Source organism: Mus caroli, unplaced genomic scaffold (genome assembly GCF_978045245.1).
Source record: "Mus caroli unplaced genomic scaffold, Mus_caroli_1 scaffold_6, whole genome shotgun sequence".
NCBI classification, from domain to species: domain Eukaryota; kingdom Metazoa; phylum Chordata; class Mammalia; order Rodentia; family Muridae; genus Mus; species Mus caroli.
The window spans coordinates 151,436,998-151,581,176 of NW_028227261.1; the positions used below are offsets into that span (position 1 = coordinate 151,436,998).

General features: G+C 42.4%; 2 protein-coding genes and 1 non-coding gene across 3 annotated transcripts; 2 read left to right on the forward strand and 1 right to left on the reverse strand.

Moving 5' to 3' along the window:
* Positions 1 to 14,760: 14,760 nt before the first annotated feature.
* LOC110292087 (tyrosine-protein kinase Lyn-like) lies at positions 14,761 to 29,821 on the forward strand. The gene is made up of 6 exons (XM_085839543.1): positions 14,761 to 14,829; positions 25,447 to 25,492; positions 26,199 to 26,304; positions 28,288 to 28,386; positions 28,493 to 28,596; positions 29,673 to 29,821. The coding sequence occupies exons 1-6, from the start codon at positions 14,761 to 14,763 to the stop codon at positions 29,819 to 29,821; spliced, it is 573 nt and encodes a 190-aa protein (XP_085695669.1).
* A 1,800-nt stretch (positions 29,822 to 31,621) lies between these two features.
* LOC147004437 (tyrosine-protein kinase Lyn-like) lies at positions 31,622 to 79,902 on the forward strand. The gene is made up of 6 exons (XM_085839514.1): positions 31,622 to 31,774; positions 39,599 to 39,781; positions 41,553 to 41,629; positions 69,480 to 69,633; positions 71,498 to 71,629; positions 78,853 to 79,902. Exons 1-6 carry the CDS (start codon positions 31,771 to 31,773, stop codon positions 79,053 to 79,055), a joined length of 753 nt encoding a protein of 250 aa, XP_085695640.1. The 5' UTR covers positions 31,622 to 31,770; the 3' UTR covers positions 79,056 to 79,902.
* A 5,447-nt stretch (positions 79,903 to 85,349) lies between these two features.
* LOC115031014 (small nucleolar RNA SNORA17) lies at positions 85,350 to 85,486 on the reverse strand. The gene has a single exon (XR_003836604.1). It is a non-coding gene; the product is annotated as a small nucleolar RNA SNORA17 (small nucleolar RNA).
* Between the last annotated feature and the right edge of the window lie 58,693 nt (positions 85,487 to 144,179).

The window sequence follows — 144,179 nt, forward strand, 5'->3', positions numbered from 1 at the left end:
CTTGGGTCCTCTTGGCTTCCTTTTGGGGCAATTTCTGGCCCAATGTCCTTTCTCTTTACAGTATGCACACTGGTCTTTTTCAAGTGGAAGTTTCTGTTCTCCTGGAGGTCTTCTTGCCCTGTTGCCCAGGTACCCTGACTGTCCTTTTTCTGCCCTTTTTTCACCTACTACTATGGCCAAAATTCTAGTTAAGTTTCTCTCCTGGCGGCGATCACGCCGATTCTCTCTTGCTTCGATCTCTCTCTTTTCTCTCTCTTGCTTCTCTTCCTCTGTCTCCCTCTTGTGATACACTTTTTCAGCTTCCTTCACTAAATCCTGTAAGTATAGTCTTGGAGCCCCTCTAGTCTCTGTAACCTTTTCTTGATATCAGAGGCGGACTGACCAATGAAAGCCATAGCCACGGCTGCTTTTTGACCCTCTGAAGAGGGATCAAACGGTGTATACCTCCTGTAAGCCTCCATTAGTAGTTCTAAGAAAACAGAGGGTGGCTCCACTGGACCCTGAAGGACCTCTCTTACCTTGGCCAAATTAGTAGGTCGCCGTGCGGCCCCTTTGAGCCCCGCCACTAGAGTCCGGCGGTAGACCGTGAGACGCTCCCTACCTTCCGCAGTGTTGTAATCCCAATTAGGACGAGTCAAGGGGAAGGATTCATTTATAAGATTGGGGAGATTAGTGGGGGTCCCATCTTGTCCCAGGACATTCTTCCTGGCTTCCAGTAGGATCCTTTCTCTCTCCTCTGTGGTGAAGAGGACCTGCAAAAGTTGCTGGCAATCATCCCAAGTGGGTTGATGGGAGAACATAAGTGATTCAAGGAGCCCAATAAGCCCAGAGGGGTTTTCTGAGAAAGGAGAGTGGTTAGTTTTCCAATTATATAAATCAGAAGAGGAAAAAGGCCAGTACTGCAAAGGAATGAGATCATTAGGTCCTGGCGCTGGCCCTCCCACATGTGCTCTAAGTGGCAAGGCGACTGTTGAATCCGGCCCCCCTTCCTCTCCAGGGCTTCGGCCTCGGCGGCTCCTAGTCCCCCCCGCTGGTCCCTGTGCCCCTCTCGCTATTGGTCCTTGTGGCAGGGCGGCCGCAGGCGGCTGCTGGGGCAGGGGGTAAGGGGGAGGTTGGGAGTCCATCCAGAGGAGGTCGTCAACCTCTGGATAAATCTTGGGGGGTGCTGAGGGACCAGATTTTCCGGCTGCATCGGACTGGACAACCGTGACCGTCAGTTTCGAAGGATTTGGAATCCAAGGCTTGACCCACGGAGGTGGGAACTGAACAAGATTCTGCCAAGTCACAATGTAGGGGATCTGATCAGGGTGACCTCCTTCTTCCTGAAAAACAATTTGCCTGACGGCGGCGATTAGTGACAAGTCAAAAGCACCTTCTGGTGGCCAGCCCACTCCAAATGTCGGCCACTCAGAGGTGCAGAAGGTCTGCCAAGAACCTTTTCTAACTTCCACCGACTGGTTGTGAGCTCTGACCCTCACCTCTCCCCAATGCTCCAGAGTTAGAGACAGGGGAGAGGAGGCAGATTGTCCCATTTCTAGAATAATAGCAGACACAACAAGAGCGGACACGAGACTGAGACAAAAAAGAAACCAAAAACAGCGGCGACTTCGCGTCGACCACAGGCAACTTACAGAATCAGATGGCCTCTCCAAGGCCGGCCGATTGAGACCTTCCACCAAAGTGATGGTCTCTTGGCCTTCAGAGGGGTCCACCAGGCGTCCCCAGTCCTCCCCTGTTCCGCCTGGGACGTCTCCCAGGGTGAGCGGACGGTGGACACCGGACACGTCTATCCTTATCCACCCCGCGCTCCCTCCCGGAGCACGGTCTCACTGTGCACACTGAGCACTGAGCGTCCGCAAAACCAAAACTGTGATCGCACCAGATACAGAATCAGATGGCCTTTCAAAGGCCTACAGATTGAGACCTTCCTGGCCTCCAGAAACAGAACACAGACACCAGACCAAGACAGAACAGAAAATCTTACCTTTAAGTGGGTCTAGGACCTCTGGGTGGTCGCGCAAATCCCGGACAAGCCCCCAAATGAAAGACCCCCAGAGGGAGACCCTCACTCAAGTCTCGGGATAGCCGCGAACCCAAGAAGACACTGAGACCGAACTCAGAATATAGGAAGGAAGATTTAATACAGGCCCAACAAGAAAGCACATGAACCAGAGCTCTGGGGTCGAAACTCATACACCAAGCATGGTGTAGAGGAGAATCGACCACGACCCAAATTTTTCACAGGCTTATATAGGAAAAAGCCAAGGGGGGAGCAGGGTAGGAAAAGTACAAGTTTGCGTAACTAAGGGGTTTTGCCAAGGGTTTTTCCAAGGGGCTTTCCAAGGGGCTTTCTGTAACCAAGGGGTCGTGTCCTATATTTGGCAATGTACCCGATCTATTGGAACATTCTGAGGTTGCTCTTTTATCTCAAAAATGTTCTTGGGGTTGTTCCAGGAAGCCTTTATCTAAAAAATGTTCTTGGAACAGTCCTCAGTTGGGAGGGGGTCGGACTCTGAGTTGAAGAGTTCAGGAATGTACTCTGGGGTGAAGAGTTCAGGAGTGTTCCGGGAACAATCTCCAGATGGGAGGGGTAGGACTCTAAGTTGAAGAGTTCAGGTGGCCAGTAATTTTCCTCCTTCAGAGTCTTCCAATCTGAGGGGGTTAAGTGTGACTCCACAACTGTGTCTAGTAATGCTTGAGTGAATAGGGCTGAAGGACCATATTGTACAACAGCCGCCTTTAACTCTTTTATCAACTTGAAATCTAAAGTCTGGTAATATCTGGCCCTAGTATTTTGCTGATCAACTACCTCGACCACAGGAAAGGCTAGCGTATTAGACGAATTCTGTCCTTTCTCACGAGCCTGACTCACAACTCTTTCTAGCGGCACCTGGTGAACTATAGAAGAGTCACTCTTCTCCGCTTCTGAGATCTTTTTTAGTTCCCGAAGCTCATTAGTCAGCCTCTGAAGCTTAATCTCAAACTCTAACTCGCTTAGCCGTGTGTCCCTATGAGTAGCACCTCCCGAAGTGGTGACTATAGGTGAAGCGGGAGATTCACAAGAGGACCAATTCTCATTAAGGTAATGGGAAATTTCTCTATCAGAGTGATTTTTGTTAAAATTTAGTCCATCATCAGAGTTTCCACATTTATCAATTTTTGAGTTAAGAAGATCTTTTTCTGAGGAGGCCTTTTCTGATAGGCACTCCTCCTGAGATACCACAAGCTCTGCCTGAGGGCAATTAAGCCCTGGAGAAGTTGCATCTTTTATAGCATCATTTACGAGCGCCCAGAGGCCTAGGGTAAAATTATCCTCACCAACTTTCTCCCAGGTTCCACAATCTATCATTTCTTCTTCCTTGAACCATGGACAACAGCTATCTATCTTATCTAAAAAATTTCTTACTAGTTGTACTTCAAGCCTTACTCCTCTGGCCTGAAACAACTCCTGAAAACTAAAAGCAACCGCCTGATCCATGACTTTAAACCCTTCCTTCTTCCACCTAAGCAGCTTTTTAAAAGGCTGCGGTACACCACCTGTTTCCGTATCTAGTTCCGATTAACACGCTGCTGACCCAAGCAGAACCAGTGTTGGGTTAGCACTGATTCAAACTTAATTCGTATCCTACCGCATCCTTAGCAACACTTTACAAAACTGAAATTTTAAGCTAGTGCTAGCATGTGTACCTGTCCGTTGCTCCGATGCCCAATACGAAGATCCTTTCCTTTCTTGTGGAGCTCCACAAAGCAGCCGTTTCTCTTAGCATCCCTCTGCCATTCTTCAAGTCCCTGTTCTGGCGCCAAACTGTTGCGGCCTGCCCGCAGTCCGTAACGCGAACGATTCAACTGAGAATGGCAGTTCGAGCTGAAAAGAGAGGAAGCTAGACGGGGCGGGAGAAAGAATGGGGCCAAGACGATTCCATGTTCAAGGCCCACCTTTACTAATTCCAACATTCAGTTATAAAGGAAGAGGGAGGGATCCCAATTTCCCGCCAAGTAACTCGGGGTCCAGTAGCAGGACGAACACGTGTGTGCCTCCAAGCAGCAAAGCCGACAGGGTCCAACAGTGGGCGTGGCAGAACGAATGAGCAGGAAACTCCACCCTTGAGCAAGCAGGTTCAAGCAGGTGAGAAAAGAGAGACCACACTTCAGTTAAAGGTGGTTGTGTGCTGTCTGACATAAGCATTAGGAATTTAACCAGAGTCCTCCCCATGAGCACCAAGTACATTTAACTGCAGAGTCATTTTTCCTTATCTCTGAGGTGGGGGGCATTTTAAAAGTCAAGTTTCCTTCTGGAAGTTCTATACAGAGAAGCTCAATTTAAAGTATCAAATTCTTGAGGCCCAGCAATTAAGAGAGGCTCCCAGCATCCATGTTGGGCTGCTCATGACTCCCTGTAACTCGAGCTTTAGAGTATCTGATCCCCTCTGCTGGCCTCTGAAGGCACTGCACACATATCTACACAACACACACTTACACATACACAAAACAAAAGTCTTCGGTTCAGTAGGTTTTAGTATATTTCCCACAATGCACACCATCACCACTGCCTAATTCTGGAGCCTATTGTGTTTTCTGTGTCGCTCTCTACACAAATTTATACACTGCAGTTTAGCATCAGGAAAAAAAATATGTTTTTTTGTGAGTGTGTTCGCTCCTCAGCCTTCTGAGTAGCAGACAGTGGGATAAGTGTCTCAATTTGTCGGCAGAGTCTTTCAATGGACCTGGGCTGTTTTCAGATGCCTCCGGCTCTGTAGGAGAGCAACCTAGTCCTTAAGGCCCCTTCTCAATCTGACACTTGCTCACTTTGACTCAATTGCTTGCCAATCTGACACTGGTGGCTCTCACACTGTTTGGGGAAGAAGTCTCAGATTCCTCCATGTTTTGCATGTTCTATGCTCTTACTGAGTTGGTCTTGGACACAGAGTGGCTTCTGAGATTTTGCTGAGTACTGCTGATTTGGAGGAAGTTGTATAGATGCTGAGGACGTCTGGATTCCCCTGAAATACTTACACAGGCTCAGTGAAGAGAGATGAAAATAGACCCTGCGTCTTTGGTCTTGACATTCTTTCCACATTATGAGGAAAGAAGAAGGCACTACATGAAACTGGGTTACCTCTCTTTTCTGTGTGGATATTCTTTATGCAAATTCCTCTCTCATGATCCCTTTCCCAACTAACCACTAATAGAAACAGTATGTGGCATAATCCTGTAATTCCAGTGCTCAGAAATTAAGGGAAGCATGATGTGGTGGCACATGCCAGCACCGAGAATTAGAGGCAGGCAGATCTCTGTGAGTTCAAATCCAGCCTGGTCTACAGAGTGAGCTCCAGGGCAGCCAGAGCTACATAGTGAAACCCTGTCTAAAAACAAACAAACAAATAAACAAGGAAACAGAGATATAGAGTGGGAGACATAGAGATGGAGAGAGAGAGAGAGAGAGAGAGAGAGAGAGAGAGAGAGAGAGAGAGAGAGAGAGAGAGAGAGAGAGAGAGAAAGAGGAGAGTTAGTTAAGGGAGAAGAATTGAAAATTTGAGGCCAGCCTGGACTAAACTAAAAACTTGTCTTAGAAGAACCAAATGAAACCATGAAATGTTGGGTGTGGGCTGTTGGAATGCAGGCTCTATCCCAACCAGTCACTCTCTCCTCTATTCCTCCCTTTCTCACTTTTTGTAAGTAGCAACTGCCTCTATTCTCACCCTCAGTCACCTTACCAACACCATGGCTCACCTCCACTCCTCTACCCCCAACGTAGCCCATCTTGGTTCCAGCCTATTCTTCCTTCACCTACAGCATTAAACCTTAGGGAGAGTCTGATGTTGCAACTGGACAAACAGAAGTCCAATCAGCTATCTGGATAGACTCTAGGTTTGAAGGAGGAGCCTCCTCTTTCTCTCTTGGCTTCCTGTCTCATGGGAGCTGGCAGGCAGTTAAGAAAGGGAGTCCAGGAGCTCCTCTTTCTGCTTCTGTGACAGTCCTTAGGAAACATAAATTTTCTCCGTGTCCATATAGCATCCCCATCAGCAGAGTTATACCAACAGTTACTTCACAGCCCCAACTCACCCATCAGACACTACAGCCACTATGGTGGCCCTGGTTTTCTGGGATATGGATGAAAGAAAATCAGAGACATTTGGAATGATTACTGAGTTACATGAAGAGAACCTATGCTTTACGGCTGTCTGTTTCATGTGGGGATTAGGAACATTCTGTCAGAGGGCTTGTTTTGGTGGGGCCTGCTGCTAATAAGCTGGTTGTATGTGCCTTTCTTTCTCTTAAGTTTCATTTCTGAAAGTGAAGTAGAAACAATGGAAGGAGGGTGAGGATAGGACCTTGCTGTGGGGATCGAGTCCTGCCAGCGATGCTTGAATCAAACTTCAACCTGACTTTTGAAGGATGAGATCTCTTCTTGGGCTTCTGTCCTGTTTTCCTGTCTCTGCTAACTCAGGAAACTCTCAGAAATGAGAGCTGTCCTGACAGGCACCGAGGCTGTGGTGTGTGTAATTCAAATGCAGAATTGAAGCCAGATGAAGCAAGTTCTGAGACCTTGGATGACCCGGGATGGGTTCTCTGGGGGTTGGAATGGCCATCCCTTTTTTCCCCACACCTTAGAACCTTGTTTCCTCCTCTGCATTTCCTAAAGGCAAGTGTTTGCTATAGAGCACAGTTAAGTAAGAGGAAGTCAGACATCAGGGCTGCTGAGGAGCCCTTAGGTGAGAACTGGTCTCAGACTCATGACCTTTCTCCCTTACCCAGTAAAATGCTTTCAGGTCTGTGCTACTGCAGCTAGCAACACAGGAGGTTATATACTAGTTTATAATGGCATAATATTTAAGGGTCAAATTCTAGTGGTTTTGTCTTTAAATTATAAGTTGTAAGATTGTAAAAATTCTTCATAGAATCAAATTTGGTTATAATACTCATGACTATAAAATGAAATAGACTAGAATACAATAAAAGAATATGATAATAGAACTAGAAAGAAAATCTAGGATATTCGGATCCTCTCTCTCTCTCTTTCTCTCTCCCCTCCCCTCCCCTCCCCTCCCCTCCCCTCCCCTCCCCTCCCCTCCGCTCCCCTCCTCTCCTCTCCTCTCCTCTCTCTCTCCCCTCTCTTTCTCTCTCGCTCTCCCTCTTGCTCTCTCACTCTCTTGCTTTCTGGCTCTCTCTTTCTGACAGGGTTCATTCTGTAGCCCAGGTTGGCCACCAACTCAGAGCACTCTTTTTGCTCCAGCAATCTCAAGTGCTAGGATTATGAACATGAGATAACATACACACACTGACAGATTTCTTAAGGAGGAACTGACATCCCACTTCCTATTTAGGGTCTAAGTTCCGTTAATGTGAACAATGGAAAAATTGCCAGTTTGCCCTAATGTAGTGAATTTCCCTAGTGGTGTCTATTGGTTTCTGTTTAGAACATAAATAAAGTTGCAGTGAACATCCTGATGTCCTCTAGGATTGCTGGAGATCCCAGAAGCAGAGTCCAAGGTGTCCAGATGACAGCAATTCTTAGTCATTATTACAGATAGAGCCCAAGGATACAGGCTGATAACGGGAGTTACAGTCTAGTTTTCTAGAATATTGTCTTTGGTTTAAAGAAAATCATTCATTTACTATTCTGTTTTTTTAACTGAGGACTACCTATACTTGTTCTCATGAGAGAATCTTCTAGTGAGAGACACCATCAGCCTACCAGTTCTTAGGTATTGGCATGTGCTCCTGTGTGAGCGAAGGGCTGCCTATCCATTGGCATCTCTAGACCACAGAGCTGAGCTTTTACAGGGAATCCATACTTGTCTTTTGGATGTGTCAGATCCTGAATGATAAGGAGTTTTAAAATGCATACTTTTGTTTTATTATTTTAATAATATCTTTTATTTATTGACAGTTTCAAACAATGTAACTTGATTCTATCTACCCCCAAATTCTTTCCTCTACCTTTCCACAGACTTACCCCCCCAATATATCTTCCTCCCACCTTCATGCCCTCTCCTTTCTTTAGGAACCCACTGAGTCTACTTTGTGAAACATTGATGGGTCTTGTTGACTCAACTCGATTTTATGCAGGTAACCACAGCTGCTAGGTGTCTCTAGAAGGCCACGCCATGGTTGACCTCTGACATTCTTTCTACCCCCACCTCCATGGTGTGTTCTGAGCTGTGGAGAGGATGATATAGACACCCCATAAGGTGTCTATATCACCTTATGGTTTAGGGCATAAGTCATTCAACTGTCACTCAGTCTCAACACTTTGACTAGTCACCAGTCTCAGCATTGTCTGAGGCACTCTGCAAAAACAAGCTTATCTGGCCAAGATTGAAAATAGCACTAAGCGTAAAAATTTTGTAGACAGTTTGAAAACTTGTCCCGTTAGCAAAACAATAGGAGTATATTCCCTGACTTGGGCCTATGAACCCCTAAGGTGTGGACTTTTGACCATTTTTATAGCACCTGATGTAAATTCCCTGTTGAGAAGGAGAAGGATCTTCATTACCTCATGACCTACATTCCACTTTGCACAAGTGGTAGCACCTGGTAGATTGGAATTGTAGCATTCAGGGTTCACACTGGATAAGCCAGTGACATTGCTTCTCCCTTTTAACAATGTTTGGCACCGGGAGAGCTAACCAGGATAAAGAAAGTTTTCAGGTCAGTTGAAGCTATATTTCTCTATGTCTTGCACACAACGTGGGTGATGACTCGCAATAGGATTTTACATGTAGCTATGGTAGGCAACCAAGAACAATGACTGTAGCCTGTGTCCTTTGGGGGCCTTCTGGGGCCTTCTTGACAAATAACTCATGGGGAAGTAGCTCATGCTTGGCACTAAGTAGGAATTTTACTTAGTAATTAATATTTCCTGGAGAAGTACTACCTATCCTTAGTGGATATCTGCATTCAAAATTGCTTTTAAAAAACATACTCTTTGTATTACATTTTAAAAATGCTGTGTGCTTGCATGCTGCAGCATACATACAGAACTTCTCTCACCGTGTAGGTCCCAAAAGGGAAACTTTGGCTGTCAGGCTTGGGGCAAGCACCTTTGCCTTCCAACCTTCTTTATGTAATTATTATATTTTTAAATTGCCATACAAAGTATAATTTTTATAAGCGTTCTTATCCATTCTCAATTTTAGTTAATACTCCCACTCCTCATGTAATTAATTTTAAATAAAGTGTGTGCATATTAAATGTGCCTCTATTTATCATTAGAAATGACATGAGACAGACTTGGGTGTCATAGTACTTGCCTGAAATCCCAGCACTGGAGAACCTTAGGCAGGAGGAATGCAAGTTCAAGGCCAGCCTGGACTACATAGTAAGTAGTGTAAAGTAAAAATGTATAATACCAAGAAGTAATGCACAGAGCATCATCTACTAGATTTAATTAAGCCCATTGAGTACAAACTTAGAATTCTTGCTAGGGACCCACAGTTTTCCTGAATAAGGCTTGTCCCTTTCCTCTCTCTGGGTGAGTTGTATTATCTCCTACGTGAGCATGCAGCTGGGCTAAATAAGTCACCTCTGGCAAAGTAGGCACATTGTGTTTCCCTTTGTTCCCTGGCCTGACTCTCTGATTTCATTGTATTAATCTCATCGATTCTTTTTTTTTATTAGATAATTTCTTTATTTACATTTCAAATGTTATCCCAAAAGTCCCCTATACCCTCCCCCCACCCTACTACCCCCCCACTCCCATTTCGTGGCTCTGGCTTTCCCCTGTACTGGGGCATATAAAGTTTGCTATACCAAGGGGCCCATCTTCCTAATGATGGCCAACTAGGCCATCTTTTGCTACATATGCAGTTAGAGACATAAGCTCTAGGTGTACTGGTTAGTTCATATTGTTGTTCCACCTATAGGTTTGCAGATCCCTTCAGCTCTTGGGTACTTTCTCTAGCTCCTACATTGGGAGCCCTGTGTTCCATCTTATAGATGACTGTAAGCATCCACTTCTATATTTTCCAGGCACTGGCAAAGCCTCACAGGAGACAGCTATATTAGGGTTCTTTCAGCAAAATCTTGCTAGCATATGCAATAGTGTCTGCGTTTGGTGGCTGATTATGGGATGGACCCCCCGTGTGGGGCAGTCTCTGGATGGTCCATCCTTTCATCTTAGCTCTAAACTTTGTCTCTGCAACTCGTTCCATGGATATTTTATTCCCTATTCTAGGGAGGAATGAAGTACCCATGAGTTGGTCTTCCTTCTTCATTTTCTTATGTTTTGAAAGTTGTCTCTTGGGTATTCTAGGTTTCTGGGCTAATATCCACTTATCAGTGAGTGCATATCATGTGAGTTCTTTGTGATTGGGTTACCTCACTCAGGATGATATTCTTCAGATACATCCAATTGCCCAAGATTTCATAAATTCATTGTTTTAATTGCTGAGTAGTAAATGTACCACATTTTCCATATCCATTCCTCTGTTGAGGGACTCCTGGGATCTTTCCAGATTCTGGCTATTATATATAAGGCTGCTATGAACACATAGAACATGTGCCCTTCTTACCACTTGGAACATCTTCTGGGTATATGCCCAGGAGAGGCATTGCTGGATCTACCTGTAGTACTATGTCCAATTTTCGGAGGAACCGCCAAACAATGTCATCTCATTCTTATAGTGAATCATTGTATAACATTTTTAGAGGCAACCTATGAAATTGATATATTTAGTAGTTAACATACACTAAAATAGTGTTGTGTGATTTAGTAAAATACCTATTTCAAGCAGTTATCATGTGGGAAAATGGCAAGTACACGGGTGCTCAGCCTGAGGCTAGCCTGAGGTCATGCAGAGGGCAAGCCCCACTGAACCACTCCCCTGCTGCAGCTAGGTCCCAATCTTTAACTTTTCCCGGAGCCAGTTCTGGTCTCTATAAAGGGAGCATCATAATGCTGAGGTCGGTGAGTTTCTTCAGGGATTAAACAAGAAACACTAGCACATTATACATTTAGTAAAATATGTCAGAGGTGCAAATAAGCTTGGACTGCTCAGACCCTGGGGAGCTATGTGACAAAGCCTTGGTGGTTTTGGCAGTAATCGATTGCTTTGGGGGTTTTCTGGTTCTTTCCTACAGCACAAGGAGCTGCAGGACCTGGTTGGGTTTCTATCCACCAAGCAGAATGAACTTTTGGTTTTGGTTAATTGTGGGAATGATGGACTGGGGAAATCACAAAATACAAGCAAATAACAATCTGACACCCTGCACCTATCCACTTTCTACTTTATGACTGTCTTCCACTGGCAGCACACATCACTTCTTTTCCAGGTCAAAGTGCCTGAAGAATAGAGTTTCCCTGCTAGTTGTGAGCCCAACTCAAATCTTTGTCATAAAGTTATGTCAGAAAGAGTTCTCCACATCTCTGTGTCAATCCAGGTAGAGAATTCCTGTGGCTCCCTTCTGGAATGAAAACTGCACTGTAGTGAGACTGCTCAGCATGCCACAGGAATAACAGCTACCAGCAAGCATTCCTATAGCACACACACACACACACACACAAACTGACAAGCCAATTATTTTTTTAACATTTTGAAAATCAGTAAACTTTGTTCTGTATCTTCTTGTTTCCTTTTTTTGAGACAGGGTTTCTGTGTGTAAACCTTGCTGTGCTGGAACTTGCTCTGTAGACCAGCTGGACTGGTTCTATACCGGTTTCTGACTCCTGGGATTACAGGCGTGCACCAGCACCATCTGGCAAACAAACAAACAAACAAACAACCTTAATGAATTCTATATATCTGTTTATAATAGCCACCTACCAAATTTACCTGTTTGAAAGTTTCAAATCTATAGAAAAGATACAAAGGCATGTCCTTTTGTAGATGCCCTCATTTTCACGAATCTGTATACCATCTTGCTCCTCCAGCTCCCTCTCACTGTGGTGGAAGGATCTGGAATTGCAAAGACTTTAGCCTTTACTCCTGCATGCCACGCATCCTACATTTCCAAGGTACCTGTATCAAATGTATAAAACTGAGACAATTCCTAAGATTGTACTGGGACTGACACACTTCCCCCAGACTTTTCTGGCTGTACACACTGTATCCCCTCAGTCCCCTCCCTGGATTTGGTCAAGGTCCACATGGAGTTCTTGTGTCGTTCTAGTCTCTTTGTGCGGTTCTAGGATTTAACCCTGACCCTCATGGGTACGCTAAGCTATGTTCCACACCCTAGTCCCTTTAGTATGGGGTAGTTCTGCCTTCTGTTCTCTAGAGAAGTTCCAGGCCAGTCGTTTGAGAAAAGGACACATTTTAGACTTCTCCCACTTAATCTGTCTTCTTCTCCTCCCATATTTTCTACAAACTGTTGTATTAATTCTACTCTAGAGACACTTCTTTTGTAAAACAAAATTAATAATTAATTTTATGAGACAGATTTGCACACTGTGGATCAGACTCTATCTTTCTATCTTCGCCTTTTGAACTTTGAGATTATAGGTGAACCACCATCCCTGCTTCCAAACTGCAGTTTTAGAAAGGGCTGTCTAGAGTTTTTTTTTTTTTTTTTAACCACACATGCTGTCTCCCATGAAAGCAGAGTCTAAGAAGGGTTTCATCCTGTCGTCCCTTCTGATACTTCTCAGCAAAGATCCACATGGCTGTTAGCACAAAACTTGCCATCTGCAGTGATACACCTATGCCTTCTCTCAGTTGCAGGCTTGAGTTGGGTGTGACTGCTCACCTGTAATCCCAGCTTTCAGGAGCCAGAAATGGCAGGCCACTGTGAGTTTAAGGCTAGCCTGGAGGATAGAGTGAGTTCCGCACCAGCCTGGAAGACAGAGTGAAACCCAGCAAACAACAACAACAACAAAAAAAAAAATTAAAAAGGAGGAGGAGAGAAGGAAGGAAAGGAAAGGAAGAATGGGTCTTGAGCCTCCCTTGGAGCAGCAGTACTGTTTTGGTGTTAGGAGCAGCATGGCAAACTTAGCAGTAGGGGTGGGAGGGCTGGGGGTCCTGTTGGGATCTGAGAAGCCCACTCTCTGGAGCTTCTGTATGCTCAGGGATACAGGGCTTTCCTGTCAGCACGAATAGAACACCATCATAAGGCATGGTCAGTTGGACAGGAATGTTGGGAATGGGTAAGGTGAAGAACATACAAGGGGAACAAAATTATGCTTATTTACAGATTAATTCAAAAAAATCTCCATTTCAGAAACTTAGGCTATGAAAAGAAGAAGAAAGTCTGTTTTGAAGTAAAATGCTCACTTCCTCTTTGTTCTGAGAACTACTGCTTGCCACTTTGCTAGTTTGAGAAAGGAGTGTCCTTCTGAGACTTCTCACCCAGACTGTTGAAGAGATGAAAAAGCTCAAGTCCCCAGAGCTAGCCAAAGCCTGTAGGGGCAGCACAATGTCCCAAGCTACACAGCTCCCAGTCCTGCTGCCTGCCACTTAGAAAACTAGGGAGCAGAGGCCAGGCTTTGAATCGTGAAGCCACACGTTATTCAGTGAGCTGGCGGTCTCAGAAGACGGTGGGTTAATTAACATCCTGAAAACTCTCTTCCATCTGATCTCCAGCCAACAGATTGGAGAAATGGAGTCAAACAAAGGAAACCAGTCACCCAGAGCTCAGTCCTGCTGCACTGGTCCAGTTGGCAGCCAAGTTCCTGAGATATCAGTGAAGTCTCAACCTCTTGTTCCCATCTCCACAAGCTCTACCCATTCTGCAGTTGTTTGCCACCCACAGGCACTTCTCTCTATCTTTTTTTCTCTCTTTAATGTTTTTTGAGATTGTAAGATATATATATATAATTTCGGGCACTTTCTCAAAGACCAAGTCAAATTAGTTTGTATACAGTCTTGTACTCCTTTGGGGGCATCAGGGCTCAGGTTGGGGGTTAACTCAGAGCAAACAAACTTCACCTCTCGGTTCTATCTGTAGTCATGGCTTGTAGGTGATGTCACTGTGTCTTAAGTACTGCCACCTTTTCTGGTTTGCAGGCTCAGATATCTTAATAGGGAGCCTAGTACACTGGATCATCTGAATTATCCTTCAAGCATTTTTACTCTCAGACCTGTGTCTCTTTTATTTCCAGTCTTGACGAAGGCACCGCCATGTTTGTTGTTTCCCAGGCCCCACACAGTAGACTCCAGCTGGTGAAGCCTCAAGTCCTTTATCTCTCCCTTGCACATTCCAGAAGGGATGTGCCAGTTGTCTTTAGGGAACACAAATGAAATTGATATTGTCATACTCACCGTGGTCCTCTCTCTCCATCTCTGACTCCCAGCCTTTCCTGCCTGCTCCTTCACTAAAGGGCTACCTCCTCTTCCACTAGTTCTTGGGACCAGATTATCCAGGGTCACAATGGCTGCATCTGAAAATTCTTCTCAGAGCCCCTTTGCCGATTTGGCACCAGATTTAAATCTGTCTCATCTCACTCCAGGAGCTTCCTGGAGCAGCCCTTTCTCTTCTTGTCTGAATTAGAAGTCCTTTCTTTTATTGGGACTCTTGTCCTGTGTCACAGATTTATCAGACCATACTCTAATGCCGATTCTCATTTTCTATAGTAGGAATTGTGTTGGGTTGCTGTAAAGGTGACACTCGGGAAGGAATTTAAATAAGTGAAGCAAGGAGCAAATGAACAACCGAGATGTCCTGCTTTCAAACAGCATCCACCTTTGAGAGTATTAACCAGTGTGTAACAATGAATAAAAGCACATTCTTTTTGCTCTTCTTTAATACAGAGACTTGAGTGGATTTCATCCAATTCTGATTGATTAAAAACAATGCCATTGCTTTTGTATTCCAACAGGAAATATGGGATGTATTAAATCAAAAAGGAAAGACAATCTCAATGACGATGAAGTAGATTTGAGGACTCAACCAGTACGTAATACTGACCGAACTATTTATGTGAGAGATCCAACGTCCAATAAACAGCAAAGGCCATTAAGTAGACTAGTCTCAGGGGAGAAATCCCACAGCAGGATCGGAGCATGGCTGTGCAGTCTAAACCCCAATCTTTGCATGCCATATATATATGTGTGTGTATATATATATATATATATAGTGTGTATATATATATTGTGTGTATATATACCTGTATATATATATATATATATATATATATATATATATATTACACAGTCCCCAGATAATTTTATATGCTCTATAACTTAATCCTATGAAAAATGTGTAGAGATTTTAGGGATAATCTGGCTACTTACTAGATGATAAGTAGATCTTGAGTAGCATTTTCAAATATAGAGAAAAGTATCTTTAATGCTGCTAATGAAAAAACCCCAGACCTCTGTGACTCAGGATAGATGTTTTGGGGACGAAGGATTTTCTGGATTTAAACCAGAATTTAAAACATATGCTAGCTAGTGTGTCTTTGGGGTATTACATTTTATTCCTTATCGCCTTTTCTTCAACTGATTTAAAATAGTACAAAGACATTATGATGTGTTATATTGCAGTAAAGGTTAAGAGAATGCATATCTGATTCTGCCTCAACACTTTATACAGGTGTGCCCATTAGAAACTTTATGAGTGATGTGCTACCTGCTGTACTTGGAAAAGAAGTGATGCCAAATTTTAGGGACATAGGGGAACTCAGAACTTAGGATAGCTATAACTAAATCTGCTTTACTTTGGAGCTTGTAACCTGGCAAGCAATTTCTCATTGGATGTCTGTATGCATCCTCTTACCCAGTTTCCCTCCCCCCACCCCCCGAGACAGGGTTTCTCTGGCTGTCTTGGAAATCATTCTGTAGACCAGGCTGGCCTCAAACTCAGAAATCCACATGCCTCTGCCTCCCAATTGCTGGGATTTAAGGCATGTGCCACCACCGCCCAGCTCCTTACCCAGTTTTAATGGACTGTCTTGGCATTTAAACTGAAAACAAGTTATTCCAGTTTAGCCCAAATGCCTTTATTATCAGTTTGGCAGGCATGGTGGTTCACACCTGTAATCACAACAAGTTGGCAGCAGAGGCAGGCAGATCTGTGTGAGTTTGAGGCCTAGCCTGGTTTACATTGCAAGTTCCAGTACAGCCAAGGAAGGCTATATAGTGAGGCCCTGTGTCAAAAAACAAAACAGAATTTGCAGTTTCTCCAGTTTGCTCTATGCTTTTAAATCGCTTGGCATTTTAGAATACATTGTCATTGTCTAGTGCGGCCGAAGGCTATTGGATAGCCCATCTCCTTAGCTATAACCTATCAGGATCAACTGTCATCACTTAGACTGCTGGGTCAGAGTTAAAGAGAGGTGAGGACTGATGACTTCATTGTGCTATTACGTTCTTTTATATAGTGTTTGTGTATAGATACATTATCAATATATCATGTAAAATTGAACATAGAGGAGTTGGAGAGATGATGTGATTATGAGCAGTGGCTGCTCTTCCGGAGGACCTGACTTCAATTTCCAGTGCCCACATGTCAGACCACAACCATGTGTAGCTCCAGTTCCAGGGCACCTGACACCTCTTCTGGCCTCTGTCTGTACCACGCACACACATGGTGCACAGATATTTGTGCAGGCACAATGCCTATCTTATAAAAATAAATTTGAAAAAGAAGTATAGAAAATGTATCAACACAAAATGAATAAGATTATTTAGAGTACTAGTAATTTGGCGATGATGAATACATACCAATATAAATTTTTTAAAATATTTTTTATTATGTATTTTCCTCAATTACATTTCCAATGCTATCCCAAAAGTCCCCCTATCCTCCCCCCTCCTTCCCTATCCACCCATTCCCATTTTTCATCTCTGGCGTTCCCCTGTACTGGGGCATATAAAGTTTGCATGTCCAATGGGCCTCTCTTTCTAGTGATGGCCAACTAGGCCATCTTTTGATACATATGCAGCTAGAGTCAAGAGCTCTGGGGTACTGGTTAGTTCATAATTTTGTTGCACCTACAGGGTTGCAGATCTCTTTAGCTCCTTGGGTACTTTCTCTAGCTCCTCCATTGGGGGCCCTGTGATCCATCCAATAGCTGACTGTGAGCATCCACTTCTGTGCTTGCTAGGCCCCGGCCTAGTCTCACAAGAGACAGCTATATCAGGGTCCTTTCAGGAAACGCTTGCTAGTGTATGCAATGGTGTCATCGTTTGGAGGCTGATTATGGGATGGATCCCTGGATATGGCAGTCTCTAGATGGTCCATCCTTTTGTCTCAGCTCCAAACTTTGTCTCTGTAACTCCTTCCATGGGTGATTGTTTCCAATTCTAAGAAGGGGCAAAGTGTCCACACTTCGGTCTTTGTTCTTCTTCAGTATCATGTGTTTTACAAATTGTCTCATATCTCCAGTATACTAAGTGTCTGGGCTTATATCCACTTATCAGTGACTACATATCATTTGAGTTCTTTTGTGATTGTGTTACCTCACTCAAGATGATGCCCTCCAGGTCCAACCATTTGCCTAGGAATTTCATAAATTCATTCTTTTTAATAGCTGAATAGTACTCCATTGTGTAAATGTACCACATTTTTTGTATCCATTCCTCTGTTGAGGGGCATCTGGGTTCTTTCCAGCTTCTGGCTATTATAAATAAGGCTGCTATGAACATAGTGGAGCATGTGTCCTTCTTACCAGTTGGGACATCTTCTGGATATATGCTCAGGAGACATATTGCGGGATCCTCCGGTAGTACTATGTCCAATTTTCTGAGGAACCACCAGACTGATTTCCAGACAGGTTGTACAAGCTTGCAATCCCACCAACAATGGAGGAGTGTTCCTCTTTCTCCACATCCTCGCCAGCATTTGCTGTCACCTGAATTTTTTATCTTAGCCATTCTGAATGGTGTGAGATGGAATCTCAGGGTTGTTTTGATTTGCATTTCCCTGATGATTAAGGATGTTGAACATTTTTTCAGGTGTTTCTCAACCATACAGTATTCCTCAGGTGAGAATTCTTTGTTTAGCTCTGAGCCCCATTTTTTAATGGGGTTATTTGATTTTCTGGAGTCCACCCTCTTGAGTTCTTTATATATATTGGATATTTGTCCCCTATCTGGTTTAAGATAGGTAAAGATAATTTCCCAATCTGTTGGTGGCCTTTTTGTCTTATTGACCGTGTCTTTTGCCTTGCAGAGGCTTTTCATTTTCATGAGGTCCCATTTGTCAATCCTCTTTCTTTCAGCACAAGCCATTGCTGTTCTATTCAGGAATTTTTCCCCTGTGCCCATATCTTCAAGGCTTTTTCCCACTTTCTCCTATATAAGTTTCAGTGTCTCTGGTTTTATGTGAAGTTCCTTGATCCACTTAGATTTGACCTTATTACAAGCAGATAGGAATGGATCAATTTGGATTCTTCTACATGATAACAACCAGTTGTGCCAGCACCATTTGTTGAAAATGCTGTCTTTCTTCCACTGGATGGTTTTAGCTCCCTTGTCAAAGATCAAGTGACCATAGGTGTGTGGGCTCCTTTCTGGGTCTTCAATTCTGTTCCATTGGTCTGCTTGTCTGTCATTATACCAGTACCATGCAGTTTTTATCACAAATGCTCTGTAGTAAAGCTTTAGGTCAGGCATGGTGATTCCACCAGAGGTACTTTTATCCTTGAGAAGAGTTTTTGCTATCCTAGGTTTTTTGTTATTTCAGATGAATCTGCCTATTGCCCTTTCTAATTCGTTGAAGAATTGAGTTGGAATTTTGATGGGGATTGCATTGAACCTGTAGATTGCTTTTGGCAATATAGCCATTTTTACAATGTTGATCCTGCCAATCCATGAGCATGGGAGATCTTTCCATCTTCTGAGATCTTCTTTAATTTCTTTCTTCTGAGACATGAAGTTTTTATCATACAGATCTTTCACTTCCTTAGTTAGAGTCACACCAAGATATTTTATATTATTTGTGACTATTGAGAAGGGTGTTGTTTCCCTAATTTCTTTCTCAGCCTGTTTATTATTTGTGTATAGAAAGGCCATTGACTTGTTTGAGTTAATTTTATATCCAGCTACTTCACTGAAGCTGTTTATCAGGTTTAGGAGTTCCCTGGTGGAATTTTTAGGGTCACTTATATATACTATCATATCATCTGCAAAAAGTGATATTTTGACTTCATCTTTTCCAATTTGTATCCCCTTGATCTCCTTTTGTTGTCGAATTGCTCTGGCTAGGACTTCAAGTACTATGTTGAATAGGTAGGGAGAAAGTGGGCAGCCTTGTCTAGTCCCTGATTTTAGTGGGATTACTTCAAGCTTCTCACCATTTACTTTGATGTTGGCTACTGGTTTGCTGTAGATTGCTTTTATCATGTTTAGTATGGGACTTGAATTCCAGATCTTTCCAAGACTTTTATCATGAATGGGTGTTGGATCTTGTCAAATGCTTTCTCCTCATCTAAGGAGACGATCATGTGGTTTTTGTCTTTGAGTTTGTTTATATAATAAATTACGTTGATGGATTTCCATATATTAAACTATTCCTGTATCCCTGGAATAAAACTTACTTGGTCAGGATGGATGATTGCTTTAATGTGTTCATGGATTCGGTTAGCGAGAATTTTGTTGAGTATTTTTGCATCTATATTCATAAGGGAAATTGGTCTGAAGTTCTCTATCTTTGTTGGATCTTTCTGTGGTTTAGGTATCAGAGTAATTGTGGCAAAATAGAATGAGTTGGGTAGAGTTCCCTCTACTTCTATTTTGTGGAATAGTTTGTGCAGAACTGGAATTAGATCTTCATTGAAGGTCGGATAGAACTCTGCACTAAACCCATCTGGTCCTGGGCTTTTTTTGGCTGGGAGACTATTAATGACTGCTTCTATTGCTTTAGGGGATATGGGACTGTTTAGATCGTTAACTTGATCCTGATTTAACTTTGGTACCTGGTATCTGTCTAGAAATTTGTCCATTTCGTCCAGGTTTTTCAGTTTTGTTGAGTATAGCCTTTTGTAGAAGGATCTGATGGTGTTTTGAATTTCTGCAGGATCTGTTGTTATGTCTCCCTTTTCATTTCTGATTTTGTTAATTAGGATGTTGTCCCTGTGCCCTCTAGTGAGTCTAGCTAAGGGTTTATCTATCTTGTTGATTTTCTCAAAGAACCAACTCCTCGTTTGGTTAATTCTTTGAATAGTTCTTGTTTCCACTTGGTTGATTTCACCCCTGAGTTTGATTATTTCCTGCCGTCTACTCCTCTTGGGTGAATTTTCTTCCTTTTTTTCTAGAGCATTTAGATGTGTTGTCAAGCTGGTAGTGTGTGCTCTCTCCAGTTTCTTTTTGGAGGCCCTCAGAGCTATAAGTTTCCCTCTTAGAAATGCTTTCCCTGTGTCCCATAGGTTTGGGTATGTTGTGGCTTCATTTTCATTAAACTCTAAAAAGTATTTACTTTCTTATTCCTTCCTTGACCAAGGTATCATTGAGAAGAGTGTTGTTCAGTTTCCATGTGAATGTTGGCTTTCCATTATTTATGTTGTTATTGAAGATCAGTCTTAGTCCATGGTGGTCTGATAGGATGCATGGGATAATTTCAATATTTTTGTATCTGTTGAGGCCTCTTTTGGGACCAATTATATGGTCAATATGGAGAAGGACCCGTGAGGTGCTGAGAAGAAGGTATATCCTTTTGTTTTAGGATAAAATGTTCTGTAGATATCTATTAAGTCCATTTGTTTCATAACTTCTGTTAGTTATACTGTGTCCCTGTTTAGTTTCTGATTCCATGATCTGTCCATTGATGAAAGTGGTGTATTGAAGTCTCCCACTATTATTGTGTGAGGTGTAATGTGTGCTTTGAGCTTTACTAAAGTGTCTTTAATGAATGTGGCTGCCCTTGCATTTGAAGCATAGATATTCAGAATTGAGAGTTCCTCTTGGAGGATTTTACCTTTGATGAGTATGAAGTGTCCCTCCTTGACTTTTTTGATAACTTTGGGTTGGAAGTCGATTTTATTCGATATTAGAATGGCGACTCCAGCTTGTTTCTTCAGATCATTTGCTTGGAAAATTGTTTTCCAGCCTTTCAGTCTGAGGTAGTGTCTGTCTTTTTCCCTGAGATTGGTTACCTGTAAGCAGCAGAATGTTGGGTCCTGTTTGTGTAGCCAGTCTGTTAGTCTATGTCTTTTTATTGGGGAATTGAGTCCAATGATATTAAGAAATATTAAGGAAAAGTAATTGTTGCTTCCTTTTATTTTTGTTGTTAGAGTTGGCATTCTGTTCTTGTGGCTGTCTTCTTTTTGGTTTGTTGAGGGATTACTTTCTTGCTTTTTCTAGGGTGTGATTTCTGTCCTTGTATTGTTTTTTTTTTTTTTTTTTCTGTTATCGTGGAAAGATAATGTGTGAATTTGGTTTTGTCGTGGAATACTTTGGTTTCTCCATCTATGGTAATTGAGAGTTTGGCTGGGTATAGTAGCCTGGGCTGGCATTTGTGTTCTCTTAGTGTCTGTATAACATCTGTCCAGGCTCTTCTGGCTTTCATAGTCTCTGGTGAAAAGTCTGGAATAATTCTGATAGGCCTGCCTTTATATGTTACTTGATCTTTCTCCCTTACTGCTTTTAATATTCTATCTTTATTTAGTGCATTTGTTGTCCTGATTATTATGCGTCGGGAGGAATTTCTTTTCTGGTCCAGTCTATTTGGAGTTCTGTAGGCTTCTTGTATGTTCATGGGCATCTCATTCTTTAGGTTTGGGAAGTTTTTTTCTATAATTTTGTTGAAGATATTTGCTGGCCTTTAAGTTGAAAATCTTCATTCTCATCAACTCCTATTATCCGTAGGTTTGGTCTTCTCATTGTGTCCTGTATTTCCTGGATGTTTTGAGTTAGTATCCTTTTGCATTTTGTAGTTTCTTTGATTGTTGTGCTGATGTTCTCTGTGGAATCTTCTGCACCTGAAATTCTCTCCTCCATCTCTTGTATTCTGTTGCTGATGCTCGCATCTATGGTTCCAGATTTCTTTCCTAGGTTTTCTATCTCCAGCGTTGCCTCATTTTGAGTTTTCTTTATTGTGTCTACTTCCCTTTTTAGGTCTAGTATGGTTTTGTTCATTTCCATCACCTGTTTGGATGCAGTTTCCTGTTTTTCTTTAAGGACTTGTTACTCTTTAGCAGTATTCTCCTGTATTTCTTTAAGTGAGTTATTAAAGTCCTTCTTGATGTCCTCTGCCATCATCATGAGATATGCTTTTAAATCCGCATCTAGCTTTTCCGGTGTGTTGGGGTGCCCAGGACTAGGTGGGGTGGGAGTGCTGCATTCCGATGATGGTGAGTGTTCCTGATTTCTGTTAGTAGGATTCTTACATTTGCCTTTCGTCATCTGGTAATCTCTGGAGCTAGTTGTAATAGTTGTCTCTGGTTAGAGCTTGTTCCTCAGGTGATTATGTTAGCCTCTATCAGCAGACCTGGGAGACTATCTCTAGCCTTAGTTTCAGTGGTCAGAGTGCTCTCTGCAGGCAAGCTCTCCTGTTGCAGGGAAGGTGCCCAGATATCTGGTGTTTGAACCTGCCTCCTGGCAGAAGTTGTGTTCTACTCATCAGAGGTCTTAAGATCCCGTGGAGGGTCCTGTGGGGAACTTGGGGGTGTCCAGAAACTCAGCGTGAAAGAGGGAAAATTACTGAACACCTGAACTTTTCCTGAACTCTCTTACCCCTCCCATCCAGAGACTGTTCCCGGAGCACTCCTGAACTTTTTACCCCAAGGTACCCCCTCCCAATTGGAAACTGCTCCAGGAACATTTTTTAGATAAGGGGTCTCCTGGAAAAAACCTAGTCCTACCCCTCCTAACTGAAGACTATGCCAAGAACATTTTTGAGATAGGGGCCTCCTGGTACTATGTTCCGATAGATCGAGTACATTGCCAAAATATAGGACACGACCCCTTGGTTATGTAAAGCCCCTTGGCAGAACACCTTGGTGACGTAAAACTTGTACTTTTCCCCTTACCCTTCTCCTATAAAAGCCTGTGAAAATTTGGGCTAGGGGCCGAATCTCCTCTGCACCTTGCAGGCTGCATGAGTTTCGACCCCAGATATCTGGTATATGTGCTTTTTGTATGCTTTCTTGTCGTTGCTGTATTAAATCTTACTCTCTATACATCTTAAGTTCGGTCTCAGTGTCTTCTTGGGTGCGCGGCTGACCCGAGGCTTGAGTAAGTGTCTCCCTTTGGGAGTTTTGGAGTCTTTCAAGCGCACCACGAACCCAGTGCTGGAGTGGACTGGAAGGGACTTGTACCCCTAATCAGGCCTGGTTTTCTGCTTCCCTAGTTAATGCAGTCTCAGGTCCCGTGCGATTGGATTGGAGCAGATGCTGTGTTCCACTCACCAGAGGTCTTAGGATCCCGTGGGGGATCCTGTGTGTGTCCTTGCGGGTGTTCCGAGACTTCCCGGGCCAGGAACCCCAGTGCTGCAGTGGACTGGAAGGTGGTCAGATGTCTGGAGCCCGAAAAGGGCGCTGCCTCAGAAGCTCTGTGGCTCTCGCCTGTCCCAGAAGCTGTACTCTTCTGTGTGCACACTCTCACCTGTGCAGACTACTTTTCGGCGGAGTCCCTAAACCAAAATGGCTCCCGCCATTCTTCCCAATATAAAATTTAAAAGCAATTTATATAAATATGGATATAGAGTTATATTCTCAAACAAATGTGATGAATGGAAGGAAATGTAAGAGTAAAGAAAAGGTAAAAGGTAGTTTTCTGGTAGACTTCAAAGTTCTCATTAAAAGTTCTGTTTATTTCTTGAAGCAAATGCTGCAGTTTTTAAATGTGCTTTAAAAACCTAAAAAAAAATTGTTTTGTTTTGCTTTTTTTGTTGTTTGCTTGGATCTGGTTTTTTGTTTTGATTTGTTTTGTTGGTTTTTGTTTGTTTGTTTTGTTATTTTTTCCAGGTGTTATTTATTTAGGAAAGCAAAGGAGATTCGTTTTAAAAAAAACTCAAATATTCTTTGTAAAAAAGATTACAAGTAGATTGGAAAGCAACCATGAGTGTATTTAAAATCTTTCAGTTCCCTGATGCTCACCAGAAAAAAAAATAGTTTAGGTCTCCTGTGGCCATAGGTGCTCTCCATGGGCTGCTTGGCTTGGCCTTATCCTATGACCATAAGCAAGACTCTCAGCCTTTGCCACATGTGACAAATATATGCTCCCAGTTGATTACAAAGGGCTCTACAAGGAAGTGAAGTACAACTGTTCAAGAGAGAGCTAGAGTGATGTCCTGGGGGCCACACGTACATGTTTTAGTCTTACAAAAGTGTTTTAAGATGGGCTGGAGACCTTCAGTGCACATATCTCAGGACTAGCGTAGCCAGCCAGCAGGTCGCATATAAAAATGTGCTGCAATTGCTGCATTGTAGACTAACCTCTCTAGTATTTGCAAATCAGCTTGCTGCTTTCAAAACTATTTAATTTATTATCTAATTGTCTCCTCTAATTCATATAAAATAGAATGTGATTCTTAATTATGCAACTGTAAATGACTAAATCAGCAATATACAACTGCTTTAAGTCTTGGATGTTAGTATGGATCCATGATTGCCCACTCCTTCAGTCCCTTCCCTCAGTGAAATTGAGATTTCAGGGGCTCACTTTCAGCAGAAATTTATATTTTAGTATAAACCACTTTGGCCATGTTTTATTAAACACTCACCAAAGTGTTAGTAGCCACTCAAGGAGAAGCAGAGGGATAAGGTGGTTTAAAACCTGAGCCCAGGCAGGGCCTCCTTAGAAGAGGTCACCAGGCCTTACATGCCCCCGGCAGTGCTCTTGTGTGGAAAGGGTTTAGAACAGAAGGTACCTTGTGTGATGCATCCTGCTGCAGCCATAACTGGGGGATATGCCTGGCCCTGGACAGAGTCACTGTCAGACAAGAAAGCCTAACTTGGTTGAGCTTATGTTTATCTGCTAGTGAAAGGTCTGATCAAATGTTTAACTAAGTTCAGGAAACATGGAGATGGGCTGCTGACAACCTCTAAATGTCACCAGGGTAATGTCACTCCTGTGTGTGCTTGTGTTGGCCCTTCCTACTGTTTGATTTCCATAACTGCTGTGCCTCCAACATTTAGTTCTTTCTAGGCAGAAAGAGGCACATTGTACCACAGCCCTACCCAAGCAGAGAGCTTATGGAATGACACTCCACCCCCTCAGCATCGCAGAGGGCTGTGAGTCTAGAAGCAGGGATCGCACTGGGCAAACTGACACCCCAAAATATTAGTCTCCTGTTAAAAACATGAGAAACAATCCTCTTACAAGTGTCGGCATCTCGACCCATCTCGGGAAGCCTACCCACTCAGTCTGCTGACACACACCAAGGGCTACATGTTCAGGAAAAGCCCTGAAGCTGACTCGCAGCTAGGACCCTGCTAATGACATCATCAAGTATGAGAGCCTAGCCAGGAGCCCTGGCATCACCCTATAGGGTTTTTCTGTTTGGCTCTTCTTTCTCATTTACTGGCTGCACATCTAAACCTCACTTGCTGCTGTTAGGAAAATGATATGCATGCGAGAAAAAACTATGATCATGACTTTTGTTCCTCCAACAAATACTCTTCCATAGGTTCCTGAATCTCATCTTTTACCAGGACAGAGATTTCAAACAAAAGGTATGTTTCCTTACCAACATAATTCATATTTTGTTTGTCATTGCGGAAAAGTACACATAATACAAATTTATCTCAGTTTCAGTCACTATTTTCAATGTCAAGTTCTGAACAGGAAGTACACATTGCTGTGCAAGCGTCACCAGCGTTCATCATAGGAGGTTTTCAGTATTCAAGTGGAACGCTGTCATTAAACACTCACTCATTGCTCTCCTCTCACTTCTGCTCTGGGTAGCCACCATTACACCCTCTGTCCTTATGGATTTGATTCTATGTAAGACATGCGACTGGAAATATGGTCTTTGTCATTTTGTACCTGGCTCATTTAACTTAAGTTTTCAAGGCTCATCCATAGTCCATTGTGTGTCAGAACTCTAATGCTTTTTAAGGCTGACTATTCTGTGCATATGTATATTCTATTTTGTGTATATGTCACATTTTGTCCATTCCACTAATGGACACTAGAGAGACTTCTGCCTATGGAGACCATAACAGTGTTGCCATGATCATGTGCACGTCCTTTCCTAAGCATGGTTTTGAAGTTATGGTAGATTGCTGTAGGTATTGGTATACATGGGATGTGCATGTGTCGTTTACAGGTGGGAAGCACAGAGCTTCTCTCCATGGCCCTCTCTCCATTGCTTCCTCTCTTCCTTTGTGTTTATGTTGATAAGTTTTGAAGGGCTCTTCTTGTATCTTTTGTTCTTAGATCCAGAGGAGCAAGGTGACATTGTGGTGGCCTTATACCCTTATGATGGCATCCACCCAGATGACTTGTCCTTCAAGAAAGGAGAAAAGATGAAAGTTCTGGAAGAGTAAGTGTGTCCAGGTCCCAGCAGCAAGTTGGTCCCAGCTCCTGCAGGCTGCTTGCTTCAGCACCAGAAGAAGCAGAGCAAAAGGAGCTTTCATTTTGAGGGTGGTGGTGGGCCCTTCCTACTGTTTCTTGCACCAAGGACAGGCACTGTTTCTTTCTTTGCCAAAATGCTACCTAAGACGTTTGGCTGTGTGACATGCTACTTAAGATGGCCATTGTAGAGTTGGGAGATAGCTCAGTCATAGCCTGAGTTAGTTCCCTAGGATCCACATTTTAAATAAGAAAACACTGGGAATGGTGGTACTTTCTTGTGGTGGTACAGCATCGGGGAGGTGGTAAGAGCTTCCTGAAGGCTCTCTGGCCAGCCAGTCTAATCTGCTTAGGAAGATCCAAGCCTATGGGAAAAAAATCTATACCAATACCTAATGTATGCCTATACCTAATCTATACATATACCTAATCTATACCTATTCCTATACCTCCATCTATACCTATACCAATCCATATCTATCTAGAGCATCTGAAGAATGACTATGAGGCTGTCTTTTGACATGTACACACATGTTCATATGTGATACATATGCAAACACAAGTGCACACACACACACACCATACTCACCACAATCCTGTGACTTAGATACTGTCATTTCCATTTTAAAAGTTAAAATTCCCAGGAATAGACTGAGTGACTTTTCAAGGTCACAGAGCTATCACAAGAAAGGGCCACGTTTAGATGCAACTTCACACTGACACTGGGTCAGCACTTGGTGCCTTCTCTTCAGTAAGGGGTCTCCAGTCTCTCCCTCTATGGCAGGTCAGGGTCAGAGCTGCTTTATGCAAATTCACTACAGAAAGGAAGTTGGACTTAAAGTGTTCAGACTTCCTTGTTCTCCCTTCTCACTGCCCTGTGGCCTGACCAGGGTCACACAGGGGCCAAGGAAACGAAACATCCAAGCAGTTACAGGGAATCACCAAGGTAGCTGAGCAGGACTTTCAAATGTGTCTGTAGTATCACATCCTTAGAAATCATATCACCTGGCCCATGAGCCTGGTCTATGCTATATAACCGCCCTCCGTACTTCAAACCATCTCTCAATGACTTCCCCCGTCTAATACAATATGGTTGTGATTGTTACAAGAATAGCCTTATGCTGCACTTAAATGGAGAATAATAAGAAATACAGATATAAAAGTTTTAGGTCCTGAGAAGGTAGCTCAGTGCGAGAAAGCTTGTCTAGCACATGCAAGGTCCTAGGTTCAATACCGCTAAAAAAGTCAGTCTAAATATTTCAAATAATTCCCATGTCCAGTTTTCTCAGTTTGAGCAGCATACACAGGCTGCCTATGTGGTAAAGAGTTCACAGGCACAGCTCAGATTTAGTAACAGCCTGATCTGTGTGCAATCATAGAGGCTTTCAAGGACCAATTCTACACCACCCCTTCTGGAGCTCACTTGCTCCTTCTGGGCCTGGCCCTTCCTGCTTCTCCTTCCTGTTGCCCTCTGGGTTAGTATGGTATTGTGCAGTAGCATGTGAGGAGTCTTTCTTTCTCTTAATTACTTTTGGTCTATTTATTTATTTTTGTTGTTGTTTTTTATTCTTGGTGCCTATCTCTGGGTAAAGTGGATGTTTGTACAAACAAGTATATAACACATGAATTTTAAAGTGTCTATTCCCTTCACTCCCATTGCTATACGGATCCTTTAAAACATTTCTTAGGCACCTGGGGAAAGGAGAAGTGTTTGGCTTTGATAAGGTTGGCCATTTTGCCAATTCTCTTCTATGGGGCACTGCAAGCCACATTGAAGTTTAAGGATGATTTTTTATTTTTACACGTGTCACTAAATACACTTTTCTATGAAAAGGAATATACTTTTCCCCTTGGGTTTAGGGGTTTCAGGAATGCTCCCTCTTGCCTTCAGTCTGCAAAAGAAAGACCTTAGGAAAGTTGCCATTACAACTCTTGACCTTGACTTCTATTCCAGGCATGGGGAATGGTGGAAAGCTAAGTCCATTTCATCAAAGAGAGAAGGCTTCATCCCCAGCAACTACGTGGCCAAGGTCAACACCTTAGAAACTGAAGAGTGAGTCCTATTGCATGGCCATCCTGGTGTTTCTAAATGCTACATAGGATTGCATATTTTTGTATTCCTGCCGCAACCCCTATGAAATGTGAACATGTCTTCACAGGTGGTTCTTCAAGGACATAATGAGGAAAGATGCAGAGCTACAGCTTCTGGCACCAGGGAACAGTGCAGGAGCTTTCCTTATCAGAGAAAGCGAAAATTTAAAGGGTGGGTACGTGGTTAAAGACTATACAGAAGACTGCTTAGGGGTTTGGGCAATCTCCTTAGATGTAGATCCTAGGGCCTTGGCATGCTAGGTAAGCATTCTGCCACAGAGCTACAGCAATAGCCGCAGAAAATCATTTGAAAAACGATTCTAGAAAGAATACAGTAGATTCTGGGAGTGAAGGGGTTATTTGTGTTTGGTTTTGAAACAGAGTCTCCCTATGCTTGACTTACCTGTAGCTTTATAGGCAGACCAGTCAGTAGGTAGAGCAGGCAGGCTGCCTTCAAACTCAGAGATCCCCTGCCTTTACCTCTGGGGTGCTGAGATTAAAAGCTTGTGCCACCTCACTTAGATGGTGTAACTTTAAATTTGTTGTTGGCGTTAGTGTTATTATTATTTGTGTGTGTGTGTGTATGCATGTATGTGTGTACGTGTGTGCATGCCTGCCTGGCAAGGTTCATATGTGAGGGTCCTAGGGCAACTTTGCAGATCAATTCTCTCCTTCCATCATAGGCTCTAGGGATTGAGTTCAAGTTTTCAGGCATATACAGAAAGCTCTGTTTACTGGCCTAGCCATCATGCAAACCCCTGACAGTAAAGTTTTGTATTTTGATTGCCAATAACAACTCAAATGTTAAACGGGAAACTGCTGTAATTATGGCCAGGTCATACTTCCTGTTTTGTTGTGTTATTATGAAAGTGAATCCTAAGCGTCAAGAGGAAACTCAAAATAGATTTCTATTCAGCTAAATGATTTTGGAAAACTATGGTGAAGAAGAAAAGTGATATATTGCCTACTTGTCTAGCAAACAAATTGCTATTGTCATTTATCAAGTCAAAAATTTAAAGTACCTTGTATTTTCCCTTTGAGGCCTTGGCTAGCCTGGTATTAGCCTAGATTCACCTGCTTCTGCCCCCCACATGCTTGGGCTAAAGTCATCACTGCACATGGCTGCAGGGCTTTCATGTGATGAGTTTGTATTTGTATGTTTCATGGTACAATGTTTATCACAGCGTGGTATAACGTAGACCTTATTAATAACATATGAACATGCCTTCTCTTAACTTTTTCCCACAGGAAGCTTCTCTCTCTCTGTCAGAGATTATGACCCTCTGCATGGTGACGTCATTAAGCACTACAAAATTAGAAGTCTGGACAATGGTGGCTATTACATCTCTCCTTGGATCACTTTTCCCTGCATCAGTGACATGATGAAGTATTACTAAAGTAAAGTCAAAACGGAAGGCGAAGAGAGGCAGATTATCTTTATAATGATTAATGTAAAGTGACGGGTACTACTTTATAGAAATTGTTTCCTTCAGGTAATGCCATGGGTAGCACTCTACAAGTAGTTTTAACTTAATATAGATACTCCTTGACTTCCAGTGATCACATGTTCTAATATGTCCATTGTGAGGTGACATATTAAAAGTTGAAAATACATTTCATTCGCCCTATCTTCTGAACACCCTAGCTTAAGGTAGCCATCAGTGAGTGTGCTCAGGTACTTACATTTCCCTACAGTTGGACAGAGTATATCCCCTTTATAACCTCTGTGTGCTAGTGGCTCATGCAAGTTGCCAAGTACTTGGAGGTGAACACAGGTTGGTTGTGTAGACACACTTTCATACTGTGGTAAATAGGAAACATTGAGCAGAGCGCTGTAAGTGGGGGCTATCACTACATTCACAGTGAGATTGCTGCTGTGGTAGTCAGGGCCTTCTTGCTTGGTGCGAGTTACTTAATGTCTAGTGCTCCCTCCTTCCTGTAGAGGAAAGTTTATATTATCTTTGCACAAGGCATACTCTTAATGTGTGTAAATATTCAAAGTACAAGATATACAGATCCATGTCTCTGAGTGTAATGCATGTATGTAAAACTATGTGCCCATGGTAATTGTGAATATCATAGCACTATGGGAATATTTAAATGTAGAAAGTCAACGCCTCCTGCCCAGTACCTGTATCTGCCTGGTGAAACTCACCTATGTGGCCTTAGGTGCATTCATTGTGGCTGTCCTTGGATGCGGGAGCTGCTACTGTGGCTGGTTCCTCCTGCCTGTTCTCAGGGGCTCTACGAGAAAGCTCATTGAGGGTTTACTTAGGACCCAAAGCATGGAGCAATGTGCTGTGTGGAGAGTACAAGGGGCTCGCTTGTGCAGCCCTCCCTTCCTCTCTCACTTCCATTCACTTATGCTCTGACTGCGGGGCTGTGGGGAGGGGCTGTGGGCGCAATCCTGTGGGCCTGTTCTGAAGTACTGGGGTAGCCTAACTACATTCTTGGCCATGTACCACTGAGCTTATGAGGACACAGGAATCAGAATACCTTTTGCTAAGTGTGACAGCCCATCACTGTCTTTGCTGGTCTTGTTTTGGTATGCTGGTAGCATTAATAAATAAAATAAATATTTCAAATTGTCTTCTGGTAATTTTTAAAGTTGTGATTAATCGAAAGGTATCTCTATTGGCATTTTAGATGGTGTCAGGTTGGACATTATAAAAATAACAGCTTATTCAAGATTTACTATATAGACACGTGTAAAATAAAAAGAATGTACCATATTGGTTCTGTATCAGAACTCAGACAGCCAAGTGTTTTCAAAAGTATCTGTATGAGCATGTGCAGATGACTTTCTTGTCATCCCCTAAACCATACAGGGTTACAACATGGTGATTACATTGTATTTGATAATATAAGTAATCCAAGCATGGTTTAAATAAGGTGTGCATACAATGTATTACATTATTTTATATAAGGGACTTGGTTTTGGAATTTAAGAGATCCTGGCATCCATCTGCCATGACTACAGACTATATTGCTTATATTACTTTTTTTCCTTTCTCCTTCTCTTTTTTCTTTTTCTTTCTTTCTCCTTTACCTTCTTTTTACATTTATTGTTTGTGTATGTTGGAGAATCCAGCATTGAACCTAGGTTATTAAGACTTGACAGCAAGCTTTCTTACCTAGTGAGGCATCTCTGCAGCCCAGCATGCATTCCTTAACATTTGTTCTTCCTTTCACCTTAGAGCAGTCTGATGGTCTATGCAGAAGACTGGAGAAGGCATGCATCAGTCCCAAACCTCAGAAGCCATGGGATAAAGATGCCTGGGAGATCCCCCGGGAGTCCATTAAGTTGGTGAAAAAGCTCGGCGCAGGGCAGTTTGGGGAAGTCTGGATGGGTGAGTGTTCAACAGTGTCCCACTCTGGAGGGGATGCTAAAGGGTTCTAGCCTCTGCCAACCACTGAGCTAGGCACTGGGCCACTCAGGAGCATAATTTCTTGCTTTCCTGTCTTGGGCCAAACTCTGTCTGCTTTGATGCTTGCTCAGTGCTTACAGATGTGGAACTCAATACTTCCTTTCAGGATAGAAACATGGGTACTTGCCCAAATCCTCTCTCCTCTCACATCCATCTCTCATCCTCACGCTCTGGGCAAACCCTTGAAGTCTCAACTCAGTGAAAGCTACACTCAGGCTTAGGACCTTTTTTGTTTCTATAAATATTTTTTGAGATAATTGGCATTCAATATGATTGTAAGAAAGAACACAGAAGGGGCAGGAGAGATGGAAATATCAGAGGTGAAAGAACACTAAATACTCTTCTAGCAGACCTGAATTAACTCCTAGCACACGGGGCAACTCTAACTGCAGTTCCATGGGATCTGATGCCTTCATTCTGGTCTCCTTGGGTACCTACCAGTCATGCACTTATGTGTAGATATACATACTGGCCATGCACCCAGACACATAAAATAACATTTTAAAAAAAGTAGAGAAATGCCAGGTCAAAGTAAAATAGCAATAAAGTTAAGAAACAAGTTCAGTTAAGAAAGAGAAAGAGAAAGTGGGAAGGAAGGAAGGAAGGAAGGAAGGAAGGAAGGAAGGAAGGAAGGAAGGAAGGAAGGGAGGGAGGGAAGAAGGGAGAGAGGGAGGGAGGGAGGGAGGGAGGGAGAGAGAGGGAGAGAGAGAGAGAGAGAGAGAGAGAGAGAGAGAGAGAGAGAGAGAGAGAGAGAGAGAGAGAGAGAGAACAGAAGTGAAGGAATATGCCCCACAAAAGCCTGAACAGGAACATTCATGCATGCATTACTCATAATAGCAGGAAAATGGTGTAGAATCCCAGCATTTATGAGAATAAAGCAGGAGAACTTTAAATTTGAGGCCAGCCTGGGCTGCATGGCAAAACTGTCTCAAAAACAAAAGGAAAAGCAACCTGAATCTTTACCAAAAAGAAAATAATAATAATGTATAAGCAACAGTTGTTATAGCCAAAGAATAAAGGCTGGTATTCGTGTAACATAGATGACCCCTCGGAAGGAGGTGGTCACACACAGGGCTTGGGGGCGGGGGCGGGGGGTGGTATCATTCCATGTACTCATGGAATGTGAAATGCCCAGAACAGGCAAAGCTACAGAGACTGAAAGTAGGTGCCTGGTTGCTGAGGGAACTCTTTAAGAATTAATGGAAATGTTTCAAAGTAGCTTATAGTTACAACTTCACAACTATGACTAATTGTATGCTTGAAATGGACAAATAGCATAACATATGAGTTCTGTTTCAACAATGCTAGCTTGTATGTGAAATAAACAATATTGTGAGTTTCCGGGTACCACTTATTCAGTCCTGAACAATATCTCATGAAATTCTTGCAAAATATCACTACTAAAATATTGGCCTCAATAGTTTCACTCATTCATTCATTCATTCATTCATTCATTCATTCGTTCATTTGTGAGACAGTCTTGCTGTCCATCCCTGCCTTGTCCGGAACCCACTACATAGCCCAAGCTGAGCTTGAGCTCATATCAATCCCCCTGCCGAGGTCTCCTAGGTGCTAGGAGCCACCATGAAGCCTAATTGTTTATAAATTATGTTTTCAAGAGAGGGAGGGAGAGAATGAGAGGGAAGGGCAGGGGAGGAAGAACAAGAAAGAGAAAATATGACCTGAATGTGAGTTTGGCATCACAGTAGCGCCTGGAAGATTTCATCCTGCTGAACTTTAGCAGGTAGCAAGCACTGGGAGCAAAGCCAAAAGAATAGTGAGTGGGTGCAGGTGCTGTGAGTGTCAGCAGTCAGAGGTGCCCTGCCTCACCCCTCTGGGCATCGCACACCTCCATCCACCCATCTGAGCCCGTCTCTCAGCGAGACTATAAAGTTGCCCAGATATCGTTGGTTGGTTTTGTTCTTAAAATAATTGTTTGAATTGTTTACTTGCATGAATGTTTCCTTACATGTATGTCTGTGGAACATTTGAATGTCTGATACTTAAGAAAGTCGGGAGAGGGCACTGGATTCCCACCCCCACCACCTCAGCAGGACTTACAGATGGTTGTGAGCGCCTATGTCAGTGCTGAGTATGGGACCTCTGGAAGAACAAGTGCTCTTAACTACTGGGCCATCTCTCCAGCCCCAGGTTTAGTTTTTCATCTTGAAGGAACATAGGAACTAGTTTTTCACATGGGTACAAAACAAAATCCAGCCAATTAAAATGATATCATTAGAGCAGTGGGAGCGCACGCCTTTAATCCCAGCACTTGGGAGGCAGAGGCCGGCAGATTTCTGAGTTCGAGGCCAGCCTGGTCTTCAGAGTGAGTTCCAGGACAGCCAGGGCTACACAGAGACACCCTGTCTTGAAAAACAAACAAACAAAACACATGTTAAAATGATATCATTGTTAAGTGAGTAAATTTTAACTTTCGTTAATCACAATGTGTTATTCACAGACTGCCTCTCACATTAGAAGATCTAAAATCAGGGAAGAGATTCTCAGCTGTAACCTGCCCTTTGCAGGAAGAAGGCTGTTGGGATAAAAAGCGAAAGTTGTCTCTGCCTCAAGCTGTTTCCTCTTGTTTGTGTGATATGTGCATCTGCTGTGGGTGCCTTGTTTCCCCTCTGTATTGTTAATATTGCCAGAGATCTGACTGGACAGGGAGGAGGGAGAGGAAGAGACTTCTTAGAGCTTGGTCTCTGGGAGGCTTTATTTTAAGAAATGAAAATTTTAAATTGAGTTTTGTTTGATTTGGGGGGCTGGAGAGATGGCTCGGCAGTTAAGATCACTGACTGCTCTTCCAAAGGTCCTGAGTTCAAATCCCAGCAACCACATAGTGGCTCACAGCCATCTGTAACGAGATCTGATGCCCTCTTCTGGAGTGTCTGAAGACAGCTACAGTGTACTTACTATAATAAATAAATAAATAAATCTTTTTTAAAAAAAACTTTGGTTGGTTGGTTTTCCGAGACAGGTCTTACTATGTAGGCCTGGCTATCCTGGAACTCACTGTGCAGGCCAGGCTGGCCTTGAACTCAGAACTCCAACTACCTTTGCCTCCTAAGCACTGGATTAAAGGCACACACTACCACTACCTAACTGTCTTTTTTTTTTTTTTAAAGAGATTGATTTGTTTTTATTTTTTGTTTATGAGTGCTCACTGTGTGCATGTATGTTCACTATGCATATGTCAGAAAAGAGCTTCTATCCCATGGAATTGGAGTTACAGATGGTTGTGATCTGCCATGTGGGTGCTGAGAACGGACCCTATGGCTCTATGAGAGCAGTCAGGGCCCTGACCCGCTGAAGCATCTCTCAAGCTGATACATTCTTATTTAGAGGCAATTTAGTGAAAACTTGTCATCAGCCAACTTCCCAAATCAATTAAGTTTTTCTAAGGTAACTCTTCTTCCCATGGTGTATGTATCCCTTTTAGCAAGCCAGGAATTGCTAGAATTGAAACTTTCTCAACTTAATTTTTTTTTTTTTTTTTTTTGTGACAAAGTGTCACTCCACAGCAGTCCTTTGTTATCCTGACTTTAAAAAAAAAAATCTATCTAGAGCAACAATACAAATGCCTGTGACTCATTTGAAATTTTCAAATGACTGGCTTTTTGGTGGGTTCTGCTGGTGTTCTGGAGCTGCAGATACAGCTGTTAAGTCATGGCTGAATCCAAATTCCTTATCAGCATTTTCAATGTCTTTAGCAGCTGCACTATTTCCTGGCAACTTTTGCTCTGCCTCTGGAAAGCATATTTTTCATCATTTCAAAGGATGTAACAGTTTCCAGGCTCCATTGTTCTCGGGTTGATGAGTGGGAGTGACTTTGTTTCTTTAACTTTGATTCTAGAGGATGTAACAAGTCCACAGAAAAGCTATGGCAAGGATAGCAACAAGTAATTACAAAGACCACAGAAGAAACTTGTCAGATCCTAGAGTTCCTGTTGTCCCTTCTCTATCACAGCCTCACCTGCCCCCCGAACAGCTGCTGTTCTGACCTTTGTCATAATTCCCTGACTTTCCCCCTAGGGTTCTGGAAGTGAACATGTGCATGCAGGCAGTACTGTGGTGTCTTTTATATATAGTCTGACTACTTTTATGTATGGTACAGCATGTATCAAACAGAATAGTCCAGCTTTGTCTGGGCTTAATATTAAGGGGTTATGCTGAATGTATTCTCTTATTTCTTGTCTCTATTATTAGACATTTTAAGGAATTTGTCCATGTTTTGGGGTGCCAGAACAGTTAATGCATCTTCGTTGCTGTATAGTGTTGTTTGTATGTGATGCAACAAATACAGAATTTTCTTCATTCCGTTTTACAATCACTGGTGAAGTCAGAGTTAGTCTGGGTTGTGAACACTGATCGTAGTGCAGTTTTGGTGGTGCAAGTATGCATGAATTTTTTTTCTAGGAGTAATGGATTTGCCAGTCAGGCCTCCATATGTGTGGGGTCAATCAATGTTGGACAGAAAATATTTGGGGAGAGGGTTGCACTTATATTGAATAGGTACAGGGTTTTTTTTTCTTTATACCTAATAAATACAGTCTAACAACTACGTACATAGCATTTGCATTTTACAAGGCATCTTAAGTTACCTAGAGGTGATTAAAAGTATCCATGAAAATGTGCACAGGTTGGATGCAAATACTGCGCCGTTTATGTGAAAGAAATCCTTGGATTTTCATATGCTCCAGGGGCCTAGATCAATCCCCTGTGGACAATAGAGCTGGACCAATCCCTATGAATTATGTAGGGAAGACCACTTATGAATCATTGCTCTATGAATACTGTCCACAGGTCTCAGTTCCACCTGTTCCTAGCAATATACAATATGCCTTCTCCTGAACAGAGGACTTGTACCCACAGCATGGGTCCAGTGTAGCACCGCCCCTGTGGTGGCTCAGAAGGAGGCTACTTCATCAACCTTAGGGATTTCATCACAAAGCTCTGCTGTAAACATTCAGTGGTACCTGGAAAATACCAAAGGCAGGGACTGAGGGAGCTGCCATACCATCCCTCACTCACTCCCCAGAACTTACCTACAGTCATTGTCACACGTTTTGATTTAGGTCAGGCAGGCTGATTTGGAGGGTTTCTTTTGCATTTCTCTGATTACTAATACAATGGATTTCCTTTTGTTATCTGAGCCACTGTAATGTGCACCCAAGCACTTACTGCTTTGCTACTTAACTGATTTGTGGAAATCGCAGATTTGAGATACTAGTGCCTTGTCAGTTGTTTAAGTCATGGAAAATATTCTCATGCTCTGCCTTTCCCTCTGTGTGTGTGTGGGAGGGGGGCGGGGGTGCAGATGTTGATACTGGGTATCTTCCTCATTGCTCTCCACCTTATTTATTGAGTCAGGGGAATTCCTGCACATTAAACTAGTCTAACTAACTGTCAGTGAGCTCTAGGAATCCTATCTCTGTCCCATCAGCACTGGAGTTACGGGGCTATGCCTAGCTTTTAAATGGGTGATAGGGATCCAAACTCAGGTCTTCATACTTGCAGAATAATTGCTTCACCCTCTGACTCCCTCCCTATTCTAACACTGTATTTTCTTACATTTGCTACCAGTATAGCTGATAATATCGTATAACTGAGGACTTGTTGTATAAATTAACAAAAATTTCATAATGGAATCTGTGATTCAGTGTAATTTATTTTTTATATATTTATTTGTTTCATTTAATGTGTGAGTGTTTAGCCTACATGTATATATGTGTTCTGTATGCAGACTTCATGCTCCCAGAGATCCTGAGACAGCATTGTATCCTCTTGAACTTGAGTAAATGGTTGTGAGCTTCCATGTGGGTGCTGGAAATCAAACTTGGGTCCTGTGCAAAAACAACAGGCGTTCATCACCTCTGAGCCCCTCAAATAAAATTTAAAAGGCTAATTAATGGGATCAATAAAACTGCTCTTAAGGTACATAAAAAGGCACCATTTTCACATTAAAATGGCACATCAACACAATTTATTTAGCACTCTGTGATGTTTAGGAGGTAGCTTTTGTTACCTTTTCTATCACTGTCTTCAGTTAGTTTAAAACTTATTTCTACTACATTCTTCGTGTTTCTTCTACATGGTCTTAATTACACTTGTTGATCTTATTACACTGTGTTATGTAGTATAATAAAAAGGAAATATTTTAATAGAGATCAGCCTCTGCCTCCTCTCTCTCCCCCTCTCCCTCTCCTTCTCCTCCCCCTCCTTTCTTTGCAAGGCTGGGGATGGAACACAGGTCTTCACATATGGGCATTAGACACTACCACTGAGCTATACTCCCACCCAGAGAACTCATTCTTAATGGCCAGCAGAAAATCACCAGCTAAGGGTATTCATAGAAATTAATGCTTTTTTTTTTCTGCTCCTTTTGAAAATACTTTAAAAATAGTAATAATACTTTCTTTTGTGAGAATATGCATATTCGTTGTTAATTTTAATAAAAATGGAAAAGATAAAAAAATTAAGTAGAAGCCACCCCAAATGCTGTTACCCGGAAGCCACTGTTGTTTGAGTCTGCTGCTTACCCCAGCTGATTCAGTAGCCTATGAAGGGGTCTGCCCACTCCCAGGCCACTGTCTGAGGGTGGCTGCAAAGGCCTGTCACACCAGGTGACACCCCAGCAGATCATTAGGGTACTACCAGCTCAACATCCCTTCTCAACCTCATTTTTCCACACTTCCAAGAGAACTATGGAAACAGAGACAACGAAAGGGGAATTTTGCTTATTATTTTTATTTTTACTTTTCCAAATTACTGAAAAGAAAGAAGGGCTTCCTAAGAAAATATGCATTAAACCTAGGCACTTCATTGAAGCAGTTTCCAAAATAGTGAGACCTTTACTTTTAAAGTACATTAAAGAGTTGGTATTGCTCAAGGGTTTCCATGAGCCAATGTTCCTGAGGGTGTGGGAAAGACTGCTGAAGAAATTCCGGTTTCTTGCACGAAGAGCTCCTGGAGAGGTGAGCAGGTGTGATCCCTGGCTCTCAGCAGTGGACAATCTCCCAAGACCAGGCCTTAGAAAACCTTGGAAAATATTTATTTGGCCCTGGGATATTATACTTTCAAGCGTGTATATAAGCAACTTTTATAAGTACTACAGTTCTTCCTGATTATAAAGGTGATAGAAGCCTGGCATGGAGACCCACACTCAAACCACAGAGATCAGAAGATGGGGGCAGGAGGAGCACCAGATTGAAGCCAACTGAGGCTACATAGTATCTAAGCAAAACCAAACCAAACCATCTACTTATCCACTTTATAAAATTGTCTGCATTATTTCATTAATAAAATCCAGCACTTAATGTGTATTGATATATTTTCTTTTACACTGTCCCTTGCATGCCTAACCCCTCACACACACACACACACACACACACACGCACACACTTTTATTGTAAAGTTTTAATTTTCTTGTTTATTTTACCTTGAATAACATTTTATTAACTAGAGGGAAATATTATTCCTCATGGTAAAATGCATATAGAATTTTCACAACTACTGTTTTACAAAACCTTTTAGATTTTGCAGTAAATTTTAAGCATTTTGTGGAAGAGTATGAAGAATTCCCACATGCCTGCCAGTCATTGTGCCCTTGGTATTTAACACCACAGTGTGTTTTATCTTCAGCCTTCTCAGTCTGTAAATAAGCTCTCCAGCTCTGCATTTAGGAGGTGCAGTGCTTGAGTTCTCGATTTGACCAGCATGCTCTGCTTTCTTTTGTCTGCCCAGGTTACTATAGCAACAGCACAAAGGTGGCTGTGAAGACCCTCAAGCCCGGCACCATGTCTGTGCAGGCATTCCTGGAAGAGGCCAACCTCATGAAGACCTTGCAGCATGACAAGCTAGTGCAGCTGTACGCTGTGGTCACCAAAGAGGAGCCCATCTACATCATCACTGAGTTCATGGCTAAGGGTGAGTGGCATCATGAGTCTGTACCCCTAAAGGAGGCAAGTCCCAAAGCAGAGAACAGTCAGCTTTAATGGGAAGCATACTCAGTACTGGAAAGTTAGAAAGTAAGAGAAAGAGGGCATTTCACAGTCATAGCCTGGGGACAGCATTTTTCTTCCATGCTTAAAATCTGAGTAGTCACAATTCTAAAATGGCTGAGATTTCTTCTTCAGCATGATGTAAATCTCTGAGTGTTGCTTTAAATTGTTAATCTAGGGTCTGAGGATGTGAATGAGGTGGAGAGCTTATGCAGCACACAAATTTAGTTAATGGTTTTTAACCCCTGGAGGTTAAATCCCCCAGGAAGAAGTTCTAAGCAGCCATCTTTGCTTCTTAGCCCTTTGGGAATGGCTATCAGTCATGATTTTTTTCCTTCACCTTCAGTCTGGTACTGATACTTAGAACTCTCACATTTTTTTTTAAGTGTTTGGAAAAATGAATGTAGGGAAGAACGTAACATAGGTAATAATCCTAAATTAATATTGCTCCTGCAGGTCGGATTAGAGTGTGCTGAGATAGCCAGTGTGTTAGTAATTGTTTCTAATGCTGGCAATCATACCTGGGTCCTCACTCATGGTAGACAAGCACTGTAGCATTGAGCTAACACATCGGAAGTCCGATTAGCAGCAGATTAGAGGCATGGATGTTACATATTTGAACTTAGTATCTGTTAGTAGTTGCTCTTCAGAACAGCGTTTACTTAAAGCATTCCCCAGAAGGGGACATGTGCTGTCTTGTGTTATGCTTTTCCCAACCCTGGGTAAGTGCATTCTCATTGAGCCATGTCCTCCACCTCAGACAGATTGTTAAAAATATAAATAAAACTACATGGCTTTTGTTGATATAACTGAGAAGGCATACTCAGGGCTAGGTGTTTTGTCATTTATAAGTATGGTGTTTCCTTATGACAATAAGGTTCATTGAGTGCTTATTATCTATCACTTTGGCCAGTGACTTCTGTGTCCAAGGACTAAGTGCTATTCTGTGATACTAAGCACTTAGCACCCGCCAAGCCCCACAGTGTATAACTTAAATCTCCTTGATTACATCCTTATAAAAACTCCTTTAGAGCTACATGGCCCACTTTGCAAAGATTTGATGATAAGAAGTAAAAGCTGCCTGTGAGATAGGTGCTTGTCATTCTATGGGAGAAAAAGGTCTCATAGATATGAAACCAGAGGAATTGGGTGGGGGCTGCTGTCAGAGCTGTATTTAGGGAACTACTTGTCTCCGGTTTAACAGCTCTCCCAGAGCCTCAGGCTTCTTTTGAGGTCTGTACTTTTGCTGGAACAAGTCAGAGCAAGCCTAGCCTGATGCCTGCAAGGGAAAGGCCTTCCATGAGACATGCTTCCTGTCTTTCTGTCCCAGATAAGCCAACCAGTGATCAGGCAGCTGCAGCTGTTAACACGCTGGTTAGTTCTCTGAAACATGATTTCACATAGCTATAGATAAAAGATACCACCATCTTCCCCTCTACCATGAGCGTAACAGACTGAAAGGGATTGAGTTTGACCAGTCTCAGGAAAAGATTTTATAACCATCTAGAATTACAAAGCCCATCATTTTATGGGGTCTTCTCCCTAATGGCAGTTTTCTCAGTACTGGAGATAAGTCCTAGGGTCTTGAACATGCCAGATAAGCGCTCCACTCCTGAACTTCACCTAAAGCCCCTTGATGGCATTTTCCTTTACTCGTGTGCTTGCATTGCATTGACCTTTCATGGCTCTGTCTGCAGGTAGTTTGCTGGATTTCCTCAAGAGTGATGAAGGTGGCAAGGTGCTGCTGCCCAAGCTCATTGACTTCTCGGCGCAGGTGAGGCATTAGAAAGCCCAGTGGATGTGTGCTCTACAGTTAGAATGTCTCTTCCTGGGAGAAGGAACTCCCCTCAAATATTCCAGAATAGCGTGTGTATGTCTGTGTGTCTGCCTGTCTTCAGACCTGCTGGTATATCACATTCTGTGAAGCAGGTTAACCTCCTTATTCTGGATTACTTTCCTATAATTCATAGAAATGGTGTTTAGCATTTTGAAAAGGCAAATCCATATTGTGTAAGTACAGCCACTTTTAAATCATGCATGTGTTTAATCAAGTGTGACTCTAATGTACAGATCCTTTGGAGTCCTGGCATTCTTGAAGGGAGAACTGTGTTCCCTGCCTGTTCTTCCTCTTAGGCCCTTATTGTTTGTCTCTTTAGGAGTGGGAGATTCTTTCGTTTGTAATGTTTCCAATATTAACTCAAGAGTTAACTGTTTATTTTGGAGTCACATACTTCCTGAAGTGTGCTTATAAGCCAAGGCAAATTGCCTGGAATCCAAGCTATATATGTGCCTGGTGCCGTAAGGAAGTGTACATTTGAAGAGAGGAAGGGGAAGGAACCAGAGGCCCTGCCTTCTTTGCCATCCTTAACTCCTATCCTGGCCCTGGCTCTGGGGTCCCACTCCAGGGCTCTATACTTTCAGGACTATAGTTTGAAGATGACTGCCTTGCAGTAAAGGCAACATGGCTGGGTGCAGCCATGGATCCCACAAAGCTAGCAGAACAGGAAGTGAAGAAAGCAGACGTCTGATAAATGTCTATTGCGCTGAACACAGATAAAGGGCCCTCTATTTTAGTGGATGTAGGGTTTCCTATTAGGCTGGAGATTAGAGGACCACAGTAAAGGTTTGTCCCATGGTCAGGGATAAGGAGATATGGCACATGTGACCTGAGGCCTACACAGACTTGCTCTTCATCCTGACTGAGGGTCAGTTTGTTCTCATTGCTCCTCAGACTTTACACACAGCAGGGTTTATGCTGAGTCGAAAGGCTGTCTTTCTTCTTTTGCATGGGTATCTGTGTTTGGTTTTGTACATCTTGTATGATTAAACATTATCTTGTAGCTGAAATTCTAAGGTCTAAGTCTGGGTGTTTGAGGCTACCATATAAAGGGTAGTTTTCACTGACTTATAAGACAAGGGAATAGTTGATTTCTGAGATTTTGTAGTTTGCAGACATAATATCCACAGAGCCTGCTCTAACTGTGGCCATGCACTGGATACCAGGCCTATTTCCAGGATTTCACTTTAAGTAGTCTAAATCCTGTTGGTGCCACTGTCCTTTCCAGCTTGTGCCAGATGAGCTCTTATTTGCATGTCCCAGGGTATCTTTCCTGGGAGGTGCCCCTGGGAAACCTGCTGAATTGTCAAGGTAAATGTGAAAACCACTATTACTGAGAGTGTCACAGTCAGCAACAGTCAGGGATAGCCTGAGCATCCAGGCTTAGAACAAATTCACTCACTCCTTCCTTCCTCCTTTCCTTCCCTTCCTCCTTACTCCTCCCCTTCCCTCCCCCTCCCTCCTTTTCCTCCTTCTCTCCCTTTATTTCGTCATAGATTGAACCCAGGACCTGTATATATGAAGCCTGTGTCTGTTACTCAGCTACACCCCGAGGCATTGAGCTCATACCTAAGCTCTAGCTCCTTCTGAGTTCATATTTGCTAGACACACAAGCCTCACCCAGACTCTCCCCTGTTCCTGGCGAAAGCACCTGGTTCCTCTCCTTCATTATTATTTGTTCCATTTGCTTGTGACTCTTCCTGCTGAGACTGAGGTGGTGGGCTCAGCCCTGGAAACAGTCTTTCACACTGACTTCTACAATGTTCCTGCTGCCACTGTGATGCCCTGGGTTCTGGTTCTGGTGGCATTATGCAATGTGTTGTCTAGTCTTTCATGTGTTGTTCTTAAAGTCTCCATACTTCTTAAGGCCTCTCTTAATTTTTCACCTGTCGCTAGTTAACTCTGTCCATCTTCTGTGGTGAATCACACGAGAACAGTGAATATTAATGAGACTAATCTAAGTAGACATTTGGTGGCCAAGTACTTAGTTAATCCATGCTTGCACCCTGTATCTTTTCCCCAGCTTATTTCTTAGGGTGGAAATTGGATGAATCTACTCAGTATTTGAGCCCTAACTTAATCAGTGAGCAGGGTGTACAATATGTCGATGGTCCTTCTGTCCTGTTACCATTGTCAAATATGGTCGAGTGTGGAGAAAATTAATGTTCACCATGGATACTGTTACTGCCCAAAGCAAAGGTTGGTTATCAGGCCTGGAGATGGGTCTGCTAACAATCATAGCCTCAGAAGAACAAGGAAAACATGAGGGGACAGAATCGGGACTTCCCCATGACCTACTTCTCCTCTGCTTTCTCTTTCGCACTCTCCCTGGGTATCCAGTTGAGACAGGAAACCCATGATGCACATGGCCACCAATTCATGTGAGAGCTGATTTCATCACTTCCTGTCTCAGGAAAGCTCTGAAAAGTCTTATGGGGCAGAAGTGTAATCCGTTCTCTCCAGCAGCCCCACCCCCTTCCCCAAAGAGCACATACCTCCTGCTCACTGGGTAGAGATGAAGGGATTTTGACTGGAACAGATTTCCTCAAGCTTTTCTCCTTGCCCTTTCATGCTTTTCTTTGCTACGAGAGGAAAGTGGTGCCTTAGCAGACGTTTGACATTTCTGAGCAGATTGCCTTCACCTAAATTCCAAGTGATAGACGGAAATTACTTGGCAAAATTACTTGGCAAAATTACTTGGCAAAATTACTTGGCAAAATTACTTGGCAAAATTACTTGGCAAAAGAAGTTGAAATTAGTTGGGAGCATCCTGAGACAGATGCTTGTAAAACTGAGGAGAAAATAGTGTACAAAATTTGAAGGAGCATAGGTGGTCAGATACAATCCCTTTGTCTTTCTGGCCCAGTGAAGCAAAGCATATTTTGCTACTTGGCATCAACATCTCTGAAGTACAAACACAGTTTGCTCAGAGGCAAGTGGAAACCTCTAGAAGCTGGCTTGGCTCGTCCATCTGCTGGGAAACCACAGTGATTTCCGCTTTCTTAGTCTTTCCTCTTTTCTGGGGTTTCTCATGTGTGCCTCTCTATTGCGGCCTTTGCACTTGCATGTCCACTTAATGACATGTAATATCAGCGGGAAATATCAGCAATGAAGTGGGCATTCATTAATTCCCAAAGAATACTAGGATTGGAAAGCTACTGTAGATAAAGGGGCCATGGTGATCAGGACAAGACGCCTCAGTATCCATTGTTGCTTGGGAACCATGACTCCCAGGTCATGCAATCCTGTGTAACTGGTGCTTGCCTTGTCTGGTGAAACAGAAGACACACCACTGCAGTTCTGTAAATAACACCCGGTTAGGTGTTTCACCGTGTCAGCTTTAACATTCTGACACCGAAACTTCTTTTCTACTGTCACTACATGAGCTTTCACTCTTTTCTTTAATAATTAATTATTTTATTCATAATTTTTATTAATATTAATAGTTAATATTAATTATTAATATAACTAATGATTTTCATGTTCTAAAAAAGGGACATAAATACATTATATTATTTTAGTAGACAGATTGAGGCATGGCAATGTTCTCTTGTCAAAATTTAAAAAATTGATAAAAAATAATTGTGCATATTTATAATGTACAGTGTGATTATTTTTGTGCATTGTTTTTGAGACAGAACCAGGCTGTGTAGCCCAGGCTGCTCTCAACTCACCATCATTCTGCCTCTGCCCTAAAAGTGTTGGGATTAAAGGCATGTGCTATTGTCCCAGTTCAGTGTGACTTTAAAAAATTGAACACAATTTATTGTGTGTACATGTTTGTGCATGTGCATACACGTAAAGTTCAAAGGGTGTGGGGTCCCTGCATCCAAATCAAATTATCAGAGTTGGCAGCAAGCACCATTATCTGCTGAGCCAGCTCAGTGGACATTCAAAACTCACTGCCCTACCTGTTTTGATAGACACGATCCGTTACTGGTAACTGTTGCTACCCTTCCATACTTTAGATCACTAGAATTCACTCCATATGGTTTACTGTAATTTGGTCCCATTTCTCTTTATACAGTTTGAATAATGAGTTCCACTCAAAACTCACTTTAAGAATGTAACTTAACACTTGGGGCATGAAAACTTACAAAAATGAACGAGTGAAACTGGAGCCAATGTCAGAATTGCAAAACTGGATAATAAGCAGTTTTCTTCTAGGGGGAAAAATTGAAAAAAAACAACACTTAATTTTCAGTTAAAAATATGCGGCTGAGGAGTACAGCCAAAGGAGCCTTGTCTTGTTTTCTTTTGGTTTTGTTGTTTTGTTTTCAGGGTTTGATTGTTTTATTTCTTTATTTCTTCTTGAGAAAGGGCCTAACTCTTTAGCCTAAGCTGACCTCAAACTTTCAATACCCCTGCTTCCAGTTGCCAATGCTGGGATTAAGGTGTGTGATCGCACATCTGTCTATTTTGTTTGAACCTGGTTGGAAATCATCCTAGTCCCAGAAAGAACCTGTGAGTCAGATAGGCCTCAAATCTTGATACTGTTCTGTCCAGGTTGATAGTTGCTAGTTTGTGTGACCATAAGTCACAATCCAGCTTCCTCTTTGAGATGTGTCTTGGTTTCCCACGGGGCCAGACTTAATGGAGTGAGTGGCTTGGGACCAGTGAGGGTCCTCACCAGAAAGATGCATTCAAAACAGAGGTTGAAAGCACTTAAAAAAAACAGCAGCTGTGTCAACCCTGGGCAGCGTTATTTGGGGTTTATCGGCTCCCTTTTTACCTTCTCCACGTGACTGTCTCTCTCCTCTCTTTCACCCACAGTGAACAGGGAGCACAGCATGCAGGGAGCACAGCCTGGCTCCTTGCTAAGAATGAGATGAGCAAAACACACTCAGGAGGCAGGTGCATAGTGTGTGAGGACAGGGTTCAGCACCAGGAATGTGGCCAGGGCTGTCTAATTAAGCACCTTATGTTGCTTTCAGAGTACTATACACAGGGAGGCTGGAATCCAGTGGAGCAGGAGAGCTGGCTTTGGAGATAGGATCACTCCATCAGCTTGGGAAGGGCTGCAGACTGCAGAAGTGAGCTTTGACTCCAGGAAGTTGCTGCCTAGAAAAGAGGGCAGGAGAACTGCAAATGAAGCATGTGGTGAAATGAGAGATGCCAGTGACCAGGACCTGGGTGCTAAAGGATCTGCCCGTGTCTGTCAATCTCAGTGAGCTATTTTGTAGATAACTCCAGGGTTCAAAGCTATATGTGAACAACATGAGCGAGTGTGCTCAGCCAAAGGTCTCGCCTGGACCTGTGGCAGTTTTGCTCTCTTCGGTAATGTTTTGGTACTTAGTGATTAATAGATGGTGTTTGCGGTCACTATGACAACCATGTAAAACTCTAGCCAGTTGGGTTGCTGGTGATGCCACAGCATGCTGGCTTCTGAGACATGAAATCATGGCAGGCTACTTGGTGTGACTGCTCTGGGAGTGTCAGGGATGTGCTGTCAAGTCTGGCCTTGACATGCTGGATACAGAAATGATTAGAAAGGAAGGTCCGTGGTGTGTGTGCTATTTGACTGTGGATACCAAGAGCCTGTGGGTAGTGAGTATAGATGCGAGCACTTTAAGAAGTGGATTTGCCTGGGGAATCACAAGACTGCCCCTCCTGCACTCTGGTTTCTATCTGCCACCATATCTAGTATCTGAAAGAAGTGTGCAAAAGATCAGCCTTAGTCCATGGTGATCTGATAGGATGCATGGGACAATTTCAATATTTTTGTATCTGTTGATAAGGCTGATCTTCAATAACAAAATAAATAATAGAAAGCCAACCTTCACGTGGAAACTGAACAACACTCTTCTCAATGATACCTTGGTCAAGGAAGGAATAAAGAAAGAAATTAAGGACTTTTTAGAGTTCAATGAAAATGAAGCCACAACATACCCAAACTTATGGGACGCAATGAAAGCATTTCTAAGAGGAAAACTCATAGCTCTGAGTGCCTCCAAAAGGAAACTAGAGAGAGCACACATTAGCAGCTTGACAACACACCTAAAAGCACTAGAACAAAAGGAAGCAAATTCACCCAAGAGGAGTAGACGGCAGGAAATAATCAAACTCAGGGGTGAAATCAACCAAGTGGAAACAAGAAAAACTATTCAAAGAATCAACCAATCAAGGAGCTGGTTCTTTGAGAAAATCAACAAGATAGATAAACCCTTAGCCAGACTCACTAGAGGGCACAGGGAAAGCATCCTAATTAACAAAATCAGAAATGAAAAAGGAGACATAACAACAGATCCTGAAGACATCCAAAACACCATCAGATCCTTCTACCAAAGGCTATACTCAACAAAACTGGAGAACCTGGATGAAATGGAGAAGTTCCTAGACAGATACCAGGTACCAAAGTTGAATCAAGATCAGGTTAATGATCTAAACAGCCCTATATCCCCCAAAGAAATAGAAGCAGTCATTAATAGTCTCCCAACTAAAAAAAGCCCAGGACCAGATGGGTTTAGTGCAGAGTTCTATCAGACCTTCCAAGAAGATCTAATCCCAGTTCTTCACAAACTATTCCACAAAATAGAAACAGAAGGTACTCTACCCAACTCATTCTATGAAGCCACAATTACTCTGATACCTAAACCACAAAAAGACCCAACAAAGATAGAAAACTTCAGACCAATATCCCTTATGAATATTGATGCAAAAATCCTCAATAAAGTTCTTGCTAACCAAATCCAAGAACACATCAAAACAATCATCCATCCTGACCAAGTAGGTTTCATCCCAGGGATGCAGGGATGGTTCAATATACGGAAATCCATCAACGTAATCCAGTATATAAACAAACTCAAAGACAAAAACCACATGGTCATCTCCTTAGATGCGGAAAAAGCATTTGACAAGATCCAACACCCATTCATGATAAAAGTCTTGGAAAGATCAGGAATTCAAGGCCCATACCTAAACATGATAAAAGCAATCTACAGCAAACCAGTAGCCAACATCAAAGTAAATGGTGAGAAGCTTGAAGCAATCCCTCTAAAATCAGGGACTAGACAAGGCTGTCCACTTTCTCCATACCTATTCAACATTGTACTTGAAGTCCTAGCCAGAGCAATTCGACAACAAAAGGAGATCAAAGGGATACAAATTGGAAAAGATGAAGTCAAAATATCACTTTTTGCAGATGATATGATAGTATATATAAGTGACCCTAAAAATTCCACCAGAGTACTCCTAAGCCTGATAAACAGCTTCGGTGAAGTAGCTGGATATAAAATTAACTCAAACAAATCAATGGCCTTTCTCTACACAAAGAATAAACAGGCTGAGAAAGAAATTAGGGAAACAACACCCTTGTCAATAGTCACAAATAATATAAAATATCTTGGCATGACTCTAACTAAGGAAGTGAAAGATCTGTATAATAAAAACTTCAAGTCTCTGAAGAAAGAAATTATAGAAGATCTCAGAAGATGGAAAGATCTCCCATGCTCATGGATTGGCAGGATCAACATTGTAAAAATGGCTATCTTGCCAAAAGCAATCTACAGATTCAATGCAATCCCCATCAAAATTCCAAATCAATTCTTCAACGAATTAGAAAGTGCAATCTGCAAATTCATCTGGAATAACAAAAAACCTAGGATAGCAAAAACTCTTCTCAAGGATAAAAGAACCTCTGGTGGAATCACCATGCCGGACCTAAAGCTCTACTACAGAGCAATTGTGATAAAAACTGCATGGTACTGGTATAGTGACAGACAAATAGACCAATGGAATAGAATTGAAGACCCAGAAATGAACCCACACACCTATGGTCAGTTGATCTTCGACAAGGGAGCTAAAAACATCCAGTGGAAGAAAGACAGCATTTTCAACAAATGGTGCTGGCACAACTGGTTGTTAACATGTAGAAGAATGCGAATCGATCCATTCCTATCTCCTTGTACTAAGGTCAAGTCTAAGTGGATCAAGGAACTTCACATAAAACCAGAGACACTGAAACTTATAGAGGAGAAAGTGGGGAAAAGCCTTGAAGATATGGGCACAGGGGAAAAATTCCTGAATAGAACAGTAATGGCTTGTGCTGTAAGATCGAGAATTGACAAGTGGGACCTCATGAAACTACAAAGCTTCTGCAAGGCTAAAGACACCATCAATAAGACAAAAAAACCACCAATAGATTGGGAAAGGATCTTCACCTATCCTAAATCAGATAAGGGACTAATATCCAATATATATAAAGAACTCAAGAAGGTGGACTCCAGAAAGTCAAATAACCCCATTAAAAAATGGGGCTCAGAACTGAACAAAGAATTCTCACCTGAGGAATACCGAATCACAGAGAAACACCTGAAAAAATGTTCAACATCCTTAATCATCAGGGAAATGCAAATCAAAACAACCCTGAGATTCCACCTCACACCAGTCAGAATGGCTAAGATCAAAAATTCAGGTGACAGCAGATGCTGGCGAGGATGTGGAGAAAGAGGAACACTCCTCCATTGTTGGTGGGATTGCAAGCTTGTACAACCACTCTGGAAATCAGTCTGGCGGTTCCTCAGAAAATTGGACATAGTACTACCGGAGGATCCAGCAATACCTCTCCTGGGCATATATCCAGAAGATGTCCCAACCGGTAAAAAGGACACATGCTCCACTATGTACATAGCAGCCCTATTTATAATAGCCAGAAGCTGGAAAGAACCCAGATGTCCCTCAACAGAGGAATGGATACAGAAATTATGGTACATTTACACAATGGAGTACTACTCAGCTATTAAAAAGAATGAATTTATGAAATTCCTAGCCAAATGGATGGACCTGGAGGGCATCATCTTGAGTGAAGTAACACAATCACAAAAGAACTCACACAATATGTATTCATTGATAAGTGGATATTAGCCCAAAACTTAGGATACCCAAGATATAAGATACAATTTGATAAACGCATGAAACTCAAGAAGAATGAAGACCAAAGTGTGGACACTGTGCACCTTCTTAGAATTGGGAACAAAACACCCAGGGAAGGAGTTACAGAGACAAAGTTCGTAGCTGTGATGAAAGGATGGACCATTTAGAGACTGCTGTATCCAGGGATCCATCCCATAATCAGCTTCTAAACGCTGACACCATTGCATACACTAGCAAGATTTTGCTGAAAGGACCCAAATATAGCTGTCTCTTGTGAGACGATGCTGGGGCCTAGCAAACACAGGAGTGGATGTTCACAGTCAGCTATTGGATGTATCACAGGGCTCCCAATGGAGAAGCTAGAGAAAGTACCCAAGGAGCTAAAGGGATCTGCAACCCTATTGTTGGAACAACATGATGTACTAACCAGAACCCCGGAGCTCTTGTCTCTAGCTGCATATGTATCGAAAGATGGCCTAGTCGGCCATCAATGGAAAGAGAGGCCCATTGGACTTGCAAACTTTATATGCCCCAATATAGGGGAATGCCAGGGCCAAAAGAATGGGAATGGGTGGGTAGGGAAGTGGGGGGCGCTATGGGGGACTTTTGGGATAGCATTGGAAATGTAATTGAGGAAAATATGTAATAAAAATATTAAAAATCAAAAAAAAAAAAAAGAAGTGTGCAAAAGAAAAAAGGGGGAACTCTAGTCAGGCAATTCAGTCCATGGTCAGCTTGTTTCGTTGCTGTGAGCCTGTGGTGAGAGAAAACACCATGCTGGTGAGAGTGCCTGTCAGAGCAAACTTGCTTATTTTATGCTTGCCAGGAAGCAGAGGGAGAGAACTAGGAAAGTTCCTGAGGATGTCCTTCAAAGATATCCCACAGAGACGTCTAGCCAGGCCCTCACCTCCTAAGTTTCCCTCACTTTCCAATAATGAAGTGCACAGCCATAGTGAGTTCAGGGTTAGGGACTTGGCTCAATGGCAGTGTATTTGCCCACTAGACACAGTACTGGCCTCCATCCCTAGTGCGGTAAGAAAAACAATTAATTTACAAATGGGTCCTCATGGTCCATATACCTCTCAGTAGCACTGTCAATGAAATGTGAATTTTATTAGGAGACAGTTCTTATCTAAGAAATAGGAGGAGCCCTTGCCTGAGCTGGCCATCTGTAAACTAAATGGGCCTTCGTTGCTTTAAATTTACCTTTCCTCTAGTGTCTTATTATAATGGTAGAAAACTGACTGCATTATACAGGAAGAACTAGAGTCTGGGGGCAGAGGTCAATAGAAGATAAAGAACATGCTCAGTTGTCTACACGGAGCAGCTGCGGGACTGGTACCACCAGCCCTGGAGTAGCAATAAGTTTTGGAATACTGTAGCATGGGCTACAGGCATCCTGGGTTTCAGATGCTTTGCTATGGGGTCTGGGACTTGGAAGATGGGTAGGACTGAAGAGCTCTGTGAGGTTGGGCTGTAGACAGACATAAATAGGGTTTCAAGAGACTGGATGAAGTGGTGGAGGTTGAGCCTGAGAGGGATGTACAGAGATGGTAAGAGAGAGCAGGCATACAGTGGACCAAGCAAGGCCACAGAGCCAGCTCCCCATGGAGGGGGAATGACTGAGAACAAAGAAACTTACATTGCATTTCGAGGCAAAAGTGCCTTTGCCTTTGCCTTCGCCTTTGGAGAATTTGCTAGAGCCTTCTCAGTGCACTGGTTTGGGGAAAGTCCTTCTTGGCTGTTTCTCTCCCCTACACCTAGACTTCCTCTCTCCTCCTAGTTTCTGCCTGTCTGTTCTTCCTGGTCTCCCTTTCTTCACCTACTCCCTCATAACCCTCCCTAGGTCACACTGTACTTTCTGCTTGTGCAGAAATTATACAGAGGGAACTGTATAATTTTCATTTCTTAAGTAGGCTTATATTAAGTCTTAGGAAGGCAAAAGTGGGAATGAGATTAGTGACAAGTTAATTATTGGTCTTTATAATAAACAAGCAAACAAACAAGAAAGCATGTTGGCTTTTGTAGAGCAGAGCATTCTTCCCCTACCCCAGATCATCATGTGCTCAAGACATCTGTGCAAGTTGCCTCTGGGACCCCAGGGTTTTGGAAAGTACAGGAAAGTGGAGACACTGAAAGTAGCCTTCACCCCAGTTTAAGGACCATTTGACTTAAATGTTTAACCTGAAGTCATCTTGTTTCTCTTGGATATCCTTGAGGTGTAGTGAGAGTGTGGGAGGTGTGGGACATTCCTGAGTTCTGCATTTCCCTCTGGAACATTCTTTCTGGACTTTACTGCCATTTCTGAGGCAACAATCTGAACCCAGCACCTGAAACACCACAACAGCCTGCCTATGTCCTTCTTTCCCCAACTCCCCTGTGCTCTCCAGTCTCTGCAGCTGGCATACTACTCTCCACAGCCATGAAGTCACTTTCAGTTTACACTTTGAGAATGTATGGCTTTTTTCTTCAAGCACTTGAGGTGATTGGCATGCTGATGGGCTCGACTTGATCATCACACATCGCATACATATAATGAACTATCACTTTATACCTACAAATGAATATAATTATGTTTTTAAAAAAATTAAACAACAAGGTCATTAAATATTAAACAACCCAGTAAACAAGTTGCTTTAGTTGGGGTTTAGACTGCTATGATGAAACATCATGAACAAAAGCAATCTGGGAAGGAAAGGGTTTATTTTATCTTATCTTATGCTTGCAAGTATGCGTCTAGTCTTCATCACTGAGGAAAACAAGAATAGGAACTGGAGGCAGAAACAGAAGCAGAGGCCAAGGAGGAACACTGCTTTCTGGCTTACTCCCCATAGCTTGCTCACCCTGCTTTCTTTCTTTTTTTTTTTTTTTATGGTTCTCATACATATGGGAAAAGTAAAGATGAAATATCCCCTGTAGAAATGCAACAAAAATTCTTCACTGAAGAAGAAGATTGTCAGATACATGAGGAGAAAAGGAATTCTAACAGAAAATCAGAAGAAATCTCATGTCAAATAAAAAACTAAAAATTAAACATCTCTAAATATTTGGACTTAGAAAATGATATTTTGAGTTAACATGCTTGTTTTATTTCGAGATTTTGACAATATAGGCAAAGAAACAGCTAGTATATAAGTGACACTACTGATTCATGAAAAAGCCAGTTATTAATTTTATTTTTGAAAATTACATTTCTGTACTTTTCATTAAAATATTACTAAATGCACCTACATTTAAAGGAAAACCACTTTTCATCAGAATATATAAGGTAAAAATGTAAAGTGGACAATAGCTTGGGCTTATCTGCACACTGAATTTATAAAGATCTCCCAGGAGCCAATGCAGAGATGATTAAGTAGACTCTGAGCAGAACACTTGGGCATGGTTTCTTACAACATGTCATCCAACTACCCAATCAACACTACTGAAAATGCTCAACTTTATATTTATGTCTCCCTGCTTTCTTATACACACAAGACCATCTGCATAGTTACAGTCAAATCAAAATAAAGCAGAATTCAATGATATAAGAAGTTCAGTGTTTGATATCTGATACCAACTCATACTCTTCCGAACTCTAAAGGACTTAGGCAGCAGAACTTCTTCTGCAGCACACACAGCTAGACTTAAGCCAGCTCCACTCCATAGCTGCTGCTGTCATTGGTTGTTGTCCCATGATACCGCATCTCCAAGATGCTGGGGTCTTCACTGCAAGTGGGTTACACCTATACCAATAGCCTCTCCTGGGATTTCATCAGGGACTCTGACCCTGCCACATAGTGCCAAGCATCAGCTGCTCTACATGACTCCTTTAGTCCTGGGGCTCCTACTTCCAGGAATCTGGAGGCAGGAGCTGAGGCAGAGCCCATGGAGGGGTGCTGCTTATTGGCTTACTCCTCATGGCTTGCTCAGTCTGCTCTCTTATACTCCAGAATTACCTAACCAGTCGTGGCATTGCCCAGAGTGAGCTGGGCCCTCTTTCATCAATCACTAATTTTAAAAGTGGCCCACAGGCTTGCCTACAGGCCAATCTGATGGGAACACTTCTTCAATTCAGGTTCTCTCTTTCCAAAAGACACTGGCTTGTGTCAAGCTGACCTAAAACTTGGCCAGCACCCATAAATCTCAGACAGGGAACTGGCTGACAGCTCTTCTTTCTCCTCTCTCCTCAGCTTCCTTCTTTCCAAGTTTCACTGAGTAGGCAGGCCAACTAGAGGGGTTTTTCTTCTCCCTCGGCCCTCTCTCATCCTCTTCCTTCATTCTCTTTTCTTTCCTATTCTTTGATTTTCAAATATCATGGTTAAATAGGAGCTTGAAGATAGCTTGGTATGTACATCGTTTGCCACACAAGCAGGAAGAATGAGTTCAAATCTCCCAGTCCCATGTAAAGCTGGGGTGGAAGGCAAGGACACCTGAGCTTTCCCTGTGACCTCTACATGTGTTGTATGGCATGTCCATGCCCTGTCCCCATACACATCAGACACATACACAATTGTGGTTAAAATATACATAGCATCAAATGCACCAGTTTAGCCATATTCAGCACATTCAGCAGCATTAAGTCCATTCACACTGTTGGAAAACCAAAAGCACTTCCAGAGCCAGCTTCCCCATTGCCCTCTCCATGACCCCTGGCAGTACCCTTCTGTGACCCTCTATTACTCATCTTTCTAAGTCTGCACACTGTCTGTATCTCACCACCTTCCATGCCTGACAGCTCTTCTCCGTGAGGTCCAACTGGACCTGGAGCAGTAGTCCACAGCACCCTCCTCCTCCTCCTCAGCTCTGCAGCTCACAAATGCTGCCTGAGCTCAGCACCTTTCCCAAATTGTCCTTCAGGGGAGGTACTGTCCTTTGCCTCATGCCCACATTCTTGCTAACATCTGTCCTCCCACCTGAGCCATTTCCCCTCCTGCCTGCTCCGTGGCTCTCGATAGTCACCTCTGAGCATTTCTTCCATAACATGTACAATATATTTCAGTGAGTTCTTGTTTGTGTTCGTATCATCAGTGCATAGAAGAGGTGCTGGGTAAAAACTTGCTGAGTCATTTTATTGACCCTTAAATTAGAGCACACCTGTCTTGCTTCACGTAGCTCTGAATTGGTGACTGGAAGAATGTGTGTCACCTTGAAGGTTGTCTGAGGCTCAGGTGTGAACAAAGCATTTTCATGTTCCTCATCTTCTGTGTGTTTATTTCCCTGCACAAAACTTGCCTAATCAGTCAAACAAAAGCAAGAGAAGAAGGAAATAGAATGTGAGTATCTGGACTGTTAGAGAAAACAAAGAGTGGCTTTGTATCACATTCCTTGTGGCATAAAGAACACCAGGAAGAGTGAAAAGCTATAAATGAACTGGCTGAAACTGCAGCAAGCGGGGACAGATGCACAGCGGTACAGGTGGTTTTTCCTCTCTTGGCCTAAGTCAGGGCCTTTCTGGGCCTTTCCCTTGGCACTGAGCACACACCTTGATTCTGGAATTAACATGCTGAAGGAACTCTTCTCTACAAAATTATGATTTGTAGGTGGTAGAAATTTCTCCAGCTTCTCCAAGTCATTTCCTGGGTCATACCAACTCCTTGTTCCTTTAAGATGATACGTCTACTAGTACACACGTGTTTCTTAGCTCAAGTTTTCTCGGTACGTTCCTACTCGGTGTGATCCTTTTGCTGACTGTACACCCTTTGCTTTATCCCCAGAGCCCTAACTCCCTTGAAGCCCTCACCCTCAGACTGTGCTTGCTGCAGTCGTCCTGGGGTCCCTGGACGCTTCCCTCACTGTGACACAGAGCACTGTCTCTAAGCACATCTCCCATTGTTCCCAGCAATCCTCACCTTCAAATTCAGTCCTGTGTCTTCCTTCCTGCCCTCCAGGACTCTGCCTTAATCCTCACTGGGCCCTGGGCAGTAAGAAATGCTCATTGGACCTTTGGTCCTGCTGTGTCTCCAAAGTTCTCATTTTGTTTTAGTGTTGCTCCCTCACACATTATCGGTGCCAACACTTCCTCCATCCTCATAGTCCCTTCTTTCTGCAAACACACACCTCTGTCACACCTTCCTGGTAAAAATCTTTCCTGGCCTCGTGCAAAGCCAGATCTTCACCTCTTCCACCATTAACTTTCAGCTAGGCACTGTTATGGCAGTGAGCTTTCTGCATTTCTGATTCAGGACCACCAATCTGTGGGTCCCACTACAAGTTCCAAGCCCATACCTTTTCAGCTCCTGGGCAACAGTGATTCTCCTTCACCTGCACACTGCCCACCCGCTTGGGGCTCTTAGTGGATCTCCTGACCGGGCCTTTCCCTGAAAGCTCTTCCCCCATTCAGCCTCTGTGTCTTAGTCAGGGTTTCTATTCCCGCACAAACATCATAACCAAGAAGCAGTTGGGGAGAAAAGGGTTTATTCAGCTTACTCTTCCATACCAAATTGTTTTGGTATGATTTGTTCATCACCAAAGGAAGTCAGGACTGGAACTCAAGCAGGTCAGAAAGCAGGAGCTGATGCAGAAGCCATGGAGGGATGTTCTTTACTGGCTTCCTTCCCCTGACTTGCTCAGCCTGTTCTCTTATAGAACCCAAGACTACCAGCCCAGAGATGGTACCACCCACAAGGGGCCTTTCACCCTTGATCACTAATTGAGAAAATGCCTTACAGCTGGATCTCATGGAGGCATTTCCTCAACTGAAGCTCCTTTCTCTGTGATAATTCCAGCTGTGTCAAGTTGACACAAAACTAGCCAGTACAATACTTCAGTCTTAGTCAGGGTTTTACTGCTGTGAACAGACATCATGACCAAGGCAAGTCTTATCAAAACAACATCTAATTGGGGCTGGCTTACAAGTTCAGAGGTTCAGTCCATTATCATCAAGGTGGGAGCATGGCAGTACCAGGCAGGCATGGCACAGGCAGAGCTGAGAGTTCTACATCTTCATCCAAAGGCTGCTAGTGGAAGACTGACTTCTAGGCAACTGGGGTGAGAGTCTTAAGCCCACACCCACAGTGGCACACCTATTCCAACTAGGTCACACCTATTCCATCAAGGCCACACCTCCACAGCATGCCACTCCCTGGTCCAAGAATATACAAACCATCACACTCTGTCTGCCTGACATGATCCACTGGGTTACAAGTGTTACTCATTGACCCTCACCTCTCCTGCTGTTTCTAGACATTCACCTCTGGTGTAAGTACAAGTTAAATTCCTATGATTTAAAGCTGAGCAGCGGCCTCAGGAATACAATAGTTCCTTAGGATCACCAATTCTTTCCTTGGCTCTTCCAGGTTCTGGTGGTCCTGGCACTCCCTGGTTTGAGGCAGGGTTCTCTAAGACCTGTGTCTTTGCCAAGACTTCTCTACAGGAGAAGCAAAGGCCCCCTCTGTTGTTTTCATAAACGGCCATCGGACATTGGACACAGGGTCCACCCTGAGCCTAGAATGGCATTTCATCTCAAGATCTTTAATTTATTAAATCTGAAAAGGTTTTCTTTACATCAGTGGTTCTCAGCCTTCCTAATGCTGCTGTGACCCTTTAATACAGTTCTTCATGTCGTGGTGACCCCCAACCATAAAATTATTTCATTTCTATTTCATAACTGTAATTTTGCTATTATAAATTATAAATATGTTTCCCAATGGTCTTAGGTGATCCCTGTGAAAGGGTCATTCCACACATACCCCAGGGGTCAGGAGGAACAGGGCGAGAACCACTGGTTTACAGGGTCAACTTTTGCATTCTGAAGTCATTTGGGGGCACTGTAGATGTAGTGAGACTATCCAGTTTTGAGCACTTTGTAACTCCCATCTCCAGCTCCAATGGCTCCCTCCAGTCTACTGCTTTCTTGGCTTCTCCACACAGATGTGTGTTCGTCACATCATACTGATCATGCCCAGCTGAGCTGCCTTTTCTTCCCGCTCCTGAACCATTCCCATTCATGGCTGGTCCCCTCACACTGATGGCAACATGGTCCTTAGAGTTGCCAAACATTGACACTCTCCTCAGTCCTTCACTCAACACAGTCCTACACAGGTGACTCACATGGCCACCTCCGCCACCTCCTCATGACTTATAGAACAACTGCCTTCCACTCTTTGCTTCTGGTTTCCCTGCTCCTGAGCCCACTGGTCACTGACCAGAGCACTGGGGGATGACAAGAGTTGACTCACCATGCTCAGAGACCTCTGGTGCTTTGTGCATCGCTCAGGACAGACTGAGCCCTGATAAAGGTCGTTGGTCTGCACTTTAATATATGCTGTTCCAGGCATACATAAGTGTCTGCTATTTGTTTGGAAAACTGTTGCAGAGTCTTCCATACATATGGTATCCCATGTCTCCTCTAAGTGCTTGTTTAAACTTATGTACACCTGTAGCTAAGGACAAGCTTCAGGTGTCCTTTGGGCTCACGTGAGCCTGGGAAGGACTGGTGGGAAGTTCCTGGGTAATGCTTTTGTAGGCCGTCCTGGCAGAGGCCCACATCTGCTCCTCTCTGAGGCACATCTGCTGGAGGAACCTGACTTTTGTCACTCACTAAGTCAGGGAAGCCAAGGAGTTGTCTGCCTAATCCCGTCGGTTCAGGCAAATTCTGACTGGCTAGGGGACAAGTTTCTGTCAGTGTCACTCCAGCCTCTACCACCTCCTGCTTCATAAGGGAAAGCTGGAGTGGTGGAGGGAGACCTTTAAAGGCTTCATCCCTAAACACAGATTATTTTGAAAACTCACTTCAAAGGGGATGAAATATAAATAGAGATGACCCCGACTCTGCTCCTGGAATTTATTAGATCTTGTTACAAGCTTCCCTGAAGCTTATCCCAGGGTAAGTGAGTTAGAGGTTTTGTGTAGAGCACAGTTTAACCAACTGAAGTGTAGAGAGGCAGCGATCTGTTTCATAGTGTCTGGCTTGGTGTCTGTTTGCCAGATTTCTTACCTCATTAGAAAATAAACACGATAGACAGGGCTCCTCTAGGAGACTTCTGCCTTGAGAAAAGGATGGGGCTTGAAGGCAGGGACAACCATGTCAGTGCATAGATGGATGTGTGGATGGATGAATAGATGCTATTTTCTCAAACAAGGAAGACTCCCGCCTCACAAAGAACTTGACCTTCAGGCCTTTGACACTCTAAGACCAAGCTCCTATAGTTCAATTGGTTTCAGTTCCAGCAATAACAACAATACTAACAACAACAGCATGCTGAGGCTGAGTGTACCTAGGACGTTTTAGAGAAGGTATGGTGCTTTTTTTTTCTATTTTCTATTAAAAGTCTATAAATGCATGTGTACCTATCACAATGTAATCTTTTCCTGACCACTTCCTTTGCATTCTCCTAGAAACAGTGCTTGGGTGATGCCCAGTTCTTCACTGGTCAGCAGCAGCACAGGGCACAGCTGTTGCACAAGGCTCTGCTGGCCTGGGCTCCTTATGATGGAGGGCAGCTGTCTTAGTTCTTGTCAAAGTCATAGTTCATTCCCACTGAGCATTTTCAGCCTTGAGCTGAGGGAATCGTTACTTGCATGGAGGCATCAGGAGTCCCCTGTAGGGTCAGTCCACAGTCCACAGTGGAGTTGTTGGAAAACCGCTTTCTCAGTGGTCTCTGCTCACTAGAGACCAGGATTAGGGCATTTTCACCACTGCTATGACAGTGAAAAGATTTCTAGTATGTCTGCCACTTTCTGCTCTATCCTGGGTGTACCGAAGTGATAAGTCATTTCCATGAATCAGTGGTAGCCAACCTGCATGGCCAGTGTGCCTGAGGCCAGGCTGTGCCCACCTGGCCTCCCTGCTGGCTTACCACCTGGCCTCCCACCTGGCCTCTCCAGGACCACATTTACTGTTTATAATTTCACTGCTGTACACACATTAGAGATGTTAGTCATTTTCATATCAATACAGTACAGGGCTGAGGGTTTAAGCTTAGTATGGCAGGGCTCTGGGCTCAGCATGCAGCAACACATACACACACACACACACACACTTGAAGGTTCAGTGATGGTAATACAATCACTATAATAATTATTCAGGCTGGAAAAGTAGCTCAACGGTTAAGAACACTTGTTGCTTTTGCAGAGGACCCAGGTTTGGTGCTCTGAATCTGCATGGTAGCTCAGCTATCCATAACTCCAGTTCCAGAAATTCTGAGCCCATCTTCTGACTTCTCTGCAGAAGTGATACATATACTCAAGCATGCAGGCAAAGCAGTTATCACGTAAAATACATAAACCTGAAAAATTTAAAGTAATAATTACTGTTCACTCCCATTTGCTATGAAACTCAGGTTATCAGTCATGTAGCAAGCACTTTTATCCCCTGAGCCATCCTGCTGACCCAGTTGCAGTTTTGAGACCGGACTGAATGAACAGTAAGTGATTCTCTTGGACAATTTCTTCTAGGTCCGCCCTGCTGTTCAGGACTTCCATATGGCCTGTCACTCTCTACTTATGTCTGGTATTAAGCACTTCCACACTGCTGAGACACCAAGTCCTTCATTTGACACCTATTTCTAACTCTCCATATCCCTTATATGCCCAGCCCGCTAACCAGCATTCTGCTCTATGTAGGTCTGAATTTGACCATTTAAAGCTCCTAACTTGTTTCATTTAGATTCATCTCTATAAGGTTCATGTGTGTTTTAACGTGTATCAGATTTCCTTCCTTTTGTTGACTGGATAACAGTCCATGATATGAAAATACTGCACTTTGTTTATCTATTCAACCACTGGTGGATATTTGGGGTAATCTATTATTCACTACTGTGAATAATGCTTCTCTGAACATAGGTGTGTGTTGTGGGTTGCCTTGGTGCTGTTTGTATTTTGATGTTAATTCTGCTTCCTTAAGAAGGGCTGCCCCTGCCAGGCAGTGGTGGCACACACTTTTAATCCCAGCACTTGGGAGGCAGAGGCAGGCGGATTTCTGAGTTCGAGACAAGCCTGGTCTACAGAGTGAGTTCCAGGACAGCCAGGGCTATACAGAGAAACACTGTCTCGAAAAACAAATAGAAGAAGAAGGAGAAGGAGGAGGAGGAGGAGGAGGAGGAGGAGGAGGAGGAGAAAAGTAGAAGGAGGAGGAGGAGGAGGAGGAGAAGGAGAAAAGGAAGGGCTGCCCCTGATGAGAAGTAGATTACATACTCAGATGACCTCACTAAACCTTCTCCCCATTCTGACTTGGCAAATAAAGACTAGAGTGGATGACTGGACAATGGAAGGGAAAGATGGGACTGGAGGTCTCAGGGAGGGTGGGGGAGGGGGAGGGAGAAAGAGGGAGGGAGAGGGAGAGGTATAATGATAGATCTGCCCAATGTAGGTATATAGCTTATAAATATAATAACTGGTATATTTTTATATGGGCTTACTGGTGTAAAAATTACCGCAACAGATGTACAAGTATATCTCAAGACCTTACAATGGTTTCTTGTGTGTGTGTGTGTGTGTGTTCATGTAAGTTCAAGTGCACATGTACAAGTATGTGTCTGTGTGTGTGAAGGGCCAGAGATAGACATCATATGTCATTCCTTGGGAGCAGTTTAGCTCCCTTTGAGGCAGGGTCTCTCAGTGACTAGGCTGTCCAGGGATCACACTGTTTCTGCCTAGTCAGCACTAGGATTTAAAGAACATGTTACCATATCTGGCTTTTTTATGTAGGTTCTGGGAGCCAAAGATCTTCCTTCCTTTCTGTCTGTCTGTCTCTTTTTAAGAAAGAGACTTTCTGAAACATGTAGTGATTCTATTTTCAATAATAACAGCCCACCATGCTGTTTTGCACAGCGTCTGCTCTGGACCCTAGCCCCTCACTAGTCCAACTTGCTCTTTTCTAGTGTGTCCACACAATTCTCAGCAGAGTGAAGTAGTCGCATGTGGGTTATTGGGCAAGAGAAACTCTAAGAAAAATAACTGACAATTCCCCTCTACTGGCTAACGAGAGTGATTCCTTTTCATGGGGACATACTAATTGAAATGCAACCAGTCCCTTGGTGGAGCCACCTGTGGAAAGCTGTGTCCCTGAGGAATCCTTGTCTGTTGTTGGCTGTTTATATTCTGATCCGTCACAGATGTGGCTTTCTTTGTGTGTGTGTGTTCCTCTCTCCTCCCTCATCCTCAGCACTAAGGACGAGCCAACAGACTTCCAGTTTTGTCTTGGCTGGATTTTAAATGACCTCATCACCTTCTTTCTCCTTCCCTTCTTTATTTCGTGAACGCTTTGCTTTGAAAGGCAGAAGCCAGTGTGCATAAGGAGGATCCCACTAGATATGGTATGGAATCCTTGCCTTCCTTGGAGCAGATCCTCTCTGGATCCTGGATCCTCTTCTCTATTATGAGTGGCACCTGTTGTGCAGGCTAGTTTCGACTGATTTAAAAGTCTAGCAGGGTCAGGGTGAGGAGAAGCTAAGATGGCAGCTGTTACCATTAACATCAAAGCATAGATCATCATGTCTAGCTGTGTTTTCTTGGGAAAATATAGATATTATAACTAAGTAAAATTGAGTTTCAAGAGACTCAGCAGCAAGGAGTGGGCTTTTTGATCCATGCTTCCTCCAAGCACATTATAGATTGCAATGTAGAGACCCAGTATGGAGAATCAGTGGCCATTACTGCTATTGTTTCTGTGGCAATTGAGAGCCATGAGACAAATGCTGCCCTGTTGGAGACACAGAGAAACGTGGATCCTGGTTTTGCTTGATTTGCAAACTCTGTTTTCTGCTCTTATCATGACACCTTCTCCCCGTTAGGAATGACTTCAGAGATTGTGATGTGTAGCACTTACTGCTCATTTTTCCCTTCCACTTTACTAGAGTCATCCTTACTCCACAGGCTCTTGGGACATTGGGGTAGAACTAACCCTCTGAACCCTTTGCTCAGCCATAGGAGGTGAGCAGCTCTCTAGAGTGTGGGGTAAGCTTGCCCCACAAGGAGGTAAGGCAGCAGGGTGGCAGGTCCCTTCTTCCTGCCCTTTGGTGGCTCCTTCTTTATTGTCTCTCCTGCTTGCCTGGACAACTGTTATTCCCACAGCCCATTCGAAAGCAGGCTGCTGCGTTTCAGTTCCGGCTTCTCATTCAGGCTGAAACTTCCTGGGATAGAGTTTAGCTTTGCTTGAGAGATCACATACAGCTTTCCTGAGTTCCTTTCTCCCTGAGTCAGCTGACTCTGGTGTGGGTGTTTCTTATTAAAAACAGAAACAAAACCTTTCTCCTGCTATCTGCTGATGTGCCCAAAAGCTGTAGTAATTAGTGGACATAAACACTGCAGCAATAGTTGTGGAGCCCAAGTCACTGTGAGACACTTCATTAGCTGTCCAAAGCATCAGGAAGTTGGGTGATGACATCTGAGCCAGTGTCCATGAACAGATGAGCGCCACAGTGAGGAGCTGCCTGGATTCCAAGCATTGTGGGAACTAGCTGAAAGCTACACTCTGTGGGGTGATGGAATGGACGAGTTCTACACAAGGAGGCAGATGACTGACTTGGGAGCAGTTTTCACTAGTAAGTCAGCCACCCGCAAGGAGAATTATTTGAGTTCTGCCTGAGTTGCAGACATAATTGATATTTCCAGCTAGAGTTAAATCCTCAATAAGGAAGGCTTGTTGTGTGTCACTGTGGGCCATTGATGTTCTCCACACAGATGTAACTGCTGTGAGCTGCCTGCACGTCACTAAATATGTGCAATGGTGACTCGAGGTTCAAGTTCATTAGTGGAGAGGGACCAGTATTACCTTCCTCAGAGCTATTCTGGCACAGTGAGGCCTGATGAGGTAGATCACACTGTGCACCCCTTGTTTGTGGAATAAGAAGACAGACTTCCTATGTAAGCATGGTTAGTGGGTGGGAAATTTATGTGAGCATGCCCAATCAAGATTCTTCTAATATCTTTAGTCTGATTAAAACCCCTGATGTTGTATCCTGGGAGAAAATCATGTGCAAAGTAATAAGACCCTGCAGTTTATATTCTATTGCCACCCAGCCCACCATAGGTGTGCAGGTACATCTAAGGTTGTTGTACTGTAAGAATCACTTTGTGTGAAAAACCACCCATGGTTACCAAATTCCAATGCTGTGCCAGCCATTGACTGCATATACAACCATAGTCTCAGATTGTAGTACCTAGTGATGATGTCACCACCTTAGGCTATGTAAGTACAGCACACCGTTCTTGAACAATAGCAAGATCACTTAATGATTGATTTCTAAGGATCGGTCCCTACTAAGGCATGACAACAGGCTAGCAGTGGACAGTAGCCTCTGGGATTCTGACCACAGTCTAAGGACCAGCCCTGATCTAGCACACCCTAAACACACACACACACACAGCCTACACGTGTAAGAAGCAATATTTGGTTTCTGCATGCTGCAGCTCCTGACATGGCTTCTGTTAGAAGCTGATACTTCCCATCTCTGACTTGTGTGCTTGGCCAAACCTGTGGCTCTGGGCTTCTGGGAGGGCAGGCTCTTCAGCTGATTGGTTATTGAAAATAATCAGCCAGTTGGCTGTTACTTAAGGAAAGTCTGGCTGACTGGTGAATGAGTAAGAGCATCTCTGAAGCCTCTCTTCTTTCCCAAGGTGCATCAGAGAGGCTACATCTCAGGACTCATTTCCTGACACTGCAGGGCTGGTTATCAACTAACAAGACAAGGCAGCCCTTTACCCCAGGCAGCATCCTAACCTTCTGTGGCTAGGTTGCTAGGCTCCTGTGGACCCTGTGGCTCACAGACCTCTGCCTTGCCTGGGAGCTCTGCCCATCCTCCCAGGAGAGCAGCACACTCAGCAAGGGTGTGTTTCACAGCATTTGCTTCAGTCAGAAACATTTTCAAGTGACAGGCACCATTCTGGACAGAGCTTGGTCACGGGCTGTGGTTGTCATGTACCTCCATGGGCTTCATTCACACTGCTGTTTTATGAGGCCTTTAACTTCTCTAAGCTTCATTTGCATGTGTTCCATGGGAGTAAAACCTGCCTAGTGGTTGTTATTAGGGTCAAACACGAATTAAGTATAAAATCTGTGAAACACAGTAAATGCTGAACTAGTCGTGGTTACTACCTCTCTCACTACCTAACAGTCGCCATCATAATCATTACCCACCTTCAGTACCACTATTACCACCACCACCATCACCATGGTTGAGAAGCTGAGTTCAGAAGAGCACTCTACCTGGAATAGAGAGCCACAGTACACAGGGCTTGTTCAATACTGTTACTGCTTCAGAGAATCGCCTCCAAACATTTTCAACAGGTGCCTAGCTTGAGTAGATGTTCGTGGAGCCCTCCTTGCAAGTTCTTGGAATGTTCTTCAATGAGCTGATCCTGGGGATCCATGGCAGAGCATGAGCCCTTGCTGTCTGTGATGCTTGTATCTGTGTTTCCCACACAGGTTTCTAGTTAACCGAGTTTAGGCCTAAGTTGGGATTATAGCCAGCCTCAGCTTCTTTGCACACCTGGCCCAGGGTCTATATAATCATTAGTCTGTTAGCTAGGTGTGACCAGCATTTCAAAAAGGCAGTAACTAAGGAGGACTGGAAACGGGCTCAGAGACCACCAGTAATGACCACGCAGTTGTTTGTATTCCGTTGGGGCTCTAGAACCTGCCTCTGGCTCATTTCAGCAAGGCATCTCTCTGTCTCCTTAACCCAAACATTCCATCCAGTTGTGTGACAACTGCTTGGCCCATTCTTCTGCTTAGTCCCAGCATGCTCTGCACTCTTCCACTTTCTTTGGCTTTAGTAAGTTTGCCTAAGGTTGGTGTGTCAGCACAGTAATTAAAACTGAGGCATGACTCCTGCCCCCAAACTTTGCCTCAGTCTCAGAGTGATATTACATCACCCTCTGCCCTCTATGTCATGCCCCACTGGTCTGGTGCAGAGTCTTCTAGAGGAAGTCATGTATGCTAGCATACCCTCACCAGGGCGTGCACGCACACACACATACACGCACACACACACATACACACACACACACACACACAACACCTATTGCCTTTTGTGGACTTCCTGTTGAAGCTATTTTGAATATTTCCAGATAAGAGTGCACATCTTCTGAGTGCCTAGGGCCGTTGAGAGTATGGGAAAGCAGAGACCACACAGTCATTGCTATCTAGACCAGCCTCATATTTTCCCCTGCCACCCTCTGGTTTCTTCTCTGTGTGCTTACCGATTGTTAGATTTGTACAATGCTTCACAAGGTCAGGCTGCCAGGTCATCATGCTTTGTACTCAGTTTAGAACTGAATGCAGGCAGCATGTGCATCTCACCTGTGCCCAGGGATGTGCACATTTGAAGTGGGCACATGGATAGAGTGGCAAGCCGTGGAGATGCCCTCCTTGGAGAAAGCACCGTGCTACCAAGGCTTCTCAAAAAAGGGGGCCTCTCAGCCGAGACCTGCAGAATGAATGAGTCACATAAGAGGGCAGTGAATGTCCCATGCAGAGGTTCCAGGGTGGTTGCCAGGAGGCTGTAGGAGGGGTCATGGTGAGGAGGCAAGAAGTGGAAGCAAAGTCAGGTCCTGGAGAACCTTGGAAGCACAAAGTATCTGCACAGTGTGCCTTGGTGCCCATACAGAGTGAAATTTTGGATTGACTAGACTTTGAAGTAGGTCTGGGACATATTGAGTATTCTCAACTTTTTGTGACCAGAAAAATGACACCTGCCAAATCTTGTGTGCTAGCAACATAGCTTCCTGGTGCTAGCAAAACCCTAGCCCAGGGGCTGGAGAGGTGGCTCAGCAGTTAAGAACACTGAGTGCTCTTCCAGAGAACCTGAATTCAATTTCCAACAGCTACATGATGGCTCACAACCATCTGTAATGGGATCTGATGCCCTCTCCTGGTCTATCTGAAGAGATGTACTCACATATATAAAATAAATAAATAAATCTTAGAAAAACAAAATCTTAGCTCATTTTTCTGAGGGAGATTAGTAACAGCAGCAAAGTTGCACTAGATAAAAGTGAAATAGAAAAGATAAATAGCATGGCCTTTGTCTTAGAGGTGTTTGTTATCTGGTTGCCATGACAACAGTAAGCACCTGAACAGAATAAAAACAAAGGTAAAGCTACAACCCTTAGCTGCCAGTAGTGTTTGTGCAAAACAACACTGTAGAACAGGAGAAGAGAGGTTCAGGATGGGACTTGGTCGACTCTGGAAGGGGACCCAGGATGAGGCCTGGAAGGAAAGGAAGTGCTAAAGAGCTGCTCCTTTGCTGAGCAGTAGAGGGCAAGGGACTTGAGTGGGCTTCACAACATGATGTAATGAGGCTGCTGCTCACAGTGATGGAGGAGTCTGGTCCTTCCAGATGAGCTGCTGCAGTTTAAGGCAGAATCTGGGGGCAATGCACTCTATTAGAAGTAATCCTAATTGGAAGTGACTTCTTCTAACTCTCTTAAACACACACACACAAACATACAGACAAGCACACAGAAACACACACACCATTAGCCTGCACACAAACACATGTAAACACACACACAAGCACACACAAATACACACCATAAACATGCACATAAACACAAATAAACACACACAAGCACACACACCTTCATTCCTTATCCTTGACTGCATAATTTGGTGGCACAATCCTTTAAGTGATTTTAGAGCTCTGCCACACTTCCTGCCAGCACTAAGTGGCACCTTCTTCTCTCGGGGTCGTTGTCTATTGGAATCCTTCATTCTGCCTCATGCCCTTGCTCTGTTGTCAGAGTATATTCAGTTCATCCTGAGGGACTGTAATCAGAGGCTCTGGAGAGCTGGCCCCACAGCTCTTCCTTAGCAAGATCCTGATAGAGTGAGTCTTACTAACAAGCACAGCCCTCATGTCCTGGTGCCTTATAATGAACTTGTATTATTAAAAAGTCACTTTCTTCACTTCTGTTGTCTTAGTTCTGGTTTCTACCACAAATCATCATGGACTGAATGGCTCACACAACAGGCATTTACTTCTCAGAGTTCTAGGGATGTCCGGGAGGAAGTGCCAGCACATTCAGTACCTGGCTCAGGCATGCACACACACAAGCATACACACACACACACACACACACACACACACACACACACACACACACACACATTCTCCCTTAACAGCTATGGCTACCCAAGGTGGAAGGGACCAGGAAGCTCTCTGTGGTCTCTTGTATAAGGACACCAAGTCTTCCATGACCCCCTGACCTAATTACTTTACAACTGCCAACACATAAGGATCATATTGAGGGTCAGGGTATCAATATATGAATTTAGGGGATACAACATCCAGAGAATAGCATATATTTCCTCACTTAAGAATCTAAGATTATGCCAGACGGTGGTGGCACACACCTTTAATCCCAGCACTTGGGAGGCAGAGGCAGGTGGATGTCTGAGTTCGAGGCTAGCCTGGTCTACAAAGTGAGTTCCAGGACAGGACAGCCAGGGTTATACAGAGAAACCCTGTCTCGAAAAACTGTAAAACAAAACAAAACAAAACCAAACCCATTACCATGGGGCTAAGGAGACAGCTCAGTAGTTAAGACCACAAACTGCTGTTAGAGAGGGCCCAAGTCCAGTTCCTGTTCTCATGTTGGGCTGCTCTCAACTGCCTGCAACTCCAGCTCCAGGGAATCTGATGCCCCCTTTTGACCTCAATGAGCAACTAGATGCAATGTTTACACTGTCACACAAAAGATGCACAAACACACACATACACATATGAACACACACACAGACATACAGATAAATAAAAATAAAATAAAACCTTTTTTGGAAGTTATCATCATTGTAGATGTTAGGGACAGATTTTAGAAAGGATTCTAAGGGTGACTTTAGCAGTATCTTTAAAAATGTGAACAATCAGAATAATAATACACATGAAAAAAATCTCAAAAACTCAGGTTTTGTGTATGTGTTTGTTTTGTTTTTCTTGGTGGCCAACCATGACAGCCTATCTAGAATACAAGCCTGAGCCCCTTCTGTTTGCAGATTGCAGAAGGCATGGCGTATATCGAGCGGAAGAACTACATCCACCGCGATCTGCGAGCTGCTAACGTCCTGGTCTCTGAGTCACTCATGTGCAAGATTGCAGACTTTGGCCTTGCGAGAGTCATTGAAGATAATGAGTACACAGCAAGGGAAGGTATGTGTGCTGGGCCACAGAGGCCATCTCACTGCAGGTTTCTGCTGTGCTTTCCACACATTGACCCCCGTGCCTGATGCCCTCCTGTTTCTCCACCCTCAATTCCACCATGTGTTCTCTCTGTTCCCACAGTCCTCACTTCTACCTTCAAGACAGGGAGTTGCTGTGTAACAAGATTCATAAACAGTAGCATCTTTCTTCTTCTTTGCTGGTTCTTAGATAAGGGGTTGTTTTACTCTTTGGTACTGGGGATTAATGGACTAGGGCCTTGTGCTTGCAAGGGAAGAGCTCAACCACTGAGTTGTAGCACGGTCTTGCTGTGTAACCCAGGCTGGCCTCAAACTCTAAATCCTGCTGCCTTGGCCTCCCAAGTGCTGGGATTACACATCCAGCCTCATATTTCAACTCGTCAAACTAAAACAAAACTGAATTTGTCAAAATTAAGATTCTTTTTTTAGCCTGTCAGGTAGATTTTTTCTCTCAATAATAAAGTATGTGTGCTTCCCTGAACTGCAGAGACGTTTGTTACACTCATTCAATGCTGCAGACCACTGATGACAGACCTCAGAGGTTCTGCAGCTCTAGAGATCCCTCTGTAAGGGGCTGAGTCTGGATCCACACCAGAGAATCCGGCTTCTAAGTACATGAGCAAGAACCGAGTCCACTGGTTTGTTGACACCAGCAAGCACTGAGTCTTTGAAAGATACCAGAAAGGTACAAAGATCATAAGGAACATGTTAGGATTGGACCAAATAGAAAGTGGTAACATGGAGATGCTCTCAGTCTCAGCATCTGTCCTCCCATCATGCAGCACTGTTCCAGACTGCCTGGCAATCATCCAGGAATCAGTGATACGGTCCAGCACACAACAGGTGTACACAACTGTCTTTATTGCTCTTGTAGGGACTTCCAGTTTTAGTAAGGCACTTCAAAAGAAAACTCATGCAAAGACATAGTAAAGGTAATGTCTTCAAGCAATGGCTATGAACCCTGAGCAGTTCCGTGATGATCAAGTTACAGTCTGTGCCAAGTCTTGCTTTCCTTTAAGGAAATTATATATAATTCTGGCTGTGGATATAGTTCAGTGGTCAAATGTGTACTTTGCATTCATCCCCAGCACTAGAAGTTAAGTAGGCAAATTTAAATGAAATAAAAAGATGTATCCATGGAAACTTAGAATGAGCCCATTAAGGAAAAACCTGAACTGTTTTATAGAGGTTTGGTTCAACATTTTCATAGGTTTGTTTGGTTTGGTTTTTTTGAGATGTGTTCCTGCTTTGCTTTCCAGGTTAGCTTTGAATTCCCTTTGTGTGTGTGTGTGTGTGTGTGTGTGTGTCTGTGTGTGTTTTAGGCAGGGTTTCTCTGTAGCCCTGGCTGTCCTGGAACTCCTGGAACTCACTTTGTAGACCAGGCTGGCCTAGAACTCAGAAATCTGCCTGCCTCTGCCTCCCATGCCACCACGCTCAGCTCTAACTTTAAATTCCTTGCACCAAGAGATGCTCCATCCATCTTCTGAGAATACAGGTGCATGTCAGCATGCTAAACTCTAAAGTTTCAACACGTTTGAAAGGCCAACAATATAAGCAAAATGTATTTGCACTGTACACCATGCCCTTTTGTGTTTAAAGTTGAACAGGCTACAGCGCCCCATAGAGGTTCCAGAAGAAACTGCTTCTAAGGGAAGGACCTAAAAGGGAAATGCAAGAAAGGGAGGTGAACAAATTTGACACCACATGCATTTTGATTGTATCTTTTCTATTCCAAGTAAATTACTTAAATTTCAAAAAAAAATTCAAAGAAGAAAATTACTCATAACCCATCATTATCTTGAACTCTGAGTAGGAGCCCACATCTTCCTCCTCAGGTGCGAAGTTCCCTATCAAGTGGACAGCTCCAGAGGCCATCAACTTCGGCTGCTTCACTATCAAATCTGACGTGTGGTCCTTCGGAATTCTCCTGTATGAGATTGTCACCTATGGGAAGATTTCCTACCCAGGTATCATTTCCCTACACCCCACTCCAGTGTGAGGGGAGAACCAAGCACCCCAGAGACAATAGCTCTGTCTACCCAGATCTGTTCTTCTGACAGAACTTAGGGTCCTTACCCTTTATGCAAATCTTACTGAACGATGCTTAGATGCTTCTTTGTCTCTACCTCACGCTTCCTTCAGTGAGTTCACCACTTACTACACTGTGCACCTGGCGCTGCTCCCGGTGTCTCAGTGAGGCAGATTAGACACTAGTGCCCCTCTGCCAAAGCAGGGTTCCAGGTGAGGCAGACCATCTTCTGCTAGCTGTGAGAACTGTGGCAGTGGCTCTCACCCCCTTCAGGGGGTAGTTGCTACTGTTCAGCACTGAAGGACTCTTCTGATCTTAAAGTTAAATCTTCAGTGGCTTGAGAGATAAGTCATCAGTTAGAGCACTGGCTCTTCATGCAGAGAACCTAGGTTCTATTCCCAGAGCCTGCATGGCCCCTCACAGCCATCTACCAACTCCAATCTCAGGGGATCCAACACCCTCTTCTGGCCTCTGCAGGCATTGCTGGTACATAATGCACAGACATACATGTAGGAAAAACACCCATGCACATAAAATTTAAATTAAGAGGAGAAAATTGCAGTTAAATCCCTGAAGTTTCTAATTGCCCCATTCATTTAGAAATACCTGGGCATATGGCCCATGCCCAAGGCCAGAAGGAGGCAGGTTCTCCACCCTTCCCTTCATGGGAGAAACTGATGTTTAACAGATGATTTCAGCTTGTGGTGGTGGTGGTGGGGGGTAAGAGATGCTGGAGAAAGCATGTGGATGGGTATGGGCTAGCAGGAATTCTTGCAAAGAAGGGAGCTACTGTCTTTACCCAAGGGTTATTAATGTCTGGGACTCAAAGGCATGAGGGAAGGAGGCTTGGAAGTTGAGAGTTGAGCGTCTCACAGTGGGAACAGCTAGCTTTGGACTTGGGCCACGGGAAGGAGGCCAGTGTGATTTGGACCTTAGTTGATACCTGATGAATGAATAATGGACAAATGAATGAGTAACTCAGGAAGGCTCTTTAACCTTAAGACGGTCTCCGTACTGTGGATGAGATACTAGGAGGTCAGAAAATCAGAGGAAGCCACGGGCCCAGGGCCAGAGAGTGTCAGAGGCCATGGGCCTGGGTTCAACAGAGTACTGATGACTGTAGGAGAGCCTCCTGTCACACTCAGCTTGAGGTCAAGATGGGGAGATGGTGGTGAAGTTAGTGAGTTAACACCGCTATAAACTAGGAAAACTACTTCTACTTATCCAGAGTATCTAAACTGATGACATCATTCTGTATGTAAGCCTATATCTATCTAACCCTACAAATATATATCTATCTACCTGTACAAATAAAAGATTACATATTCATATGTATACATATATATGATACCTGATATAATAATATAATATTACATATAATGTGTGCATTATGTGTAATATGTTGTTACGTGTGATATTCCAGCCAAGACCTCTGAGGCTTGGAGAAAATGACAGGGCCCAAACCAGTGGCAAAGGTGCTTCTAAACTATGGCCGAGCACCTCCAAGGACCTTCTGCTTGCCTATCGCTTTTGGTGTTCCGGATTTGGAAGGATTCTGTGTGACTGAGTGAGTGAGTGAATGAGTTCACAACTCTGTGTTTGTGTGTGTGTGTGTGTGGGTTTGTGTGTGTGTGTGTGTGTGTGTGTGTGTATGTGTGTGTGTGTGTGTTTGTGTGTGTGTGTTTGTGTGTGTGTGTATGTGTGTGTGTATGTGTGTGTGTGTGTTTGTGTGTGTGTATGTGTGTGTGTGTTTGTGTGTGTGTGTGTGTTTGTGTGTGTGTGTATGTGTGTGTGTGTGTTTGTGTGTGTGTTTGTGTGTGTGTGTGCGTGAGTGTGTATGTGTGTGTTTGTGTGTGTGTGTGTGTGTTTGTGTGTGTGTGCGTGTGTGTGCGTGTGTGTTTGTGTGTGTGTGTGTTTGTGTGTGTGTGTGTGTGTGTGTGTGTGTATTCAGAAACCATTGCTTCCTCTATACCCTACTACCTTGCCTTCTTGAACACTGGGATTGAGACTATCAGGAAGTCTGTATTGACAACCAGAGTCCACAGCATTATGACCAGAACTACTCTTAGCTCCTTAGAGGACATGATTCATAGACACAAAGAAACAGGCAAACATTGATGACTGAGAAATGTCTACCCTATTGCAAAGCTTCTGTGTAGAGAAAGCCCTTGTGATTAGGTTGTCTGTGACCTTCACTACCCAGAAAAGTGTGTGTGTGTGAAGATCTTTTTTTAAAAGGTGTTTTAATCGACTATGTGACTATTTACAGAACAAAAAGGGAAGAAGAGGAGAAATAAGAACATAAAATAAATAAAACATTATTATATGGGGAAGGGGCTGAAAATGTAATTTACCAAAATGCTATTATCTTTAGGCAAAGAGATAATAGAGTAGATTAATATTTCTTCTTGGCAAATTTCTGAAGTTTTCTTTCTTTCTTTCATAATTTCTTCTTTCTTTCTTTCTTTCTTTCTTTCTTTCTTTCTTTCTTTCTTTCTTTCTCTCTCTCTTTATCTCTCTTTCTTTCTTTCTTTGAAGTTTTCTTATTCTTTACAATTACTTGTTATTAAATAGTTTTATTCTTGTCAAAAATAATATATGCACATTAGAAGCTGGAGAGATGGTTTAGCAGTTAAGAGCACTGGCTGTTCTTCTGGAGGCCCCAGGATCAGTCCCCAGCATCCACACGGTGGCTCACAACTGCCTGTAACTCCAGTTCCAGGGGATTCAGTGCTCACTTCTTACCTCATAGTCACTGCACACACATGGTATACAGACATACATGCAGGCAAAACACCAAAATACCCTCAATTTAAAAACTAAAGGGAAAAATGTGCAATAAAAGGTCAAACTTTCTAATAAAAGATTGCCATTCTTCCTGACCCATAGATGGTTTTCAAAGAAATTGCTCTCAGAGTCTGGCTACTCAATGCTTTGCAGCTCCCAGTTCTAAACATGTTATTAACTTTCAGTAGTGTGGGAGCCGTCCACCATACTTATCATTAAATAAAATGGTCACATGGTCCCAAAATCAAGAAATAGAGAGCTATAGAGTGAAGCATGTCTCCCCTGTACCCTGACCACACAATTCCCAGCCCCACGGACAACCTTTTGTACCAGTTTTGAAGCCAGAGACCCACAGAAAAGAATTAACTGCTTTCTGTTCTCTGCTCAGCATGGGTCCCTTGTCATAACATCCTCCAGACCATCCACAGTGTGACATGTGTCATCACAGTGTGATATGTGTCATGGTGTCTGGCTCTTGTTCCTGCTGTCCAGCATTCCTTCCCCACAGTCTTGCTGGAGCTTTCCCTATTCAGCTCGCTCTGGCTCCTCTCTGTTGGTAGAGCAGAAGGCCTAAGGCTGGGCCTCCATACAGGAAGTAAGTGTGTTGCTTTTGACTTCAGGAGCTTGCTGCTGTCAGGTGGAAAACTACAAGGTGAGAAGCAGAGAGGCAAGCAGGCTCATGCAGAATGAACTAGGTAGCCGGGATGACACACTTCCTAACATCTCTCTCCTAAGCAATTTTATGTGGGACCTCAAGAGCAGGCACTGGCTCCTGTGAGAAAGGCATCCATCTTCCTTAATGACCTAGCAGCCTTCTTTTACAGAGGCCACCTCACAAAACTTTCAGAATAACATCCAATCTTCAGCATCAGTTTGGGAAGGCACACCATACTCAGGTCATTCGCTGTGTTTGCAGCAGTAACACAGCACAACCAGGCTTGTTCCAGGACTGTGCTTCTGTAGCCTCATTATGGTTGTATGTGTATGGTTTTTACGAAGAGAAGCGAGGGTCTCAGCACAGGGTCCTTCACTTTGCTTTACTCTTATAAATAGAAATTAGGCTGAAAATTAACAAGTTCTGACACATCATGTCTTCTCTGGCTTTTTCCAACCATGTGTAAATTCAAAGTTAAAAATTCATCCTTCTATGAATATCTGTCTTGATCTTAACTGATGCTTAGAGAAGACAGTTCACCTTCTTATAGGGTGTACTTTTTCTTCTTCTCCACTCCAGTACCCCCTTACCCAGAAGAACTGCAGACAGTAATGTTCTATGGTCCTGCTGGGTCCCCTCCCCTGTCAGCAACCCCCAGTTTCTTTTCTTATCTCTTCCACATCTTCCTCTTTCTCATGCTTTTTGACCAGTTTGTGGTTTCTGGCACTTCCTAGCTTCTGGATACCACCTTCCCCATCCCCAAGTCAGAGGATCTTTCTGACTGGGCTATGTGTCACTTGAAGACAGCTCTCCATGTTAACCATCTCACTGCGTCCTTCAGAACTCCGTGCTGTCTCATGATTCACGGTGATTAGTAGTAAGCACTGTGGAAAGATTGAAGGATGCAACAGGAAGGAGCTGAAGGCCTCCAGCTAATGGACATTTGCATACTTTAGCCTAGCCACAGACTAAGTAGAAACCCTGAGTGAGTTTAGGGTAAGTAGAAGTATATCTCCCATCTCCTTTCCTCTATAAGGCTGGTCATATCATGGCTTGCTTTATGTGTTGGTTCACTCAAAATGAAAAAGTTGTGTTTCAATTCTTTCTTCTTTCTTCTCTTACCAAAGCAGATTTCCCTGGCAGGTTGGACATTCCTGTCCTTGGTCTGCATCACTGAGTGTGTTATTCAGAGTTAAGAGAACATACAAAGAGCTCCTACAAAGTTTATCTTCTATGGGCATCTGATCTCCTATGTAGCCAAGGATTCCTCAGGAAGGAAGTAAAGAGATTCCTAACCAAGCTGCATACCCATGTCTAGTTACACCGTCCTATGCATTAACTTCCACCAGCACCCTAGAACTTCAAGGAGACGTAAAACCAGACATTTCCTCAGCAATGTAGCTAGGAGTCAGAGTTACAGAATTTTGTGGACACCAAAGTTCCCACTAAAGAAAGTGATATCTATCTACTCGTTGGCTGGGCAGTGAGAATCAAGTGTAATCTTCTAGTCAGAGGATTTCAGTAGACAGATTTGAAAGTCGTATTTCATAAGTAGGTTTAGGAAAGTGAATTCACCAGGTAAACAACTTGAAAGGCATACAAATGGAGAGATGGGTCATTGGTTAAGAGCACTGACTGCTCTTCCAGAGGCCCAGGGTTCAATTCCCAACACCTATATGGTAGCTCACAACTGTATATAACTCCATTCTCAGGTATTTGATACATTCTCTGACCTCCTCAGGCACTGTACACATGAGATGCCACAGAGCACACATATGGGCAAAACGCCCATACACACAATAAAGAAATGAAATTTTAGAAAAAAAGATACAAAGTGTTATAAAGTTTATTTTGATTCTTATATAGAGACAAGAGCTCTTGCACGGCAGGAACAACAATCATTCCTCAGAGGTTTGCGTCAGGAGAGACTCCTTAGCACCTGTCTTCTCTGAAGGAAACTAGGACTGCAGAGAGTCTGGGAGTATAAGATGTGTGCAATATAGTTTTAATTTTTGGATGCTAAAAAGAATCTTCCCCACCAAGGAAGGAGAAACTAAATATTGGGCTGGTATGGTTAGCTTACAAGGTCAGTCAGGTCTAACATTGATTTGTATGCACGTTGTGGACTTTTCAGCCGACCTGTGCAGATTTTTCTGCTGGTCACGGGATCTGAGGACCTAGAAGGATGGGGCAGACTACAGTCTGATGCGGTAGACAACCTTATGTCAGTTCAGTGTATTTTTATACACAAATGCAACAAAAAAGCAACCATCCAAGGAAGGTTGGCTAAGTTCAGAAAAGCATGTAAATTAACATCAATAAACACATACTGAATATTAACAGAGTAGCCCTTCCCCAGAATGTTCTTAGGACAGACCAATTTAAACACTATTTTTTAAAGATTTATTTATTTATTATATATATATATGAGTACACTGTAGCTGTATAGATGGTTGTGAGCTTTCATGTGATCATTGGGTATTAAATTTTTAGGACCTCTGCTCACTCAGGCCGCCCTGCTCGCTTATGTCAACTCCACTCACTCAGTCCCTCCTTGATCTGGCTCAAAGATTTATGCATTATTATATCTAAGTACACTGTAGCTTACTTCAGACGAACCAGAAGGGGACGTCAGATCTCATTACAGGTGGTTGTGAGCCACTGTGTGAGTGCTGGGATTTGAACTCAGGACCTTCAGAAGAGCAGTCAGTATTCTTACCCACTGAACCATCTCTCCAGTCCCTAATTTCAACAGTATTGACTGGGGCTGGAGAGATGGCTCAGCAGTTAAGAGCACCAACTGTTCTTCCAAAAGACCTGAGTGCAATTCCCAGCAACCACACAGTGGCTCACCATCACAGTAGCCATCTGTAATGGGATTGGATGCCCTCTTCTGGTATGTCTAAAGAAGGCAATGGTGTACTTATATACAAAAAATATATAAATAAATCTTTTAAAAATAAAATAAACATTATTGACTGGCACCTACTATAGAGTATATCTGAGAAAGCAATGCAGAAAGCTGTACGTAGAGTCAATGTATACTGACCAGATTTGGTTCTATAGCTATGTTCTGCATCATCGTGTCATATAAATTGAGTGTAAATGTTTAACACAGTAGACAGAAAATCACATCCAATAACAACCCAAGGAACAAAACGTACCTGAAGAGACCCTCTGCCTTTTCTCCTGGAGCCTCTCTCACAATTTCCCAAGTTTTTACCATAGGTCATTCTTTGGCCATGTTCAGACAGTATGTATGTGCATGTTAATATGAAGGAGTTACTCACAAGCATGCTGGTGCATGTGTATATACAGGTACACATATATACCATGCTTGTAGAGGACAGAGGACAGCACTAGGTCTCATTCTTCAGTGTCTATTGATTTTGAGATAGTCTCTCATCCTAGAATTTGCCAAGTAGGCTAGGCTGACTGGCTAGTAAGCCCCAGAGATCTATCTGCTAATCTTACTTCCACTGCCTCCCAATCCCTACAGCCCTGAGAGTTTGGATTGCAAGTGTGTCCCGCCTTGCTTGGCTTTTGATGTAGGCTCTGTGAATTTGGGGAGAACATACCCCAACCTGTAAGTAGACTCAAGGGAACTTCTTTTTTCAGTCTTAGCTGCAGAATGCTGGTGGCAAGCCACCCTGCAGTGCTCTGCCACTGAGCTGGGCTTCTAAACTCTACATGGTTGCTTTTGTTTGTTTTGGCCTCAGGGAGAACCAACGCAGATGTGATGAGCGCACTGTCACAGGGATATCGAATGCCACGCATGGAGAACTGCCCAGATGAGCTCTATGACATCACGAAAATGTGTTGGAAAGAAAAGGCAGAGGAGAGGCCAACTTTTGACTACTTACAGAGTGTCCTGGATGATTTCTATACAGCCACAGAAGGGCAGTATCAGCAGCAACCGTAGTGGGCATGGAGACTAGCCCATTGTAGGTAGTTGGAAAAGCAGCCTTGGCGGAGCTAACTATCTCATGCCAGGACCCTCTGTTTTCCTGGCTCCTGATGGACATGATGAATTAACTCAGGAAGAACACCCTGGATGCGGTTTCTTAAATGGGTGGCCACTGCTCAGTGGGACCACAGTCATAATACAAACACCTGCTCTTTCCAATATGCACACTGGCTCTACAGGGGCGAGTGACTCAGGTTCAGAGACTGTTGCAACAAATTCCCAGATGCAACAAAAACTAAACTCACTTAGCAAAAATAAACCCCCGTGCAGAGCAGATGCTCCCGCACCTTCTCAATGCTTTGGCTTACTTTCTTAAAAATGACTAATCTAGCTTGTTAGATTTTACAGGTGAAGCCACAAGCTTTAAAACACCTTTTTAAAATTTGAATGTTTTTTTTTGCTTTGGAAATTTGATTCCTCCTTACCTTCCACCCAACCCCCAGAAAATGAGACTATTAAACATTTTCCTTTGTGGTAAGATCACTGGACAGGAGGCAGCACGTGCCCACTCTGCTGGAGCTCTGTGCATGGGCACACAGAAGGACCACTGCTGAACTGGAGCCCTTTGGAGCTACACCACTGCCCAGACCTCCCAGGGAAGGCAGGAAAGCCTCAAGCTCTAAAGGAATGTTTTTAATGGTCCAGGTATTTCAATTACAGAATTCTCTAAAGGCTTTCCTGATCGTGTCCTTTGGGAGAAATGTAAACATCTATCTAATCTGTCAGGACTTACAAGAACACAAAGCATTTCTCTCATTGCCTCAAAGGACTTGGACATTTTATAAATCATATATTTTAGTTATACTCTAAAAAAGTTAAAATGGCACATTTGGGGCTATTCTTGTGACTCAGTAATCTTTTCTAAAATGTGTAAGGTGTGTGAGAGACTATTTACAAGTAGGAATCAGGAGTCATGGAGAAGCCTCTGGTGACCAGAGCAGTTTTGTTATCTGGGTTTTCCACTGTCAACGCCGATTGGAAACTGCTGCGTCTGCCCCTTTCACTTACGCTACTGTGTACATACTTAATATTTTGATTTTTGATTTTATTTTAATACACCCAATAACATCTTAAGATTTTTGTCTTGTGTATCAGATTTTCAACTCTTGTCCATGTATAAATAAGAGCTGGTTGGTGGGGGAAGGGCAGGGAGTCATTCTGTACAGTCACACTGCATGAACTTGTGGAGGTTGCACCCCCACAGCTGGAACATTTCAGGTTGGAGGGCTGAGGAGTTGATGGCCTGGGTAGCCAAAGATCTGTTTTTAACAGGCTTTGCAGGCACCATTAAAATTGAAATTTGTATGTTCATTTGAAGATATGGATGACTAGGGGAAGGGATTGAATATCTCATTTTTTTCTCAGTCTTTAATTTATTTTTTCCATGATTTTTAAAAATAGTATCGTTTCAAAGTATTCTAAAGCCCTTCATTTCCGAGTGCCTATTTCCAAACACAGCATGTGTATATTTAGTCATTTGATTGACAATAGTGGGATTTCTAAGGCCCTCCTGTCCCTACTCTCATTTCAAACTCACCTGCATTGTCTACTTTATTTCATGGAAAAGAAGTGTGAAGAATCCTAAAAGAAATCGCCAAAACATTGCTAAAAATTCATTTCCATCTTGTCTTACTTCTCTAACTCCTGCTTCCATTTTCCATTTGGTATTCCCCTTCTATGGAGTATTTGATCTTTCCTTCATATGCTTGTTCATTAGGAGATATCAGGTGTGCTGGGAGGGAGGGGGCTCAGTGGGTAAAATGCTTGTTAAGGCTAAGGACCTTCCTTCACAGCCCCAGAACATGTGTACTTTCTGCAGTTTCAATGCTCCTACTGGGAAGTCGGAGTCAGACATAGGAGAATCCCCAGAAGCTTGAGGTCCACCTAGCCAGGCACATGCAGCAACACGCAAGGGACCCCAAAAAGATAAAGGTAAGAAGACCAGTACCCAAGCTTGTCCTCTGACCACTCAAATGCACACACACATCCATAGGTTTTATACACACACACACACACACACATCCTACACACATCTCATACATATATCACACACGAGAGAGAGAGAGAGAGAGAGAGAGAGAGAGAGAGAGAGAGACTAAAACACATCCTACACACATCTCATACATATATCACACGAGAGAGAGAGAGAGAGAGAGAGAGAGAGAGAGAGAGAGAGAGAGAGAGAGAGAGAGAGAGAGAGAGAGACTAAAAAACAAACAACAAGACGTTTTGAATGTTCACATAGTGGTTACATCCATGGCAAAGAAAGTGTTACAGTGCATTTCCATCTGGGACCCCTTCATAGACAAGAGCTGCTAAGATGTTTGCAGTGGGACACGCCCTCTGCAACTCTGCTGAATTAGATGAAGTGCTCATCCTCCTGTGGCCTCCAGCTCTCCTGTTTTTACCACCAGCATCCACAACCAGCTGAACAGTCTCCCATTTCCCCAAAGGAAACTGTCCCTCAGAGGACACTGCTTTCCCACCTCCTGGTGGCTCCTTCCTTCTTTCTCTTCACCCAGTGGATCAGCAACTCCACATTTTCCTGCAGAATCCTTTTAGATTAAGCGCTGGCGAGCCTTGCTATTTTTGCTAAAGGAAATGTTGATTCTAATCACATCTGCCATTTAGTCAAGACTTTTTTTTTTTTTTTAACTTTGGCACTTTATCAAAATTTTCTCCAGTTCACACAACAGCCCTGAAATTTTTGAAAGATCTAATTTCATGAGTGAGTGATCTGGTGTGTTCAATGCTGAAGGACTAGACTGGAGCTTGTTTGTTTCTTTGTTTGCCTGTTTGTTTGTTTTCCTTGTTTTCTTGTGAGATAAAATGAGCGCACCTAACTCTAACCTCGAGGCCACTGGGAGCATCTACTTATAAAATCAAATTCTGAAGAACTTCGGTAGCAGATTAGCCCTGATTCCAATTTCCAAGGATATACATTTCAAAAGGATCCACTAAAGTCCACATAAATAGAAGGAGAAATTTCCTTAAGTAATTTTTGTGTATACAAAATATCTTGCAAGCCACACTTTGAGGCTAGCCTTAGCTACTGTCTTAATTGGGGTTTTATTTCTGTGAAGAGACACTATTGCCACGGCAACTCTTATAAAAGGAAAGTATTTAATTGGGACTGGCTTACAGCTCAGAGGCTTAGTCCATTATTATCACGGTGGAAGCATGGCAGACAGACATGGTGCTGGAGAGGTAGCTGAGAATTCTACACCTCAGGCAGCAGGAAGGGAGAGTGAGCCACTGGGCCTAAGTAAAACTTCAAGATCCTCAAAGCCCACTCATGGTGACAGACTTCTCCCAACTGGGCCACACCCCCTCCAACATGGCCACACTTACTAATAATGCCATTCCCTATGGGCCTAGGCATTGTAGTCAAACCATCACAGCTACATACCAAGACTTGGCCTCAAAGTTATATTATGGAAGAATTAAGCTCACCAATATACTTTAAAAACACAATTTGTAGGGATTATAGCCTTCAAAATTAAATGTTTTGATAATATTTTGGTCCATTTTATGAGGGAGACTACATTAAAACTGGTAACGTTTTTTTTTTTTTTCAGCAATTTCTAGACCACTGTGTCGAAAGTTTTCCTGTTTAGTTTCCTATGCTGTGTGTGTGTGTTTGTGTGTATACATGTGTGTGTATGAATATATGTGTGACGTGCATGTGGAGTACACGTGCATATGTGTGTGTATGTATGTTTGTGTGATGTGCATGTGTGTGCACTCGAGAGTGTGTGTGGTTGTGTGGGAACAAGGGCCATGCTTTGTGTTGAGGTCAGAGGACAGCTCTGTGTTGTCTTCTTCCACCTTTTCCAGGAGCCAGAGATGTAACATCAGTAACCAGGCGTGCACCATCCAGCCCCAAGGACCTTTAACTGCTGAGTGACTCCACTGACCCTGTTTCCTGTTAAGTGCTTCAGATAGACATGTTAAATGTACCTAGCATTCCTGGGATGGCCACAGCATCATTGCACTTCCATAAGTGTGGAAACAATAGCGACAATCCCCATGGATTGTCTCCAACAATCCTCTAGGTTGTTGGAAAGACTATTGGAATAATATAGATTGTCAAACTATAGTCATAGAACAGAGCTTACGTGCACAAAAGGAGATGCCATGTCAGAAAGCCAGGATAATTGCAAGTTCTATTTATTTTCAGTCTTATCCCTTAGGTTCTAGAATAATTTGGATTGTCAATTTCAGGTTGGTTTTTTTTTTTTTCTAGCTTTTTATTGGTTCTTTGTGAATTTCACAGCATGCACCCCAATCCCACTCATCTGCCCCTCTACTCATACCTACTCTCTACCCTTGCATCCTCCCCTAAAGCAGAGAAAAACATCTTACTGTGGAAGCTGTAATGTATCACAGTGTGTCCCACAGATCCCACCCTTTTATTCACACTTTACTTGCAAATGTTCATTGCAATGACTGCTTGGTCTGGTATGGGTACACTCTGGCTTCTGAGACTCTGTCAATCCTGGAGCCTCACTGGGACTCCTCTTGGATATCTTGTTGGATCTCTGTGTTACAGAGATCCTGTAGTTTTGGATCTATAGTACTGGTCCCTTCTTGCACTCCAGCAGTTCATCAATGAGATAGATGTCGGGGTGGGCCAATCCAAAGCTCTGGATCTGGGCCTTAGAGGAATCTGAACTAATCAGCCCATTGGCTCTCCTGCTCTCATGACCTCAAGCACACCCTCCTTATTTCCCCGTTCACCAACAACCAGGGCCAGCTCTACCATGCTACCCAGGGGAGGTACAGGTCCATTCTCCCAAGTGTTGCAGTTGGCAAGAGATAGGGCCAGTTATCCCATTCTCATGACCCTGAGGCCAGTTCTCCTGCCTGCCATAGGTGTTGAGGGATGAGGGAGGGGAGGAGGGAGTCTCTCTGCACCACAATATATAAGACAAGAGGCAGGGTCAGCTCTCCTGTGCTCACATTCTCTGGCTGACTCACCTGTAACCCCCATGTCCAGGGCCAGCTCTGCTGTGCTGCCTAGTCAAGGTGTAGAACCTACTCTCCAAAGTGCTGCAGTAGCTGAGGGGCAGGGCCAGCTCTCCCATTCTGATGACCTTGGGCCACATTCCTCCCTGCCATGGATGGCAAGGGCAAGAGAGGGGTATCTCTCACTTGCCCATACTACCACATGGCAGACAAGTGACAATATAGGGTCAGCTGTCCTAAGCTCACACCTTTGTGGTCAGCTCACCTACATTAGGGTAACTTCTACTGTGATGCCAAGGTAAAGTGCAGGGCCTGCTCTCCTGAATGCTTCAGCTGATGAGGGAAGAGACAGCTCTCCTGCTATAATGATCCCAGGGTCATGTTTCTCAGGGGCAAGAGGAGAGGAGGGTATCTCTCATTTGTCTATACCATCATAGGGAAGATGATTGGCTGGGCCAGCTCTCCCACACTCATATCCTCACCCAAGATTCTTGAAATTTTGGGAGCTTCTCTCCAATACTGCAGGTGTGTAGGGGTGGGATCAGCTCTCCTGCTACCCCAGGGCCAGCTTTCTCTTGATGCCAGGTGAGGAGTGGGGTCAGTTCTGCACAGCCCTCAGACATCAGCATGTGTCTGGGCAGCAGCCCAGACCAGAGATGTCCACCTAGCCTTTAGTAGTAATAGACCCTGCTGCTTCAGAGCCATGGACCCAGACATGGCCCCTGGTGGCAGCACAGGCCAGGGCTCCACTGTGGTCTCAGGTGGCACCAATTACTCATATCAGGCTGTTCCTGGCTACCCTCGTGTCTCCAGTTCTGCCTCTTCATTATGCACACATCCTTCTGTCTATCTTTCTCTTCCATTTCTCCACCACTTACTTGCTCCTTCCCTTAGAGGATCCTGGGGTCTCTGAGTGTCTGAGGTTTCAACATTGGTCTCAGGAGTGCTATGCCCATTTGTACATTGTGGCACCAGGCAAGGGTCATCTCAGGCATGGTCTGCCTGACCCCCAAGGCCTGTGTAGTGCCACACTGGTGATTACCACAGGCTACTACCCTGGCGGTGCCCCATGGTTCTGGTCTGGTGTTTGGCCACTCAAGTGTCCCCATGCAAGAATACTGTCTCAAGCTATGGAGATCCAGGCAGGATCTTTCTAGTCTCCAGCTAGCTTCCTCCCCTTGGAGGTTGTCTTGGCATGTGGGATATTGGACTTGTGATCATATCTGGCTATTTCCCTGTCTGGCCTCCTGGTAGTTGTCTCAGGCTTGCTTTCTTTCAGGGAACATTAGACTATTAATCATTCCGATGTTCTCAGGTTAGAACACAGGTTGGAGCATAGACAAAGCCTCTCTCTTCTCTGTCACCTACTGAGGTACATGTGACACAGCACCCATGTCTGCAATGCTTCTAGGAGCAGCAAGTTGGTTTCTTGTCTTTTTGTTTGTTTTAATACAATTAATATACTGAATATTTACTGGTAAGACTTTTGCAAACACCTAAAACTTTTAATGAAATAAAACATTTCAGTGGGGAAAAATCTTTGTAGACATTCAGAATAGGTGGGATGAATGTAGCCTATAGGTAGATTCAGATCTGGTTTTTCCATCAGGTGAGTTTTTGGCAACCTTTTTGTTTGGGGGTTTGGGGATTTCAGAATTGTGAATGAGGTACGGGCCTGTTCCTCAGCACCTTGAGGGGCACAAGAGCTTTAGTGTCAGTGCCATCCTAGAGTCAGATGGAACAGCCAGATGCTGGATGCTCTAAACCATCTGAGTTAGCCATGTTCAGAGATGCAACAGTTATGCTCCTCTGAACCAGCATGTTCTGTTGTTAATATAATGATGGTTTCATGAGAAGTATGAACTATAGCTTCAGATCTATAGGGGAAAATATAATACAGATTGACCACAAGCTATCTCTTGGGAGCCAAGATGAAGTGCAGGCCCAGGTCTCAATGGAACTTGAAAGGGCTACATACAGAGACATGCTTTCTGTCACCTCAAGTCAGGCCACAGAAGAGTAAATGTTCTGTGCTGAACATGTGCTGGCAGGACCCCGGAGGGTGACTGAACAGAATGGATAATTGGATTTTTCTGAAGGGACAGGGAGTCACTGGAAGCCACAGCACAGACAGCCCTTGAATGTATTAGATGGAGCAATGAAGTCTTTTTTAAGATTTATGCCACATTGTTTTGAAATTTTTGTGTTAAAAAATACTTAAATGATCACCCCCAATCCTCTGATTGTGGATCTCTCTGAGCCAAAGGTATTATTCAGCACTGTCTCAACAGACACTGTTTCCCTGTGGAGGAAACCACGTGGATGTATGAGAGGCAGAAACATTTAGCCTTAACTTGCTTAAAGGTGACAAGTGCAGCAAGGACAAGATAGGACAAGAAAAACCACAGGACACACATGGGATCCAGAGTGCAAAGAGGAGCTTCAGGAACAGCAACAAGGGAAGAGGCACAGCAGGGGAGGTTAACATCAAAGACAGGCACTGCCTTTTAGAACTTCCTGGCAGGCTCCTTAAGGTGGCTGGCTCACTGGGTCTCCTAGCTCAGGCAGGGCTCTAGAGTGGCAGCCATGGCGCACCTTTTTGAGACCTGCAAGACAGTTGCTTAGAGGCTCAGAAGCCTGGATCAGGCCATGGCCCAGAAAAGTCCAGGGTAGGAGTGGGCCTTGCATAGACCAAGAGGTGGCAGTACTATCTGATGGAGAAGCCTCCCATGCCTGCAGCATGCACTGCAGCCACATTGCCAGGCAGAAGGAAGGAAAATCTGAGCATCTGTAGGAAGTCAAGAAAGCAGGGAAAGGCTGTGCACTGGCTACGTTGAATCTTTGCACTCAGTTCTCACTCCTGGAGACTATTCCTAGTTGTCTAGAACTCAGCCCTGGGTGGGTAGGACATGTCATAAGCTCCTGCTTGGCTGGTCTGCATATTAAAGACCAGCTGGAGTTGAAGGGAGATGTGGGGTTCCTCTGAAGGTCTGACCCTGGGAAGGATATTCCCTCTAAGATTACAGAGGCCCCAGATGTCAAAGCTTTGGGAACAGAGAATTAACACGCATGCTGAGGCCCAGGGTCAAAGACAACAGCAAGTTGGGGGGAGGGGTACAGTACAAACAGGCAGAGTGAGACAGTGTTTGCACATTCCAAAGAAGAATCAAAATTTCTGGAGACTAGGAGTAATACTGCCCTGGTTCAAATCCCAGCACCCACAACAGCACTTGGAAGGGAAAGAGGGCGTTTCCTGATGAGAGACTTGTAGGGTAGCAGAGAGGGCTCTGTTTGTGTGTTAGGCAGCAATGCAGCATCACAGAGGCTGTAGACTCCAACCTGAACACAATGCAGAGAACACAGAGGAGATGAAGTAATTGTAACGGAGACAAGTACACTGAAATCCTAACTGGCCTGTCAACTGGTGTGGTTTTCCTTCCCCTACCTGCTTGAACCTGCTTGCTCAAGGGTGGAGCTTCTTGCTCATTCATCCTGCCACACCCACTGCTGCACCCTGTTGCTTTGCTGCTTGGAGGCACACACGCGTTCGTCCTGCTACTGGACCCCGAGATTACTTGGCAGGAAATCGGGTTCCCTCCCCCTTCCTTTATAACTGAGTGTCTGGAAATAGTAAAATTGAGCTTTGATCAGAATGTTGTCTTAGCTACATTTCTTTCTCTTGACGCCTAGCCCCTCTTCTCTTCCAGGTTTCCAAAATGCTTTTCCAGGCTAAAACCCAGGCTGTGATCTGCTGGCCGGACACAACATTTGGCGCCCAACGTGGGGCTGAGAAACGGCAAAGGATTTTTGGAAGAGACACTGCTGGTTTGGAGCTCCATGGAATAATTAAAGGATAAAAGAAATTCATACTGGAGAAGGTATGGGCTAAGCTGAGACAGCGTTAAACCCGAGCGCTGGTTCACGTAGGTTCAGCAGTGAAGCTTAAGAGGAGCTAGGCACAGGCGGTAGGCCGTGGCTCGCAAAAGCTACATTGTTAAGTGTGAGAAAGGGAAGGGTTTATTAAAAGGAAATTAATAATCAGGCGGATTGCCGCAGTTATAAAAACTGCATCATGAGGGAGGAAATTGTCCCAAAAAGCAGAGAGTACTCTGTCCCCTTTTTGTGTCTTGTTTAATGTCTGGTGCACCAATCTGTTCTCATGTTCAATTCATGTATGTTCGTGTCCAGTCTGTATAAATTAATGTTCTATGTTTTATGTTAGATAATAAAGATGGTATAAAAAATTTTATCTGCAAAGCCAAGAACTGCCACGTGTTTCAGCCAAGAACCAGACACGTGGCAGGAGGGCCCCTGCTGGAAAAATGTTCATTTTTTAGAAAAAGCAGCGAGTGCACAGCCTCTTAGTTTCGGAGTAAAAAATCTGATAAATGGTTCATGATTAATGTGTTTGACAATGGTAAAGTGCTTTTTTATTCTATGATTGTAACTACAAAAATTAATATTCTCTGATTGGTCTAAAATTAACTGCTTCATTTGGTTCTTTTTTATTGAAAATGTGCTCTGCATGTTTTCACATTCAGCTCATAAGTTGTTGGTTAAGATTAATAATTGTTACATTGCTACAGATGGTTAATGGTAATTTGATAACTCAAGTTTAGAGTCCTTCCTACACCTGGCATAAGGCAGCCCAAGACGCTGGGTCTCTAAAGATATTTCTAGTTTAGATAATGATTAATGTGGTTCCTATCCTAAATAGTAAAATTTAAGATAAGATTTAAAGCAATGCCTTTTTATTAAAGCATTAAAGCTTGCTTTAATAGGTATTCATAGGTATTAATTGACATCTAAACTTCGTAATATGATAGTAATGCTTCTAATATTGATTTTAATGGTGATAAATTGTTTTAAACATAGGTTTTGCTTTACCAAAGTTGTAGGTATTGTCCTAACCTTGCACAAAAAACTTAAAAATTATGGTTAATACTGCCATTGTTCCATTGACTGCAGCTTGCAGTTTGATTGCAAATTTAAGATTGATGCTCAGATTAAAAAGTATTTTACCTTTGAGTCAATACAGGGCTCTGGGCAGCCCCAGAGCGGCTTGTGGCCTTTCTTTTGTTTTGCAAACAATGCCTGAAAAGGTTTTTCCCTGTGTTCAAGAAAATTTCTTTTTAACAGTGTTACAGATCTATTCAGATGTTTAAAATAATGCTCAAATTCAAAGATTTTTGCTTCTAGTAAACTGGTAATCACTAGAAAATTTTGCCTCTAGGTATGGCTAATATAGCTTTACATTATGTAAGAAAAATTTTTATTGTTTCTGCTTCTATACAAGAAGCCAAAAGTTTTAATCTTTCAGTATATATTGTTCCCTAAGTGGAAAGTATTTTATTAACTAATGCTTCTCAAGGGAAGTTTACCTTAAATCCTTGCTCTCACCCAAAAGATTCAGAGACAGTATCCTTTTATTACTTAGTGTTTTAGTTTACTACAAAAGGTTTTACAAAAAATAAAGAAAGCTTTTATAATTGTTGTTAATTGTAATTAAAAATTAGTTGTGCCAAAGACAATTCTTTGGCCAGAAAAAACATTATTGTAAAGTCATTTTTCTCATCCTCCCAGCCGATCGTTGGCCCACGTGGGCCCAACTAGCTGCTGTGGGGCGAAGTCTTAAGGCACACAGTTGCCCCTGTTCCCAGCACAAATAATCTGGTTGTGTGCTGTAGATGGTGTTTTAAAATGCTGAACAATCAAACCTTAATTTGTATATTAATAGTCAATGCTATATCTCTGAGCTCATATTTCTTAAAATTGTTCGTCCCTCAGATACTATTAATTCTCAAATTTGCAATTGCTTATACATATTTCTAGTTAATAAATAAATAAATTATGCACGTGTGACTCTTAATAACTTTTCAAGCTTTCTAGTCACAACCGTTCCTTAAGAAAAATGATTAAAAGTACAATTAGTCACTGCCCCTTTACAGCCAAGTATGTAAAATATTTTGTCCAACAAGTTATTAATTCAATAGGTTAGATATTGTAAAATTTTAAACTTTAACCTCTTAAAAGACAAAAGAGAAAAATTGTATCCCCATATATACTATTTAGTGCATTTCCATGCACACTATTTAAATCATACCTTTATTTTCAAAATTTGAAATTAAAATGTCAAATTTAATAAATGCTTTTTAGTATCTTAAAAGGATCTACTTATTGGCTTATAGATTGATCCTAAAACTGCTACCTTATTAGGAAAGGGAAAAACAGGTTCTCTCCACAGAATGCTACAGAAGCATTTTAGTAATTCGTGTGCCAAGCTGACAGGTAAGTTAACTCAGTTTCCTAATTAAAAGGACTAAAAGATTAAGTTCATGTTTTAGATCCATCCTTGCTTGTCATTTTTCCAGTTTAGACTAGCTTCTAGCCTTTTAACTTTATGGCAATAGTACATCAGAGACTGTATATTCAGACTTAGTAAAATTAGTCATTTAATAGAGTCATAATGATTTTTCACTTTTCTTCAGTGTGACCAGCCATTCTAACTCAATCTTAGACTGTTCTAATATTCAGTCCAATTATTAGAGATTCCTATATTCTAAATTACCTAGCAAAGTTAATTCAGAGCATATCCCCCAAGGTCACCAAAGGCTCATCTTGCCTTATTTGTCCTAAACTTTTTACAAACTAATATTAAAGGTCAGTCTGCAGTGGATCGCCACTGGCATCCAGTTACTTCTAATTCTTATTGATTAATAAAATGGAAGGACCCCCTAACTAACGAATAAAAGGATCCGGTTCTAATCTGGGGAAGGGGCTTGGTTTGTGTTTTTTCAAGAGATAAAGATAGAGCACGATGGCTGCCAGAGAGATTAATTAGTCAGATGAACACACATTCCAAATCTTCTTATAAGTATCACCTTGAGGACTAAAATTCCTCTTTTGCTTAAAATTCAGCTGGAAACTGAAGCTCTCAGAAAAGCTGTTTTCCTACTACTCTCTGAGCCAGCTCCCCCACAGAAGGCCAGAGACTAGCCTTAGCCTTACAATTTGCAACTAAATAAAGTACCTAGACTTCTCCAAAAAAATTTGCATTGCTACTCTCTCATTGTCTAGATCTCTTTCTTTTTTTCAAGTAGGTCAATCTACGTTCTCCGGCCAGATCTGCAGGCTTAACTTCCCCTCCCCCAAGAGCACACAGGTGGATACTATTATCTTCCTTTCAAGGACATTCCAGCACGTGGCTTTCAGTCTGAGATAGAATTTAGATTTACCAAGAGAGCCAGGGAAGTAGAAATTTCTAAAATTTACAGAGATTAGTTCTTATTTTGATAGAAATGGAATTAGTCCCTTAGCTGGCCTCTGGCTTTTCACCCTTGCTGTTACTGCAAGGTGTCCTTAGTTCCTCAGACTAATGGAAATAACAGGCATGAGGAGGAAAGACTTCCAGCTCGTATTTTAGCCACAATTCGTGGTGTTACTAATGACATAATTCTTGTCTAGGCCTTGCTAAATCTGAGGTTGACAAGACTCCTATAGAGACTGCGCAGAACTCAGAATTGCGCGTACTTGTTCATAATCATACAAATACAGTATGGCTACCGCTTGGCGCAGGAGATTACTGCGGGGGAAGGTCCAGCTTTACCATTTCTGAGTTCCCTGTGCGACACACCTGGTGTGAAGGAGGTTAGTATCTGATTCCAGCTAAAAACCAAAAATACCTAAGGCTCTGCCTCCCCTCCCCAAAAGATACCAAGAGCCACAGATGTGGGTCATTATAACACCCACGGGAGGAATCGGGTCAATGTCCACCCAAGCCAAGGTTAAAGGCCCACTCATCTACGGATGAGAAAATCATTTGATCACCTCAGTTAAGCGTTGCCTTATTAAACTTAATTAATAGGGGGAAAGAAGTTGGAGACCGTACTGTCGAAAGGGCAAGCCCTTCACTGCCTCCCACCCAAATAAAAAAGCCAATTGGCCTTGTACTAAGGAGCCGGTCTTACCCCTTCTCCCTGTTTCCCTGCCTGTCATCCAAAATTGCGGAGGAATATCAACTCAGTGTTATTCTAAATTTGTTCAGTCAAACTTAGCCAGGGTTCCAACGCCCTACTTAAAATGCAACCAGGAAGTTACCTATTCAGCACTAATTAGCATTATAAAGTCAGAGCCTACAGCTCAGCGCTATTGTGTTAGTGGTTTACTAGGATAATAAGGACAGTCTTAGCCAGATACAGTTTACCATTAGAAAAGTTAGGGAATCCCACAGAAACAGGTTTTTTTTATCTTTAGCCCTAAGAACTCAGGCAGAACTATTGAACATAGATAATTTTTCTGCCTCAGGCCAGCCTTTTCTTTTTTTATTTCTTTTTATTTTTTTGTTAACTAATGGGAGGAGATGTGGTTTCCCTTCCTCCACCTGCTTGAACCTGCTTGCTCAAGGGTGGAGCTTCCTGCTCATTCGTCCTGCCACACCCACTGCTGGACCCTGTCGCTTTGCTGCTTGGAGGCACACACGTGTTCCTCCTGCTACTGGACCCCGAGATTACTTGGCGGGAAATCGTGTTCCCTCCCCCTTCCTTTATAACTGAGTGTCTGGAAATAGTAAAATTGAGCTTTGATCAGAATGTTGTCTTAGCTACATTTCTTTCTCTTGCCGCCTAGCCCCTCTTCTCTTCCAGGTTTCCAAAATGCCTTTCCAGGCTGGCCAGACACAACAAACTGGCTCACCAGAATGCCAGCCATGGGGGCCATGGGGCTCCAGCAGGCACCTCCTCCCTAAGTCTTCTCCATAGTTGCTCTCAGAGAATATCAAACAGCCATACACCACCAAACTTTGGAAATGTGCTCTGGTCACCTCAGAATTGAAGCCTGTTTCAGCTTTCTGAATGCTTCAGGTGTATAGAATGTGGATGAAATAAAGGACTCCTGCCAAGACTAGTTGTCTAGCGGCCTTAGCAAAGGCTGCCATTTCAAAGTTGGAGGACTTAGAAGAAGGTTTTTCACCACTAGGAGGCCAGAAGCTATTATCAAGTCATGGACAGCTGGCTTCCTCCTAAAGCCTTCGTCTGGCTCAGAACCCTTGTTCCTGTCTTTGCCTGTTCTCCTCACTGCACATACCAGCGTCCAAATTCCCTCTTGTTATGTGGACATCAGTCTTACTGATTCAGAGTACACCCCCGTAACCTCATTTATCCTATCTCTGTAAAAACTCTATCTCCAAATACATTCACATTGGGAGGTATTGGGAGTAAAGACTTCACTATATAAATTTGTAGATGTGGTTCAGCCTGTAATGCTCTTGGGAAATAGAGACTATGAGCCAGCATTGGCTGAAGAAGAAGAAGGAGGAGGAGGAGGAGGAGGAGAAGGAGAAGAAGGAGAAGAAGGAGAAGAAGGAGAAGGAGAAGAAGAAGAAGAAGAAGAAGAAGAAGAAGAAGAAGAAGCAGAAGCAGAAGCAGAAGCAGAAGCAGAAGCAGAAGCAGAAGCAGAAGCAGAAGCAGAAGCAGAAGAAGAAGAAGAAGAAGAAGAAGAAGAAGAAGAAGAAGAAGAAGAAGAAGAAGAAGAAGCAGAAGCAGAAGCAGAAGCAGAAGCAGAAGCAGAAGCAGAAGCAGAAGAAGAAGAAGAAGAAGAAGAAGAAGAAGAAGAAGAAGAAGAAGAAGAAGAAGCAGAAGCAGAAGAAGAAGAAGAATAAGAATAAGAAGGAGAAGAAGAAGAAGAAGAAGAAGAGGAGGAGGAGGAGGAGGAGGAGGAGGGGGAGGAGTAGGGGGAGGAGGAGGAGGAGGAAGAGGAGGAGGAGGAAGAGGAGGAGGAGGAGAAAAAGAAGAAGAGGAGGAGGAGGAAGAGGAGGAGGAGGAGAAAAAGAAGAAGAAGAGGAGGAGGAGGAAGAAGGAGAGGAGGAGGAGGAGGAGGAAGAGAAGGAGGAGGAAGAGGAGGAGGAGGAGAAAAAGAAGAGGAGGAGGAGGAAGAAGGGGAGGAGGAGGAGGAAAAGAAGAAGAAGAAGAAGAAGAAGAAGAAGAAGAAGAAGAAGAAGAAGAAGAAGAAGAAGAAGAAGAAGAAGAAGAAGAAGAAGAAGAAGAAGAAGAAGAAGCCACCACATTGACAGTGTGGAGCTCAGTTAGCAACGGTCTCAATTCAGGTACTCAGCCCTACTAAAACAGAGGCACAGTCCAAAACTGGGTTGTTTGCTGCCCACACAGTGCTGGACACAGCACATAGAGACTGGGCCTGATTAAGCTGTACACAGCTATGTTCGCCTCCCTTAGCCTTTAAACCTTTCTAAGTCTGAATTTATTCACAGTCTACCTGTGGTGATTTTAATAAAAATGGCCCCCATAGGCTTATAGGGAGTGCCTTTGTTTAGGGCATGTGGCCTTGATGGAGGAAGTATGTCACCAGGAATGGGCTTTGAGGTTTCAGAAGCTCAAGGCAGGCCCAGTGACTTAACTTTCTCTTCCTGCTTCCTGCCAAGGTGTAGAACTCTCAGCTATTTCTCCAGCACGTGTCTGCCTGTATACCACCATGCTTCCTCCTATAATTATAATAGACTAAAACTTTGAATGTAAGTGAGCCCCCAATTAAATGCTTTCCTTTATAAGAGTTGCTGTGGTCATGATGTCTCTTCACAGCAAAAGAATATTAACTCAGACACTACCCTTCTGAATGTTGGAGCTAGTGCCTTCCAACTGGGGATAATTGTTTAAAAGTACAATTCGGTCTGAAACTGGCCTGGGCGGATCATAATAAGTAGGAAAGGCTGTCATCAAAACCACTGAGCAAGGCTAAGTGCTCAAGCATGCATGAGACCCTAGGACTAGTCCCTATTACCCTAAAGTCCCTCCCAGAGCACCTAGATGAGCCCCTCAGTCCCAGCTAGTTCTGCAAAGTACTAGAAAAGAAGGTGAAAAGGATGCCCCCCCCCACATATACAAAACCACACAGACTGAGTGTGGTGGGAGGCCTTAGTAAGCAGGAAATAGTGGAGGTATATGCAGGGGCTGCACTGGCTACTGCATTGTACCAGAAAGACATAAGCAAAAAGCATTGAAATGAGGGGCAAGGACAGTTGGCTCAGTAATTGTGATGGTTTGTATATGCTCGGCCCAGAAAATGGCACTATTAGAAGGTGTGGCTCTGTTGGAGTAGGTGTGGCCTTGTTAGAGTAGGTGTGTCATGGGGGTGTGGGCTATAAGACCCTTATCCTAGCTGCCTGGAAGTCAGTATTCTGCTAGCAGCCTTCAGATGAAGATGTAGAACTCTCAGCTCCCACTGTGTGGGACTGTGATAGGCAGCCTATTTTGCTTGAATGAGGCTTGCTCTGGCGACCCAGAAGAAAACTCTACAAGGGACAAAAAAGCGAGCCACGTTCCCAGAATCAGGTGCCTAACACCACAGAGTCCCGAACTGCATGATTCTGTGACTATAAGTCACACAATGTTCAAAGCTTCTGGCATTCTGGCTAGACTCTACCCCCACAGTTACCTGACTATAGCCAGGTATGCTTCTCCCCACAGTTACCTGATAGCCCAGCCCACTATAAAAAGGAAGGAAGGGAGGGAAGGAGGCAGAGAAAGGAAGGGAAGGAGGGAGGGGAACAGAAGGAGAGAGGGAGGGAAGCGGGAGGGCAGAAGAGGATCAGAACTTGTTAGAGTTACACATAGATTGTAACAGAGTTGAGGGGCATTTGACACAGAGCTCTCCCTCACAGCCAACAACCTATGAAACCACGGCCTATAATTACTGCCCAGAGGAATGAAGTCTCTGGCCGTGGCAGGATATCTTGAACTGCCAAGAAGGTCACTAGTAATTAATTAATTAATTAATTACCTAAACCAACTTCTAGGAACCCAACCCTTAATATTCAGTAAATGGTTTTTCTGGAAAAGAACAAAGACATGTCATTACCCCTCCTTTAAGGGTCAAATCAAACTGTCCTGATAATCACCTGGACAGGAAAAACAGCTCTCAGGAAGACACATTTGTTCCAGGAGCTTTAGAATGATTCTAAACTCTACATCTATTTCAAAATAAAAATAAGTTGGCATATATTATTTACTGTCAATAGAACTGTCTAGAAAAATGTAGGTTGACACACTGGTCTTTTGGTTGTCTCACCTCTTTCAAATGTTCCACCTTACTCTATGATCAACCCAGTCCATCTACACTATACTCTGTCTCAGACAGAGAACTGCAGGGAGTCCAGAGCACAGTACTGGGGACAGAACTCAAACTTTTAGTGCCAAGTCTTACTACATTATAGGCGCTTATGGAATGGTTGTTTATATAAAGGTAAAGGTAAAGAAATAGGTATCTCAATTTGAGCTGGCCATAGTGGCTTATACCTGTAATTTCCTCCAGCACTCAGGAGGCAGAAGCAAAAAGATTGCCATGAGTTCAAGGTCACCCTGGACAAAGGGAATTCTAGGCTCTGTCATATATATATCTCACATGTTCTCCAGTTACCATTATCAATACACACTTTGTCATTATGTGTCTGTTTTCATTCCATGATTTTCACAGTCCACTAGCAGTATCCCAAGGACTCATCATATCTTCCAGCATAACATAACTAAGCAAGCCTTCACTCTGGATCCACTAAGCAGTTTGCTTTTTCACCAAGCAGTGAAAGAAAAGTAGAAAAATGGCTCAGACTGGTGTCAAAAAGAACTCAATGAGCCTTCTGTTGCTTGGTCAGTTGCCTCCTGTTGTCCCCTCACTCTTTTCAAACTTTCTCCCTTCTCTTTCAGCTTTAGATCCCCTCCCTCTGCATATACTTTCTATTATTTACAGAGACTCTCGAAAGGGAAATGGCTTGCCAGCAACACTTGATGTTGGCTTCCTCCTTGTAACAACAACAAAAAAATAGACTTCAGGCATCCCTTTCTCTCCCTCCTGGAGCCTCACCTGTAGCTTGAGCCCTCCTTCAGGACGCTCCCACTGTTGTCTTCCTTTCCTACATCACAGTTTCTATCTTTTCTGATCTACCACCTCACATGCTTTGCAGTTATTATGAGTCCCATGTATTTCACCTGTTTTCCTGAAAACGTCAAAGTTTCTTTATACAGCTGAATAAAACTCCGTATGTGTACTACAGCTTTTTGTCCTATTTTCTCGTGATGGGCATTGTTCCATATTTTGCTATTGTGAGTAGAGCAATGGTAAATGTGGATGCTGACAGAATCTTTGAGTCTCTCCCTACTGCTGGTGTAGCTACGTCATAGGGTGGTCATAGTTTCAGGTTTTGATGAGTTCCGTACTGATTTCCACAGTAGCTACTTCTACTTATGTTCCTCTTCTCACAACACTGCTCAAATCTTATCATGGTTGCTTTCTTTATAATAGCAATACTGCCTCCAAAGCAGTATTCATTTTTATTTCCCTAGAGGATAAGAATATTGAAAATTTTCAAACGTTTATTGGCCATTTGTATTCCTATATTCAATTCATTAACTCGTATTTGATTGGATGGGTAGAGCCTCTGATGCATCAGACTTTAATGCCCTGTGGTATAGTTGGCAAGGATTTCCTCTAACTCTCCTTTCCTATCTGTATCTTTTCTATTTTTGTCTCTTCTTATTCTAGCCAATATTCAAAGCACTATTTTGAATAAAGACAGAGAAAGTAGACATCTTCATCTCGTCCCTGACTTTACAGGAGATGCTTTAAGTTTTCACTGTTTAGTACAATTCTGGCTATCGGTGTGGTGTATATAGGTTTTATTATGCTGGGGTGTGTTCCTTCTATTCCTAGCCTTTTTAGGTTCTTTACAATGCAGATTTCTGAGTGTATCAGGGTTTTTTCTCTCCACATACAATATGGTTTATGTCTTTAGTTATCTTTTTGTATCAATTATCAATTTGTATATGTTGAACGGTCCTTGTTTAATGCTATTATGAAGCCAACTTGGCCATGATGTATGATGTTCTTTAATCCAGTTTGCAAGTCTTTTATTGAGAATTTTTGTGTCTGTACGTGTCAGAAAAGTTGGCCTACAGATTTGTTTCTTTGTTTTAGTATCAGGAAAATGTTAACTTTGTGAGTGAGTCTCATAGTGTTCCTTCCCTTTCTGTTATATGGTTTCCACTTGGTTGACATACTTTAAAAATTGAGTAGAAGCCGGGCGTGGTGGTGCATGCCTTTAATCCCAGCACTAGGGAGGCAGAGGCAGGTGAATTTCTGAGTTCGAGGCCAGCCTGGTTTACAGAGTGAGTTCCAGGGCAACCAGGGCTACACAGAGAAACCCTGTCTCAAAAAACAAAAACAAAACCAAAACCAACCAAACAAACAAACACAACAAAACAAAACAAAACAAAACAAAACAAAACAAAACAAAAAAACCAAAAGGACTGGTGAGATGGCTCAGCAGTTAAGAGCACTAACTACTCTTCCAAGGTCCTGAGTTCAAATCCCAGCAACCACATGGTGGCTCACAAGCATCCGTAATGAGATCTGACGCCCTCTCCTGGTGTGTCTGAGGACAGCTATAGTGTACTTACACATAACAATAAATAAATCTTTAAAAAATTGAATAGAATTCAGGAATGAATTTATCCAGTTATGGACTTTTCTTTGTTAAGTAACTATGGCTGCTTAACTCTTCACTGGTTGTTAGAAAGATATTCGAATTGTTTAAAGCCTCTTCACTTTAGTAGGTCATATGGCTAAACAATTCATTACACCTAGATTATAGACATGTCCCACTTCACCTAGACTATAGACATGAACCAATACACCAAGACTATAGACATGTCCCACATTAGACTAGTTGTAATGGGACATGTCTATTGCCTAGGAGTTGTGGGACATATCTATAGTCTAGGTGTAGTGGGACAAATCTATACTGTATGTGTAGTGGTTCATGTCTATAGTCTAGGTGTAGTGGGAGATGTCTATAGTCTAGGTATAGTGGGAGATGTCTTATGTTCTAGGTGTAGTGGAACATGCCTATAGTCTAGGTGAAGTGGGACATGCCTGTAGTCTAGGTGTAGTGGGAGATGTCTATGTTCTAGGTGTAGTGGAACATGCCTATAGTCTAGGTGAAGTGGGACATGCCTATAGTCTAGGTGTAGTGGGAGATGTCTATGTTCTAGGTGTAGTGGTTCATAACTATAGTATAAGTATAGTGGGACATGTCTATCGTCTAGGTATAGTGGAACATGTCTATAGTCTTGGTGTACTGGGACATGTCTATACTGTATGTGTAGTGGTTCATATCTACAGTCTAGGTGTAGTGGTACATGTCTATAGTCTAGGTGTAATGGGACATGCCTATAGTCAAGGTGTAGTGGGACATGCCTATAGTCAAGGTGTAGTGGGACATGTCTATAATCTAGGTGTAGTGGGACATATCTATAGTCAAGGTGTAGTGGGAGATGTCTATAGTCTACGTGTAGTGGGACATGTCTATAGTCTAGGTCTATTGAGAAATGTCTATAGTCTAAGAGTAGTGGGACATGTCTATAGTCTACGTATAGTGGAACATGTATATAGTTTAGGTGTAGTGGGATATGTCTATATTCTAGGTGTACTGGGACATGTCCATAGTCTAGGTGTAGTGGGATATGTCTATAGTCTACATGTAGTGGGACAGGTCTATAGACTAGGTGTAGTGGGACATGTCTATAATCTAGGTGTAGTGGGACATATCTATAGCCTAGATGTAGTGTGAGAAATCTATAGCATAGGTGCAGTGGTTCATGTGTATAGTTTAGGTGTAGTGGTTCATAACTATAGTCTAGGTATAGTGGGACATGTCTATAGTCTAGGTGTAGTGAGACATGTCTATAGTTTAGGTATAGAGGGACATTTCAATATTCTAGGTGCAGAGGGACATGTCTATAGCCTAGGTGTAGTGGGACATGTCTATAGCCTAGGTGTAGTGGGACATGTCTATAGTCTAGGTGTACTGGGACATGTCATTACTCTAGGTGTAAGGGACATGTCTATAGTGTAATAGGACATGTGTAAATAGTAGGTGTAGTGGCTCATGTCTGTCAGTGTTGTGTTTAATGTCTATAGTCTAGGTCTTGTGTGACATGTCTATAGTATAGTTGTAGTGGTTCTTAACTATAGTCTAGGTGTAATGGGACGTGTCTATAGTCCAGGAGTAGTGGGACATGTCTATAATCTAGGTGTATTTGGACATGTCTATAGTCTAGGAGTAGTGGGACTTGTCTATAGTCTTGGTGTAATGGGACACTTATATAGTCTAGGTGTAGTGGTTTTTAACTATAGTCTAGAAGTAGTGGGACATTTCTATATTCCAGGTGTAGTGGGACATGTATATAATCTAGGTGTAGCGAGACATTTCTACAGTCTAGGTATAGTGGGACATGTCTATAGTCTAGGTGTAAAGGTTCATAAGTATAGTCTAGGTTTAGTGGGCCATGTCTAGAGTGTAGGCTGTGGAAGGCTGTAGGGTGGTGCCAAGTTGACAACCAGGAATAGCCACTACAAGCATCCATAAACTGGAACATCAACCTGGGCAGAGAAAGGCAGGAACCAAGTAGGCAGTCAGGTGCCTAGGTTTGCTACTGGCATGTGAGCTTGATTCCACAAATGGAAGGAGTTCCCTGTGGTTCCCCTTTCCCGTCTTGAGTGTTTGAAACCTATGAAAGCAAGCTGGGATACTGTTCCAGGCTGGGCTTTGGGTTTAGCAAACTCCAGCATAGTTTAACATTCATTCCTTGGATGGTAAACTTGGCTTGTCTGTAGCTGAAAGTGCTTTCCTTCCAGATCTGAAACGTAGGTGAAGAGCCTGGTCACCAAGAGCTTCAAGATAGCCTCTCAACAGTGATCAGCATGCTATATTCCAGAGCCTTTCTATATCTTTCATTTAGAGAGAGGGACCCACTAAGGTGTTCAGGCAGGCCTTGAACTTGGCAATCCCAGAGCCTCAACTCTACAAATAGCTAACATTACAAGCCTGTGCCACTATGCCTGGCTCTCAGACTGGTCTTAAGGTAGCTCTATCCAAAGCCATAGTTAGATATAAAAACAGGTTTCAGTGAGTCTCTTCTGCCTCGTTAGAGGCTCATAGTACTCTAGTTCTTAAAGGGCTGCGTAAGCAGATGGCAAATGTGTCTGGAGATGGGGAAACACAAATCTCATTACAAGAGTTGCTGGTGTGAATGTCAAGAGACTGACATGTTCTATTCTGAAACATTGTTTAGAAGCTGAATGGTTAGTGAACTGTTGCAATGCATTTGTTGTCATCTATAGTGAGTGTGTGCATTAGTGTTTGTGTGTGTGTGAGTTTGCTCAAGTTTTGAGGCCAGATGATAGCTTCCAGTATATTCCTCAGGCTCTGCTTTTTTGGGGGGTGGGGTGGGTTTTTTTGTCGGGTGGGGGTGGGGGGTAGGGGTTGGGTTGTTTTTTGTTTTTTGTTTTTCTTCTTTCTTAAGAGAAAGTATCTCACTGCCTCAGAGCTGCATGAGCAGCTACACTGGCAGGCCGGGGGAATCCTGGATAGCACTGGGATTAAAAGCATGCACCACCACCCAGGGGTTTTCATTGTTTTTTGTTTTTTTGTTTTTTTGTTTTTTGTTGTTGTTGTTGTTGTGGTGGTGGTGGTGGTCATGTATGAGAAGGAAGAATAAGATGCCTGGCTTCCTCTGTTTACTTGGAAAGCTACACCTCCAGGCAGACCAGTGAGACCGTCGAAATGACAATGCATTGTCCTTTACCTTGTAACACAAGAGCACAAAGCAGCATTGACCCAAAAGCCTTGGTGAAACTTGCTATTACATATGAAAAGGAAAGGAAAAAAAAAAGCCATGCTCAAATATGTTCAGTAACTATGGAAATTCAGCAAAGACTTCCTGCAAGTTCAGAACCAGCCGGGAGGTGGCACTATCAGCCAAGTTCTTCCAGGTGTGGTTGACAAGAAACATTGTAGTTCTTCCCAGGTTGGTTCTACAAAATGAGATGGGAATGCCAGATTACTGCGAAGTGCTCATGAACATAAACATATTCAGAAACGTTCATGAAGGGGTCACAGACCTAGTGACCCCTAACATCCACAGCACAAAAACAAGGATGTAGCTTGAGAAAGCAACAAAAGCCCTCCTGTAACTCATGTGAAGCAGATGGCAAGTCAAAGGTCCCATACCCAGTTCCCTTTTATCTTCTCAGCAAGCAGGAGGCTGTGGAGGAGGAAGGCAAGAGCATCCATAAACTGGAACATCAACCTGGGTGGAGAGAGGCAGGAACCAAGTAGGAAGTCGGGTGCCTAGGTTTGCTACTGGCATGTGAGCCTGCTTCCACAAATGGATCCGTTTCCTGTGGTTCCCCTTTAACATCTCCAGTGTGTGTGTGTGTTTGCTCAAGTTTTGAGGCCAGAGGATAGCTTCCACTATATTACTCAGGCTCTGGGTTTTTTTTTTCCTTGGGTTTTTTTTTTTTTTTTTTTTTTTTTTGTGGGGTGGGGGTGGGGTGGGAGTGGGGGGTAGGGGTTTTGTTGTTTTTTTGTTTTTGTTTTTCTTCTTTCTTAAGACAAAGTCTCTCAGTGCCTCAGAGCTGAATGAGTAGCTAGACTGGCAGGCAGGGGGAACCTTGGCTAGCACTGGGATTAAAAGCATGCACCACCACCAAGGGGTTTTCTTTGTTACAGTTTTTGTTGTTGTTACACAGATTCTAGGTGTTGATCTGGTCTTTGTGCTTGAAAGTCAAGTGCTTTGCTGCCTGAACCATCCCCCAAGCCCAGCATTTGAAACCTAAATCTTTAACTTGTTCCAATCTTTACCCACTTTAAAATATTAACTTAGGTACAAGCCTTACTAATTCTGAGTCTTTTTATTTGCCTCGCTTTAAGAACCATTAAGGAAAAGAGAAAGGAAGGAAGGTAGGAAGGAAGGAAGGAAGAAAGGAGAGAGAGAGAGAGAGAGAGAGAGAGAGAGAGAGAGAGAGAGAGAGAGAGAGGAGGGAAGAAAAGGAAGGAAAGGAAGGAAAGGAAGGAAAGAAGGAAAGAGCAAAGGAAAGAAGGAAAGAAAGACAGAAGGAAGGAGGGAAGTAAGGCAGATGCCAAGGAAACTGTCACCTGCCCATTGTCTCAGCAATTTGTAAGCAATAATAGAATAATGCTCAAGGCAATGCACAAGGCAGTGCTCAAGGCAACACCCCGGGCAGCACCACAGACAATGCCCCACACATCACCTAAGGCAATGCCACTGGCAACGCAAAAGGAAACTCACAAGGCACCATCCAAGGCAATGCTCAATGCAATGCCCAAGTGTCGTACTCTGGGTTTCTATTCCTGCACAAACATCATGACCAAGAAGCACTTGGGGAGGAAAGGGTTTATTCAGCTTACACTTCCACATTGCTGTTCATCACCAAAGGAAGTTAGGGCTGGAGCTCAAACAGGTCAGGAAGTAGGAGCTGATCCAGAGGCCATGGAGTGATGTCCTTACAGACTTGCTTCCCCTGGCTTGCTCAGCCTGCTCTCTTATAGAACCAAGACTACAAGCCCAGAGATGGCACCACCCACAAGGGGACCTCCCACCTTGATCTCTAATTGAGGAAATGCCTTACAGCTGGATATCATGGAGGCTTTTCAGCAACTGAAGCTCCTTTCTTTGTAATAACTCCAGCCTGTGACAATCGGACACACAAAACTACCTAATACAACTAGACACACAAACACATCACTATTAAGTCTCAACCGTTAGTTTCTTATTCATCATCAAGATCTAAATAACTTTAAAAGTCCCACAGTCTTTGGAAATTCTAAAAATTTCAATCTCTCTTAAAATTCAAAGTCTTTACAATTAGAAGTCTCTTCACTGTGGGTTCCACTAAAATACTTCCTTCAAGAGGGAAAAGTATCAGGGCACAGTCACAATGAAAAGCAAAATCAAACTTCAACTGTCCAATGTCTGGGATCCAACTCTCGATCTTCTGGGCTCCTCCAAGGGCTTGGGTCACTTCTCCAGCCTTGCCCTTTGTAGCACACAAGATGTCTTCTAGGCTCCAGCTGCCTGTACTCCATTGCTGATGCTCTTGGTGATCATCTCATGGTACTGGCATCTCAAAACACTGCATGACCCCTTCAGTCCTGGGCTGTCAATTGCAACTGAAGCTGCACCGTCACCAATGGCCTTCCATGGCCTCTCACAGTGCTGAGCCTCAGCTGCTCTGCGTGACCCCTTCATGCCTTCAAAACCAGTACCACCTGAATGACCCTTACACATTACCAAGTCCCGCTGCAGCTGGAGTACAACCTTGGCAATCTCTGGCACACAGCCTCTTTATGCTTCCAGAAAACACTTCCCAGAAGATGCCACCTCAATGATGCTGGTCTCTTCTTAACCACCACTAATTTCTTAGCTCCAGCTAACTAGCATCAATAGTCCCAGTAATGAAAAGGTTTTGCTTTAGTAGTTCTGGTTTCTGGTTAATCACAGCTGATTCTTCAGCCCCAGCTAACCAGAAACACAGAATAATCAAACTCCAAAATAGCAATGGCCCTGAAAAGAGTCTTTAAATTTCCATCTGGCCCACTTTGGCCATGTTGACCCCAGTCATGAAGAGGACCACGTTGTGAGGGATCTGACAAGCCTGGAACATGAGAACCACAGCAATCATGACTCGTATGATACTGGTTTTGAAGGCATGAAAGGGTCATGCAGAGCATCTGAGGATCAGTACCATGAAGAGAGCCTATGAGAGGCTATTGGTGAAGCCTAGTTACAGTGGAAGACAGCAGTGTTTTGGAGATGCCAGTACCAGGAGATGACCATCAAGAACAGCAGCAGCAGTGGAGTACAGGCATCTCGAGCCTAGAAGACAACGTGTGTGCTACGAAGGGCAAGGCTGGAGAAGTGGCCCAAGCCCTTGGAGGGGCCCAGAAGATCGAGAGTTGGATCCCAGACATTGGACAGTTGGAGTTTGATTTTGCTTTTCATTGTGACTGTGCCCTGATGCTTTTCCCTCTTGAAGGAAGTATTTTAGTGGAACCCACTGTGAAGAGACTTCTAATTGTAAAGACTTTGGATTTCAAGAGAGATTGAAATTTTAAGAATTTGCAAAGACTGTGGGACTTTTAAAGTTATTTAGATCTTGGGGATGAATAAGAAACTAGCACTTGAGGCTTAATAGTGATGTGTTTGTGTGTCTAGTTGACAAGGGTCAATTGTATTAGGTAGTTTTGTGTGTCAGATTGTCATAGGCTGGAGTTATTACAAAGAAAGGAGCTTCAGTAGCAGAAATGCCTCCATGATATCCAGCTGTAAGGTATTTCCTCAATTAGAGATCAAAAGGGGAGGTCCCCTTGTAGGTGGTGCCATCTCTGGGCTATAAGTCTTGGTTCTATAAGAGAGAAGACTGAGCAAGCCAGGGGAAACAAGCCAGTAAGGACATCCCTCCATGTAATAACTCCTCTGGATCAGCTCCTGCTTCCTGACCTGTTTGAGTTCCAGTCCTGACTTCCTTTGATGATGCACAGCAATGTATAAGAGTAAGCTGGATAAACCCTTTTCTCCCCAAGTGCTTCTTGGTCATGATGTTTGTGCAGGAATAAAAATCCAGACTAAGAATCTTGGGCATTGCATTGAGCACTGCTTTGAGTATTGTTCTAGTATTGCCTCCAGAGTTGCCTCGGGCATGTCCACAGGTGTTGCCTTGGACATTGCTGTGGGCATTGCCATGGGTGTTGACTTGGGCGTTGCTTTGGGCATTGTCTTGACCACTGCCTTGAGCATTGTTCTAGCATAGCCTTGGGCATTTCCTTGAGCACAGCCTTGCACATTGTTCTATCATTGTTTACATGTTGCTGGGATTATGGGCAGGTGCCAGTATCCTAGGCATCCGTCCTTCCTTTCCTCCTCCCTCCTCCCTTCCTTTTTTCTTTTCTTCCTTTCCTTTCCTCCCCTTTCTTTCTTTCTTTCTTTCTTTCTTTCTTTCTTTCTTTCTTTCTTTCTTTCTTTCTTTCTTTCTTTCTTTCTTCCTTCCATCCTTCCGTACATCTTTTTTCTCTTTTTCTTAATGGTTCTTAAAGTGAGGCAAATAAAAAGACTTAGAATTATTAAGGCTTGTACATAAGTTTATATTTTAATGTTAGAAAAGATTGGAATAAGCTAAAGATTTAGGTTTCAAATGCTGGGCTGGGGGCATGATTCAGGCAGCAAAGCACTTGGCTTGTAAGCACAAAAACCTGGCTCAAAAGCTAGAATCTATGTTGTAACAACAACAAAAACAAAAACAGAAAACAAAGACAAACACAGGTACACATGATTAAAAAAAATTAAAAACAGATTTAGGAGCAGTGATAGTCTTTTCCCAAAAGGGATGACTCTAACTATTGCATATTCTTTGCCGTTATATCTTATCCATCTTGGCTCCTGTCCTTACTGTGTGGCTTCAGTTTTAACAATGACTCCATCCAAAGGTCTCCCCTTCCTCATTTTTCTAAATTTCCCAGTGCCAGAATTATCTGCTTGTTTCTTGGTTTGGGTCTGGTCAACAGGCTGATTAACATTAAGTGTATCTGTAAATCTCAACTGCCTACTCTGGGGTTCTATGCACAATCCTGAACCCATGGCTTATGCAGCCATGGACTGGATAGATTATGTGTGCCCTCTATATAATACCTATGATAAAACTTAATTGACAAATTAGGCACTAGCAATAAGCCACAACTGCTGATTGCTATAAAAAATAAAATAAAATAGAACAAATGTATGAATTATTTTGGGAATTTTCCATTCAATACTTTCTGTTCACAAATTACCATGGGTAACGAAGGACATAGAGAATAAAGACATGAACAGGGGTGACTACTTGTATAGCAAAGTCCTGTTCCACAAGCTGGGTGACTACTTTTGATTCTGTGAGCCAGGCTAAGGCCTAAAATGCCCTGCTCTGATTAATAACTCCCTTGGAAGTTCTGAATATGCTATGCAGCCAGAGTGTCTGATCTATCTGTGCTCTCTGATATAATAATTCTTGATTCTAGTAGTCCATTGAGCAAAAGTAGGGTCAACAGCCTGTTTATAAAGAAGTGCAATATTTTACGTCATTAAGGCTGGGAAATATTTACAACATTGAGTGGTTTTCTTTCTAGTGTAGCTCCTATGAAGACAAGATGTCAGTGACCCAAGGATGGCACCCTTAGTAATTTATTAAACCTATGCAAAGAAGGATGCTTTTTCCCCTGTTTGCATTCTTTCGTTTCAGTATTTCTGGAGTCCCAGTACATTGATGCATGCTGGTAATCAGTTCAGGAGGCTGAGGCAGGAGGATCTTGAGTTGGAGGTAAACATGAGCTATGTAGAAAAATTGTCTCAAAACACTTAAAACCACAAAGCCATTTTAAAAGGCCTTTCTAGGCCTATATGTAACATTCAAAGCCCTTTTCTAAGATAATGAACAGAGTCTCCTGCATTCTCCCTCTTTTACCCGCAGATAACACAGCTTCTCAGGGTTGCTCTCTGCAGCGTCTCATGCGATAGGGACACACTACACAAATGAAGGCTGTGTAGTGCAACATGTCAGAGCACCAAGAGACCAGAATGGTGGCCTCCTAGAATTCAGAGGTTTCTGGAAAGTGATGTACCTTGTACAAGAATCCCAACTGTTCACAGAGCCTGGGTTTCATGGAATGCCTCCCTGGAATGATTTTCACCTCAGTGGCTATAATTAGCTGAAATCTGTTATATGCCACCCCCCACCCCCAATTTGGGTCAATTTTCACCCATCTAAGACAGGGTGACAACTCTGGTTTGAATGTCATTTCATGCCTGATAAAATTTCACTAGGCATTTTAACTTTTAACTTCTTTTATTGATTTACTGTGCAGATGGAGAGAAATGTTTAGAAAGGGGAAAAAAAAAACTTTCAATGGTGATTTAGTGAAGTCATGTTTCAGTAGAGGAAGGAAATGCCATTGACTCTATTAGATCTGCCTAATGTTTTCCACAAACTCTAGAAATAATGTGTTGTGTCTTGGTGACCCCCAATAGCAGCTGACTGCCTGCACATGATGGAAATTCTATTTGGGTTTGCTAAAAATGAACTATTTAATCCCTGGCTGTCTGTACCATACTGGATCTTGTGTCTGATTTAGTCTATTCCACTGTTTTCAAAGCAACTAAAAGTGATTTCCATGCAGGTTAAGTGTTCTGAAGTTTTCCGTGGAAGGGCTGCGAGAGATGGAGAGAGGTCATGTGATCTGTGCCCCTGAGTACAAGGGGTCCTAGATGCTGGTGGGAAGGTTGCTTCAGCTTCTTCCCTGTGTTCCTTTTACTTGCCTGCATAGTAGCTGAACCTAGCTAGAAGACCTTTTCCTTGCTCCCACTCTGTCTGTCCCTTCCCTCTGCCTGACCTTATCTGGCCTGTTGGGAGTTGTGATAAGACAAGTGTTTGATTGCTGGAGCACACCCTTTGGAGTGGGGCCAGAGAAAGAAAAAGGAAAGTTAGAGGCCTGCCTGAGTGTGAGGAAAACAGCAGTCTCAGAGGGGGAAAATTATCACGGGGCAGACTGCAGAAGTGCCTGCGAAGGTCTGCAGGGCAGAGTTCGGAAGAGAGCTTGCCGAAGGAGCCTTCTCTGAAGATTTACTGCAGCAGCCACAGCTGACAGAGAAGAGGATCCAGAGGAAAGATGTTCTGTCCTGACTAGCTTCACAGGAAGTCTGCAGGGCTGGGATTCTCTGGTAGGCCAAGGAGCGGGAGCGCTCTCCGCCTGCAGCTTGGGGACAGAGGACTTCCAGTTTGTTTTTAAAGAGACCCCCTTCCAAGCAGCATTTGTGATGACTCACAGATGTCTCAAAGCAGAGAAACTACTCTCCAGGCAAGATGTTCCCAGACCCATCCATCCCCACAGGCACCACGCCTCCCCTGCCCCCAACAAGCTCAGGGATCTTCCTGTAGCCTTCAGGCTCTTGGTTGAGAGGATCCCGACCTTCGTGGAGGCCTGATTGCTGTCTATCCTTTATCTAGTATGTTGGGCCTAGTCTCTTGCCTTCCTTTACTGCAGAAAGTGCATCCAACCTATCTCTGCAATGGACTGTGTGTTCAGCAGGAGAGACACTGTCCTTAATGCTACAGTCAAAATGATGCAGTTAGAAGGAGAAAAACATCAGCTTTAAGAACTTTGTTTTCGCATGTGTGTAGCAGATTAGATCACTGCCCTTTTACTTCCAGGAAAACTGAGGCTGGATGAGCAGAAGTGATTTGCATAAGGGCACAGTAGTGTGCATCCTTAGACTGCTAGTGAACACCTGTATCCCTCTTCTGGATGGACTGATGTCATCTTGAGAACTCATTCTGGGTCATAAATCAGGCTTCATCTAGGGGAAGAAAGGCAAATGTGGTTCTGGGTGTTCTTCACACAAAAGATAGGAAAACAGCCTATCTGGTCCATGGTGTAAGTCACGTTGTAAGTGAGGCAGAATAGGAACAGAATTGCAGAGCTGGGATTCCTGCCCCAGCCACACGCTGAGGCTGACCCTAAGGAGCTTGAGCTCAGCTCTGGGGCAACCAAGGAGGAGCTGACTTGTCGCCAAGGCAGGGCAGGAAATGCTAAGGAATCCTTTGATAACAGGCACAGGTTCCCCACTCAGTTTTTCAAGAACAGAGAGAAAACACAGTAGGGGGAAGTACAAACACTCCCTCTTCTCTAGGCACTGCAGAGAGACAAGGTAGTGTGTGCAGAGGGTCAGTGAACTTTAAGCATGGAATAAAACTAGAACAGGCCCTCAGGAAAAAAGACCCAAGAGATGTCCAGTTGCTAGCTAAGTATGTTTATTTTATTTCTTTCCTCATAGTCAAAAGGTCGGTTTTTCTTCTTTTTCTTGTTTCTTCTTTTCTTTCCTTTTCTCTCCTTTCCTTTTCTCTCCTTTCCTTTTCTCTCCTTTCCTTTTCTCTCCTTTCCTTTTCTCTCCTTTCCTTTTCTCTCCTTTCCTTTTCTCTCCTTTCCTTTTCTCTCCTTTCCTTTTCTCTCCTTTCCTTTTCTCTCCTTTCCTTTTCTCTCCTTTCCTTTTCTCTCCTTTCCTTTTCTCTCCTTTCCTTTTCTCTCCTTTCCTTTTCTCTCCTTTCCTTTCCTTTCCTTTCCTTTCCTTTCCTTTCCTTTCCTTTCCTTTCCTTTCCTTTCCTTTCCTTTCCTTTCCTTTCCTTTCCTTTCCTTTCCTTTCCTTTCCTTTTCTCTCCCCCCCTTTTCTTTGAAGATAGAATGGGGCAAGATAAACTGCTTATCTAAAATTTTTTATTTCTAATTTTCCCCCTTGCTTCTGAGTTCTTACTAATAGGATGGAAAATTAAATTATGTGGTGGACACGTAGGAAAGTCCCTAAAGGACAAGCAGACAGATTTCTGATCTCTAACATAAGCTATAAAGCAAGGTGCTAGGGACAGTAGAGTAGGCAAATGTCTCTAATGACATCTTATTGGCAGCACACAGCTGTGAAGTACTCCCTGCATAAGAAAGAATATCCTCTAACTGGGTTAGACCATTGTGATAATGCATGTTATAGCTGTCAAAGCCAACCACTGACTGATTCAGAAGCTAATACATAGGTAATACACCGACATGAATCCCGAGTACAAACTAAGCCAATAAGTACAAGGAGAGGAATGTAACTGGCAGTCTGTAGTATCCACAGCCACCTTTTACGTGAGGATGCCTTTGAGCTTTGAGATCCACCCCCAACCCCATCAAACTTAAGACTTTGCACATGATAGATAAGTTCTTTAACACTGAGCTACATCTTTAACCTGAGACCATGCCACTTTTAATAGCACATGTATGTCCTTTATGAAAAGACCTTCATTTTTGGGAAATACACATGTGCATTCCCATCTGGTGTTTTTTCCCAGTCTCAGTGGAGTCACACTAGGTTATGGAGACCTCAAAAGACAGAAAAGAAGGAATTATATCTGTCTTGGCTTGTTGTCTTTACCTTTGGGTTCTTTCTCCTAAGGGACCCACTGACTTCTAGAAGATGCTAACTCCTTTGGGGTTGGCACTAGTTAGACCATTTGATATAGGAGACACCAGAGGTCCACCATCGGGCAGGACCAAAGATGATCAATAGCAGTACAAGCCATTATAAGAACTTCAAAAAGCTAGAATAATCTAATGGTAAAGACTGAAGACTAAAGTGGAGTTGAGTTAGCTTGCAGACTTGAACAGAGATTCTGGGAAGTGTTATGGTATTAAATGTCAAGCAATTCTAGAGCAGTGTCTATTCCTGGATTTTTTTTTTTTTTTTTTTTTTTTTTTTTTTTTTGATGGCGGAGGTGAAGTCTCGAGAGTTTGACTGGACTTTGTTCGTTTCTGTGGCAGTGTGATAAGACAGTCTGAATAAATGGCTCTTTAACAAAATATAACACGATATGCTATTAGACTGTAGCTGTTGTAGTATTTGGGTATTGACCATTATGAGTCAATTGAATCTAAAGAAGCTTTTAGGAAAATATGTTGGGGTACACAGTATCATCAAGTGAATTTACCTAAATAGTTTTTTTTGTGCATTATGTGTATGGGAAAGGAAATATGATATTTTGGAAGCTGTTTTGTTTTAATTTCCCAACAAATTAATCCTTCCTTCTAAGATTCTGATTGGAGGATACCACACAAGAGGCTAAACCAGATTGCAAATATGTGTAAATCCGACCCAGGTGACCTCCCGCTAGAGGAAACTTGTAACTCACTTCTTTAGATCTTTATCATATATGATTTCCTCTGAAATCATTTGCCTACTTTACCTTCCTTTTCAGGAAACAAAATAAGAGCCCAAAACTCCACAAGCAAACCAAGAAATATCCCTAGTGATTCATTTTAATCTCCTAGATTACTTGGAGAAACATAGTACATACTATTCATGAAGCATTTCCTCCTACTTTTTAAATAGGAAGCTACAATATTTGTGGGCAATCCTCAAGTTTCATTGTGCACAATAACCACTGTGAGATGTGTGTTAAATGCATCCCTGGCCCAGGCCTTCTGGTATACCATTCTGGGCACTCATGCCCTAGTTGGTAGCTGTTTCTCAAGGTTTCTCAAGGCAGCACAGTGGCCTATGTTTTACAAAGATGAAATCTCTTCCTGATGAATGTGTGATATTATTTGTTTATTTGATTATTTCCACATAAAGATGGTGCATTTTTAAAAATCCTACATTGGAATCATGGGAATATTATCATATAAGTAGGAGGGGGCAGCAGGGCTCACAGCCACTGTGCTTTGTGCCTTTGAGAGCCTCATTGCTATTCAGCCATTCTGATGGAGGCCAACATGTCTATGGTGCCTGACCATGTCACCTAAGCATATGCGCTTTCCTGCTGGGATGATTCAGCTGATGACTGGTTATGATAGTGTTGGGGGCAAGAATCCTTTTCATTCTTTTCCCTTGCTATACCAGCTATTTTACATCATAGCCCACAGGTGGTGTGTTCCCTCCTTAGGGACTTTCTAACATTGTAGACAATGTTAGGAATGATATTATGTTCGAGAAGTGACTTCCATGTTTGTAATATACTGTGCTTTTTACCTAGAAACTTGTATATTGTAAACTACAGATTCTTTTTTTAACCCCCTGCTTTCACCAAGCCTATGTGCTGTTTTGATCCATCTTTGAGTCCACTTGTGAGCAACAGGACGAAGCTGGGTGGAGGAGTGAATGGATTAGCTTCTAGTTATCGATGTTTCACCACTAGAAAGCCAAGCCAGAGAAACACAGCACAGCCATCATCAGGATGTAGAGAGTCAGGGGTTGGGGAAAAAGAGGAAGGCTGGAGTGTCAGGCAGCAGTAGGCTGACAAGGAAGGAAATGAGTGAGATGCATGAGAGAGTCTAAGTTATTTCCATGTCTGTATCTGGGATTCTTCAGCTTCATTTTGCTAACACAAAGCCCATATCCCAGATAATACAAGCCTTTGTGGGTCATGTTTGGACATTCAGGGCATCTAGCTCTTTTAACTGTCTAATCAAGATCTATTGCAGCATGTGGATTTTATCTAAATATTCTAAAAAGTCCTGGGGTGCCTAATGGCCACTCACCTCAATATCTTTGAGCAATCTTGCTGCAGATTCTCTGTAGACTTCATATGCCTTGAAAGCACTTAAGGGACCACTTTGGCCAGGATGTGCTACCCTCATTCACCTGCTCGTACTCAAGGTGCCAGGGTAGAGAGCATCACCCAAAGCTTTGAAGGTGACAATGTTGCTGTGTCCTCTTCACTGTCATTGTGAAATTCTTCTTCCTAGCCGGCGTCAGCCTTAGTCTTGGAGTGTCGGGCAGTGTCTTGTCTCCTGTCTGATAAATCTCCTCTGGAAAGGTGAGGTTTGTTTTGTTTGGTTTGGTTTGGTTTTAATCGCTGTCTGCCTTTCTCCATGTAGCTCTATTGCACTGCTAGAACCTCTCACAAGTACATTAATCCCTACATTATTCCTCCCTCTTTCTGAGTCTTCAGACTCAAACCTCATGCCAAACCTCAGGGAGACCAGTTCTACTGCTTGTTAGAAAGGTGTAGAATGTCTCTGTCTCAAAGAGGGACAAACACCTTGTTTTGGTGTCTGTGTTTTGGTATAAGCCTTAATGGGTTTGGTTTGAAGATTTATCACCTACATAGAAACCTTGACGCACAAGAAGAGTCCATGTGCTTGCCCATGGCTTTCTCAGAAAACTGGGGAGCAGTCAATGTGAGCAGCTGAGTAACTTCAAAGTTGGTGGAAATATGTATACATATAGTGTTCATATATAATATACAATATAAGTCATATAATATATAATAATAGGTAGTTATTTATTATATGTTACAGCTGGCTAGCAGCTCACATATCTGGGTTCTAGTCTGGAAAGGCATCTTGGAATCTGGAAGAGAAGAGGGGGCTAGGCAGACAAGAGAAAGAACAAAGCTAAGACAAAATTCTGGTCAAAGCTCAATTTTTTTAATTAATTTTTAATATTTTTTATTACGTATTTTCCTCAATTACATTTCCAATGCTATCCCAAAAGTCCCCCATACACTCCATCCACTTCCCTACCCACCCATTCCCATTTTTTTGACCTTGGCGTTCCCCTGTACTGGGGCATATAAAGTTTGCATGTCCAATGGGCCTTTCTTTCCAGTGATGGCCGACTAGGCCATCTTTTGATACATATGCAGCTAGAGTCAAGAGCTCCGGGGACTGGTTAGTTCATAATGTTGTTCCACCTATAGGGTTGCAGATCCCTTTAGCTGCTTGGGTACTTTCTCTACTTCCTCCATTGGGAGCCCTGTGATCCATCCAATAGCTGACTGTGAGCATCCACTTTTGTGTTTGCTAGGCCCTGGCATAGTCTCACAAGAGACAGCTATATCAGGGTCCTTTCAGCAAAATCTTGCTAGTGTATGCAATGGTGTCAGCATTTGGAAGCTGATAATGGGATGGATCCCTGGATATGGCAGTCTCTAGATGGTCCATCCTTTTGTCACAGCTCCAAATTTTGTCTCTGTAGCTCCTTCCATTGGTGTTTTGTTCCCAATTCTAAGAAGGGGCACAGTGTTCCTTGATCCACTTAGATTTGACCTTAGTACAAGGAGATAGGAATGGATCGATTCGCAATATTCTACATGATAACAACCAGTTGTGCCAGCACCATTTGTTGAAAATGCTGTCTTTCTTCCACTGGATGGTTTTAGCTTCCTTGTCGAAGATCAAGTGACCATAGGTGTGTGGGTAATTTTCTGGGTCTTCAATTCTATTCCATTGGTCTACTTGTCTGTCACTATACCAGTACCATGTAGTTTTTATCACAATTGCTCTGTAGTACAGCTTTAGGTCAGGCATGGTGATTCCACCAGAGGTTCTTTTATCCTTGAGAAGAGTTTTTGCTATCCTAGGTTTTTTGTTATTCCAGATGAATTTGCAGATTGCTCTTTCTAATTCGTTGAAGAATTGAGTTGGAATTTTGATGGGGATTGCATTGAATCTGTAGATGGCTTTTGGCAAGATAGCCATTTTTACAATGTTGATCCTGCCAATCCATGAGCATGGGAGAAATTTCCATCTTCTGAGATCATCTTTAATTTCTTTCTTCAGAGACTTGAAGTTTTTATCATACAGATATTTCACTTCCTTAGTTAGAGTCATGCCAAGATATTTTATATTATTTGTGACTATTGAGAAGGGTGTTGTTTCCCTAATTTCTTTATCAGTCTGTTTATTCTTTGTGTAGAGAAAAGCCTTTGACTTGTTTGAGTTAATTTTATATCCAGCTACTTCACCGAAGCTGTTTATCAGGTTTAGGAGTTCTCTGGTGGAATTTTTAGGGTCACTTATATATACTATCATATCATCTGCAAACAGTAATATTTTGACTTTATCTTTCCAATTTGTATCTCCGTGATGTCCTTTTGTTGTCGAATTGCTCTGGCTAGGACTTCAAGTTCAATGTTGAATAGGTATGGAAAGAGTGGACAGCCTTGTCTAGTCCCTGATTTTAGTGGGATTGCTTCAAGCTTCTCACCATTTACTTTGATGTTGGCTACTGGTTTGCTGTAGATTGTGTTTATCATATTTAGGTATGGGCCTTGAATTCCTGATCTTTCCAAGACTTTTATCATGAATGGGTGTTGGATTTTGTCGAATGCTTTTTCCACATCTAACGAGATGATCATGTGATTTTTGTCTTTGAGTTTGTTTATATAATAGATTTCGTTGATGGATTTCCATATATTAAACAATCCCTGCATCCATGGAATAAAACCTACTTGTTCAGGATGGATGATTGCTTTAATGTGTTCTTGGTTAGCAAGAATTTTATTGAGGATTTTTGCATAGATATTCATAAGAGAAATTGGTCTGAAGTTATCTATCTTTGTTGGATCTTTCTGTAGTTTAAGTATCAGAGTAATTGTAGATTCATAGAATGAGTTGGGTAGAGTTCCTTCTACTTCTATTTTGTGGAATAGTTTGTGCAGAACTGGAATTAGATCTTCTTTGAAGGTCTGATACAACTCTGCACTAAACCCATCTGGTCCTGGGCTTTTTTTGGCTGGGAGACTATTAATGACTGCTTCTATTGCTTTAGGGGATATGGGACTGTTTAGATCGTTAACTTGATCCTGATTTAACTTTGGTACCTGGTATCTGTCTAGAAATTTGTCCATTATGTCCAGGTTTTCCAGTTTTGTTGAGTATAGCCTTTTGTAGAAGGATCTGATGGTGTTTTGAATTTCTGCAGGATCTGTTGTTATGTCTCCCTTTTCATTTCTGATTTTGTTAATTAGGATGTTGTCCCTGTGCCCTCTAGTGAGTCTAGCTAAGGGTTTATCTATCTTGTTGATTTTCTCAAAGAAACAACTCCTTGTTTGGTTAATTCTTTGAATAGTTCTTCTTGTTCCCACTTGGTTGATTTCACCCCTGAGATTGATTCTTTCCTCCCGTCTACTCCTCTTGAGTGAATTTTCTTCTTTTTTTTCTAGAGCTTTCAGATGTGTTGTCAAGCTGATAGTGTGTGATCTCTCCAGTTTCTTTTTGGAGGCACTCAGAGCTATGAGTTTCCCTCTTAGAAATGCTTTCCCTGTGTCCCATAGGTTTGGGTATGTTGTGGCTTCATTTTCATTAAACTCTAAAAAGTCTTTAATTTCTTTCTTCATTCCTTCTTTGACCAAGGTATCATTGAGAACAGTGTTGTTCAGTGTCCACGTGAATGTTGGCTTTCCATTATTTATGTTGTTATTGAATATCATCCTTAGTCCATGGAGGTCTGATAGGATGCATGGGACAATTTCTATATTTTTGTATCTGTTGAGGCCTGTTTTGTGACCAATTATATGGTAAATTTTGGAGAAGGTCCCATGAGGTGCTGAGAAGAAGGTATATTCTTTTGTTTTAGGATAAAATGTTCTGTAGATATCTGTTAAGTCCATTTGTTTCATAACTTCTGTTAGTTTCACTGTGTCCCTGTTTAATTTCTGTTTTCACGATCTGTCCATTGATGAAAGTGGTGTGTTGAAGTCTCCCACTATTATTGTGTGAGGTACAATGTGTGCTTTGAGCTTTACTAAAGTGTCTTTAATGAATGTGGCTGCCCTTGCATTTGGAGCATAGATATTCAGAATTGAGAGTTCCTCTTGGAGGATTTTACCTTTGATGAGTATGAAGTGTCCCTCCTTGACTTTTTTGATAACTTTGGGTTTGAAATGGATTTTATTTGATATTAGAATGGCTACTCCAGCTTGTTTCTTCAGACCATTTGCTTGGAAAATTGTTTTCCAGCCTTTCACTCTGAGGTAGTGTCTGTCTTTTTCCCTGAGATAGGTTACCTGTAAGCAGCAGAATGTTGGGTCCTGTTTGTGTAGCCAGTCTGTTAGTCTATGTCTTTTTATTGGGGAATTGAGTCCAATGATATTAAGAAATATTAAGGAAAAGTAATTGTTGCTTCCTTTTATTTTTGTTGTTAGAGTTGGCATTCTGTTCTTGTGGATGTCTTCTGTTTGGTTTGTTGAGGGATTACTTTCTTGCTTTTTCTAGGGTGTGATTTCCGTCCTTGTATTGGTTTTTTTTTTCTGTCATTATCCTTTGAAGGGCTGGATTTGTGGAAAGATAATGTGTGAATTTGTTTTTTTCGTGGAATACTTTGGTTTCTCCATCTATGGTAATTGAGAGTTTGGCCGTGTATAGTAGCCTGGGTTGGCATTTGTGTTCTCTTAGTGTCTGTATAACATCTGTCCAGGCTCTTCTGGCTTTCTTAGTCTCTGATGAAAAGTCTGGTGTAATTCTGATATGCCTGCCTTTATATGTTAATTGACCTTTCTCCCTTACTGCTTTTAATATTCTATCTTTATTTAGTGCATTTGTTGTTCTGCTTATTATGTGTCAGGAGGAATTTCTTTTCTGGTCCAGTTTATTTGGAGTTCTGTAGGCTTCTTGTATGTTCATGGGCATCTCTTTCTTTAGGTTTGGGAAGTTTTTTTCTATAATTTTGTTGAAGATATTTGCTGGTTCTTTGAGTTGAAAATCTTCATTCTCATCTACTTCTATTATCCGTAGCTTTGGTCTTCTCATTGTGTCCTGTATTTCCTGGATATTTTGAGTTAGGATCTTTTCGCATTTTCCATTTTCTTTGTTGTGCCAATGTTCTCTATGGAATCTTCTGCACCTGAGATTCTCTCTTCCATCTCTTGTATTCTGTTGCTGATGCTCCCATCTATGGTTCCAGATTTCTTTCCTAGGGTTTCTATCTCCAGCGTTGCCTCACTTTGGGTTTTCTTCATTGTGTCTACTTCCCTTTTTAGGTCTAGTATGGCTTTGTTAATTTCCATCATCTGTTTGGATGTGTTTTCCTGTTTTTCTTTAAGGACTTCTACCTGTTTTGTTGTGTTTTCCTGTTTTTGTTTAAGGACTTGTAACTCTTTAGCAGTGTTCTCCTGTATTTCTTTAAGTGACTTATTAAAGTCCATCTTGATGTCCTCTACCATCATCATGAGATATGCTTTTAGATCCAGGTCTAGCTTTTCGGTTGTGTTGGGGTGCCCAGGACTAGGTGGGGTTGGAGTGGTGCTTTCTGATGATGGTGAGTGGTCTTGATTTCTGTTAGTAGGATTTTTACATTTGCCTTTCACCATCTGGTAATCTCTGGAGCTAGTTGTTAAAGTTGTCTCTAATTAGTGCTTGTTCCTCAGGTGATTATGTTATCCTCTAACAGCAGACCTGGGGCACTAGCTCTCTCCTTAATTTCAGTGGTCAGAGTACTCTCTGCAGGCAAGCTCTCCTCTTGCAGGGAAGGTGCCCAGATATCTGGTGTTTGAACCTGCCTCCTGGCAGAAGTTGTTTTCCACTCTCCAGAGGTCTTAAGATCCCGTGGAGGGTCCTGTGAGGACCTTGGGGGTTTCCGGAGACTCCCCGGACCAGGAACCCCGGTGCTGCAGTGGACTGGAAGGGACTTGTGCCCCTGATCAGGCCGGGTTATCTGCTTCCCTGGTTAATGCAGTCTCAGGTCCTGCGCAATTGGATTGGAGCAGACGCTGTGTTCCACTCACCATTGGTCTTAGGATCCCATGGGGGATTCTGTGTGGGTCCTTTCGGGTGTCCGGAGATTCCCCGGGCCAGGAACTCCGGTGCTGCAGTGGACTGGAAGGTAAAGCTCAACTTTAATGTCGGCAAACACGCTTTATAAAGAAGAGGGGAGGCCCATTCCTAGCCATGAAAAGTTCCTTTGAAGTAGACAGATCAGCCTTCTAGTGGGAACTCTCAAATATCACAGTTCCGTGCTTACTCCAGAAAATCTCATAGGAGAACTGGTTCAGCCTCAGACAGGTAGTGGCACATCAAAGGAGAGGGATGAGAAGCAGCACAGCAGGTGGCTCCACCTAAGTGGCGGATTGTCACAGCCAGCCTTTCTAGGCTGGAAGGAGGTAACATTTCCCCCCTTTAAATAATATTAAACAAAACTGGACTGAGGCATAAAATTTATTTATGCTCTATAGTTCTGCCTGAATTTTAGGGTCTAATGAAGAAACCTGTCTCAGTGGGATTCCCTAACTTTTCTCATGGTAAACCTTATTTGGTTAAGACTGTCCTTTCTGTTCTAGTAAACATTTTGCAGACTAGCCCTGAGCTGTTGGCTCTGTCTTTAGTAAAGATAAATTTGGTTACTGAATAGGTAACTTTTTTGCTGAATTCCTACTGAATTTCACAGTCTTACTAGGATGTTGGAACTCTGGTGAAGACTTACCTATATCAGGATTTGATTTTAAAAAGCATTATATTAAGATAACACTAAAGGAGAGCATGTGGATCTTCCTCCGCATTCTTGGATGACAGGCAGGGAACAGGGAGGAGGAGGTGATGACCAGCTCCATAGTGCAAGGCCAATTGGCTTTTTAGGGTGGTAGGCTGTGAAGGGCTTGCCCTTCTCACGGTAAGGTCTTCAACCTCTCTCTCCCCTCTGAATTAAACTTAATAAAGCCATGTTTAACTGAGGTGATCAAATGATTTTCTCATCCTTAGATGAGTGGGCTTTAACCATGGCAGGGGGGATATTGACCCAATTACTCCCGTGGGTGCTGTCACGACCCAAACTTGTGGCTCTTGGTATCTTTTGGGGAGGGGAGGCAGAGCCTTAGAAATATATTCTTGGTTGTAACAGGAAGTAGATAACAACATCCATCCAAACTGGATGTATCTCACAGGGAACCCAGAAATGGTCAAGCTGGACCTTTCCCTGCAGTAAATTTCTGAAACCAAGCTGGTACCCATACTGTATTCCTATGATCACGAATCAGTATGCACAGTTTTGAGTACTGTGCAGCTCCTAAAGGAGAATTGTCAACCTCGGATTTAGCAAGTACTTGACAAGAATTATGTCACTAGTAACACCACAATTTGTGGATCTAGGCTATATTAGGAGCCGGAGGTCACCACTTCTCATCGCTGTTATTTCCACAGCCTGAGGAACTAAGGGGACATTGCAATAACAGCTAGGGTGGAAAACCGGAGACCAGTTAAGGGACTAAGATCATTTATCAGAATAAAAAGAAATTTCTTTTTTTTTAATATTTTTTATTAGGTATTTTTCTAATTTTACATTTCCAGTGCTATCCCAAAAGTCACCCATACACTCCCCCCCACCCCCACCTACCTACCCACTCCCACTTTTTGGCCCTGGCGTTCCCCTGTACTGGGGCATATAAAGTTTGCATGTCCAATGGGCCTCTCTTTCCAGTGATGGCCTACTAGGCCATCTTTTGATACATATGCAGCTAGAGACAAGAGCTCCGGGGTACTTGTTAGTTCATATTGTTGATCCACCTATAAGGTTGCAGATCCCTTTAGCTGCTTGGGTACTTTCTCTAGCTCCTTCATTGGGGGCCCTGTGATCCATCCAATAGCTGACTGTGAGCAACCAGTTCCGTGTTTGCTAGGCCCCGGCATAGACTCACAAGAGACAGCTATATCAGGGTCCTTTCAGCAAAATATTGCAAGTGTATGCAATGCTGAGAGCGTTTGGAGGCTGATTATGTGATGGATCCCTGGATATGGCAATCTCTAGATGGTCCATCCTTTTGTCACAGCTCGAAACTTTGTCTCTGTAACTCCTTCCATGGGTGTTTTGTTCCCAATTCTAAGAAGGGGCAAAGTGTCCACACTTTGGTCTTCGTTCTTCTTGAGTTTCATGTGTTTCGCAAATTGTATATTATATCTTGGGAATTCTAGGTTTCTGGGCTAATATCCACTTATCAGTGAGTCCATATCATTTGAATTCTTTTGTGATTGGGTTACCTCACTCAGGAGGATACCCTCCAGTTCCAACCATTTGCCTAGGAATTTCATAAATCCATTCTTTTTAATAGCTGAATAGTACTCCATTTGTAAATGTACCACATTTTCTGTATCCATTCCTCTGTTGAGGGACATCTGGGGTCTTTCCAGCTTCTGGCTATTATAAATAAAGCTGCTATGAACATAGTGGGCATGTGTCTTTCTTACTCATTGGAACATCTTCTGGATATATGCCCAGGAGAGTTATTGCTGGATCCTCCAGTAGTACTATGTCCAATTTTTTGAGGAACCGCCAGAGTGATTTCCAGACAGGTTGTACAAGCTTGCAATCCCACCAACAATGGAGGAGTGTTCCTCTTTCTCCACATCCTTGACAGCATCTGCTGTCACCTGAATTTTTGATCTTAGCCATTATGACTGGTGTGAGATGGAATCTCAGGATTGTTTTGATTTGCATTTTTCTGATGATTAAGGATGCTGAACATTTTTTTCAGGTGCTTTTCAGCCATTCGGTATTCCTCAGGTGAGAATTCTTTGTTCAGTTCTGAGCCCCATTTTGTAATGGGGTTATTTGATTTTCTGGAGTCCACCTCCTTGAGTTCTTTATATATATTGGATATTAGTCCCCTATCTGATTTAGGATAGGTAAAGATCCTTTCCCAATCTGCTGGTGGTCTTTTTGTCTTATTGACAGTGTCTTTTCCTTGCAGAAGCTTTGCAGTTTTATGAGGTCCCATTTGTCAATTCTTGATCTTACAGCACAAGCCATTGCTGTTCTATTCAGGATTTTTCCCCTGTGCCCATATCTTCAGGGCTGTTCCCCACTTTCTTCTCTATAAGTTTCAGTGTGTCTGGTTTTATGTGGAGTTCCTTGAGCCACTTAGATTTGACCTTAGTACAAGGAGATAGGAATGGATAAATATGCATTCTTCTACATGATAACCACCAGTTGTGCCAGCACCATTTGTTGAAAATGCTGTCTTTCTTCCACTGGATGGTTTTAGCTTCCTTGTCAAAGATCAAGTGACCATAGGTGTGTGGGCTCATTTCTGGCTCTTCAATTCTATTCCATTGGTCTACTTGTCTGTCACTATACCAGTACCATGCAGTTTTTATCACAATTGCTCTGTAATACAGTTTTGGGTTAGGTATGGTGATTCCACCAGAGGTTCTTTTATCCTTGAGAAAAGTTTTTGCTATCCTAGGTTTTTTGTTATTCCAGATGAATTTGCAGATTGCTCTTTCTAATTCGTTGAAGAATTGAGTTGGAATTTTGATGGGGATTGCACTGAATCTGTAGATTGCTTTGGCAAGACAGACATTTTTACAATGTTGATCCTGCCATTCCTTGAGTATGGGAGAACTGTCCATCTTCTGAGATCTTCTTTAATTTCTTTCTTTGGAGACTTGAAGTTCTTATCATGTAGATCTTTCACTTCCTTAGTTAGAGTCACGCCAAGGAATTTTATATTATTTGTGACTATTTAGAAGGGTGTTGTTTCCCTAATTTCTTTATCAGTCTGTTTATTCTTTGTGTAAAGAAGGGCCATTGACTTGTTTGAGTTAATTTTATATCTAGCTACTTCACCGAAGCTGTTTATCAGGTTTAGGAGTTCTCTGGTGGAATTTTTAGGGTCATATATATATACTATATTATCATCTGCAAAAAGTGATATTTTGACTTCTTCCTTTCCAATTTTTATCCCCTTGATCTCTTTTTGTTGTCGAATTGCTCTGGCTAGGACTTCAAGTTCAATGTTGAATAGGTAGGGAAAAAGTGGGCAGCCTTTTCTACTCTCTGATTTTAGTGGGATTGCTTCAAGCTTCTCACCATTTACTTTGATGTTGGCTACTGGTTTGCTGTAGATTGCTTTTTATCATGTATAGGTATGGGCCTTGTTTTCCTGATCTTTCCAAGACCTTTATCATGAATGGGTGTTGGATTTTGTCAAATGCTTTCTCCGTGTCTAAGGAGATGATCATGTGGTTTTTGTCTTTGATTTTGTTTATATAATGGATTACATTTATGGATTTCCATATATTAAACCATCCCTGCATCCATGGAATAAAACCTACTTGGTCAGGATGAATGATTGTTGTAATATATTCTTGGATTCAGTTAGCAAGAATTTTATTGAGGATTTTTGCATAGATATACATAAGGGAAATTGGTCTGAAGTTCTCTATCTTTGTTGGATCTTTCTGTGGTTTAGGTATCAGAGTAATTGTGGCTTCATAGAATGAGTTGGGTAGAGTTCCTTCTACTTCTATTTTGTGGAATAGTTTGTGCAGAACTGGAATTAGATCTTCTTTGAAGGTCTGATACAACTCTGCACTAAACCCATCTGGTCCTGGGATTTTTTTTGGCTGGGAGACTATTAATGACTGCTTTTATTTCTTTAGGGTCTATGGGACTGTTTAGATCATTAACTTGACCCTGATTTAACTTTGGTACCTGGTAACTATCTAGAAATTTGTCCATTTCATCCAGGTTTTCCAGTTTTGTTGAGTATAGCCTTTTGTAGAAGGATCTGATGGTGTTTTGGATTTCTTCATGATCTGTTGTTATGTCTCCCTTTTCATTTCCTATTTTGTTAATTAGAATGCTGTCCCTCTGCCCTCTAGTGTATCTAGCTAAGGGTTTATCTATCTTGTTGATTTTTTCAAAGAACCAGTTCCTCATTTGGTTGATTCTTTGAATAGTTCTTCTTGTTTCCACTTGGTTGATTTTGCCCATGAGTTCGAGTATTTCCTGCCATCTAGTCCTATTGGGTGAATTTGCTTCCTTTTTTTCTAGAGCGTTTAGGTGTGTTGTCAAGCTGCTAGTGTGTGCTCTCTCCAATTTCTTTTTGGAGGCACTCAGAGGTATGAGTTTCCATCTCAGAAATACTTTCATTGTGTCCCATAAGTTTGGGTATGTTGTAGCTTCATTTTCATTAAACTCTAAAAAGTCTTTAATTTCTTTCTTTATTCCTTCTTTGACCAAGGTATCATTGAGAACAGTGTTGTTCATTTTCCACGTGAATGGTGGCTTTCCATTATTTATATTGTTATTGAAGATCATCCTTAGTCCATGGTGGTCTGATAGAATGCATGGGACAATTTCAATATTTTTGTATCTGTTGAGGCCTTTTTTGTGACCAATTATATGGTCAATTTTGGAGAAGGTATGATGAGGTGCTGAGGAGAAGTTATATCCTTTTGTTTTAGGATAAAATGTTTTGTAGATATCTGTTAAGTCCATTTGTTTCATAACTTCGGTTAGTTTCACTGTGTCCCTGTTTAGTTTTTGTTTTCACCATCTGTCCATTGATGAAAGTGGTGTGTTGAAGCCTCCCACTATTATTGTGTGAGGTGCAATGTATGCTTTGAGCTTTACTAAAGTTTCTTTAATGAATGTGGCTGCCTTTGCATTTGGAGTATAGATATTCAGAATTGAGAGTTCCTCTTGGAGGATTTTACCTTTGATGAGTATAAAGTGTCCCTCCTTGTCTTTTTTGATAACTTTGGGTTGGAAATAGATTTTACTCGATATTAGAATGGCTACTCCAGCTTGTTTCTTCAGACCATTTGCTTGGAAAATTGTTTTCCAGCCTTTCACTCTGAGGTAGTGTCTGTCTTTTTCCCTGAGATGGGTTTCCTGTAAGCAGCAGAATGTTGGGTCCTGTTTGTGTAGCCAGTCTGTTAGTCTATGTCTTTTTATTGGGGAACTGATTCCATTGATATTAAGAGATATTAAGGAAAAGCAATCGTTCCTTCTTTTTATTTTTGTTGTTAGAGTTGGCATTCTGTTCTTGTGGCTGTTTTCTTTTTGGTTTGTTGAAAGATTACTTTCTTGTTTTTTTCTAGGGTGTGGTTTCTGTCCTTGTACTGGTTTTTTTCTGTTATTATCCTTTGAAGGGCTGGATTCGTGGAAAGATAATGTGTGAATTTGTTTTTTTCGTGGAATACTTTGTTTTCTCCATCTATGGTAATTGAGAGTTTGGTTGGGTATGGTAGCCTGTGTTGGCATTTGTGTTCTCTTAGTGCCTGTATAATATCTATCCAGGATCTTCTGGCTTTCTTAGTCTCTGGTGAAAAGTCTGGGTGTAATTCTGATAGGCCTGTCTTTATATGTTAATTGACCTTTTCCCCTTACTTTTTTTAATATTCTACCTTTATTTAGTGCATTTGTTGTTCTGATTATTATGTGTTGGGAGGAATTTCTTTTCTGGTCCATCTATATGGAGTTCTGTAGGCTTCTTGTATGTTCATGGGCATCTCTTTCTTTAGGTTTGGGAAGTTTTTTTCTATACTTTTGTTGAAGATGTTTTCTGGCCCTTTAAGTTTGAAATCTTCATTCTCATCTACTCCTATTATCCGTAGGTTTTGTCTTCTTATTGTGTCCTGGATTTCCCGGATGTTTTTGCATTTTCCATTTTCTTTGATTGTTGTGCCGATGTTCTCTATGGAATCTTCTGCACCTGAGATTCTCTCTTCCATCTCTTGTATTCTGTTGCTGATGCTTGCGTCTATGGTTCCAGATTTCTTTCCTAGGGTTTCTATCTCCAGCGTTGCCTCACTTTGGGTTTTCTTCATTGTGTCTACCTCCCTTTTTAGGTCTTGGATGGTTTTATTCAATTCCATCACCTCTTTGGTTGTGTTTTCCTGCAATTGTTTAAGGTATTTTTGTGCTTCCTCTTTAAGTTCTTCTACCTGTTTAGCAGTGTTCTCCTGTATTTCTTTAAGTGAGTTATATAAGTCCTTCTTGATGTCCTCTACCATCATCATGAGATATGCTTTTAAATCTGGGACTATCTTTTCAGGTGTGTTGCAGTGCCCAGGACTGGGTTGGGTGGGAGTGCTGGGTTCTGATGATGGTGAGTGGTCTTGGTTTCTGTTAGTAAGATTCTTACTTTTGCCTTTCACCATCTGGTAATCTCTGGAGTTAGTTGATTTAGTTGTCTCTGGTTGTAGCTTGTTCCTCAGGTGATTCTGTTAGCCTCTATCAGCATATCTGGCAGACTAGCTCTCTCCTGAGTTTCAGTGGTCAGAGTACTCTCTGCAGGCAAGCTCTTTTCTTGCAGGGAAGGTGTCCAAATATCTGGTGTTTGAACCTGCCTCCTGGCAGTTGTGATACACTCACCAGAGGTACTAAGATCCCATGGAGAGTCCTGTGGGGACCTTGGGGATGTCCTCAGACTCCGTGCCCATAGTGCCTCAGTGCTGGCACGGACCGAAAGGGACTCTAATTTCTTTTAATATTTGAAATTTCTGCCTTTTTAACCCTCATAGCAAATCTAAATTGAAAGTCAGACCGAAAGCCACAATATGTGCTGGAATGTCTTTAGAGTGAAAATAGTAGCTGCCTCCTGCATGCTCTAGGGGGCAGGGATGCATGCCCACTACAGTCAGGCTGAAGGTATTGTTTGATAACCTTGAAAGACAAAAATCTTAAACAGCGAATAATAACATCACAAAGCTTCTTTTGGGGAAGTCCAGATACTTTATTCAGTTGCAAATTAGCAAGGCTCAAGCTCAGTCCCCGGGCTGGTTTTAGAATTAGTAAAAAAAAGCCAGAGATTCTCTGGAAGTGGGGGCTGTGCTCAGAATTAACTTTTCTAGGTAATTAAGTGTGGCCTCCCTTCCCCCCAGCCTGGAACCTGCCTGCTCAAGGGTGGAGCTACCGGCTCATTCGTCCTGCCACGCCCACTGCTGGAACCTGCCCTTGCTGCCTGGAGTCACACACGTGTTCGTCCTGCTACTGGACCCTGAGTTACTTGGCGGAAAATTGGGTTCCCTCCCCCTTCCTTTATAAACTGAGTGTCTGGAAATATTAAATTGAGTCTTGATCCGAATGTTGTCTTGACTCCATTGTTTCTTCCGCCCCGTCTAGATTCCTCTCTTTGCAGGGAATTGCCATTCTCAGTGAACCGTTCGTGTTGTGGACCGCAGGCGGGCCGCAACAGTTGGCGCCAGAACTGGGACCTGAAGAATGGCAGAGAGATGCTAAGAGAAACGACTGCTGTGTGGAGCTCCACAAGAAAGGAAAGAATCTTTGTATCGGAGGAGCATCGGAGCAACGGACAGGTACACATGCTAGTGCTAGCCTAAAAAATTTCAGTTTTGAAAGTGTTGCTGGGGATGCGGTAGGATACGAACAAGTTTGAAGCAGTGCTGACCCAACACTGGTTCTGCTTGGGGTCAGCAGTTCGTAAATCGGAACTAGATACGGAGACAGGCGGTGTGCCGCAGTTTTTTAGAAAACTGCTTAGGTGGAAGAAAGAAGGGTTCAAAATCATGGATCAGGTGATTGTGTTTAGTTTTCAGGAGTTGCTTAAGGATAAAGGAAATTCATACCGGAGAAGGTATGGGCTAAGCTGAGACAGCGTTAAGCCCGAGCGCTGGTTCACTTAGGTTCAGCAGTGAAGCTTAAGAGGAGCTAGGCACAGGCGGTAGGCCGTGGCTAGAAAAAAGCTACATTGTTAGGTGTGAGAAAGGAAAGGGTTTATTAAAAGGAAATTAATACAGGCGGATTGCCGCAGTTATAAAAACTGCATCATGAGGGAGGAAATTGTCCCAAATAGCAGGAGTACTCTGCCCCATTTTGTGTCTTGTTTATGTCTGGTGCACCAATCTGTTCTCGTGTTCAATTCATGTATGTTCGTGTCCAGTCTGTATGAATGAATGTTCTATGTTTTATGTTGGATAATAAAAATGGTATAAAAAAACTTTATCTGCAAGGCCGAGAGCTGCCACGTGTTTCAGCCAAAAACCAGACACGTGGCAGGAGGGCCCCTGATGGAAAAAATGTTCGTTTTAAGAAAAAGCAGCGAGTACACAGCCTCTTAGTTTCGAATCTGATAAATGGTTCATGATTAATGTGTTTGACAATGGTAAAGTGCTTTTTTATTCTATGATTGTAGCTACAAAGATTAATATTCTCTGATTGGTCTAAAATTAACTGCTTCATTTGGTTCTTTATTAAAAATGTGCTCTGCATGTTTTCGCATTCAGCTCATAAGTTGTTGGTTAAAATTAATAATTGTTACATTGCTACAGATGGTTAATGTTAAATTTGATAACTCAAGTTTAGAGTCCTTCTGACACGTGGCCTAAGGCAGCCCTAGAGGCTGAGTCTCTTAAGATATTTCTAGTTTAGATAATGATTAATGTGATTCCTATCCTAAATAGTAAAATTTAAGATAAGATATAAAGCAATGCCTCTTTATTAAAGCGTTAAAGCTTGCTTTAATAGGTATTCATAGGTATTAATTGATATCCAAACTTCATAATATGATAATAATGCTTCTAATATTGATTTTAACAGTGATAAATTGTTTTAAACATAGGTTTTGCTTTCCCAAATTTGTAGATATTATCCTAACCTTGCACAAAAACTTAAAAATTATGGTTAAAACTGCCATTGTTCCATTGACTGCAGCTTGCAGTTTGATTGCAAATTTAAGATTAATGCTCAAATTAAAAAGTATTTTACCTTTGAGTCAATACAGGGCTCTGGGCAGTCCCAGAGCGGCTTGTGGCCTTTTCTTTTGTTTTGCAAACAATGCCTAAAAAAGTTTTTCCCTGTGTTCAAGAAAATTTCTTTTTAACAGTGTTACAGATCTATTCAGATGTTTAAAATAATGCTTAAATTCAAAGATTTTTGCTTCTGGTAGACTGGTAATCGCTGGAAAATTTTGCCTCTACGTATGGCTAATATAGCTTTACATTATGTAAGAAAAATGTTTATTGTTTCTGCTTCTTTACAAGAAGCCAAAAGTTTTAATCTTTCAGTGTATATTGTTTCCTAAGTGGAAAGTATTTTATTAACTAATGCTTCTCAAGGGAAGTTTACCTTAAATCCTTGCTCTCACCCAAAAGATTCAGAGACAGTATCCTTTTATTACTTAGTGTTTTAGTTTACTACAAAAGGTTTTACAAAAAATAAAGAAAGCTTTTATAATTGTTGTTAATTGGTAATTGAAAATTAGTTGTGCCCAAGACAATTCTTTGGCCAGAAAAAACATTATTGTAAAGTCATTTTTCTCATCCTCCCAGCCGATCGTTGGCCACGTGGGCCCAACTAGCTGCTGTGGAGCAGAGTCTTAAGACACACAGTTGCCCCTATCCCAGCACAAATAATCTGGTTGTGTGCTGTAGATGGTGTTTTAAAATGCTGAACAATCAAACCTTAATTTATATATTAATAGTCAATGCTATATCTCTGAGCTCATAATTACTTAAAATTGTTCGTCCCTCAGATACTATTAATTCTCAAATTTGCAATTGCTTATACATATTTTTAGTTAATAAATAAATAAATTATGCACGTGTGACTCTTAATAACTTTTCTAGCCTTCTAGTTACAACCGTTCCTTAAGAAAAATAATTGAAAGTGCAATTAGTCACTGCCCCTTTACAGCCAAATATTTAAAATGTTTTGTCCAAAAAGTTATTAATTCAAAAGGTTAGATATTGTAAAATTTTAAACTTTAACCTCTTAAAAGACAAAAGAGAGAAATTGTATCCCCATATATACTATTTAGTGCATTTCCATGCACACTATTTAAAACATACCTTTATTTTCAAAATTTGAGATTAAAATGTCAAATTTAATAAATGCTTTTTAGTATCTTAAAAGGGTCTACTTATTGGCTTATAGATTGATCCTAAAACAGCTACCTTATTAGAAAAGGGAAAAACAAGTTCTCTCCACAGAACTCTACAGAAGCATATTGGTAATTCGTGTGCTGAGCTGACAGGTAAGTTAACTCAGTGTCCTGATTAAAAGGACTAAAAGATTAAATTCATGTTTTAGATCCATCCTTGCTTGTCATTTTTCCAGTTTGGACTAGCTTCTAGCCTTTTAACTTTATGGCAATAGTACATCAGAGACTGTATATTCAGACTTAGTAAAATTAGTCATTTAATAGAGTCATAATGATTTTTCACTCTTCTTCAGTGTGACCAGCCATCCTAACTCAATCTTAGACTGGTATAATATTCAGTTCAATTATTAGAGATTCCTATATTCTAAATTACCTAGCAAAGTTAATTCAGAGCATATCCCCCAAGGTCACCAAAGGCTCACCTTGCCTTTACCTTATTTGTCCTAAACTTTTTGCAAACTGACATTAAAGGTCAGTCTGCAGCGGAACGCCACTGGCACCCAGTTACTTCTAATTCTTATGCATTGGTAAAATGGAAGGACGCCCTGACTAATAAATGGAAGGGTCCAGATCCAGTTCTAATCTGGGGAAGAGGCTCGGTTTGTGTTTTTTCACGAGATGAAGATGAAGCACGGTGGCTAGCAGAGAGATTAATTCGTCAGGTAAACACAGATTCTGTCTCTCCTCGTAAGTATCATTCTAAAGACTAAAATTCCTCTTGAGCTGGGAGTGGAAGCTCTCAAAAAACACTGTTTCCTCTGAGCCAATTCCCCTACAAGAGGCCTGAGATTAACTTTAGCTTTACAATTTGCATCTAAATAAAGTACCTTGACTTCTCCAAACAGAAAATTTACATTACTACACTCTCATTGTTTAGTATTCTTCCTTCTCTCAAGCAGGTCAATCTACATTCTCCTGTTCCCCGCCCCTAAGAGCAAACAGGTGGTTCTGCTAATCTCTCTTCCAGGGACATTCCAGCATGTGGCTTTTCAGTCTAAGATAAGATTTAGATTTACCAGGAGAGCTAGGGAAGTAGAAATTTCATATATATTTACAAAGATTAGTTCTTATTTTGATAGATATAGGCTTAGTCCCTTAGCTGGCCTCTGGCTTTTCACCCTTGCTGTTACTGCAAGGTGTCCTTAGTTCCTCAGGCTACTGGGAATAACAGGGATGAAGAGGAAAGACTTTCAGCTCCTAGTTTAACCAAAATTAATGGTGTTAATACTGACATAATTCTTGTCTAGGCCTTGCTAAATCTGAGGTTGACAAGTCTCATATAGAGACCTCGCAATAACTCAGAATTGCGATACTGATTCATAATCATATGAATACGGTATGGGTACCGCTTGGCGCAGGAGATTACTGCGGAGGGAAGGTCCAGTTTGACCGTTTCTGAGTTCCCTGTGCGACACACCTGATTTGAAAGAGGTTGGTATCTGACTCCAGCTAAAAACCAAAAATACTTAAGGCTCTGCCTCCCCTCCCCAAAAGATACCAAGAGCCACAGATGTGAGTCATTACAATGCTCACGGGAGGAATCAGGCTAATGTCCACCCAAGTCAAGGTTAAGGCCCACTCATCTACGGATGAGAAAATCATTTGATCACCTCTGTTAAGCATTGCCTATTTAAACTTAATTAATAGGGGGGAGAGAGATTGGAGACTTTGCTGTCGTAAGGGCAAGCCCTTCACTGCCTCCCACCCAAAAAATAAAAAAGCCAATTGGCCTTGTACTAGGAGCCAGCCAGTCTTAATCTCTTCTCACTGTTCCCCTGCCTGTCACCCAAAATTGTGGATAATTATCAGTTCAGTGTTATTCTAAAATCGTTTAGCTAAACTCAGCCAGGGTTCCAACGCCCTACTTAAAAGGCAAACAGGTAGCTACCTATTCAGCACTAATTAGCATTATAAAGTCAGAGCCTACAGCCTTAGCCAGATACAGTTTACCATTAGAATAGTTAGGGAATCCCACGGAAATAGGTTTTTTTCTTTAGCCCTAGGAACTCCGGCAGAACTATTGAACATAGATAATTTTTCTGCCACAGGCCACCTCTTTTTTTTTTATTTTTGTTTTGTTATCTAATGGGGGGAAATGTGGCCTCCCTTCCCCCCAGCCTGGAACCTGCCTGCTCAAGGGTGGAGCTACCGGCTCATTCGTCCTGCCACGCCCACTGCTGGAACCTGCCCTTGCTGCCTGGAGTCACACACGTGTTCGTCCTGCTACTGGACCCTGAGTTACTTGGCGGGAAATTGGGTTCCCTCCCCCTTCCTTTATAAACTGAGTGTCTGGAAATATTAAATTGAGTCTTGATCCGAATGTTGTCTTGACTCCATTGTTTCTTCCGCCCCGTCTAGATTCCTCTCTTTGCAGGGAACTGCCATTCTCAGTGAACCGTTCGTGTTGTGGACCGCAGGCGGGCCGCAACAATTAAGAATTTTAGTTATCTATAAAAGGAATCTCTAACATAAGACTAAATATTACACTAGTCTAAGATTGAGTTATAATGACTGGTCACATTGAAGAAAAGAGGAAAATCATTATGACCCTATTATATGACTAATATTATTAAGTCAGAATATACAGTCTCTGATGTACTTTTACCATGAAGTTAAAAGACTTGAACCTAGTCTAAACTGGAAAAATGGCAAGCAAGGATGGAACTAAAACATGAATCCAATTTAGTTTCCTAGTCACTACAATCAGGGCACTGATTCAACTTACCTGCCAGCTGGTCACACGAATTAACCATTATGCTTCTGCAGTGTTCTGTGGAGAGAACCTGTTTTTCCCTAGCTGTTTAGGATCAATCTATAAGCCAATAAGTAGATCCTTTTAAGATACTATAAAGCATTTATTAAATTCTTTGACATCCAAATTTCAAAATTTTAAAATAAAAGTATGATTTAAATAGTGTGCACGGGAATGCACTAAATAATATGCACGGGGATATAATTTCCCCCTTCTCTGTCTTTTAAGAAGTTAACATTTTAAAGTCTTACAATATCTTGTCTTTAGAGTTAATAACTTACTCATGTAAATGGGCAGTGACTAATTGCACTTTCAATTGTTTTTCTTAAGGAGCAGTTGCAGCTAGAAGGCTTGAAAAGTTATTAATAGTCACATGTGTATAATTTGTTTATTAACTAGAAATAAGAGCATTTATTTGTAGCAATTTATTAAGTATAAGTCCTCAAGAATTAACACTATTATGTGGAAACAAGTAGTAACTGAGGACACTAAAAGGAAAGAATTATACATGTACAATTTTTAAGAATACTAAAATATTATTTTAAACCATAACTGTTATGAATGTACAAAGAACGAGGTTATATATCTAATCTATCTTAACCTATAGACTGTCTGAGATATAAATATAGCCTGGCATTATTTTAAAATGTCCAGGCAATCTAGAACAATTTAATAAATGTTTATAAACCACCTTCTTAAAAGGACAGCATTTTTTTCTATGAGTTGTATACGCATAAACAATTGCAAATTTGAGAATCAATAGCATCAGAGGGACGAACAATCTTAAGCAATTGTGAGCTTTGAGATATGACATCGACTATTAATATACAAATTAAGGTTTGATTGTTTATCATTTTAAAACACCATCTACAGTACACAAGTAGATTATTTGTGCTGAAACAGGGGGAAACTAAGAGAAGAAGCATATGATCTAATTTAGATGTACTTACGTCTCATATAGGGGTTGTTATTAAACACAATAATTGGGATGTATGCGTGTATGAATTTATAGAAGATATAAAAGCATGTATAAAAACAATTTTTAACTCATCTTTGGTATATTGATTGTTAATCTATTTAAAATGATAGTATGTAATAGCTCAATTATTAATATTCTGTAATAACCAAATTAATTGTTGTTTGGAACAAGGAACAGACACTTAGTCAGGTTTTTAAGACACAATTTTTGTTATAGGTTTTCTAAAATACAGAAATATATTTTATAATTCTTTATTAGCACCACAGTGGTTCTAATAGGATGATGAAACTGTGCTTTGAGGTGAGTGCTACCTCGGCCCCGCCCACCTGCCTTGTCGTGGCTCTGTGGTCTAGGGCCTGACACCCACAGGGTACTTGGGGAGGGGGCATTTACCCTAAGTCCTCCTCGACCCTGGCAGCCTGACCCCCTGGCATGCGGAGTCACTCTGAAAAGGACTCTGGATTTTAACCCCCTGCTGAGCCCTGTATCTCCAAAGCAGAGGAGGTGGTTCAGGCCTGACATGCCACTATGTCAAGTAGCAGCTCTGGTCCTGGCACTGGGACAGAGCCGACCCTGCTGCCACAGCCGCTTTTGTCACCACTGCTGCCACCTCAGCCTTCCTCTCAGGCTAGAAAACTCAAACAAGGGTGGCAGAGCACCCTGGGCCTTAGCGGGGAAAATATGGCTATCCCAACAGAGACGGGCGGCTAAGGATCTTCCCCCTGAGTTGGCTACAAGGCCACCTGCTTTTTGGCGGCTTCTCATGTTAACACGCCCAGGGAAAGCTATGCACCCAACCCCCCCCGCCCCCCCCCCCCCCGCAGCCGCCAACAGATGCTGGAGCCAAAGAATACAGAAAATAAAAGAGAGTAGGAAGTCACAGCAGGCAAAATACTAGAAGTTACCTGGCACAAAACAAAGGAATGACTTCTAAAGGATTAACAGGAGCCAGTTAAATGTTTACAGTAAGCATAAAGCAGCTCTGCCTAGGGTTAGCTAAAGTTTTAAGTAAACTTCCCTTGAGAGTCATTAGCTAATAAAATACTTTCTACTTAGAAAACAATATACACTGAAGAATTCCAACTCTTGGCTTTCTGTATAGAAGCAGAAATGATAAAAATTTCTCACATAATTAGATCAATATTTATCCATACTAGAGGCAAAATATTCTAGTTATTACAAACTCGCTAGAAGCAAAACCTTTACAATCATTAAGATGCAAAAAAGAGAGAAAAAGAAACAAACCTTAGGATCTATAATAACTATATAAAAGGTAGGCAAACCAGATTGTAATGTCTTGATAAATTTTAGGGTCTGATTGACTCTTTATAAACTATGAATTTGAACTTTATTAAAACAGCATCTGGCTAGATCTATAAAGAATTACTAAGTTTCTTTTGTAACATTAACTTTGGAAAAGTAAAACCCAATTTCAAAACAATTTATTACTTATAGAATTAATATTAGAAGTATTACTATCATATTACAAAGTTTGGCTGCCAATTAATACCTATGAATACATGCAAGCTTTAATAAAGAGACATTGTTTTAAATCTTATCTTTAATTTTACTTTCTAGGATAGGAACCACATTGATTATTATCTCAACTAGAAATATCCTTAGAGACCCAGCCTCTTGGCCTGCCTTATGCCACGTGTTGGAAGGACTCTAAACTTGAGTTATCAGTTTTAAGGCCAACCACCTGTTACCAATGTAACAATTATTAATCTTAACCAACAACTTATGAGCTGATTGTGAAAACATGTAGAGCACATTACCAATAAAAAAAAACAAAACAAATGAAGCAGTTACATTTAGACCAATCAGAGAACATTAATTTTTCTAGCTACAATCATAGAATAAAAAGCACTTTATCATTTGCCAAACACATTAATCACGATTGCAGAGAACCCTTCAGGGAAAAACCATTTATCAGCTTTTTTACCCTGAAACTAAGAGGCTGTAGACTTTCTTTTTTTCCTATAGCGAACAGTTTTTCCAGCAGGGGCCCTCCTGCTGTTTGCCTGTTTCCTGGTTGAAGCCTGTGACTGCTCTTGGCTTTGCAGATAAAGTTTTTTTAGTCATCTTTATTATCCAACATAAAACATAGAACATTCATTCATTCAGACTGGACACGGACATACTTGAAATGAACACATGAACAGACTGGTGCACCAGACATTAGACAAGATACAAAAGGGGCAGAGTACTTCTGCTGTAAAGCCCAGAGAGAACAAAGCATGTCACCCCTGAAATTTCTCTCTGCCTTTTTGGGACATTTTCTTCCCGCATGATGCAGTTTTTAACTGTGGCCATCGGCCTGATTATTAATTTCCTTTTAATAAACCCTTTCTTTTCTCATACCTAAAAATGTAGCTTCTGGGAGCTACGGCTAACGGCCTGTTAAGTTCCTGGCCCCTGAAAAACCTCACTGCTGAAACTAAGTGAATTAGCACACAGGTTTAACGCTGTTTCAACTTAGCCCATACCGACCTTCTCAGGTAGGTATTTCCTTTAATTATTTTCTTCTTCTATGGGGCTCCAAACCAGCAGTGCTTCTTCCAAATGTTCTCTGCCGTTTCTCAGTCCCACGTTGGGTCGCCAGATCTGTTACAGCCGGCCAGCGGTTCACATGTCTGGGTTCTAGTCTGGAAAGGCATCTTGAAATCTGGAAGAGAAGAGGGGGCTAGGTGGACAAGGGAAAGAACGAAGCTAAGACAAAATTCTGATCAAAGCTCAACTTTAATGTTGACAAGCATGCTTTATAAAGAAGAGGGGAGGCCCATTCCTAGCCATGCAAAGTTCTTTTGAAATAGACAGATCAGCCTTCTAGTGGGAACTCTCGAAGATCACAGTTCTGTGCTAACTCCAGAAAATCTCGGAGGAGAACCGGTTCAGCGTCAGGCAGGTAGTGGCACATCAAAGGAGAGGGATGAGAAGCAGCACATCAGCAGCTCTGTCTAAGTGGCAGATGGTCACAGCCATCCTTGCTAGGCTGGAAGGAGGTAACAATTATTTATCTTATATTTATATGTATAATAGAATTCTTAGGACTATAGTATGTCCTTCACCAAATTCAGGATTTAATTATCAGCCTCCAAAAATAAATGTGTAATCAAATCTCCAAAGTTAATTTCAGTTAGAAAGAGTAAATAATAAATAATGAATTACCTTTGGCCTGAACTGGGCCTTCTTTAAACAGTTATGAGTAAATGAGATCCCAGTATTAACTTGTTTTTTCTAGTAAACACTCTTCTCTCTTTCTTGGGAGAAGAAAATGCCAAAAGTATCATGTCAATCAACAGGGCTCTGCTGTCAAAAACACTTAGCATCTTCATATATTAGCTATACAACCTTGGGGAAATTCCTGGAAGTCTATAAGCCTCAGTTCACGGATCTGTCAATGGAAATAAACAGATAGCACTGACATGAAGGCCATAATATATGAGATATCTAGTTAGACCTCAGCCATTTTTAAAACTCCTTCAAAGTCACCCTGAGTGTGCACATACATGCTTGTTCTCTTCCTATCAGAAAAGCAAAAGAAAGACAGATTCCAGCATGGCTGCTACTGGTGTTGTGGAGAGGGGTCTAACTAGCTGAATAAACTCTTTTAAATACTTGGAGTCAGTTGAAGAATTGATAGTAGGAACAGCTACTGAAGGCATTTATCTTATTAAACCATAGTAAGACACTTAAAGGGTTCTAATTTATTTGACAGACTTTTGTTTCGCATCAGTTATAGCAGGCATGTGGTTAACATTCCCTGTAAGCTCAGTAGAGTTAGATGCTGACATTGTCTCTGCTTTCACACAACTCTGCCTCTAACCAATCCATACTAGAAGAGGTGGGCTTTGAAATGCTGGTGTAGAGGACACACAGTAAGCATCAGGCATCTTGACTAACTTCTATTGCATTAGCATATAGACTCACAAGGAAGAGAATTTTAGGGGGATGAAGAGAGCAGGAAGGATAACAATGACTAGCAGATTCCAAGAGAAAATAACAAGTTTAATTTCCAAACCAAAGGTCATCCCAACCTGCAGAAAACCAGCACATTCAAGCAGCAATAATTTCTTTTTTTCTTTCTTATATTAGTTACTGGAAATAGATATTTTTCTACAAAATATATCCTGATTATGGATTCCCCTCCCTCTCCTCCTCCCAGTATCTCCCCATCCCCCTTCCTATCCAGATCCACCCTTGTCTGGTTTTCATTAGGAAAGAAACAGTCTTCCAAGAGATAATAACAAATTAATATAAGATAAAACAAAAACTAACATATCATAATAGGACAAAAACAACAGAAAGAGAGGAGCCCAAGAGAAGGTACTAGAAAGAGAGACACACTCAGGAATCCAATAAAAACACTAAACTAGAAACTGTAATAAATATGTAAAGGACTGATATGGTTAAAAAGAAAAAAGAAAAATGTAAATAAAATAACAATAATAAGATAAAATTTTTTTTAAAAATTAGCAAAGAAAAAGGAAAAGCCCTGACATGACATTATGAGACAAGGAACCTCCAAAGATGCCATTGAGAGCACTCCTGTGGCCATTTATAGCTGGACATGCAGCTTGCCCTTTAGAGTAGTTTTTTTCCCCAGTCTTATGCCAATGGGGGAATCTAAACGTTCATTTGCAAGTGGTTGTCTGTTGGGGATTGCTTCTGGGTTAGGAACAGGGACTTGTGTTCAGTTCTCCTTTCAGCTCTAGGACCATATCTGGTGCAGCCCTATGCAGACCCTGCGTATGCTGCCTCAATCTCTGTGAGTTCACATGTGCTTTGACCATGATGATTTAGAAAGCCTTGTTTTCTTGGTGTCCTCCTTCCTCTCTGGCTCTTACATTCCTTCTGCCTCCTCTTCTACAGGGTTCCCTGAGTTATTTGATGGGAGACATCCTGTTTATGGTTGAGTGTTCCAAGGTCTCTCACTCTGCATAAATAATGTCTGGCTGTGGGTCTCTGTGTTTGTTCCTATCTGCCGCAGGAGGAAGCTTCTCTGGTGATAGCTGAACAAGACCCTGATATAGCAGAATGTCATTAGGAAGATTTTTACTGCAATGACTTTTGTTTGTTTAAAACAGTATTACTTGCTTTTCCCCTAGGTCTCTGGGCTAACTAGTCTCAGGTTCTTGTTCACTCAAACAGTGTCAGGTATGGGCTCTGTCGTGTGGCAAGCAGTGTCAGTAATGAGTTCCATCTCATGAAATGGGCTGGAAGTCAGATCAGATATTGGTGGGTTACTCCCATAAGCTCTGTGCCACCATTGCCCTAGTATATCTTGCAGTCAGGATACCACTATAGATCAAAGGGTTGTAGCTGGGTTGGTGTTTACATTTCTCATTTGGTAGCATGCAGAGTCTCTTCTAGTATCAAAGATGCTAGAATGTAAGGGTGAAAGTTCCATGTGGGCACCAGCTCTCCTTCTCCATGTTCATGACTTATATAAATGCTGTCTTCAGCAGTGGGGCCTTGCCACCAGTTTGTGGAGAGCTCTGAGGGGTCCAGTTAATTGATACCGTTGGTTTTCATATGGGGTTGCAATCCCCTTCAGCTCCTTCAGTCCTTCCCCTAACTTTTCCATTGGGATCCCCAGGCTCAGTCCAATGTTTGGCTGTGAGCATCCACATCTGTGTTGACGAGGTGCTGGGAGAGCCTCTCAGAGGACATCCATGCCAGGCTCCTGTCTGCAAACAAATCTTGGCATCAGCAATAGGTGTTGGGGTTTGTTGTCTGAGGATGGGATGGATCCAATGGTGGGGCAGTCTCTCAATGGACTTTCTTGTAGCCTCTGCTCCATTTTTGTCCCTGCATTTCCTTTAGACAGGGACAATTCTGGGTTAAAAAAATTTAGATGGGTGGGTAGGTGACCCCATACCACAACAAAAGAGTATACCTGGGCCAGTCCATGGCTCCCATTATATATATAGCAGAGGAGAGCCTCATCTGGCATCAGTGGGAGGGGAGGCGCTTGGTCCTGTGGAGGCTTGATTCCCCAGAGAAGAGGGATGCTAGAGGGGAGAGGTGGGAGTGGGTGGGTGAGTGGGTGAACACCCTCTTAGGGGAAAAGGAGAGGGGTAGAGGTAGGGGTTGGAAGGTTAGTGGAGGGGAAACTGGGAAGGGGAATAATATTTGAAATGTAAACAAATAAAATGATTAATAAATAAAAAAAAAACAGTCTTGAACTGTCCTTTCATTTCCTTCTACTATTTGTGTTTTCATAGATTTCTTTAAAAGATTTATTTATGCATTTTCTGTTTTAGGACCTCTATGATATTTATAAAAGTTATTTTAAAGTTTTTTTTTTTTTTGTTTTGTTTTTTTTGTTTTTTTTTTTTTTGTGCTTCAGCCATGTTCCAGTACTTACTTTGTTAGGGTTGATTGTCTGTAGTGAAGATATATTGTCCTGGTTGCTACTCACTTTTTATGCTGGCATCTACGTATCTGGGTTTGGGAAGGCTGTAATTCTAGATCAGTGCTTCTCAACCTGTCATCATGACCCATTTAGGGTTTCTTTTCACAAGGATCATATATCAGATATCCTGCATATCAGATGCTTACATTATAATTCATAAGTTTCTAAATTATGGCTGTGAAGTAGCAATGAAATAATTTCATGGCTGGAAAGGTTACCACAGCATGAGGAACTATAACAAAGGTGCAGCATTAGGAAGGTTGAGAACCACTGATCTAGATCCTGATATCTGGTGTTGTCTTTGTTGGGTGGGTACTTTGTTCACTGGTTCCTGTTGCCCTTTCTGTTCTTAGGAGAGTGTGGTAGCTATAATTTGCCTGATAACAATTTCTCCTAGGATCTGGGTAAGTATGGTTACTGGGGATTCTAGGTAAAATGTGTTTCCAGGTATTGGGATGGTCTGGGAGTTCTGCAGAGGTGTACAGTAAGAGGAATGCAGAGAATTCCACTTGGGCCTGCTTAGTTTCCTGGGGATGGGGAAAGAGAATGAGAAGAGTCCCCAAGAGGTAGTCCACAACAGAGCTAGGAATAGACTGGGGCATTTGATAGAGAGGGAAAGAGGGAGAGTGGAGATCTAAAGGTCTTTTATCTTCTTCTCTGCTCTACTTGTTTCTCTGGCAGCTTTGGCTGTCAAGTTCCCGGAGAATGCCTGCAAGAGTTGGAGGGTGACATGATGGGAGTGGAGAGGACAGATGGAGAAGATCTGAGTTTTTTGCTAGAGATGGGGGCAGAGAAGTGGGAGGCAGGTTGTCTCCTACAGAGATAGGGGTAAGAATTTGTGACTGGATTTGGAGTAGAAGTAGTCTGACAAGTGAAGAGAAGCTTCCTGCTTCTCTGGTCAGAGGGGGCTGGGAATTCCCAGGGAATGCCTGCCTGCTGGAGTTGGAGGCTGGGATACATCAGTGAGTGGAATTCCCAGGGAATGCCTGCCTGCTGGAGTTGGAGGCTGGGATACATCAGTGAGTGGGGAGTGAGTTTCTACATACATTAGAAAGTGTAGAGGGCAAGGTCTGTGTGATCCACTACAGATAGGTTTGGAAGGGAGAGGCTGCTGTGGTGGTCAAGCAGTCCTAATTTCAGGTGACCTTTTGGTCAGTTCATGACTACACAAAAGCTCCCTGAAGGAGTCAAGGCTCAAATTCAGCAAAATTTCATGGGCTGACTCAGTCCATAAAAATGGATATCTTGAATAGATGGAAACTGGCAATATTTAAGAATTTTCTTTTAACAGCTTCTCTTCTTCAGTAACTAAAACAAGATGCTTCACATTTATTCTACTAATAAACTAAAATACACCAAACAATATAATTACTAAAAAGTTGCAGAATTATCCTTTAATAGTTGCTTTGCATGAAACTACCACATCACCTGAAATAAATATGTTGGAAAAAAAATCTTTAAAACTTTGAAATAGCTACTAAGTCTTGTGCAATTTGTAGTTTATTCTCCAAATCTCATGCTGGTTTAGATGTCAGAAGTCATAAATGCTAACAGCCCCCATTCCTGTGGTGACAAGGAGGAACTGTGGAAGGTACACTTGTAAGAGTGTCTCAACCCCACTGAATCCCTACTCATTTTAGTAATAGGATACTAAAGCTTAGAGAAGTTAAGAGGAGGGCTCAATGTCATCTGCCAGTTGGGAGTAGCCAGAACTTGAACTTCCTGTTCTGAGCTTTCTGGACTAGACCAAGTGGTGGCCTCTATGAAGGATGGTGCTGGAGGTTCAGATTTCCCTCTTCAATGAATGTGGCTTTGCTGCAGACCCTTTTTGGTCCCTGTCTGTGTAGAACAGGTCTCTAGTTACAGGTGGACAGGAGTCAGCGAATGACAAACAGAAGCAACACAAGAGATTGTGTAGAATTTGAGTGTATTTCACAAAGTATACACCAGTCTTATATAATACAGAAAACAAAGGGGTAGGATGTCATGGCTGGCAAAGTATATTGAAGTTACCTGACACAAAACAAAGGAATGACTTCAAAAGGACTTACAGGAACCAGGTAATATTTACAGTAAAGATAAAACAGCCCTGCCTAGGGTCAGCTAATGACAGGTAAGGATTTCACACCCTAGTCACAATTTGTGCTACTCCTTTGAGCTTTGTGAAAGCTAGCACTAGGGGGTTCTGCTCAAGCAGACCTTCTCATGAATAATGCAATACCACAAACCTCCTATTTCCTAGGCCTTAATAAATTCTTGTATGAGTTCTTTAAAGTATCTGTGGGGAATTTCCATTTGTCAGAAAAATTCACCAACTTGCTTTAATATGCAATATAGCCTGCTATACCTGGCTGTAGTGAAGATTCCTGTTTCAGTGGGATTCCCCAACTCTTACATGGTAAACCCACCTATTAGCTAGGCCATTGTGTATTCCCTTGTTTGGGTAAGACTGGCTACTGTCCTAGGTAATCACTCTGCAGACTAGCCCGGAGCTAGAATAGCTCCGTTCTTTGTAATGCCTAATTAGTTTCACTGTCTCTACTAGAAGTAAATTTGAATGTTACTGAATAGGTAACAACATTCTTACTGAATTCCTACTAAATTCCAAGTTTGTTGGCTTCAAGGATTTTCTGGTACATTGGAACACTGGCAAACGCTTAGCTATGTCAGAATTCAATCTTTAAAGGCCCTTATAATAAAATAACACTAAAAGAGAGTACATGCATCCATACACCAGACTAACAGAGGGATAGGGTATGAGTATACGGGTTATGAGAGTGCCAAGGTTCCAGGAGGTTGAGTTTCCTTGAAACTCTTTGCCTCATGAGTGCTTCCAGGCCTCTTGGCCTGCCAAGCAGACTTCACTGAAGTGTGCGTAGCATTCTCTCCCTTTCATTTTTATTTTTCAACCGAAGTTCCAGAATGTCATGCTTCGTCGTAGCTACAGATCTCAGAAGTACTCTAAAGATGAGTGTAAACACAATGATTACTAATAAAAAAATGCCAATAATAATAGCAAGTAGGATTATATATTGAACCCAATCTAGGGGATTCAATGCACTTAGGTTATTTTTTAAATCTCTGGCCAATTTATCAATGTTCCAAGTGTCCAAGTGACTTTTGCTAATATCTGAATTGTCTGCCTTTCTAGCCTTAATATTTGCTATATTCTGTCCTATTGCTAAGACTCCTACTTCTAAGGCATTAACCTTTGCCTCCAATTTTTTATCTATAAAATGTTGCTCTGAAAAAGCTATGGAAATATTCCTATGTTTATCATTAACAAAATGAGCAGTATGCAGCTGCTGAACTAAGGCTGTGGTAGATACCTTTTCAAAGTTTGCATTCCCAGATTTTTAAACCAAGGATTATTTCCTAACTCTAATAGGCAGCAAAACATAAGCAGGTCTCTTTAACAAAATCATAACAGCAGATTCCTTATCTAAATTAGGATTTACACAATTAGTTAATTGACAAGAATTACAGTCAATATGAAAAGACTTGCCAAGATTGGTGATCTTAACTCTTAAAATTATCTAACTATATAGCCTACAGTTAAGGTATACAAGCTTTTACAGCTATAGGGGAGTTGGCCTGAATGGCCAAAAACAGTGTCTCTGAGGAAATCTTGTCCAATACTCTGTAGCAGTCCCTCTGCCTCACAAGTCATCATTTTTAGTTGTCCCCAAGTTGACAGCTCTCCTTGCTGTAGCCCATGGTGGAGATAGGAAGTTTCCTTCATCTTGTTTGCAAGTGGCTGCTCTCCCTGATTCCTCTTTCTCTGTGCGCTCAATATAGTTTTCTTGTCACCACTGTCAGGGCACTCAGGAACTCACAAGTCAGCTTGTCACACGAATCATTTTGGAAGCTAGCATTCTTCTGCAGCATTCTGTGGAAAAACAGAAACACTTCCTCTCTTCCTCATATTAACTTTCTCTTCAGGATCATGCCATGTGCCAATAAGTGGATCCTTTTCATAACTAGAAAGCCTGGAAAGGTATTAAATAGTCACATGTACATATTTTATTTATTTATTAATCAGAAATAAGAGTAGCAATTGATTAAGTATAAGTCCTCAAGAATTAACACCATTATGTGGGAACAGGTAGAAACTGAGGACACTGAGAACAAATTTTTACAATT

Excerpts from the sequence above, each read along its gene's own strand:
- LOC110292087 (XM_085839543.1), top strand. The coding sequence starts at position 14,761 with ATGGGATGTATTAAATCAAAAAGGAAAGACAATCTCAATGACGATGAA. Across the intron at positions 25,493-26,198 it reads ACAGAGATTTCAAACAAAAG|ATCCAGAGGAGCAAGGTGAC; the intron begins GTATGTTTCCTT and ends TTTTGTTCTTAG. Across the intron at positions 28,387-28,492 it reads AACACCTTAGAAACTGAAGA|GTGGTTCTTCAAGGACATAA; the intron begins GTGAGTCCTATT and ends ATGTCTTCACAG.
- LOC147004437 (XM_085839514.1), top strand. Across the intron at positions 41,630-69,479 it reads TCATTGACTTCTCGGCGCAG|ATTGCAGAAGGCATGGCGTA; the intron begins GTGAGGCATTAG and ends TTCTGTTTGCAG. Across the intron at positions 71,630-78,852 it reads TGGGAAGATTTCCTACCCAG|GGAGAACCAACGCAGATGTG; the intron begins GTATCATTTCCC and ends TTTTGGCCTCAG.